The 113,757-nt window shown below is 52.2% G+C and overlaps 4 protein-coding genes and 2 non-coding genes across 9 annotated transcripts; 1 reads left to right on the top strand and 5 right to left on the bottom strand.

Moving 5' to 3' along the window:
- The first annotated feature begins 6,426 nt into the window (after nucleotides 1-6,426).
- Nucleotides 6,427-21,149, top strand: SLC7A10 (solute carrier family 7 member 10). Its single transcript, XM_069458269.1, has 11 exons — nucleotides 6,427-6,717; nucleotides 15,129-15,333; nucleotides 17,398-17,549; nucleotides 17,722-17,847; nucleotides 17,915-18,068; nucleotides 18,769-18,892; nucleotides 18,979-19,082; nucleotides 19,406-19,502; nucleotides 19,738-19,887; nucleotides 20,497-20,674; nucleotides 20,942-21,149. The coding sequence occupies exons 1-11, from the start codon at nucleotides 6,567-6,569 to the stop codon at nucleotides 21,070-21,072; spliced, it is 1,572 nt and encodes a 523-aa protein (XP_069314370.1). The 5' UTR covers nucleotides 6,427-6,566; the 3' UTR covers nucleotides 21,073-21,149.
- A 656-nt stretch (nucleotides 21,150-21,805) lies between these two features.
- Nucleotides 21,806-34,075, bottom strand: LRP3 (LDL receptor related protein 3). 3 transcript variants are annotated; one of them, XM_069458266.1, is made up of 7 exons: nucleotides 33,766-34,075; nucleotides 32,237-32,284; nucleotides 26,539-26,677; nucleotides 25,049-25,263; nucleotides 23,507-24,623; nucleotides 23,161-23,293; nucleotides 21,806-22,897 (listed from the first exon to the last, which is right to left on the bottom strand). In XM_069458266.1, the coding sequence occupies exons 1-7, from the start codon at nucleotides 33,836-33,838 to the stop codon at nucleotides 22,310-22,312; spliced, it is 2,313 nt and encodes a 770-aa protein (XP_069314367.1). In that variant the 5' UTR covers nucleotides 33,839-34,075; the 3' UTR covers nucleotides 21,806-22,309. The 3 variants fall into 3 exon arrangements, with proteins under 3 accessions (XP_069314367.1, XP_069314368.1, XP_069314369.1); XM_069458267.1 differs by having other exon boundaries at nucleotides 22,545-22,916; XM_069458268.1 differs by having other exon boundaries at nucleotides 22,545-22,832.
- Nucleotides 34,076-45,282: 11,207 nt separating this feature from the next.
- Nucleotides 45,283-45,464, bottom strand: LOC138375220 (U2 spliceosomal RNA). The gene has a single exon (XR_011231470.1). It is a non-coding gene; the product is annotated as a U2 spliceosomal RNA (small nuclear RNA).
- A 2,370-nt stretch (nucleotides 45,465-47,834) lies between these two features.
- Nucleotides 47,835-47,908, bottom strand: TRNAT-AGU (transfer RNA threonine (anticodon AGU)). The gene has a single exon. It is a non-coding gene; the product is annotated as a tRNA-Thr (tRNA).
- A 1,429-nt stretch (nucleotides 47,909-49,337) lies between these two features.
- WDR88 (WD repeat domain 88) lies at nucleotides 49,338-77,613 on the bottom strand. Its single transcript, XM_069457501.1, has 11 exons — nucleotides 77,311-77,613; nucleotides 72,518-72,628; nucleotides 70,588-70,676; nucleotides 69,067-69,130; nucleotides 66,538-66,676; nucleotides 65,293-65,422; nucleotides 60,546-60,733; nucleotides 58,148-58,230; nucleotides 56,472-56,540; nucleotides 50,790-50,882; nucleotides 49,338-49,708 (listed from the first exon to the last, which is right to left on the bottom strand). The coding sequence occupies exons 1-11, from the start codon at nucleotides 77,581-77,583 to the stop codon at nucleotides 49,541-49,543; spliced, it is 1,407 nt and encodes a 468-aa protein (XP_069313602.1). The 5' UTR covers nucleotides 77,584-77,613; the 3' UTR covers nucleotides 49,338-49,540.
- A 929-nt stretch (nucleotides 77,614-78,542) lies between these two features.
- On the bottom strand, nucleotides 78,543-113,502 carry GPATCH1 (G-patch domain containing 1). 2 transcript variants are annotated; one of them, XM_069457503.1, is made up of 20 exons: nucleotides 113,415-113,502; nucleotides 108,110-108,244; nucleotides 105,448-105,533; nucleotides 103,373-103,533; nucleotides 102,637-102,734; nucleotides 102,075-102,133; nucleotides 101,453-101,695; nucleotides 100,307-100,454; nucleotides 97,096-97,175; nucleotides 94,204-94,408; nucleotides 91,847-92,143; nucleotides 90,720-90,898; nucleotides 90,320-90,447; nucleotides 89,150-89,286; nucleotides 88,656-88,822; nucleotides 87,507-87,723; nucleotides 86,118-86,225; nucleotides 84,213-84,310; nucleotides 82,641-82,789; nucleotides 78,543-78,950 (listed from the first exon to the last, which is right to left on the bottom strand). In XM_069457503.1, the coding sequence occupies exons 1-20, from the start codon at nucleotides 113,485-113,487 to the stop codon at nucleotides 78,920-78,922; spliced, it is 2,799 nt and encodes a 932-aa protein (XP_069313604.1). In that variant the 5' UTR covers nucleotides 113,488-113,502; the 3' UTR covers nucleotides 78,543-78,919. The 2 variants fall into 2 exon arrangements, with proteins under 2 accessions (XP_069313604.1, XP_069313605.1); XM_069457504.1 differs by lacking the exon at nucleotides 113,415-113,502 and adding an exon at nucleotides 112,750-112,851 and having other exon boundaries at nucleotides 78,657-78,950; nucleotides 108,110-108,237.
- Nucleotides 113,503-113,757: the final 255 nt, after the last annotated feature.

Raw genomic sequence — 113,757 nt, 5'->3', positions numbered from 1 at the left:
GGCACCGTCCCCGAGGCACCGGCAGCACTGAGAACAGTCCACGCCCAGGGGACAACCTGGAGCCCTTGTCCGCCCAAGGCCTCCGCCCACAGCATCCCCCCAACACACGTGTTCTCGAATCCAAACGACATCCGGTGATGTGCGAGGTCTTGTTTTTACGCTAGAAGCATTCGTCTGTTGCAAGTAAACACCTAGATTGCCCCGATCTTTTTTTTTTTTATTTCATCTTATTATTATGGGGGTGCCCCGATCTTTTGTACCAGGTTTTGACGTGTCTTTAGGCCTCAGAGGGGCTGCCCGCGCCCAGCCTCCAGCTCCCCTCCAGCCGCCCGCGCCTTTCCCAGGCTCGCGGCCGCCCTGCCCCCTGGGCAGGTGGGGAAGCCGAGCCCATGGCCCGTGCAGCCCCTGCCCACCAGCGGGGTCGGCCTGTCGGGGCAGCTGTGAGAAAGGCCAGGCCCATCAGATAAGGTGCTGGGTCCTCCCGCAGCCACCGCCACTGCGTGGGGCTCTAGGCAGGTGTGCTGCACGGAATGAATTTCACTGCGACATCGCTCTGGTTTCACTATGAGTTTCCCGACCCAGGCCAGCACCCACGGGCCCTGGGGCCTCCCCTCCACCTCTCGGGCCAGGCGGCAAGCCTCCCCGCTCAGCCTGCGGCGGGAGAGAGCCTGAGCTGCCCCCAGGACGGACCTCCCTGGCTCCCAGCTGACTCTGGTGGTCCCAGGAATCCTATCCTGCTCTCCCCAATCCTCCAGGACAGGAACCAGCAGAGGTGGGGACTCTTGGGCGTCCCAGAGATGCTGGGCTCTGGGGTCCATCCAGCCCAGGCACCTGCGCTCAAAGGCTGACAGGGAGGCTGCCCTCTGGTGGCACCTTTTGGAATGGCAGGTGTCCTTGAGCAGAGGGATTTAACTAAAGGTCCCAGGGAGAGGGTGCCCTGGTCTAGAAGGTTGGCCCTGAAGGATTGAGGGCTGGTATCGCCTGGAGGGAGGGACAGGAGACCCTAGTTCCGTATCAGAGGCCCAAAGCCACAAGTTCTCGTGTTCCTAGTGGTCCCTGTTACCCACAACCCTAACCATCACTCACAGGGGTTGCACAGGGCCGTGCACGTAGCAGCTGCAGGGGAGGGCATGGGATGACACAGGCAGACACAGGAAGCCACCTCCCTGACAACTCACCCCTCCCCTCCATCACCCTCTTATAACCCAGCCCCAGGCCCTGGGGAGCAAGAAGGGTGAGTCCAGGCAAATGGCCCCCACAACAGCTGTGGGCACTGAGGGGTCCCGTCCTGCCCCTGCTCCCTCCATCCCACAGAGAAGAACTGAGACGCCAGATGTTAAGTGAATCACCCAGCGACAGAGCTGGGACCAGAACCTGCATCTCTCAGTTCCTGGGTCAGACCCCCGGAATCTTCACTGAGGACTGACCACGTTCTGGAGCAAGACCAGACCTCTGCCTTTGGGCAACGGGAGGTGGCAAGGTGCACACAGGATGGGCAGATCATCCGCTTGGGGACCAGGATGGCTTCCTGGAGAAGAGGAAGCGATTAGAAGTATTTTACCCCAAAATATGGCATTTTAATATGATGTACTGACTGAAGAAGCCTCAAGGTCTCTCTGATCGTCACACACACATCCCCACACACTCACACACACGCACAAATCGTAAGTGTTCACCTTGATGAATTTTCATAAACATACTCATAGAACCAGCACCCAGATCAAGAAATAGAACACAGCCAGCACCCCAGAGTCCCTCCACGTGACCCTCCCCAGTCCCTACCCCCAAGGGTAACCTCTATCTTGACTTCTAACACCACGTATTCATTTCACCTGCCCTACAACTTCATGTAAACGGAATCATCCCAGAATGTAATCTTGCATCCAGCTTCCGTTGCTCAACATTCTGTTTACGAGATTGGCCCGTGTTGTGTGGTATGGTAGTAATTTGTTCATTTCCTTTGCAGAATTTTCATGTAGTCCAGTGTATTAATCCATTCTACTATTAATGTTTATCTACCACTATTAATGTTTATCCGGGTTCCTACTAGTTTGGGGCTACTATGAGGAGTGCTGCCATGAACATTGTAGATGTCGTTTAGTGCATGTATATATTTACTTCTGTTGGGTCTATATCTTAGCCTGCGTGCTCCAGAAAGCAGAGCCTAAGGCACTTCTTAATTAGGGGGCGCAATTCCAGGGAATCAAGAATAAGGGGGAAGGGGAAGACAGAAGACCCAATATGAGTTTCTGAGCTGGCCACCACTTGGTGCCAAAGGCATGTGATTGCTGGATCTTGTAGTGACATCTCCCAAGGGGCTTTCTGATGAATGTGATTCCTAACGGTCCATCTGGGATGAAGACGGGATACGAATGCATCCACCAGCTCCCAGCTGCCACTGTCAAACAACAGGCCCACGTGTGTCAACTCCCTTCATTTTTGGTTGCAAGTTCATCGGTACCAGGTTGGTTCCTTATCATCTGCTGCCTTGGGGGGCAGCAGAAATGCCCCAAGGGATGATGGGGGGTGCTAGCAGGTTGCATCTGAAGTGGGAGAAAAAGTGGCCAAGGTCTTCACACCAACGTGAGGCTAGCGGCTTTGAGGTGGCACCCAAGAGGTATCTAATAGAGAGTGGCAATGCTAGCCTGCAGAGACCCTAGAGACATCGCCAAATGGTTTTCCAAACTCATGGTACCAACACCACATCCTCACCAACACTGGGTGTTTCATTGTTACCCTTTTGGTGGCGATGCCGTGGTATCTCACTCTGGTTTTAATTTGCATTTCCCTGATGACTAATGAGGTTGAGCACACCTGTTCGGAAGTTTGTCAGCCATCGAACACCCTCTTTGGGGAAGTGCCTGCTTATTTTAGTCTTTTTCCTATTGACTTGATACATACAAGTCACATATTTATATTTTTAGATACAAGTCCTTTATCAGATACATGTGGTGAAATAACTTCTGCCGTGTGTGGCTTACTCTTCCCTCTCTCAATCATGTTTTTTTTATTAACAGAAGTTTCTCATTTTAAAGTAGTCCAACCTGTCACTTTTTTACTATTGGTGTTTTTCGGTCCCGTTTAAGAAAATGAGTCTTTCTCTCCCCTAATTCTCCTTCTAGCAGCCTTTTTGATTCGCCTTTCGCACATACATTTCACATGCACATCACCTGGGGTTGGTTTTAGGGTATGGTGTAAGGTTGAGATTAAAAGGTGGGGTTTTTTTCAATATAGAAACTCAATTGATCCACCACCATTTATTGAAAAGTCTGGGCTGGGTGCAGTGGCTCACGCCTGTAATCCTAGCACTCTGGGAGGCCGAGGCGGGAGGATCACTTGAGCTCAGGAATTTGAGACCAGCCTGAGCAAGAGCAAGACCCTGTCTCTACTGAAGATAGAAAAATTAGCTGGGCATCATGGTACACACACCTATAGTCCCAGCTACTCAGGAGGCTGAGGCAGGAGGATTGTTTGAGCCCAGGAGTTTGAGGTTGCTGTGAGCTAGGCAGACGCCACAGCACTGTAGCCCAGGCAACACAGTGAGACTCTGTCAAAAAAAAAAAAAAAAAAAAAAAAAAGGTCTGTCCTTTCTCCACTGCTCTGCAAAATCAACTTTGTCATAATGAACCAAGAGGAATCTGTTTCTGCATTTTCTGTTTTGTTCCACTAGTAGATTTCTTTGTCCTTGCACCAGTACCACACTGTCTTCCTCACTGTAGTGTGAAGTGTACTTTGTTCTCCTTCATACAGAATCAGCTTGTCAAGTTTCACACTTCCCCAAAAAAGCCAAGTAATCAACAACAAAATCCTTTGTCACTTTAATTGAGACTGTATTGGATCTATTGACCAATTCTATAGACGAATTTGGAGAAAACTAACATCTTAAATTCCAATCTATGAACATGGTATATCCCTCCATTAACTTATATCTTTAACAATTTCTCTCAATAATGTTTTATAATTTCTCCTGTAGAAATTGTATACATCATTCACTAGATTTAGTCTTACGTATTTGATGTTTATGCTGTTATAAATTTCAATTTCTAATTGTTGCTGGTAATATAGAAATGCAATTAGTTTTTGTATATTGAACTTGTATCCAGTGACTTCGCTAAATGAACTTATCTTCCTTAAATTTACCTATAATTTAAGAAAATTTTTCTATAAACACCATCATGTCATATGCGAATGGCAGCCTTTGTCTCCCTTTCCTGTCTTCATGCCTTTTTACTTTTTTTTCTTGCCTTATTGCACTGGCTGGGGCCTCCAGCGCAGTCTTGCATAGAACTGATGCGTGCCAACGTCCTTTCTCACTCCCAATCTTAGTGGAAAAGCCTGCAAAATTTCACCATGAAGTATGATGTTAGATGTAGGGTTTTTGTTTATTTTTTGTTTCTTGGAGATTTGTCTTTAGGCAGATACTTTTTATCAGATGAAGGAAGTTCTCTTCTGTTTCTAATTTGCTAATAGTTTTTTGTTTGTTTAAATCATAGATGCATCCATGATAGATGTTTTTGTATCTATCGAGAAGGTTCTATGGTTTTCTTTACTTTTTTTTTTTTTTTCTTCCTCTCTCTCTGTTAATGTGGGGAATCACACTGATTGATTTTTGGATGGTAAACCAACCTTACTAACCTTTTGTTCCGACCAGAGTTTGCAGGTTCTAGTTCAGTTCCATTAAAATGACCTCTTGAGCTATGGGCCTGGACAACAACATAAAAACTCTATCCTGTGCAAAGGCCTCGACTCAGCCCTTCCCCCTCAAACACATATTCCACATTCGGGGTCCCAGAGAGGCTCACCCTTGAAAACCTCAGGGACTCGTGCCAGCCCCTGCTCCTTGGCGACCAGTAGCTGAGTGCACTACCCACAGCTAGACCTTCCCTGAGCAGGTCCGAGGGCAACTGAGCAGGGAGAGTCAAACCAGAAGGTCAAGGCTTCAGCTCCCTACCACCTGCGACAATCAGGAGTCTCCGCAGCCAGGGTGGCCCCTCCAACCCGACCCTGCGCGAGGCTCCTTTAAGAAAGTCCGTGGCCCAAGGCGTCTCTGGGGCCCGGAGGCTGCGCACGCCAAGAATGCGGGACTCGACGACTGGAGCGCCTACTGGAGCGCGAGGGACGAAGCTGCGCTGGGTGGCCTCCCCCTCCGCGCCCCCCCCCCCCCCAGCACGCCCACCCTGGGTCCTGTCTCTCCTACTTCTACCCAGAAGTCCCCGCCCCCAACTTCGAAGTTCCCTCCTGCCAGCAAAGCGCCGGCCCCGCCACGTTCCGCCCCTGCCCAGGACCCGCCCCCGGCCCCCGGGTCCAGCCCGGGTCCACCCTACGGCCGTCGGACCCTGGGCCCGGGCCCAGCAAACCCAGAGGCCGCGGCCGGGGGGAGGACTGGACGCCCGCCGCGGCCTCATCCACATGCAGGGGACGGCGCGTCTCGGCGGCCGCCAGCAAAACACAAAGGCTGTTCCGCCGTCTGCCGCACCGTGCCAGGCGCGCCCCGCCCGCCACCCCGCTGTATCTGCTCCGCCGGCCCGGGCTGCGCAATCCGGACGGCTTCCGGGAGGAGGCGGCCTCCCTCGCCCCTGCACGCCTGGCCCTCTGCGACCACAGCCCCCTTCTCAGTGTCTTGGGGCGTTGCAGGCGGCCTGGCCCCCTGAACCGGGCTGGAGCGCGCGCAGCTGCGCCACAGACCCGAGTTTTAGTAAGCTGAGCCCGGACTCTGACCTGTGACCAGGAGTCTGCGGTCGGGCCCGAGGCCAGACACAGCCCAGAGCCCGGTGGGGCGAGCGGGCCCCGTTCAGGACTCCCACGGGCCTGGAGTCCCCTGGGGATGAGGGTGGGGGACTCCGGGTCTTCGCCCCGAACCTGTTTCCTCGGGCCTGGGAACATGGGCGCGCGGGGTCTCCTGACCCCGCAGAGAAGCCACAGGACGAAGCCCCCACCCCTCCTAGGGTTGTGCCTCACGTCCCGTCCCAGGCGACAACCCCGCCTTACGCTCTGTGACCGTTGCTTACCTCTGGGCCTCAACTTCCCCCTGTAGAATGGCCCCAACCTGCGCGCCCTGCCCCACCCGACACGCTCGCACTCATGGGGCGTGACAGTAATTAAGGAGTACTGAAGGGGCACAAGTGGGTTCCCAAACACGGCTGTTACTACTGCGGGCTTCCTCGGCCTCCCTGAGGGCAGGGACAGTCTTGCCTTTGCGTCCTGCCCCGCCCCCACACACCCCAAAGACGGGTGTAACTCAGGCAGAGGGGGGACCCTTCCTTCGCTCAGCTGGGAAGTTCTTCCTGGGTCTGCCCCAAGTCCTCTCCCTCCTTCCCAGCCCGGGATTGGCGGGGGAGGGGGAGTTCTCTTTAAGGGAGTGGGGGAGGGGGCTGCTGGCCGGCGCTCTTTCCGCCCCTCCTCGGGCCCCGCAGCCCGGGGGCTCGGGTCCCGGGCCCGGCGCCAGCGCATGCGCCCGCCTGTGGGCGCTGTCCCGGCTGCTGGGGACAGACGAGCGGACGCGCGGACTGGCGGCCGGCCGGACAGACGGGGCAGCGCAGGCGGCCGGGACGCGGCGGGACAGCGACATGGCCGGCCACACGCAGCAGCAGAGTGGGCGCGGGAACCCCGGCCCTGGGCCCTCGCCCTCCCCCGGCCCGGGCCCGGGCCCCGGCGCCTCGGAGCGGGTGACGCTCAAGAAGGAGATCGGGCTGGTGAGCGCCTGCACCATCATCATCGGTGAGCGGGCCCCAGGCGGGCAGGCGGGTGCCTGGGCTGCGGGGCGACGGCTGCGGGGCGCACAGCCGCTCTGAGCTGGGCGCGCCCCTTCTCAGGCGCTCCTGCGACAGTGGCACCGCGGGCGAGCAGGCGCCCGGAGCACCTGCTGTGCCTACCCCAGGTGCGCACTGACCTGCTCGCAGGGCAGGGGCTGGCAGGACATAGGCGCAGAGCTGCTTGTCCCCTGCTCCCCAGACGCCTGGGAAGTTTGTGCGCCTGGGACACTTTCGAGTCCTATCCGCCACTAGGATCTTCTTCCTGACTTGGCTTTGCTGGGGGGCCTTGGCAAGGCAGTTACCCTCAGTTTCCTCAACTGTGAAATGGAGGTAATGACACCGTCCTGCCTGGAGGGCCCGAGAGTCAAAAGTTTGGGGACCAGTCAGGCTGAGCGGGCTGGAGCCCCAGGTTCTGGGCAGTGGGTTCCTCTGAGCCCTGTGTTGCCAGGTCCAGGTGCCATGCAGTGCCAGTGATTTATTCTTGGACAGCAGGAGGGGCTGTGGGTAGACTGGACAGGTAGAGCCCGTGCAGAGGCCAAATGTGTTCAGAGCATGTATTTACCAGAGTTTGGCAGCAGGACCCAGGGGGAGGGGGCGGAACAGTGACGGGAGGCAGTGGTGAGCACACCGAGCCGGCAGCAGGGCCAGCTGCTCCCTGGGCTGGCGCTCGCGTGGTTTGGCCTTCTGGCTCCGGCTTCCCCACCTGAGCATGGGCAGTGTATCCTGCCCCCACGGAGGGGCTTTTGGGTAGGCAGAGAATGGTGGTGGGATTGTTGCTCCCTCTGTCCCAAGTCATGAATGCTGACTGCTCAGGAACTGGGCTAATCCAGACCTGTGACTTTCTCCATACTGGGTGCCTCTGAGCCCCTCCTGGGAGGGACCTCTTCTATGGTCCCCTGTATCCCGGGAGACACGGGCTGGGGCATGAGTAACTGGGGCCTTGACTGTTCTTGCACTGTCACCTGCCAGCCTTCCCCTTCCCCAGCCAGGGGGAGCTGTTTGTGCGTCCACCGCCCTCCTACCCCGACACCTGGAGATGGAGAAAGTTTGGAGGCTCAGCAAGGCAGACCCAGGGTCCCCACCTCCTCGTCTTCCAGCCCCGTGTTAGGAGTCCTTACGTCAAGAGTTGCCCTGAACACAGCTAGTCCTGATCTGGCCCTGAGCTCCGGGGACTCGGCCAGGGTACTGGCTAGAGCTTTTCCTCGGGCCACACCCTCTGCCGGAGCCTACCCCCCAAGAAGGGGCTGCCCAGGCAGGTGCAGGAGGAGACACAGCTCCTCCTGGGCTGCCTCAACTGATCCCACATCCTGAGCTGTGTTCCTGCTCTGTCACCTCCCCACATCCCGTCCTCCTCAGGTCAGAAGAGGGCCTGGTGGTCATGGTGGGAGTGGAGGAGGCCAGCTCCACCAGCACGCTCCTTCTCCAGGAGAGACCCTGTGCGGACATCCCCGTGCAGCCCAGGTCTGCCCTGACAGCTCCCCACCCGTCAGCCCATTCTTGCTCTGCCCGGTCAACCTCCTCCCTCAGCTTCCAGAATTTGAAGACTGAGCTGGGGTAAAGGGCAACTTGGCCAACCCAAGATAGATTCAGCTACAGAACCCCAGGACCTGACCCCCAGCCCGGGGCACTCAGTAGTGGTCCTGGGAGCCTGGCCTGGGGAGCTTCGGAGGGCCACAGCAGCCAGGAGGCTGGACGGGGAAGGAAGGAGCAAGGGGGCTCAACCTCAGCTAAGAGGTGACAGGAGGTGGGGGCCGGGGCAGCTGTGGGCCAGGCCGGGCTCTGCACTGCCCTCCCCGCCTGATGCGCTGAGGGCCCTGCTCTCCCCAGCCACTGCCCTGGGGGTCCACATCCCCACCCCCCACCCCACCCTACCTTCCTGCAGGGATTTGGGGGACAGCTTTTCCTTCACACCGCCACCCTAGGGAGCCTCGTCGAAGTCAAAACTGCCTGCAAAATGTCATATTTTAGCTGTAAAATATCTTTTTTTTTTTTTTTTTTTTTTTGAGACAGAATCTCACTCTGTTGCCCAGGCTAGAGTGAGTGCCGTGGCGTCAGCCTAGCTCACAGCAACCTCAAACTCCTGAGCTCAAGGGATCCTCCTGTCTCAGCCTCCCGAGTAGCTGGGACTACAGGCATGCGCCACCATGCCCGGCTAATTTTTTCTATATATATTTTTAGCTGTCCATATAATTTCTTTCTATTTTTAGTAGAGATGGGGTCTCGCTCTTGCTCAGGCTGGTCTCGAACTCCTGAGCTCAAACGATCCGCCCACCTCGGCCTCCCAGAGTGCTAGGATTACAGGCGTGAGCCACCGCGCCCGGCCTGTAAAATATCTTGAGAACTTTACATCCTGCTCTATCACCTGTCCTTGTCACCAGTTACTGAACTTGTGAGCTCCCCAGCTTCTAGGTAGACCCTCCCAGAAGATCCGACCAGTCTCTCCCCCTTCACCCCTGCCCCAGCCCAGATGAGGAGCGAGGCTTTCGGGGATGGGGACATAAGGAAGGGGCTGGCTAGGGCAGGTGTGAGACAGTGTCCACCAGCTGGAGGGGGGTTGGCCAGGCTGGAGCAGGGGCTGTGCAGAACATCATCGTCACTTCGAATATCTGTTCGTAAAAACACTCCCTACATTATGAACACATATTCCTTTGTCTTATTTGATTCTCGTGCCTACCTTGCAAGACAGGAATTTTTATACTCATTTGGCAGATGTGGAAACTGAGGTTTGCACTGCTACAAGTGGCAGGCTCAGGATGTGGTACCCGATTTGGACTCACCTCCCGGTCCCGTGCCCTTCATACTGCTCTGATGCCAGGCCCTTCGGGCCAGACTCAGCGCCCTCGACGGGAGAGGGCTGGGGAGTGAGCTGGGAACTCACGCAACCAGGCTTTACTGAGCCCCCCTCCATCATGGATGGACAAACAAACAGATGGACAGGGACGTGCCTCCCAGTGGAGGCTGCCAGCCAGCTCCCCACCTGAAAAAGGGAGGGACGTGCCCGGTTCCACCAGAGCAGATGGATTGCTGGCCAGGCTCTTCCTTTGCTGTCCCCCTTGCTGCAAGTGCCCCAGCTCCCGCAGGTGTCCGTGGGTCAGGTGTGTGTTCAGGGGCTCGGGGCTCTACTTTACAGCCCTCCTCTCGGGAGCCAATCCCTGCTCATGCAGCCCCAGCCAGGACCCCCCCTGATCTCCAGGGCTGGAGGTGGGTGACTCCTCACCAGAACCCGAGGAGACAAAGCTATGCAGGACCTTGTCTGTGCCTCACCACGGCCCCATTTAGATGAGGAAACAGGACGCAAAGCTGCAACTTGCCGAGGGCCAGAGGTCCTTGGTGTGCTCCAGGACCCCACTGGGGGCCAGGCGGCCCCAGTGACAGGATGGGGTTGTGCCAGGCCTGGACGCACTCATTCATCTATTCAACGGTTATGTACCAAACGGTGCCAGGCATGTGCTGGGGACGGCAGTCCCCCAAAATCCCTCTCCTGGAGCTGACATCCCAGCATGGGCGTCAAACGGCAACCGGGATAATGAGCCAATGCACAGCCCACGGGGCCACGATGGGCACTGCGGAAGGAGGGGAGGGGGTTTTAGGTCAGAGAGGAGTCAGGGAGTGGGGTGGAGTTCAGCTTGTGCGGGGCTTTGCAAGCTACGGCGAGGACCCTGCCCTCTGTGTGAGGTGAGAGCCCAGTGAGGGTTTTGAGCAGAGGACAGAGGGGATGGGACTTGGCGAGCTTGCTATGGAGAAGAGGGCGCAGGAGCAGGAAGGCGGGTCAGGAGGCTGCACGGGTCCCCTGGGCAAGAGGCCGCAGGGGCTCGGGGCAGGGTGGCAGCCGCAGAGGTGCAGGGAGGAGGTGCCACTCTGGATGTGTCTGGAAGGTAGAGCCGGAGGATTTGTGAAGAGCTGGACGTGGGGCGTGTCAAGGAGACACAAGGTGATGGCCTGAGCCGTGGGGACGATGGTTTGCCATTTGTCCATCAGGGAAGACTGAGAGAGCAGGTTCAAGGGCAGGAGAGTGACAGTCAGGAATTCCGCTTTGCATGTTCACTGTGAGACGTCCGTTTGGTGAGTAGTTGGTTGGACATACAGGTTTCATTGAGCAGAGAGGAGCTAGGGATATAAATGTGGCAGTTGCCAGTAGAAACCAGGGTGCTGGGTGAGGTGTCCAGGGGACCGAGTGTAGAAAGACAAGAGAAGAGGCCTGAGGACGGAGCCCAGGGTGCCCGGCATCTAGAAGTCAGGCGAGATAAGGACCTGCGAGGGATTCCAAGCAGCAGCCAGTGAGGTCAGAGGGAGACCAGGCGGCTGAGTGAAGGGAGCGATGCGCCAGCCACTTGCTGCTGATGGGACGAGTAAGAGTGGCCCAGGGCGTGACTGTTGGATTCGGCAATGTGGAGCTGTTGGTGACCATGATGAGACTCAGCCTGGAGACGGGGCTGGGGGAGGCTCGCTAGGCTGGGCCAGGCTGGGCCGAGGGAGCCAGAGAGGGCTCTACACTCTCTCTCAAGGAAAGCGGGTTGGGCTGGAAGTGTGCACCCGCCAAGTCGCAATGCCAGGCACATCCTGGATGTCCCCACTCACCTCCTTGGGGCTCTGCCAGGACTTCAGTGGGCACAGCTGTCCTCCCAGAGAGGTACCTGACACATGCTTGCTGTGTGGGGGTGAGCACACTCAGGAGCTTGGGGGACAGCCTTCACTGGGGCCTCGGCAGGCTCTGGCCAACCACCCCCAGGGTGTCGGGGGTCCCATGTGGCTCAGGTCTCCAGAGGAGAGATTGGGTGGCCTACGGGGTGTCTAGCGTGGATGACAACAGTGAGGGCCATAAGCACTTCCTGTGGCGTCTGATGTGCAGACAGGGTCGAGCCCGCCTGCATCAGGTGAAAGAATCCCTTCCCGGCCATCCCCCAGGTGCCATGGGCGTGGTGCAGGGTCCAGATATAGGCCCAAGGAGGGTGGTCCGGGAGAGCTTCCTGGGGCTGGTGTTGCTTCAGGGAGGCAGTGAGCTGGGGAGGGGCCGCCACCGTGGGGGCGGGGGGCGCTGAGCAGACGGTTTCCTCTGGCCCAGTGCAGCTGTGCAGGGTGAATCCTCCCTGCCAAAGGCTTGTGGGACCAGCCCTCTGCTGCCCCCTAGCCCAGTGGCCGCACCTGGCAGATGGGGAAACTGAGGTTGAGCAGGGCAGCTCTGGCCTGCAGTCACACAGCCGGCTCCTGCATGTCCCTAGGGGTGAGGGGTGGTGCCGCGTCCTGGCCTGGCGGGCCCTCCCTGCCCCTCCCCAAATCAGACTGCACATCCCCCCACACACACCGAGGGCAGGTGGCTCATTCTGCCGACGCGACCTGCACAGGCCACCCCTGCCACCTCCGTGGTCCGCCACTGCCTCCCAGAAATAGGTCAGCACGCACCACGGCCGCCACAGGGAACAATGGCCCTTTCTTCGTCCCTCCGAAGAGCTGGGTAAGCCCCATCAGGCCAAACATCTTAATGTGATAAAACCACCCAGCGAAGGCTCAAGGAAGGGGGCGGGAGGAGCAGACTCCAGCAGTGCGGGCGGGTGGCTGGTGGGGGCACCCACATCCCTGCCTACCCGCCTGGAGCTCCGCCCCGCCGAGGACCTGCCAGGACCCAGAGCAGTTGTCCCATTGGGTGGATAGGACCCGAATGATGTGGAGGCCTTGGGACCCCCATCTCTCTGGTCAGCCATCGGTCAGACACCCGGCCGGGGACCCCGCAGTGTCTCCCGCCCCTCCCACATCCCCCGGTCCTGCCAGGCCCTGACTTCCTGCCCCTCCAGACAGGGGTCCCTGAAGGCTACACATGCCACTGCTGTCCCCCGCTCCAGGAAGATCTGCTGGGCTGAACGTGGGGTCTGAGAAGGGAGGCTGAGTCCACACCACTGGGGGGACTGGCAGGCACCCCCACAGCCCCCTTCCGGCTGTGGCGGACCCCCCTCCACACCTCCTATAATCATTGGAGCACTGGGGCCCCTGTCCCTGCCCATAGGATCCTCCTCCTCCTGCTCCTCCTCCGCCACTGGCCCAAGTCCACCACCCCAGTTGCTTCTCACAGAGTCCCACCCACCACAGGGTGCCGGGGGCAGCCAGTGGGCTATGGTGGGGTTTCTGCCACGTTCCACGCAATCCTGGGACAGATGCTGGAGGCCGTCCAGGCCCAGAGGGAGAGGCCCCTGAGGACCTCAGTGACACGGGCTAGCTCCTGTGGTCCTTTGGGCCATGTGGGGAGAAGTCCTGGACTGTAGCGTAAGACCACGTGTCCAGAACAGTAGTGGTCCCCACCCCATGGACCCAGCATCCGAGCCTCCGGACACTGGGTACGGGGCTGGCGGAAAGTCCCCCTCAGACCCCGGTCCTGGAAGACAGGTGCCAGGTGTGGGTGCCAGGTACCCCGCCAGGCTGCCTTGTACCGAGTGGTGGGTCCGTGCAGGTGGGTGGCTCGGGGCCTGGGATGCCCCGAACATGCTCAGCTCCTTCCAAGGCCACCCAGCCCCCGCTGGCTCCCAACCTCTCTGGCTTTTGGCAAATCCCCCTCCGCCAGGTCCTGAGAACAGAGGCGCTGCTGCGGCGGAGCGGACTCAAAGGCCCTTTAGAAACCCCGCAGCCCACCGAGGCCCCGGGCCCTGGCGGGAGATGAGGGAGGCCCTCCTCTGCCCCTGGAAGCAGCCCGCGGGCACAGCTTACCTCTGGGGGTTGGGGCACAGGAATTATTTCGTCCTTATCTAGATGTATTTAGGACTCCCGGGATGTGACCAGAACACCAAGTGGGGTGTCATAGCGTCCAGACTAGAAATCTGTGTCGGCCGGGGGTGGGGGTGGGGGCAGCGCCGTGGACAGGGAGTGAATGCAGATTGGCGGCCACACTGTGTCCTCGCCCAGCCCCTCCTGCAGGCGGCAGGTGGAGTAGGCGGGCTCTGCTGGGACCCGCGTGCGCCCGCCCTCCCGAGGCCCTGGCGGGTGGAGGCCATCCTGGTGGAGCAGCTGAGCCCCAGGTCCCACCAGGGTCAGCTCTTCTGTTCATGCGGTTCTGGGATTACGTCCTCTGGGGTAGGCCCTGGTGCACACCTCCCGTGAGGCCACTGCTCCATGCACACGGATGGGGAGACCCTGTAGCCAGAACCTTGCCCGCTTTGCACTAACTGCCGGGAGCGCAGGGCTAGGTGGGCGCTTGGAGTCTCGCTCTTCCTGGGAGCCTGCTCTGTAGACCACGGCTGGACCTCCGACCCTTTGGCATTGCATCAGAAGCAGACAGGGCCTCTCCCCACGGGGTGCAGGCCGTCCACGCAGAATCACGCCAAGGAAGATGCAAAGCGCTTCACAGACACAGCCGCGAATGAGCTGAGGGCTTCACACACCTCCCTGAGCCCTCCCCGGAACCCCACCATATGGAGAGGACAGCAGGAAGTGCCCCGCCGGCCTGGGCAAGAGGAGGGCCCCAGGCCTCTGAGCCCCAACAGTGTCCCACGGTGTCTTGGGGTTAGGGCATGAGCACTTCGTACAGTCAGGGGCTGCCCCAAGGAGAGCAGGGACCCCCGGCGGGGCCGAGAGTCTCTGCCACCTGCCGGTGCCTACCCCGCCCCTGGCCCCATGCTGCTAACCAGCTCAGCCCTGACACTGCACCAGCTCCTGTCCTGGCCCCGCTGGGCCGTGCCCAGGACCTGAAACATTTCAACAGCACCAGGACACAAGGTCTCGGCAGGGTCGGCATCCACGTCCTGGGTTCCAGGTCAGGGAGAAAGCGGGGAGGGGGGTGTTGCCTGACAGGGAAATAGACAGAAGATGAAACAGAGGACAGAGCAGGGCTACGAGGTGGGAGGAAGAGCCCAAACCCGGTGAGGTCTAGGAGGGCTTCGTGGAAGAAGTGCTACTCCTTGTGCATGAGTTTGGACTTTGGCCAATAGGAAAGTGGCAGGAGAGTGGTCAAGGTCTTGCTTTATACAGGGGACAGCTCTGGACAGCAGGTTGTGGGGGGGGACAGGTGGCTGCAGACGAGGACCTGAGCATGGGCCGTGCAGGCAGGCGCAGGAGTGGCCACCTCTGCCATCGTCACAGTGGCTGGGCCACCTCGCTCTGTGGCTCCTCCTTACAGGGGTCAGTGGGGAGCCCAGGAAGACAGACAAGACCTGTCTCTGGCAGAGGACCTGACTGGCTGGACGAGGTGCCCTTTCCATGCCAGGGACTAAGGAGGTGGCATATAATGAGCCCCGATGGCACCTGCCGGGTTTGGGGGCCCAGTGGCATCCACACGCTGCCTCCTCCAGGGAGCCCCCTGGGCTTCCTTCCTTATTGCAACATCTGGATCCCCACAGAGGCCGGGCTGCTAAAGGGGGCCCCGGGCCTGACACCTCCCCGTCTCTCCTCCCACAGGAAACATCATCGGCTCGGGCATCTTCATCTCACCCAAGGGCGTCCTGGAGCACTCGGGCTCCGTGGGTCTGGCCCTGTTCGTCTGGGTTCTGGGCGGGGGCGTGACCGCTCTGGGCTCTCTCTGCTACGCGGAGCTGGGAGTCGCCATCCCCAAGTCCGGCGGGGACTACGCCTACGTCACGGAGATCTTCGGGGGCCTGGCTGGGTGAGTGTGGCGCTCCGGCAGGGCGGGGCCAGCTTCTCCAGAGTGGGGTGGCCAGCTGGGTCCTGGGCCTCGGTTGGTTTCCTCTTCTGCTTCCCACATCACCAGGAGGTCATGGTGGATGGAGAGAAGGAGTGGGGGTGTCAGGCAGCCTTCCAAGGCCCACCGCAGCCCGCTGCTGTCTGCTGGGTGCTCCAGCTGGCCCCTGGCCTCTCCGAGTCTCCTATTAAACAGAGCTACCCCGCAGCTCCCTCCCTCCCCGCCAGTGCTTGTGGGCAGGAGGCTCTTACTCTCCGAAACCCGCAGTTGTGCTGGGACCCAGGCAGGGAGGGGCCTTGGTTTTACTAAGCCTTTGTGTGGTGTGAGGAACCGAGGGGGAGGCAGGGTATTCTTGTCACACGCCCTGCAGGAGGACCCCTTTAAACAGTTCCCTGACGTTCCTCTATTCACCGGTGAACATCCGCTGAGCACCTACTATGAGCTTAGGGCTGGGGAGCCAGCCATAAAAAGATCTGTCCCTGTCCTCGAGTTGGTCACAGAGCAGAGAGCAGACAGCCCCTCGGATGTGGTTAAGCCCTGCAAGAGCCTTGCTTTGAGGGTGTGTGCAGAGCGGCGAGAACAGTGCACGCCTCGGGCAGGCTCCCAGGGAAAGCCAGGTGTGCACCCAGGCCGGGAAGGAGGGTGGGGCTTTTCTCAGCCAGGCCAGCCTGCCAGTGGGGAGGGCACCCCAGGATGGGGGGCGTACCCCAGGATGGGGAGCGTGGGCAGAGGGCGCGGTGGCCTGGGTGGGCGCAGTATGTCTGCTGTGGCTAGAGGCAAGGTCGGGTACGTGGCAGGCGCCAGGGCTTGGAGGGGATGAGGGGCTTGAAGCCATTGCATTTGTCCAGCTGAGTCGAGCCAAAAACCTCAAAGGTACAGGCAGATTCTAAAATCCTTTTGGAGCCTAATTTGGGAGCACGTGGTAGCCAGGGTAGTACGAGCGAGAGGCGGATGCCGAGGGGGGCACCCACCGTCCCAGTGGGAGGCTCCGTGGATGGTCTGGAGTTCAGAGGAGACATCTAGGCTGAAGTGGGCGAAGTTTGGTTCTGAGGGACACAGGCCAGGGGCCCTGGCAGGGCATGCACGTCCTGCAGGCGTATCCATGGGTGCTGTCTTCTGCGGGGAGTGTCCCTGGACCCCAGGAAAGCAGAAGAATCATGCTCTGGGCCTGGAGAGGACACTTGGAAGGGAGAAGAGGGCCCGGGATGCTACTCACGGGCACCCGGCATGGAGGAGCGGCCAGAGGGGACCCCCAGCAGGGGAGGAAAGCCACCAAGCTAGAGAGCCCCTGAAGGGAGGACAGTGGGGAAGAGCGAGGGGAACGGTCATGGCTACAGAGCAAGGCGGGGACCCAGAGGAGCCCATCGAACCTGGTGACCCAGAGGTGGCTGGTGTCCTGACGTGGCAATCCCACCCTAGAGGGCTGGCCAGGGGCTCGGACCACTCCCAAGGGCAGAGTCTCCCCGGGGTGCAGGCAGAGCCCCTGGGAACGGGTCAGGCCTCACAGCTTTGAGTGCAGACCCCCCCCTCCGCCCCTGCCGCCGCCACCACCACGTGGGCACCTACAGGGGCGAGGTTCAGGCATAAGTCACTGCCCACCCCAGCCAAGGCGCAGGCCCTGCACGCAGCTCAGAGCCAGTCAGGCCTCAGGACTCCGCCGAGACGACCCACCCTGGCTCAGGAAGCAGCCTGTGGCCAAGGGAGGGCTGTGGTCATTAGAAAGATGTTTGGATGTCTGCGGCCATAGCACCCTGAACGCGCCCGATCGCGTCTGAGCTCGGAAGCTAAGCAGGGTCGGGCCTGGTTAGTCCTTGGATGGGAGGAAGATGTCTGGTTCCCATGTCCGTCCCAACAGCTGCCCGGGCGCACCCCTGTCGGTGTATATTTAACACCCTCTCGGTTAAAATAGTCCATAAATACAGCAGTGAGGCCTCGGCAAGGTCCACCCTGCCTCCCTGGGCCAGAGCGGCCTCTGGCAGCTGGGGGGTCCTGGGACGCCTGCGCCAGCCCGGCCCTCGCTCCTTCCAGCTTCCTGCTGCTCTGGAGCGCCGTGCTCATCATGTACCCCACCAGCCTGGCTGTCATCTCCATGACCTTCTCCAACTACGTGCTGCAGCCCGTGTTCCCCAACTGCATCCCCCCGGCCGCGGCCTCTCGAGTGCTGTCCATGGCCTGCCTGAGTGAGTGTCCCCGGGCTCTGGGCTGGGTCCGTCCCAGAGCCGCCAATGGCCCCCTGTCGGGGGACGGCAGCGTCAGGGGCTGGGGTCCCCGTGCTGCCGCCTGGGCTGGACGTGGCAGCGGCCCACCGTGAGGGGTCCTGGCCCAGGCGCCCACCCTGCCTTCGCTCCACAGTGCTCCTGACGTGGGTGAACAGCTCCAGCGTGCGCTGGGCCACACGCATCCAGGACGTCTTCACGGGCGGGAAGCTGCTGGCCCTGTCCCTCATCATCGGCGTGGGCTTCATCCAGATCTTCCAAGGTAGGGCCGGGTGGGCGTGTGGGCGGGGCCGGGAGACCACGCTGACCCCTGACCCCTGGGCCCCCAGGCCACGTCGAGGAGTTGCGGCCCAGCAGTGCCTTCACCTTCTGGACGACACCCTCTGTGGGTCACCTGGCCCTGGCCTTCCTCCAGGGCTCCTTCGCCTTCAGTGGCTGGAACTTCCTCAACTACGTCACCGAGGAGCTGGTTGACCCCCGAAAGTGAGTGGGGCACCTGGCCAGGCACTGGGAGGGGCAGACCCGCTGCACCCCTGGCTCGGACTGGGCACCCGGCTGAGCACACCTGCGCCCCCAGGGAGGGCTCTGGAAAGAAAGCGGGGATGCTCGAGTTCCAGCCTGGCCCTGTTCTGTGAGGCTGGGGACACATCACAGCCCTCGCTGGGCCCCAGAAAGACTGAGTGTCACCGTCCTGCTATAAATAGACCCAGAGATTTGCATTTGGCCACAAATCATACATAAGCACACAATGTGGTCCCCGCAAATGAAGCCAGTGACTGTCTCATGCTCAGCGAGAGCTCTTGACAGTGAACTGCTGCGGCCGGGTGGGCTGGGACTGGAGTCCCGGGGAGACCTCAGCTATGGACTGGCTCTGAGGGCACTTTGGGGACTTTCCAGGCTGATTTTGGCTGTGTGCAATTCAGTCGTTATGTGTAGACATTGGCCCTGCACTTGGGATATGATGTGGACCCTCCCCCATCCGCCCTTCCCCGTGCCCAGGCAGGGATGGGGGAGGGGGCAGACAGCAGTGTCCCTGCATCCTGGGCAGCAGGCTGCCCCCTTTCCTTCCCCAGTGCCCCCAGCAGCTGCAGGAGATGAGACTCAAAGCTGCTCCTGTGGCTAGGTCCCCTGAGTCCTGCACCTCCCAGGGGCTGACGCTGACACACTCCACTGCCGCCCCCAGGAACCTACCTCGAGCCATTTTCATTTCCATCCCACTGGTGACCTTCGTGTACACGTTCACCAACATCGCCTACTTCACGGCCATGTCCCCCCAGGAACTGCTGTCCTCCAACGCAGTGGCCGTGGTGAGTGGGGGCCCCTGCTTGGTCCCCCGTCCCTGCCCTGGCCCCCGCCCCAGCCACACGCATGGCCTCTCTTCTGTGCCCACCAGACCTTCGGGGAGAAGCTGCTGGGCTACTTTGCGTGGGTCATGCCCGCCTCCGTGGCCCTGTCCACGTTCGGAGGGATCAACGGCTACCTGTTCACCTCCTCCAGGTGACTGGACTGGGGAGAGGGTGGACGTGGGGAGGAAAGGCAGGTGCCCAGGTGTGCGCCAGCCATGCCAAGTGGGGCTGGGGGGGCCAAGGAAGGGAGACTCCGCCAGGTAGAGGAGTCACCTGAAGCTGAGGTGATGAACCCACCAGTGACAAGTGTCTGATCCAGCTCGGAGGTAAAGAAAGCAAGAGGGAGGTGGGCTAGCTCAGGGGAAGAACTGCCCAGTGGTGCTGCTGGGTCCTGGAGCAGGAGGTCAGAGGTGAAGCTCTAGAGGGACATCAGGTCCGGGATGTGGCTGGTACCCATCTCTGTCCCACCCCCAGGCTGTGCTTCTCTGGAGCCCGGGAAGGGCACCTGCCCAGCCTGCTGGCCATGATCCACGTCAGACGTTGCACCCCTATCCCCGCCCTCCTCGTCTGTGTAAGTTGGGGGACCCAGGCCAGGCAGGGCACGGAGCCGGGGCCACCCGGCAATGGGAGACTTTCTGGGTGACGGCAGGGATGAGCCTCTGGCTGTGGCAGGCAGCCCACAGGGGGTGTGGGGAGGGGCCGGGTCTCCCCCAACCTCCTGGCCAGAGTGGGCAGGCCCAGGGCAGCCCTCGGGGATGGCAGGAGGCAGGTGGGAGGCCGGCCATCAGCCCCAGGTCCTCTCCCAGTGTGGGGCCACGGCGGTCATCATGCTTGTGGGCGACACGTACACCCTCATCAACTACGTGTCCTTCATCAACTACCTCTGCTACGGCGTCACCGTCCTGGGCCTGCTGGTGCTGCGCTGGAGGCGGCCGGCGCTCCACAGGCCCATCAAGGTGAGGCCCGGGGGCAGCCAGGGCGGTGGATGCACCAGAAACCGGCAGAGCCGCCCGTCTCCTGCTGCGGGCACCAGGGGCAGGGGCAGGCGATGACAGCAACAGCAATGCCGGCTTTTGCCGAGCTCTGGGCCCTGCTCGGGGCTTTGTACGTGCTGACATACTCAGTCCCCACGGCAGCCCCAAGAGGAGGGTGCCTTTAATACTCCAGTGCACACGGGCTGCCAGTGACAGAGCCAGGATTCCACCACTGGCCCACACAAAAGCAGAAGACCAGGCCACAGCCTGAGCTCAAAGAAAAGCCCCTCTATTTGCATATAAATCCTTAAGTGGAGAAGTGCTTGGTGCCTGAAATGGGAAACACCAAAAACTAATGGACCTCCAGCCAAGTGCAAGCACCGAGTCTGCACACCAGCCACTGCAACTGACAAATCCTCAACAGTCTGGCCCCTGACCAACCCATGAACTGGCTTCCAGCACGCTGGGCTGTGCCAGAGGATCCCTGCGGCCCCCAGCTCCCAGGAGAGGGAGGAACACTGCTCAGACCCCCGGGGTGGGGCAGGGGAGCTGGGGTCCCGCACCACGGTGTCCCCGTTCACTCTTCCCCAGGTGAACCTCCTCATCCCCATCGCGTACTTGGTCTTCTGGGCGTTCTTGCTGGTCTTCAGCTTCATCTCGGAGCCCATGGTCTGTGGGGTCGGCATCATCATCATCCTCACAGGGGTGCCCATTTTCTTCCTGGGGGTGTTCTGGAGAAGCAAACCAAAGTGTGTGCACAGACTCACAGGTGAGCAGGGCAGCCTCTCCCAGGTGGCCAGAGCCTGGAGGTGGGACCTTCTCACAGGCTCCTCCCAGAGCTGGGTCTCCCAACAGCTGAGGTGGCAACACAAGCCAGCCACCACCAAGTGTCCCCCAGGCCGTGCCTGCAGTGTCTGGAACCCACCTTCACAGAGGGAGCAGGTCCCTGAAGACCCCTGCCCAGGGGAGGTGTGCGGAGGTGGGGTAGCCTCTGTCACCAGGGGCCAGGGCCCAAGACCCATCTATCTGTCCTCAGAGTCCATGACACGCTGGGGCCAGGAGCTGTGTTTCGTGGTCTACCCCCAAGACTCCCCTGAGGAGGAGGAAAGTGGGCCCTGCCAGCCCTCCCTGCTGCCCGCCACGGACAAGCCCTTGAAGGCACAATGAGGCGTTTCTGGAGACGGAAGCAGCTGTTTCTGTTTACATGTTGTTTATTGAGGAGGTTTTTTTGCAAAAAAAAGTTTTTTTTTCTGGGAAAAAAAAAAAAAAGATCTGACTCGTAGATGCCTGTTGTAAGGAAGCCTGAAGACGTGGGCTGGGCTTCCTGCCTTAGCGCTGCCCGGCTAGCTGACCTGAAAGGGCCACGAATAAATGGGGCTGGTTGTCACTTGTGCTCGGGGCAGTCCCTCGTGGGGGTTACACCTTGGGGGGGCGCCTGCTGCTGGCTGGGAAGGTGCAGGGCAGGCTCTGGAGGGGGCTCTCAGCGTTTGGGGGCCGTGCCACGTAACCCAGGCACTCTCTGCCGTGCACCCAGAGCAACCCTGCCCCCTGGGACATTGAGGATGGGGCAGCGACTCAGTGCCACTCGCCCGGCCCCGTGATGCACCCTGAGCTCAGCCACCCAGGACAGCTCGGGGTTCACGGTGGGGACTGTCTTCCCACGAGTCACCACAGGGTGAATGTCAGCGCTTCAGAGCCCACAGTCTCACTCTAGTTTACAGATGGGGAAACTGAGGCCCTGCCACAGGATAGAGTGGACCTGGCCGCTGTCAGTCGGTGCCTTGCCCTCTGTCCCCTGAGAAAGCATAGAGCAGCGTGTCCTGGGGGGCTCAGGCCCTCCAAGAGACTCTGTGGGCTCCCTCTACCCCCGTGCACCATTCCCAGCCCTGGCACAGCGCCCGGGAGAGCGACCTCTCAGCCAGAGGGCAGAGGGCGCCAGCCTGGCCGGCCCATGCCACCACCGAAAGCATGAGCCTGGGGACAGAGGCCTCCTAGCCCAGCTCCCCAGCGCCCTGCTCAGCCCTCCCCGGTCCTCACTGTGACTCCCGCATGGCTATGGGGGGCTGGTCCACCGCAGGGTGATCGAATCCGGAAGCCACAGAGGACACTGACAGCCCCGCCCAGACCCCTGCTCCTCTGGAAATGGGCTCCAGGATGGAGTGGGGAGGTGGTGCCGTGTGCACGGGGACCCTGCAGACGGGCTCCCCGCTCCACCGTCTTGCCCTGGCCGATCCCTGGAGTCCCTGCGCACCGTGCCCTCCCGGGGCCTGTGCTGACGCAGCCAGCTGGCGGGGGCTGTGGGGTGGGCCCCTCCGTAAGAAAGGACGCAGAGGCAGGGTAGAAACAACTGTGTATTCCCTGGTTACAAAGCGCAGCTGTGGTGGTCACCAGCGTGCCTGGCGGGTCAGCAGACCAGCAGGGCCTCGTCGTCACTGGCGTCCAACATCGGGGAGCAGGGTGGCGGGGGGCTCCTGCAGACCCCCAGTGGCTCTGGCGAGCGGGGGCCGAGGGTGCTGCTGGCAGTGGGGGCCTGGGGGTGGGGGGCCTGGGCCGAGCAGGGCTCCCGAGGCGTGTCCACAGGGGCCGGGCTGTCCACCAGGGGGTCCCTGCAGGCCTTTCTGTCCTTGTCCACAGGCCTGCACTCGGAGTCTCGCAGGCCGGAGGGCGGGGGTGGGACTGAAGGTCTCACCTCGGATGTGTGGCCGGGGGCACTAGAGGGTCCGTCCCCAGCCGCCCGGGGGCTGCCTGTGTCCGTACGGGGCGCTGGGGGGTCCGGAGCCGCCCCTGGTGCGGGCCGCAGGAGCCCGTCGCCCAGCACTGTCTGTGAGGCTCGCGCAGCGGTCAGCAGCGGGATCTGGCCTCGGGGTGCCCGCGGCCGGTGAAAGAGGCGGTTCCAGAGGCGACCCAGGCGGCGGCGGGAGGGCCCCCTGCGGGAAGCATGCCGGCGCATCTGTCGCCGCATGGCCGTGCGCAGGTTCTGTAGCACCGAGGCCTGCAGGGCGGGGCGGCGGCTGAGGGGGTGGCCAGGCCGCTCAGCGGCAGAGGTCAGCACAGCCCCGAAGAACCCAAGACCTCCTGGGATGCCCCCCCCCCCCGCCCCCGGCCAGGCCCCCTGGTCACGCTGCCCAGGCCTCTCCTCCCCTTCCTTTAGCCCCCGGACAACGCAGCCCACACGCTGTCCCACCCAGCCCCCTGGCCCCCATCTCGGGTCCTCTCTGAGGTCCAGCTGGGGGCCTGGGCCCTGTGGGGGCTCACCTGGGACGCGCTGTAGACGGGAAAGTCCTCCACGGGGGGAATGAGGCCCTGGGCGATGAGCTGACCATAGGATGGGGGCGCCTCCCGCCGCACAAACTCAGCCTCCAGCCGCGTCATCTGGGTCTCGAAGGCCCTGGAAGCAAGGGGCGGAGGGCAGCATGGCGGGGCTGGCCGGGACCCGCTGTGGCAGCAGGACTCGGGGACCCACCTCCATCCGGAATCCAAGACACACGGAGCCCAGACGTGGATGCCCAGGCCGTGGTCCACGAGCGGAGGGCTGTGGGACAGTGAGCCTGGGCCACGCCCCAGGGCAGTGCGCAGCCAGGGCGGCCGCCGCGGCACCCACCTGTACTCCTGCGTGCGCAGCGAGTAGAGCTTGAAGGCGCAGCCCAGGGCGATGACGAGCAGCAGGCCGCACACCAGGCTGCCGATGAGCGCCGCGGTGATGACCTTGCGGGGCACGGCGGCCAGGCAGCCGTGCTCGTCGCTGCCGTCCTGGCAGTCCTCCTGGCCGTCGCAGCGCCAGGTCTCAAAGATGCACAGGTTGGTGCCGCAGTGGAAGGTTCCGGGCTGGCAGGAGAAGCAGTTCTTCTCGTCGGCGCCATCGGGGCAGCTTTTCTGGTTGTTGCAGCGGTCGGCGGGTGTGTAGCACAGGCCACTGCCGCCCTCGCAGGGGTACTGGTCGGGCGGGCAGGCGGGGCAGCCCTGCTCGTCCCGGCCGCTGGGGCAGTGCCACCAGCCGTCGCAGCGCTGTGGCTCCGAGAAGCAGCCCTGGTCCCCGGAGCCATCCCTGTCCCCCTCGGCGCTGTTCCCACACGGCTGCTCCCAGGGCAGGCAGTAGCCCTTCACCTGGTAGGTGGCGTTGAAGCCGTGGCCGGCGCTGCGGGCGCGGGCGTGGTAGGCCACGGTGAGGCGGCCCTGGGCGGCCTCGAGGCTCACGGGCCGGTGGTTGCTGCGGTAGGACAGCGTCTGCAGCAGCCGGTCCCCGCGCTCGCCCAGGCCCTCGTACACCTGCACGTAGTCGTCGTAGCCCAGACGCAGCTCCAGCTGCAGCAGGACGCGCCGCGGGTCCTGCGTGTCCACCAGCCACGTGCAGTGAAGGTCCGAGGGCCCGCGGGCCGCGCCGAACAGGTCCGGGGAGGCGAAGGAGCCGTAGAAGCTGCCCAGCCGCCGCCCGCACGCCAGGTCGGGGCAGCCGGCCTCGTCGGAGCCGTCGCCGCAATCCTGCGTGCCGTCGCAGCGCCGCTCCACGGGCAGGCAGCGTGTGGAGCGCGCCCCGCTGCACGGGAAGGTGCCCCCGGGGCACAGACTGCCCGGCGGCTCGGAGGCTGGCGCCGAGCAGTTGCCCTCGTCAGAGCCGTCCCCGCACTCGTCCACGGTGTTGCACTGCCACGGGCCCGGCAGGCACTTACCGTTGTCACAGCGGAACTCGTCTGCCTGGCAGGACGCCTGGCCCAGCTTCCCTGGGGACAAAGGGCCGGCAGGAGACAGTGAGGGCAGAGCAGAACGTCCCTCCAGCGCAGGGACCTGGGGCCAGGAGCAGCAGCTGGTTCCCCTTCCCAGCTGTGCCTCTGCGGGGACAGGAAGTGGCAGGACCAAGAAGGGCCCCTGCCTCTCCATGGCCGCCCGAGGGGCAGAGACCCTTCAAACACCAGGGTGGGCTCAGTTTCCAAGCCCAGGGTCGGGGACAGTCCTTCCCAGTCAAGCCTGTGAAGTGGGGCCAGTGACCCTGAGAGGCTCAGAGCATCCAGGGACGGCGCAGGACCAGTGCCACCACCGTCCCAAGACCGACGGCTGGGCAGGGGAGACCCCACAGGGAGCCAGGGGCCCACGCACGAGCACTGAGGACTCCATGGCCGTCCCCACCCCACCCTGCGGCCAGCGTCACCTCGGATGTAGGAGAGACGGAAGCCCTGGGCCTGGCCGGAGCTGGAGGCGTCAGAGTGGAAGAAGATCCAGACGTGGTCGCGGGCGGAGATGAAGGCGGGCGGGATGGCGGAGCCGCACAGGCGGAAGGCCTCCTGCCGCGGGGGAGCTGCAGGGCCCAGCAGGAGCCAGTCCAGGGAGCACTGGTGGGACTCCTCCACGTCAAAGTTGCGGAAGCTGTCAGGGCAGAGCGGACCGCAGGCACAGCAGGGGGGTTGGGGGAAGTGGTCAGACTGGAGCTCTCCGGACGGCCAACCCCACCCCATCCGCTGCCCCGCCCCTGATCCACCCAGGGGTCCCTGCGCAGCTCCCTGAAGAACAATCACGACAGCCCTGAATGTCATTTCCAGCTCTGCTGTGCTCCTCCCACTCCATAGTGCCGCGCATGCGCATCTCTTATCTCTCATCAAGGGGAATCGGGAGTCCCGACACTCTCCCCCGAAGGCGGAGGCCCCAGATCCCTCCCTCTGGGTCTGCTGGGACAGGCCCAGCCAAACTCCCAGGCATGGCATTGAGGGTGAGCTGGGTGACAGCTTGTCACCTGAGGAGAAACACTGGCCCTGGACCCCTTGGTCCAGAGCCGTGGGGAGACTGAGGCACAGAGACTAAGACAGACCGTGCACACCCCTGTTTGGGAGCCATGGAGTAACTAGGGGTTGGGCCTTTCGGGCTTTGGCCCTTAGGAGAACTAGGCAGATAGAACCCACAAGTGACTTATTGGCCAAAGGGCCCCATGACCAGCCCAGGCCAGGGGGAGCCCTGCTGTGCCACTCCCAGTTGCCTCCCCCATTTCCCTCTGCAAGTCAAGCCCCCCCCCCACCTGCTGCCCAGCTCACTGCCCTGCCCCGAGGCCCCGTGGGGAAACCCGCCCTGGGCTCAGTGCCAGCCTGGCCTCAAGCCACCCCTGCAGGCCAGAGGGGACACCTCTGCCACCTCAGAGATAGCAGGACCATGCCCACCAGTTCCCAGTGTGTGTGCTTAGTGGTGTGTGTGCCACCCTCCCTTCCCGGCAGCGTGGAGGTGACAGACCCCACACCCCGTGAGAGAGGCCAGGGCAGGAAGAGGTCCGGCTCCGGGCGCCCAACCTCAGAGGCCCACAGAGACCAAGAGCTGGGCACACCGGCTTGCTCACATGTGCACACGCATGCTTATGGCTCACACATGGTCACGCGTGTTGTCTCACACACATGCCCTCTACACCTGTGCAGACGTGATCATGCACATATATATGCTCACATGTGCACTCACACGTCTTTCTTGCCTGTTCAGACATGGACTTGTGCATGTCACAAGCACGTATGTATGCTCACACGCGTGCACATGCTCCACTCACACACGTACACACTCTCACCTGTGCCCTCCACACCTGCTCACACGCTCCCACAATTGCTCACTCACCCAGCACGGGCAGGCCCACGCTGATCCCCTCTCACCCCCCCAGGACCCCCTTACCTGATGGTGATCATGTCCCCACGGTCGCCCTGGATGTACCAGCTGCAGTTGGTGCCCGGCGGGTAGTTGAGGGGCCAGGCCGGGCTGTAGATGACGCCGCGCCGCTCCGTGTGCTGCTCCAGCTTCCCGCTGCAGGCGGCTGTCGGGAGAGAAACGCCAGCCCCCGCTTTGGGTGGGAAGCTTGAGCACCTCATGGTTTGAGCACAGGCCTCCCCCAGGGTGGGATCAAGTCCAGCCAAGGGCAGCCATGGCCAAGGGCGAGGCCCCAACTCAAGACTTCACAGAAGTGGTGTGTTTGGGAGGGCAAGGAAGACCCACTTGGATTTGGGGCAGCCTCGGTCCTGTGCCCCAATCCCCAGTGGGGCTGGGAGCAAGCCCACCAACTCCCCTTGGCAGCCGGCACCTCCAAGGCGCAGGATCCTGGCCTCAGGCCCCAGCTCAGGGGAGAATTCTGCACCCCTAGTCCTGTGAGGCCTGCACAGGCCACTCTGCCCTGGTCCCCTGCATGCCCTCCCTGGGGCTTGCCCAGGCAGATCTCAGCTGAGGGAGGAGAGGAGCTTTGCTCCCCCAGCATTTACTGAGCAGCTACTACGCGCTGAGCACAGTGACAGACACGCTGAGTCAGATAGGAGCAGGCACCTCCACGGAACTCACAGGCTGGGGATGGGAGAAGACAGACTTTACGCAGAACCCCGGGTGAAGACCGTGAAACAGGCCTGGAGGGAGGTGGCAAGGTCCAGGCATGGCTAGAAATGCAACCTGGGGCTGACCACACCTTGTGCAGAATTTGAATTTTATCCCGAGTTTAAGCGGAAAGCCACGGGAGGTAGATGGCAGAACCAGATGGAGAAACCAAGGTTCAGGAAGGCAAGTCACCCGAGCCCGGTGACACCACCTCGTCACCCTCCTGCAGCTGGCACCTGCCACTATTGCCCTGGAAGCAGCCTTCTCTCCGGCTCTCAGCAAGACTGTCTGGGACCCCAGACGGAGGAGCTGCGGAAAGGAGGGAAGCCCTCTGGCCGCCTCCCATGCTCTCAGGACAACGGCACAATTCATTGCAGTGGCCCCGGCCCCTCCCTGCCCACCCCTCTGCCTCACACCTCCCACCATCCCTCAGTGGGGGGAGACTTTGCTTCTGCAGGTCCCTGGGTGCTCTCCCACCCTCCTGTCCCGTTCACTCACTCCGCTCAGCTTCCGCGCCCAGCTCCCTGGTCCCTTCCCAGGGAAGCCCTCCCCAGCTGTCCCCACTGCCCCCAGCACAGCTCCAGCCCCCAGCCCCTGCCCCAGCAGCAAGTTCACTCTTGTTCTTGGGGTTATGGGATGGAAGTCTCCCCACAGGAAGGCAGGGCCGCACTGGCTCTGGCCAGCACTGTGTCCCAGGGTCCTGCACGGGGCCTGACACATGGCCGGGGTTAATCAGTGGGGGTCACCGAGTGACCTGGTCAGTTCAGGCACCTGCTGGGTGTCCAGAGACATGAGCCCAAACCCCTCCCCACAGGCCCTGCTGTGACTGTGGAGGTCCAGGTGGTCTGACGCTGTGACTAATGGGGAGTGGGGAACCCAGCAACCAAGCTCCTGTCCGAAGGCTCACAAGAGCCTCAAAGGACAGGAACAGAAACACCCACCTTGGTCCTAAAGCAAGGCTGGCCACCATCAGGTCACCATCAGACCCTCAACAGTCCCAGGTCAGCAAGGTCCCTGGTCAGCAAGCCAGGGCCTGAGTGCCTGCTCCCCCGACACTCACACCTGGCCCCGGAACCAGCCTCTCTGAACCTCAGACTCCTCCCCCAGGAAGAGGGAGCCACGCACTCCGTTCCCTGCCCAGGAGGCCTGGACTAGAGTAACGGAGCGGGGTCTCAGGGCACAGCACACCCAGCACTCGAAACGCCTCCAGCCCCAGCCTGTTCCCTATGCCAGGTGAAGCCACCAGCCGTGCGGACCTCACAGGGACCCTGGTGCTGACCTGGAACGCCCTGGAGACGTGGGCTGTGAAGCCCAGAAGAGGTTTTTCCTCCCAGAGGGTGCTGGGCAGAGGGGTCCTGGAGGGGGGCCCAGCGAGCAAGGCTGGGCCACATCTTCCCACAATGAGTCCCCAAAGCGCATGTTAAACCAAAGCATTGAGCCTCCGAGGCAGGTGGCCTCAAGTCAGCGAGGGTGGGAACACCCCTTGGTTACCGGTGCCCTCAGCCCCAAGGACAGCCCAGCGCCACGCAGGGACCCGTCTGTCCTTACTCTGTCCCCGGAGCCACTCCCTAGGACACAGACGTAAACCTGCCTGTCTTCAAGGCATTCACTGAGGCCAGGTGTCTCACCCAGACTGGCTGGGGGAAAGCCAGGCCCTCATGTCACATGTCACATGTCACCCGCCACCTTCCTCTCTTCTGGCCACCTCAGCCAGAATACTGTCCCTGCTAGACCGATGTCTGGCCACCCGTTCAGGGACTGGGAGGCCTGTCTCCCCAGCCCGCCGGCTGTGCCGGGAACAGATGGCAGGGCAACTGCCAGCCCTCTCTGCCTCTCAGCAAAGCCCCAATGGCCCCCACACAGCCTCACCCCGGAGGGCACCCGTGGTTTGTGCAGCCACCAGCCCGACCCCACGCAGAGGGTTTGGGGGCAGGGGGGAGGCTGGGGCCCGTCCAGGGGGCTGGAGCTCTGGGCAAAGGCTCTTGACTAGACGCTTGGCCGTGGGCTGGGAGGGTGCTGCCAGCTCAGACGGCCACCCCAGCACTCTCTGTGAGGCAGGCCTCAACCCCCCCAGCACACCACCCCAGGGCCTGGGCACCAGCAGGGGAGGGGCTCATGAATCCAGCCCCAGGACCACACTGCTAGACACACTGTTCTGCCCTGGGCCTCAGCTTGTCCATCTGTAAAATGGAGCCAGTGGGTGTTGCTTGTCTCTGAGGGACGGCTGGAAAGTGGCAGTCTCCAGGCAGACGTTCATGTGGAGGGCGGGGCGCCAACGGGGCAGGGGAGTCTCTAAGGATGCCTGGTGGGGCCGGGGCTGGTGACAGGCCGTGTGATGGTGGGAAGGCAGTGAGGAGAGGTGGACTATGTGTCTGGGGGGACGCTGATGCATAGAGAGGGGTTTGGGGGCCTTGGGGGCGGTCCGAGAGGCCCATCTGAGCTCTACTTGGAGGCGCCTGCCTTTGCCTGGGCAGAAGATGGCCTCAGCCTAGGGGCCAAGGTGCCCGCTCAGGTGGGCAAGGAATGACGGGGCACTTTGAGGCCGGCGTCCTTCCCTCCTGGCCCAAACAGTCGTCAGATACTCCTGAGAGGACAGAGCCAGGCCTGATGAAGCACAGTTTGCAGATCCGATTTCCAGACTGATCGATCAATACTCCGGCCAACCCGCCTGGTGTCACCCGATGAGGGAGAGCTGGGAGGCCCACGGCAGACACGCCGGGAGTTGCCGGGTGACGGGAGAACCATGTGAAGACCCTGCCCAGGCTCCCCCCGCTGGGCCTGTGGCAGACCCCAGAGGCTGGGGCTGGGGGGCAGGAAGTGGGTCTTCTGCCCAGTCGGGGCCTGACAATGAGGGTGGACAGGGGCAGAGTGGCCAAACCCCGTGAGGTCCCTGGGCAGCCCGGCCGGGCTCTCAGGAGCACCTGGGCCCAGCGAGGGCTGAGAGGGGCTGCGGGGGAACAGTTCCTGATCCAGGCTTCCTCACGGCGGGAACCGCAGGAGAAGCCCTGAAAATGCAGAGTCACGGTGCCGCGGTGGGAGGGGGCACTTCGGCAGCTTGACGCTGGTCAGCGACCCCAGAGGCATCAGAGCCAGACGCCAAGAGAGCTTAGGCTGAGACCGCCACCTACGGCCACGCCGGCTGTGCATGCAGCCCCCGACACCAAGGGCGCCACGCTGTGGACAGCAGCCCCTGGAGTTAGGCAGTGTGGACCCTGCTGGGGCCCGAGGTCTCCACGCCTAAGAACCACCAAACACGAGGACCTGGGCGGGTGCCTTTCCCTCCCTAGTGCCACGAGTGGCCCTTGTCCCTGAAGCACCACTTTTCTAAACATGGGGTACATGCATGTGGCAGATACGTTTGGGGCGACAAGCCCACCAACCACACCAGCACGAGGGCTGGCCTGCGGCTCATGTTTGTATGTCACAACCCCCGGTCCCCTCTTTCCACCACTCTCTACCACGGCCACAGATATCTGACCCAGGCTGGGCCAATCAGTCTTTTCCTGGGCACTGGGATGGGAAACGGGGCCGTCAGCTCTGGGGGCTGGGTCGGCGCTGAGCAAGGCAGCGCCTGGGGCAGCCACTCAGCAGAGGAGGCCGGGCTGCAGGGCACGGCGCTCAGTGCAGGGAACATCGAGGGCGAGGCAGAAGCCGAGCCTGGGAGACGGGCCAGTGAGAAACGCTTCTGTGCACCCTGGGCCTGCGATCCCAGTGACCGCAGCCAGCAGGGGTCCCTCTCCCTGGGCCCTAACTCCTGAGCCAGCCTCCGTGGGCTTCTGCAGAAACCTGGGCCACGAGCAGAACTGAAAACCCCAAGCACTGCCCGCCCCACCACGCAGCACAGCAGGCCACAACAAGTCCGAGGGCTCCAGGCCAGCCACCGTCCCCCTGGCTACACCTTGACCTAACGTTTTCATGTAAATACTTGTGCTTGCTTTTGTACCTTTCTAGGGGTTTCTACAGATGGCGGTATACTGGCTGAATTAGCAACAAACAGGGAGGTTTATCGATTATAGAACAGGCTCCCTGGGGCCCTTCTCAGAACTCTCTTGGCGACACCGAGGGCCAGGGGGCCTGGGCTGACTGACTCGCTCAGAGACGGCAGCGGATGGACAGACGGCAGGAGGTGGGGCGGTGTTCTAACCACGCTCTTAGATTCTATGGGTCCTGTTGGCCACGGTGTTTACCTCTCCCCTGCAGGTCGGCTCACCTGTCACCTACAGACCAGCTGATCCAAGGCTGTGCCCGCACCCTCCTTCTTGTCTAAGGATCACACACCAAGACGGTACTTCCCCTGCCCTAGAGCACCCCAGACCATGTACCAGGCAACTAGGGGCCACCCCCATAGCCCAAACCTGCTGGAATTATTCAAACTAGCCGGTCCTAAGCTGTTTACTCTGCCTTCCCTCGAATTCCCTGTGCAAACCCCAATCAAATCTCTGGCCTGTGCCTTTCTCTCGCTCCTGCTTCTGCCTGACCACATCTAGTAATTCCCCTGTGGCCCTGTGGCAGGGCATGTCCCCTCCTCCCAAGAAAAGTGATAAATTCTTTCAACGGCATTGGCCTCTCTGTGTCATCAGTCATACCTCTACGAATCAAATCCTAGGGATTATTTTAAAACAAGTGGGCATCTCATGGCACCTCCTGGCTCTGGGGGAACTCCACGGCCTACGGGAGGCACAATATGTCAATCGCACGGACCCTCGGCAGTTTGCTAGTGCTATAGAGCCACCATGTGCCAGACGCCGTGCCGAGCACCTCGCTTCATTGGCTCAACCAATCCTAACAGCCAGGTTTTCAGGTGGATCTGGTTATTTCACCCATTTTATAGATGAGGAAACTGAGGCTTACAAAAGTTTAAGCTTGCCCAAGGCCACACTGCTCCTTTATGACACAGAAAAGATGCACAAGGCTGTCAGGGTGGAGCCAGGACCCTGAAGGCCTGTCCCCAGAATTCACTAACCCAGAGGAAGGCCGGGGAGGAGAAGAGGAAGGGGAGAAGGAGCTGACTTACCTAAGGCAGGAACCGCACTGCTGAGCCTCCCAGTGAGAAAGATGTTCACTGTGGGAGACACAAAGGGGTCAGTGGGGGCAGCGCTCTCAGGGTCCCAGGCGCAGCGTGGGCCACAGCAGTCCTTGCTCTGGCACAGGACACCACAGCTGAACTCAAGGCCGGTCCCCTGGATCGCACAGGGCAAGGCCAGAGGGCTGCACAGAGACGGTGCCTGCCAGGACAGCGCCTGGGCCCCTGAAAGGCTTTGACAGCCACCTGGTCCACCCGGGGGTGGGGGAGCAGGTCTGATTATCCCCATTTACAGGGACACACAGCTAGTGGGGTGACAGTGCCCCCTCCACTGTGCCACGCTGAGCTCGAGAAGGGAGGCAGAGAACTCCCTAGCACCCCTCAAGTGCCCACCTCCAGGGGTAGCCGTTGCTTTCACCTGTTGCTTAGACTGGGGTTGTGGCCCAGGAGGAGGACATGGGCAGAGTCAGAGGGCAGCTCCAACTTCCCCTCCCCACCCAGGGTGCCAACCAAACAGGGAGCATCTCTGGAGGGGTCTGCCCGCCCCCCCCCCCTCCAGCCCCACAAGGAAGCAGGGGCAACAGAACTGGGGGGTTCCCTGGGGCTATGCCCCTTCTTTAGACCAGTTCACGCAGTTGGGGTGTGGACCATTCCCCCCCACCCCGACTCAGCTCCCTCATGCAGGAGGAGGCACAGGAGGGCACAGCTTTTTCACTTGGGCATTTCAGTGGCTTCAGCAAACCTGCCAGGCTACAGAGCCCTCAACGGTGACATCACAGAGTGTCCCCTAATGACCCCCAGCTCTTGGAATGGCCTCCCTCCTCCATCATGGTAAATAAAGGAGCCATGTGGGTTGAGGATTTAACTCCTTCCCTCCCTTCTCCCCCACCAGGGCCCAGGAAAGGTGGACAGAGAAACTCTAGGCAGGGCAGAAGCGCCTCCCACCCGGATGCCAGGCCTGGGCCGGCCCCTGAGCCCTCCCTAAACGCACCACCCAGGGCTGCAGGCTGCCGGCTGGGGCTAAGGCACAAAGGGAGAACAGGATCCTTCTCAAAGCCGCCTCCTCCCAGGCATCCTCCTCCTGCCGGGCATCCCAGTCCCCATCTGCCGCCAACACCGCCCCACCCCAACTCCCGGCAGGAAACAGTTTCTTCTTGGGGGACAGCCGGCCTGGCCTTTGTCCACAGCTCCCGAAGCCACCTCGCCGCCAGGCCAGCGCGGGCAGGCCCGGTGAAAGCTGCTGCCTGCCGGCCCCGGCGCCCGCAGGAACCGGCCTCCCGAGCACCGCTCGCTCGGCCTCGGCGCCCAGGGCCGCCCTCCCGGGCCTGCGAGCGCAGCGAGGCAGCCAGTGCGGGGAGCGCGCTCTCCGCGGCCTCCGTGCGGGAGCAGTCTCGGCGCGGGGCTCCGGGAAGCCCTGGCCGCAGAGGGGACTGGCCGAGGGGCCGAGGGATCGGGCCAGGGCGCGGCGCGGAGCCACTAGTTGGGGGACCCGGACCGCGGGCCCCGCGCGGCCCACTCACCCAAGCAGACGACGGCGAGCTGCGCCCGGGCGCCCGGCGCCGCCTCCAGCCCCGAGGCCACCCGCTTCTCCATGCCGGGGCTGGCCGTCTGCGCGCACCGCCTCCTGCCCCCAGGCTCGGGCTCCGGCTGGGGCTCGCGCGGCGCCTGCGGCCCGGGTGCAAGCGGCGGCTCCGTCAGCGTCTTTGTGCGGAGGCGGTGCAGGCCCGCAGCGCGTGCGGGGCCACATCGGCCGCGGCGTCACGGGCCCCGCGGGGGCTCAGCGGCGGCCGCCAGGGAGGACCCCCGCCCGCCGCTGTCCCCGCGCCCCGGGCGCCGCGCCACGGCCGGCCTGCGCCCGGGGCCCCCCGGTGCGCCCATGCCCCGCGGCGCGCAGCCCGCCCGGCCTCGGTGCCCCTGGGCAGCCCCGCGCTGCGCCCAGCCGGTCCGGCCGGCTTCCGCCGGTAGTGCGTCCGTGGGTCTGTCGCCTCCCGCCCGGCCCCTCGCCGGCGCCCGGAGCCTGGAGGCAGAGCTGCGCCAGCCACGTGACGCGCCCGCCGAGCCGCAGTGGCGCTGGCAGGGCGGGCGGAGGAGGCTGGGGCGGGCCGGGGGCGCACGCCCCGCCTCGGGGTGCTGGACAGCTCCGCGCTCGCCGCCCCAGCCCAGCCCCGCGCCCCTGGCCCGGGGAGCCTGGCGCTCGAGGTGGACACTGCGCCCGGGACCGGATCAACGCTCGCCTGGCCTCCTCCCGGTCCCACATACTGGTCCCTCCTGCAGCCGGCTGTGCTTGGGAGCGGAGGAGGAGAGAAGATTGGCAGAAGGTGGCAGAGAAAGGGCTGCTTGGGGACCTGAGGTCACGACAGTGCATGATGGTGGAGGGCTAGCTAAGGCCTGTCTTCCTTCGAAGGTGTCCCTGCTCCCGCCCTGCTGGCCCTCGTTTGCCACAGTCCAGGTGCCCCCGTCACATCTCTAAGGGGAAGCCCCCTATGCAGAGCAAGGCCCGCGAGGGGATATTTGGGAACACCCTGAAAGGCCCCTGGAGACCCACCCCTCCCAGGGATCCCTGAGCCCACCAGTCACCTCGCAGGCACTGGGAATGGGGAGCAGGCCTGCCTTTCCGGCTTGGGGTCGCCATCTGGAGCGCTGTCAACCAAGGGATTGAGTCCAGAAGAGGCAGAAGCCAGAAGAGACGGGGCAGGTTTGAGGCCACTTAGGGTCAAGCAGGGTCAACCCTCCATCCTTACGACAGGTGTGAAATCAGAGGTCCCCAAAGATGCCATGGCATGGAGGGCTCGCCAGCCCGAGCCGAGGCTCAGGACCCCTGTCCATTATCCCAACCCATTTGTTACTCTCCTTTTATGAGGAGAAGGTGGGGAGAAACTGAGGCTCAATTAGTGGAAGTGTAGACTGAGTAACTCAGTGACTCACTTTTACTGTGCAGCAATCCTTTTAGTTTTTATGGGGTTTCTTATTCTCTCTCTCTTCTGTAATTCCTTTGGTGATTTTTCCAAAGCAGGCTTCTTATGAAATGTATTCAAAGATTTAAAAATCAAATGCGATGAATTGCTGATTTACGGTGCAGAGCACTAGCCTACGTGTGCCTTGGTTTCAGAATTTCCTCGGACTGTTGATTGCCCGTGAACAGGCATTTATTTACACGTGGCAGAAATGTTCCACGGAGGCAGGGGCAGGGGCCCAGAGGATCTGCAGCTCTGTTCCCACTTGGAGACGCTGCCTCCTGCCATGCGTGCTTTAGGAGTTATGTAAAGAATCAAGGGTGGAGACCAAAGCCTCAGGGGGCCACATGGGAGCCTGAGGCAAAAAAAAAATGTGAAACCCCATAAACGCTTACCGAAATATGCTCCTATATTTTGAACCAAATGGGGAAGTTTAATAAAAGCTTTGCAATCACAAAGCATGACTGTATATAAAGCTCCACGTCCTCCAATCTGTGCATGTCCCATTGTGGACTGTCACACACCCAAACATCAGGGGGTGCCGGGATACCCAGGAACCTCGGGCTGATGGGAAACAATGTTCCCATTGCAAAAAAAAAAAAAGTTGCATTAACCTCTGCTTCATCTTGATGACTGAGTTTTGGGCACTCCCTTTGTGCCCAAGGCAAGTGCCTCACTCTCCTCCCCTCACACCCCGTTTAGTTTAGTCTCCTGGTGGTCTAGTGCACTCTAGAGGCTACCGACCCAGGCGGGGGCCTTGTGTGGGTCCCCAGTGCAGCCCTGGCCCAGTCTTCTCCCCCACTGCCTGCTAGCCATTTCTGGAAAGGCTCCTGCTAGTCCTGTGTCTGCCGCAGCACTCTTCCAGCCCGGCTGCAGTCACCGGGCTCCCTCCACCTCTGCAACCTTTTAACAAACATCCCCCATCCGGGAGGCTAACCGTTGCAAACCAAAAATTTCCAACTAGTGGAGAACTTAGTATTGGGAAGGAGGTGATTCGAGCAGTGGACCTGGAACATGGAACTGGCTGGGACAGGCGAGGAAGCAGCGGTGGGACAGCGGGACACGAGCACCTCTGGCAACAAGGTCATGGGCAGGCAGTGAGCAGGATGATGGTTGCCGGGAGGAGGGGCGAGTGGGGAGTTGTTCGATGGGCAAGGAGTTTCGGTTTGCGGAGATTAAAAGTGCTCTGGAGATGGGTGGCGGTGACGGCTGCACAACAGTGTGAGTCTACTTGATGCCTCTAAACTGTGCACTTACAGATGATTGAAATGCTAAACTTCATGTCACATGTCTTTTACTATGATGAAAAAATAAAAATGTAAACTAAATTTAAAATACTAAAAATAAACTGGAAAAATGTATGGTTAGAAGATTTCCCCCCCCACACACACCCCCGAGCTCTATGGGGCGGGGCAGCCAGCCCGGTGCTGCTTTGGGTTTAGTGTGGCTTCCTAAGCGTTGGTCAGCTGGGTGAGACAGCCAGGCTCGGAGCTGAGTGCCTGCTCCCCTCTGAGAGTGCCCAGGCACACCCAGCCTCAGTGCAACACCCGCCCTGCTGGGTCTAGAGGCACATCTGTGACAATGGGCGCGGTGTGGCCAAGCGCATCTAGCCATAGACACTCTCCAAGCCTTAGCTGGTTCTTACAGCTTAATAAGCCAGTGGCAGTAAAATCATTTCACCTTTGGTACTGAACAGTAATTTTAAAATTATAGGCCTGGAACAGCGATAGTATGTCATAAAAGCACCATTCCCCCAAAAAGGGCTTTTATTGCAATAAAAATGTTAGCAGCAGGTCACCACTTGGTTTGCATAACCCTCTCTGCAGTAACTCGGAGTGGTGAGTGCAGCTCCTACTTTCAACCAAAAAGCTCCCCTCGGCCTTGCTGAAGCACTCAGAAGCGCCCTGAAACGATAATCATTTGTGTATTGATTTCAGGGAGAATCAATCCGATTCAGTCCACCTTACTAAATTATTAATGGAGCAGAGTGCATCAGAACTCTCGAGGTGGGTTAACAGATAAGGTTTGTTCTTTAACCCTGTTGGTCCTGAGTCAGAGGCACAGGTGCACCGCGGGAACTGGGCTGGAGGGGTGGGGGGGACCAGGGGCCGGCATAAGCCTCATGTCCCAAGGAGAGGCCCCTTCGCCATCATGGGGGGCCGGAGAGCGGCAGGCCACGCTTACTTTCAGCACGTGGAGAGATGACAGCAGCCTGCTGGGGGTCTGGCACTGAGACCGCCAGTCCCTGGGAGAGCCCTGGGATTCCCTGGGGATGCAGTGGGCAGAGGGCCTGCTCGCCCCCTGCCGGGCCACCACCGCAGACAGGGACTTAATCGTTGTATGTAAATGGACTCACTTTTATTTTATTTAAAGATAGTATTCTGTTGGCCCAAACCAAACATCATTAAAAAGGAGAAAAGGTTGAATATTATGCTATGTAAATTAAATTTTTAAAGAAGAAAATAAAGTGAAAGGTAAGCTGTAGCTGAAGCATGGGTACGATAAAGGACTTACATCCAGAACACAAGTGAGCTACTGTGAATCGATAAAAGATACACGATGCAATGTAAAAACGGGCAAGAAGTCTGAATAGATACAGCACAAAAGAGAATGTCCAAATGGCAAGTAAACACGGGAAAATGTAAATCCCAATTTGCCCTCCCTGCTCACGATGCTTCTGCCAAAACCCCCATCTGTGGACCCACCGCTCTCTGCTCCACCGTCAGGGTACTCCGTCGTGGTACCCCCTCGCGGTACTCCGCACGTGGTACTCCGTACATGGTACTCCCTCACAGTACTCCGCACGTGGTACTCCCACACATGGTACTCCCTCACGGTACTCCGCACGTGGTACTCCACACATGGTACTCCCTCACAGTACTCCGCACGTGGTACTCCCACACATGGTACTCCCTCACGGTACTCCGCACGTGGTACTCCACACATGGTACTCCCTCGCGGTACTCTGCACGTGGTACTCCACACATGGTACTCCCTTGCAGTACTCTGCACGTGGTACTCCCACACATGGTACTCCCTCGCAGTACTCTGCACGTGGTACTCCCACAGATGGTACTCCCTCGTGGTACTCCGCATGTGGTACTCCACACATGGTACTCCCTCGCAGTACTCTGCACGTGGTACTCCCACACATGGTACTCCCTCGCAGTACTCTGCACGTGGTACTCCCACACATGGTACTCCCTCGCGGTACTCTGTACGTGGTACTCCACACATGGTACTCCCTCGCGGTACTCCGCACGTGGTACTCCACACATGGTACTCCCTCGCGGTACTCTGCACGTGGTACTCCCACACATGGTACTCCCTCGCAGTACTCTGCACGTGGTACTCCCACAGATGGTACTCCCTCGTGGTACTCCGCACGTGGTACTCCACACATGGTACTCCCTCGCAGTACTCTGCACGTGGTACTCCCACACATGGTACTCCCTCGCAGTACTCTGCATGTGGTACTCTCACACATGGTACTCCCTCGCGGTACTCTGTACGTGGTACTCCACACATGGTACTCCCTCGCGGTACTCCGCATGTGGTACTCCATCCTGGTACTCCGCACGTGGTACTCTGCACATGGTACTCCCTCGCGGTACTCTGCACGTGGTACTCCGTACATGGTACTCCCTCGCGGTACTCCGCACGTGGTACTCCACACATGGTACTCCCTCGCGGTACTCTGCACGTGGTACTCCACACATGGTACTCCCTCGCGGTACTCTGCACGTGGTACTCCCACACATGGTACTCCCTCGCAGTACTCTGCACGTGGTACTCCGCACGTGGTACTCCGTCCTGGTACTCCGCACGTGGTACTCTGCACAAGGTACTCCGTGGCAGTACTCCACATGTGGTACTCCATCGTGGTACTCCACAGGTGGTACTCCGCCGCAGTACTCCATCACAGTACTCCACAGGTGGTACTCCACATGTGATACTCCATCGTGGTACTCCGCACATGGTACTCCACACGTGGTACTCCACATGTGGTACTCCATCGTGGTACTCCACAGGTGGTACTCCATCACGGTACTCTGCACAGCGATGCTTGCGACCTAGGAGCTCACTTCACAGCGCATGGAGCGCGGGGTGCCCACGCAGCGGCTAGCTGGACGGAACGGCAGCGGAACGGCCTTTGGAAGACTCAGTTACAGCAGCAGCTGGAGGCAGCACCCGGCAGGGCCGGGGCAAGGTGCCGGGGAAACCGTCCATGCTCTGAATCACTTCCCAGTGTGGTGCTTGCTCCTAGCCAGAGCTCAAGGCTCAGGGAACCGAGGGATGCAAATGGGAATGGCACCCTCCGTTATTACCCTTAGGGACCCACTAGGAAGTTTTTGCTTCCGGTTCCCCCATCTCATGCTCCGCTGGCCTAGGGGTCTTAGCTCCAGGAGGAGGGACGATTCCACGAGGAGACGTAACAATGAGTCCACTGAACTGACAGTGGAGACTGCCGCCCTCCACCTTGGGCTTCCCATGCTCTGAATCAGCAGGCAAGGAAGGCGCGGTGAGGGTGCTGGTTCAGGCCATTGATCCAGACTGCCAGGGAGGCTGGGACACTACTCCGCAAAAGCGTCAAGGGAAAGTGTGTCTGGAGGACAGAAAACCCCTCAGGCCACCTTGCTGTGTCGCCCAGGCTAGAGTGCAGTGGCATCAGCCTAGCTCCCAGCAACCTCAAACCCCTGGGCTCAAGCGATCCTTCTGCCTCAGCCTCCTGAGTAGCTGGGACTACAGGTGTGCATCACCACCCCAGCTAATTTTTCTATTTTTGGTAGAGACAGGGTCTCGCTCTTGCTCGGACTTCTGCTCTCGAACTTCTGCTCTCGAGCAGAAGTTGGTTGGTCTCGAACTTCTGCTCTCAAGCGATCCTCCCACCTGATTCAGAAATAAGAAGGGCATGTACACCGCCCTCAGGAATGAGACCGAATGAGATCGTGCCTCCTCAGCCATCTCAGAAGGGCATATTTTTCAATAGAACGCACACGTTTTAAAATCCTTCCTTTAGCAGAAGGTTTCCAGGATATTTTATGTTTTCAATTAGTGAATCATTAGCATCACAGCAGCTGAAACATCCAGTGCCAAGGAGCTTAAAAGTGTCCTTCCAGCTCTTAAATCTAAAATAACAAAGGGGAAAAGCAAGTTTTCTGGCACTGGAAGTACAGATTTACATTCCTGCAGGCAGCTGAAGCCAAGCTCAGCTTACCGTTGTCCCTGGCACAGAGTGAACTGTGTACAGACAGGAGGTCACCAAGATCCCTGGAGTGGCTTTCTTCTTCCACACTCGAATCTCCATACTGTCAACAAAGGACGTTGTGCAAAACACAAGAGAGTAATGGTTCCCCCCCAGACAATAAGCATCAGAAATGTCAATCCCAAAAGTTCGTTCAACTATTTATTTAAATAACATTCTGTGCTACTTAGAAAACCAAGAGATTAATGTTCTTTTTGTTTTTATCTGTTTTTTAATTTCTATAACTAAAGAGGAAAAAGCAACACTAGCTACTGTAATTTTGTCAGCAAGAGCCAAAGTCTATATTAATTCAGCCCAAAGTGTGGCCACAGGCAGCCATGAAGTAGTCAAGTTTGGGAGAAGGAGGGAACCTGGTTGCACCCAGAATCATTGTGAACTCAGGGTGCCCAGTGTAGTTGTGACAATAATGACAGCAGCAACAATAGTAGCAGTAGCAGCTCTAAGGGAATTGTAACAACTTCAAGGCAACAAGTTCATGTTCTGCTACTGGGAGGTTAAAAATTGCAAATCATCATTCCCATCGTCCTTGTCAATATTTCATCTATCTCAGCCCCCAATTCAGAGGATCTCAGGCAAATCTTGGTGTCATCCTGACAACATCCTTGTCACAACTGTCCTTTGAGCATCTTCTCCATGCAAGATTCTTACGTGTAGTAAGTCAAGGCCAATTTCCCTCATTTCATGAAAGACAAAAGCTAGGGGCAGTGTGGCATGACTCAGCCACAGTGGCCCACCACTTAGACTGAAGGGGAGGAAGCCAATGGAGGGAAAGAAAAAACTCTCCTCTCCAGAGAAAATGTAAATTGCCCAAGGAAGGAGAGATGCTTAAGCACTGGAATGCTTTCAGCTGCAAGTAACAGAAACCCAACTCAGCTTTTGCTGAGAGGACTCTGGCCTGGGTGTGTCATGCAGCTCAGAACAGGAATGCAGGGAGACACTTGGGGGCAAACCAGTGTGGTTTGGGTCTCTCATCCTTGACCCTGTTCCTGTGCCCAACCTGTCCTCCTCCCCAGAACCTTCTGTGTCCTCCAACCAGATGGCAGAAAACATGGCACCCACCACCACCACCATCACTCACAGCACCTACGTATACAGCACCTGGTCTCGCACATTACAAACCAACGACCAAAATTCCACTTTCTGTGGAAAGGCTCTGATTGGCCTCGCCTGGGCTGGTGCCCTTCTGTGTGGGCCCATCCTGGGTCAGGTGTCCAGCTGTGGTCAAGGACTGGGGTTGTCTGGTTTTGAAGCCCTGGGAATTGGCATCCAGCAGGAGCCATCCCAGGCATTCTTTCAGTGTGTCCTGTAACTTGCCGTGGAACTTCTGAATTGGAAGGTTTTGGTGCCAACGTAAATTTTCAATTCGTTTGGGTAAGCACCTAGGAGTGAGATTGCTGGGTTGTATATTAAGTGTATGCTTAACTTTGTAAGAATCTACCAAAGCTCACTCAAGAAGAAATAGATAATGTGAGTAGTGCTATATCTTTTAAGGAAATTGAACTTGTAATTAAAACCTTTTTCAACAAAGAAAGCTTCATGCCTAGATGGTTTCATTGGTGAATTCTACCAAACAACTAAGGAAGAAATCACACCAATTTGACACAATCTTTTCAGAAAAACAAAACAGGAGTGAACACTTTCCACCTCATTTTATGAGGCCAGAATTAGCCTGAGACCAAAACCAAAGACTTTGTAAGAAAAGAACATTACAGACCAATATGCCACGTGAACATAGATGCAAAATTCCTCAACAAAATATTAGAATATTTAGGGCTGAGTGTGGTGGCTCAGGCCTGTAATCCCAGCACTATGGGAGCTGAGGCAGGAGGATTGCTTGAGCTCAGGAGTTCGAGACCAGCCTGAGCAAGAGCGAGACTCCATCTCTACAAAAAATACAAAAATTAGCTGGGTGTCATGGTATGCGCCTGTAGTCCCAGCTACTCAGGAGGCTGAGGCAGGAGGCTCATTTGAGCCCAGGAGCTGAGGTTGCAGTGAACTATGATGGCATCACTGCACTCTAGCCCCAGCAACAAAGTGAGACCCTGTCTCAAAAAATAAAAAAAATAAAAATAATAAAAGCAAACAGGCTTCTGTTGGAGCATCAGTTGGCCTCCAGAACGCTCCTCTCTTGGTTCAAAGGGCAGTGGCAGGGCATCCAGGGGCACGGTCAGTAAGGAGCCCACACGTGAAGGCCGGAAGCCCATCCACGCTCATTCCCACCCCTGCCCCTCGCTCCCCGTCTTCATGCCCCGCTGGCCTCAGTTTGCCCATCCTACACCATCCAAATTCGTGTTTCCAGCCCCCAGAGCACATAGTAAATTGTCTCACACCAAATAGACATTTCATGTTTGCTGAATTTACATTTTGCTGAATTTTTTGGATTAGAGTGTAATCTAATTAAGTTGAAGAAAGAACATTTGGTGTGAAACGATGTTTTTGTTTTCACATTAGTTAACCTATTAAATTAAATAATAGAATCTTATGAATATCATTTGTACAAACACATTCACCATTACTTTTTTTTTTTTTTTGAGACAGAGTCTCACTCTGTTGCCCAGGCTAGAGTGAGTGCCGTGGCGTCAGCCTAGCTCACAGCAACCTCAAACTCCTGGGCTCAAGCGATCCTCCTGCCTCAGCCTCCCGAGTAGCTGGGACTACAGGCATGCACCACCATGCCCGGCTAATTTTTTTTTTATACATATATTTTTAGCTGTCCATATAATTTCTTTCTATTTTTAGTAGAGATGGGGTCTCGCTCTTGCTCAGGCTGGTCTCGAACTCCTGAGCTCAAACGATCCGCCCACCTCGGCCTCCCAGAGTGCTAGGATTACAGGCGTGAGCCACCGCACCCGGCCCACCATTACATTTTGATTTATATAAATCACGCCAGTTGGACAGCGGTGGGGCAAGGGAAATCGATAAATGATTTTCTCTCTGTCAACTGAGAACCCAGCTCCATGGAGACCACACTGTCAGCCTTCCCCGGCCACGAGGAGGCTCTTCCGGGAGGCTGTGGGGTGGGGGGGCAGGTTGTTCCCTGAGGCTGAGGCCACCTCCCCAGACAGTCATTAAATGTGAAACTCTCCCTAGAAGCAGCCAATGGGGTGTCCATATCTCCACCCTCCGGGCCCAGATAAACCCGCCTCTGTCTGGAACCCATCAGGCAGGAATTGCACGGGACATGAAACAGAGGAGATGGACAGCCACAGCCCTGCCATTGGAGGCCCACCCTGCTGTGAGGGCATGGACCATGGGCAAGAACGAGTTAAATCCACGTGCAGCTGGGGGACAGGCGGGGGTGAGGATCTGAATTGTCTGCATGACTTTTATTGTTAATATCTTTATTGAGATTAACTTTCATCCCATGAAATGCATAGATCTGTTTTTTTGTTGGTTTTTTGTTTGTTTTGTTTTGCTTTGTTTTTTGAGACAGAGTCTCACTCTGTCACCCAGGCTAGAGTGCCGTGGCGTCAGCCTAGTTCACAGCAACCTCAAACTCCTGGGCTCAAACGATCCTCCTGCCTCAGCCTCCCGAGTAGCTGGGACTATAGGCACATGCCACCACACCCGGCTAATTTTTCTATTTCTAGTAGAGACAGGGCCTTGCTCTTGCTCAGGCTGGTCTCGAACTCCTGACCTCAAGCCATCCTCCTGCCTCAGCCTCCCAGAGTGCTAGGATTACAGGCCTGAGCCACCACGCCCGGCCACGCATAGATCTCAAGCATACAATTTAATGAGTTTTGGTAAATACACACCCACACCCCTACCAAGATAGAGAGCATTTCCATCACCCCCAAAAGTTCTTTTGTGCCCCTTTTCAAGAAGCCAGACTGTCTGCCACACAGGGAACCATTGATCTGCTGTCACCATAAATTAAGTTTTATATAAATGGAATCATGAATCGTGTAGTGTGTCACTCCACACAATGTGAGATTCCATCCGTGTTGGTGTATCGGTATTTCAGTCCTTTTTGCTGCTGTATAGTGGTCCACTACCTGGACATACCACAATTTCTTCATCTCCGTGGATACCTGGGCTGTTCCTAGTCTTTGCTGTTGTATTTACAGCGTCTGTGAAGTCTTCCTATGGAAATTGTTTTCATTTCTTTGGGGAAATACTGAAGAATGTGATTGTCGATAACCTGGCTTTTCAAATTCTGATAAAGTATTTTCACTGCCCTGCTAAACCCGGGATCCTTCCTCAACTGAAAATTATTTTGTCGCTTATACATCTTCCAGATACCTTTTTCTGGTTTGTAACTTGTCTTTTTTTTTCCCTTTAAGATCAAAGTTATTATTCAATATCCCAATTTGCACAACTCAGAATCTGCCAAAAAATCAAACAAACTGTTGGCAGTGATGAGAGTCAGGTAAGAAGGACTCTTTAAAGAGCCACTTTTAGACATCAAAGGCATTCCTACACACGACAATGTGCAGTGACAGAAATAATAGGAAAAGGATTCCATTCGCCATAGCTACAAATAAATCCAGCAAGAAATATATAAGACCTAGATTAAGAACACTGTAAACTTGATCAGAGGACTTAAAAGATGACTTGAATCAATGAAAAGATAAAAGACACCGTAACAAAGTTAAAACGCAAATGACAGACTGAGAGATAACACTGATCACATCTATAAAAGGCAAAGGACTCTCATTTAATAAAATTCCACCTACAAATCAGTAGGGGAAACAACACAGGCTGGGTGTGGAGGTTCACACCTGTAATCCGAGCACTGTGGGAGGCTCAGGCAGGAGGATTCAACTTATGATTATTATGACGGTTCGACTTTGCAACGGTGCAGAAGCCATGCGCAGTCAGTAGAAATCGTACTTGGAGCGCTCACAGTGCAATACCAATTGATATGCGGAGTGGGTGGAGCAAGACTTTGTTCCGTCTCCCTGCTCCAAATATCCATTTAATATTGTCCTCGGATGGAGGACATAGCAGATATTAAACTGCTATGAACAGACACTCAGCCCAAAGGCTGAGAAGCAGTTCAGCCATTCTGTTTTTCACTTTTGCTATAGTATTCAATAAACTACATAAGATATTTAACATTTCATGATTCAACATGCTTTTCTTCAGCTGACCCTCCCTAAGATCCAGACACACACACCCAGCCAACATCCCTCCTTGGCCACCTAACACAAAAATGCTCAAAACTGACCCTAAATACCTCAGGCTAGGCGTAAATATGAACCAGAAATAAAACAGCCTCCACGATGACTTGAGCCCAGTTCCCCAGTAAATTCATCCCTGGATTCAGTTAAATGCTCCTATTAGAACTGCAAAGCCTCAAGTATCCCTACAAGTTTTCCTTGGCAATGTCAACAAAAAACAACCAAGCTGCAAAGGGCAAGAATGGACCAGAAAACATGAGAAAAAACAAACAATAAACTAGACCCAGAGGAAATGCAGAGAGAGGAACTGCTTCTGGGGCGGGTGAATCTGACGGTGTGGAGCACGGCCTCATGCCATGACTGCAGTTTCTGTCCTTCTGGGTTTGACATATGTGAACCTCTGGGGAATTATTTTTAAAACTCCAATGCTTCCCCCCACGCCACCCTGCAAAGACGCAGTTGCAATTTCTCTGAAGTAGGCCCCCACATGCAAATGTGTTCTCAAGCCCCGATTTGCAACCACAGCTCAGGCCTTTGTGTCCCACCCCTCTCCTGGCCCCTGAACTGGGCAGAGTTCCATTTGCTCTTCCCCTCACCTGGAGTTCTCATGCCGTCATCCGACTGACTGTCACAGTGGCTGGACTCAGTCCTGCACTCTTCCCCTTCGGGCCTCACCTGACCTCACTAAGCCCCAGTCTTCCATCTGTAAAACAGAGGGTGACAACCCAAAATAAGTGACTGAGGCAAAGACCTCAATCAATAGAGGCTTTTTAAGCCAAAGTGGAGGACACTCCAGGAAAAACACAAACCACAGACAAATATTAACATGCGGTTGTTTTTCTCAAGTGGGATTTGGGAATTCAGGTTCTAGAGGGGACAGGGCACACAGAAAGAAGCAAAGAGGAAGGTGGGGTGGGCAGGGAGACTAAATGGTTACATTCTTGTGAGACCCGGGAATCTATATGTCACATAAAATAAGGCGGATGTTAGAAGAGAACAGGGGAGTGAAGGAGGCACGCGTCATGCAGATGTCCCGGGTACGGGGAAGAACGTCTGATGCTGTCCTGTCTCTGGTCTGCACCTGGGAAGACAAACCTGTGACTGAGCAGGTATAAGGAGGTGGACTTTGGCTACCCGCCTGAGCCTTGAGCCAAGGCTTAAGTCTGCTTACAATGCTGAACAAAAGCTTCGAAAATGGTCAACACCTGGGTTCCACAGACGGTAATTCTTTAACTGGACATAGCAACCACTGCAGCAGGGGGTGCGACAGCCCCAAAGCCGGCGCAGAGAGGTTACTGCCCACAGGAAGCCCAAAGTTGACAGCTCAGAGACCTTTGGCCTCATTTTAGTGCCAACAATCGTGCCCCAGCGTGGGGATTTAACACGCTAACGAAACGTGCCATGTATGAAGAAGCATGACTGCCAGATGGGCAGCTGCCAGCAAAACCCGGCCTCTAGTGTGTGCTCTCAGTGCCAGCATCAGACTTTCTCTCGCTGTCCCTTAGAAGTCCCCCAGCCCTTTGTTGGGGAAAAAAGCCTGTCTGGTTGCCCCTGAGCCGGCACTCTCTTTTGTTCCAGCAAGCCCACTCCCCTCCCCCCCTGAAGCCTGGCCTGTAGGAGTTCCTCTCTGGGTCTCCTGCCAATGTCTATTGACTGGGGAGCGAGGACCCTGAGGTCAGTAGCATAATGATCCTTAGTGCGCAATGAGCAGGAGCCAGACAGCCTGCAGACCCGAAGCTACAAGCCGCAGGTCCTTGTTCAGGGGAGGCCAGCAAGGATTTCCTCCTGAATGATCTGTGAGGACAGTCCTTGCAGACGCCAGGACAGGCCTTTCCCCTTCCCCAGGGGTCTGGCCCATGCAGGATAGTAACCGACGTTCATTGGGAAGAGGGTGCTGCAAAAAAGCCTCCTCTTTTGCAAAAAGGGTTAGGAGGAAGGTCCTGAGATTTTTATTTTCCTTTACGACGGAGAAGGGGAAATCAGCTGAGCTGGGCCTGGCGACCACGGGGACTCCGCACCTTCGTGGGGCCACCCGGGTGGCCGCCTCGCCAGCAAAGCGGGGCCGTGTCGCCCAGGCCCCGGTCGGTGACGCCCACCAGCGCCCCGCCGAAGCCCCGCCCAGTAGGGGCCCGGCTAAAACGACCTCTCAGGGTCCCTCTCATACCCCTAAAATGAGGGGGAGCCGCGCAGGGACGCAGAGCGGAAGACGACAGGGGCAAAATGGAAAGAGCTTGAACGCTCGGTTGAGGCACCGCTGGGATTCGAACCCAGGATCTCCTGTTTACTAGACAGGCGCTTTAACCAACTAAGCCACGGCGCCTCCCGCACACGCACAGCGCGGATCTCCTCCCATCACCGTTGGCGCATCGGCCGCGCGCATGCGCACAGGCCCCGCTCGCCGCGGGCACACACGTGACGCTGGGCCGGGTTCACGGGCACCGCGGAGTTGGGGGTGCGGCGCGGGGACTGGAGCTCGGCAGGCGCGTGCCGCGCAGGGCCCGGGAAGGCCGGCCCGGGTCGGAGGGTGGTGTCTCCGAAGGGGATCCGGGACACCCGCACTCTAGGGGACGCGCGCGCAGCGTCCGGGCCTTCTGCCCGCCGGAAGTGGGAGGGTCCCCCGGCCCCCGCGTGTCGGTCGGGGCGTCCCTGGGTCCCACAAGACAGTTCGGAGACAGTGCCCCCGGAGCAGGGCCAGGCCCTCCCGGCCCGAGCTCTCACCTTCCTACCTGGGTCTCCTCCCTCAAGCACCCCAGCTCCCGTGTCCCAGCACGGCCAACCTGCCCACCCAGCGCGCTCCCAGTGGGAGTCCCTCCCGCAGAAACTTAAGTCTGCAAAAGTGCATGCACGAGGGTTCGCCCGGGCATTACCTGCAATGCCACCCCAAGTGCCCATCAGTGGGCAGTGGGCGTCTGCAGTCTAGGTGACTCCAGCCCTGGATACAGCTAGGCTTGCCCCTGTGCGGGAGGGAGGGAGGCCACGAGCAAGAGGGCGCCTCTGCAAGGGGACCCCAGTTGACGGGAGGGCGTCGGTGGAGCTTTGGCATGTTCATGCATCACTCACATAGATAAACGGATAAATACTGAACGGCCAGCTTGAGTGTGAGCAGTCAACGGGGCTGTGACCGAGGACGGCACCAAATGTGGGACCTGCCCCACCTCCTATGTGCGCAGTGACTGGATGCCAGACATCGGCACTGTGTAAATCAGTCCTGCAGTTAAGTTAGCAAAATGGACCAAGGGGAATATTAATGACATTTGACGAAAAGTATGTGAGCCACACATACCAAGTGGAAAAGGGGGCCCTTCGTGTTAACTGAAAACTTCCTGAGTTGATTTATGCTGCACCATGTGCCGTGGCAGCAGGAAGGGGGCTGCACGTAGGCGTGGGCAAGCTGGAAACGGAGAAGTCTAGGGCAGGGAGCATGAGACATCCCATCCCGGAAATGCCACCATCACCCCCTTGCCTAGCCAGACCTTCGAGAGCATTGGCCTGGGAGGCAATGCCTTGTTCACAACGGGGCCCCACACATCTTCGTACTCATCTGACAAACCCTTCCTCAAGAACTGCGGGTGCCAGCCCCCAAGCGTCACCGTACAGGGCAACTCCAGACTCCAGAACGTGTGTCCATAGCATGTTCCAAAAATGACACAGGACACACACCAGGACATAAACCTAGAAATGGCAATATTGCTTCTAGAATTCACACGGACACTTGTTTTCCAAAGGAATCTAGATTTATTTTTCAGGAAAGCTAAGAATAAATTGTTTGCTCCACGAGGGTGCTGCGGAGCTGCGGCGGTGGCCCTGCGGTGAGAGCCCAGCCCGGGCTTGGCCCTGCCGGTCTGACAGGCTCACTCAGCTGGGAGGGGCCCAAGAGAAAGGTCCCTGCGAAGCCCCGAAACCTACATGACAGGTAGCCTGTGTTCAAGTCACCCAAAGGGCCCTGTGGCCGTCAGTCATCATTGCTCCCTGTTGGTGACGAAGTCTCCTTTTCTGATGATGATGATGAACACCCTTCGGGCAAGTCCTTTGCGTCTCTCCGGCAGAACACACATTTGTTGAATATTTCAGAAGAGGTGTCACTCTCAGAGATGGAGAAAGGCCTGTCGCATCCTTCACACTGACACAAAATATTTCAAAAGAGCAGAAAGGAGGTGCTGGTCAGAGGGGATCGGGCAGGAAGTGAGAATCTCCCTTTGGCCCAGCTACCTGGGCTGGGCCACGGTAAGAGCCCCCCTCTCTGCAGCTACTAAGCCTGCAAAGGTGGAAATTGCAAAATTGCAGGCCACAGAGAGAGAATGAGCCAGCTGCAAGAGCCATGAGGGCCAGCTGGCCACAAAGACAAGGCCCATGTGGGGCCCACCCCTCACCTCCCTGTCCTGCAGTGCTGCTTTCAAACTAGCCATTCCCAGAAGCAGTGGCCCCCAGCCGGGCCTTCTGAGAGGAGACAAGTCTTGCGAGTCCAGGATTCCTAGGGAAGGGGGACTCAAGAGGGCCCAGCATACGCTCCTCAGCCTCTCTGAGCAGCAGCCAGGCGTGTGCTCAGAGAGGCCCCAGCAGGGACAGCCTCTGCGGCCTGCACCGGCTGGGCCTGGTGAGGCAGAAGATGAGCCACCAAGTTCCTGCACTAGAGAAACACGGGTGCCTGGGCCTCTTGCAAGGGACATGGGGCACCAGCCCGGCCGGGGCTCCACAGCTGGAGGGTAGGAGGCTCACCCAGTGTCCAGCTGTGCACCTGGCCCTTCCTCCACGGACAGTGCTCCCTCAGGCCCCACGTCCTCCACTCCCCTCACCCCTCAGACACTCAGGCTTGCTCCTGCCTCAGGGCCTCCGCACTGGCTGTTCCCTTTGCTGGCAAATTCTTCCCCTCAATGTCCACAGCTTACCCCCTCCAAGTCGGCACAAATGTCACCCTCTCCAGGAGACCTATCCTGATCATCCTTTAAAACACTACAACCCCCCCCCCACTGCCATTCCCCTTTCCTGGTACTTTTCTCCAAATTACTCATCACCACTTAACTCAACACACATTTTTCTGTGTCTTTGCTCTTTTAGAATTCTAGCTCCCCCGGGGCAAACACTTGGTCTGTTTGTTCACGGCTGTATCCCTAGCTGCCCATTAAGTGTTTGTCCAAAGAATATATTAATTTGTAGAGGGATCTAATAAGGCTTCACCGGGCTTAATTTTACCCAATACCAACCTGTTTCAGCTTTAAGCCCATGGCCTTTTTGCTCTCTATCACCGCAGGAATTTGGTCAATTTCTTCAATATTCCATAGTCTCATGGTCCTATCCTGGAACAAGGTAAACAGGAAACCAGCAGTCACAAAACAGGCTGTGGTACGTCCATTCACTGGCATACCATTCAACGATAAAAAGGAATGAGCTGTCAAGCCACGCAAAGGCATGGAGGAACCTTAAATGCATAGTGTTAAGCGAGAGAAGCCAATCTGCAAAGGCTGCAGACTGTAATCCCAACCACATGACATTCTGGAAAAGGCAAAACTTAAACACAGTAGAGAGATCAGTGGTTGCCAGGGGTTCTAGGGATGAGTGGGTGGAACACAGGGGATTTTTAAGGAGGTGGAACTGTTCTATATGCTACTGTGGTGGCTCATGCGTGACATGCATTTGGCAAAGCACATGGAACTGTGCAACAGGAAGAGTGAAACCATGTCACCTCTGGACTTTAGTTAGTAATAACAGTAATTCCATAAAGGAATGCAGTCTTGCTGGCACTTTGATTTTAGCCTACTAGGACCCTGTCGGACTTCTGTCCTACAGAACTGTAACATATTAAATTTGTGTTGTTTAAACATGAGCAGTCTGTGGCAATTTATTACAGAAGCACTAAAAACTAACACACTGAGCGATGCTACGTTTCCTGATTCAGCCGTGGCAACCAATGTCCTGTGAGGGGAAATGAAAGGGGAATTTGGGGTAACACGTATTGGCACCTTGCAGTGTAGAGCTGTCAGATTTTACCAACAATCAGGCTTTCTACAGTGTATCAAGTGATTCGTCAAACCATGGCAACAAAATAAATGTCCCCTCAGCTCTTAGATACTTTGATTCCAAAGCTCGAGTTTCAAATCATCTTCTGAGTTTCTATAAAGATATTAATAAAACTGCAGAAAACAAAAGCATGTTGGTATTTATTTAAATACAAACTAGACTTAGCTCATCTACCTACGTATTCAGTAGACAGTGCAAATGTAAATTTTGGCAAATTCCATTCATTCTATAAACTTCTGACTAAAGTAAATGCTAAATGGCCTTGTACATACCTTGTACACGTGTGATTTGCTTACCTGTGATGTCGAATCTATCACAATACAAGTTTTTGACCACTTTTCACCTTCCCCAAAACGTAGAGAAGCACTTGATGAGATTTTTGATTATAGAAACGGAAGGAGATATCTTCCTTAAACATGTGCCTACAAGGTGGCTATTATCGTCTCTGGCCACAGAAAAGATGTTAAAATGTTGGCCTGCCATAAAATTACATTTTTTTAAGTCTAGGACAAGAAGAATGTCCCCTAAATTTAAAATACACTACAGATGAGAATAGAGGAAAAGATGAGAATAACACAGAAATGTATATACTGTTTATTTAAAACTGTTTGATGATCTTTGAAGAGGCCAAAAAAGGATGAAGTGATTGCATCAGTAGGTTGTGACGAAAATCACATACTGAAAAAATTATTCATTCTTTGGAAATAAGACTTCTTCAGTACTCAAAAAACAAACAAAAAAAAATCACCAAAAAAAGGGCAGCCGATTTAAACAGTACATTCTCAGTTTCTTTACTAAAACTATAACTTATTTGGAATCCGACTTCAATATCACAAGTTACTTTTTTAGAGACTGGGTCTTACTCTTTCACCCAGGCTGGAGTGCAGTGGTGTGATTATAGCTCACTACAGCCTTGAACTCTTGGGCTCAAGCAATCCTCCTGCTTCATTCTCCCAAGTAGATAGAACTACAGGCACTCGCCAGCACATCAAGCTAATTTTTTTATTTTATTTTTTTATAGAGATGGGGTCTCACTATGTTGCCCAGACTAGTCTTGAACTCCTGGCCTCAAGCAATCCCCTTGCTCGGCCTCCCAAAGTGCTAGGGTTACAGGCATGGGCCACCATGCCCAACCTAATATCACATGTTTTTATTACCTCTGTGATTTAATGCCTTTTTCCCTGGGGAAAAAAAAAGAGATTTAACTTATAATGACATCCAATGTGCTCCAGAGTGTTTAAAAGAGTTGGATATTTTAGATACATATAGCCTCTATCATCAATTTATAGCGGCAAAGAACCTGACTGACAAATACCTGGTCTATTAAACAAGCTGTGGATTTGGTACATTTGGACATTTTTGGAGCACTGGAAACTAAGTTCTACAAGTCTAAGAACCTAGTGAGTCAAATCTTCAGTATCCCAGGCTTGGATGTGTTTGAGGAGCGGGTAATTAGTTTGATGTTATCACACTGGGCTGACGCCAGGAATCAGTATGATGTAGACTCGGTAAGAACTGAGATGCAAGTCACAGTGACCTTCACGTTTGCCAGTATTCAGTTTTACCACTTCATAAAAGAAGGACGTCCTAAAGGCTGCAGGCATTTCAGGCAAGTATTATTTGAAACAGAAAAGTAAAAATATATTATGGGACATAAAGAAACATGTCATTGTTTATTTTTTTATTGGGGTATAATATTTATCATTCGAACCATTTCTAAGTATACAATTCAGTGACATTAAATACATTCACAATCTTGTGTCACCATCATTACTGTCTATACCCAAAACTTTTCCCTTATCCCCAAGAAAAATTCCATCACCAACTAAACAATAACTTTCCCTCTCCCGTCCTCCCCAGCCCCGGCAACCACCATTCTACCTTCTGTGTCTATGAGTTTCACTACTCTAGATACCTCTTAGAAGGGGGGTCACACAATATCTGTCCTTTGTCCTTTTGCAACTGGTTTATGTCACTTAGCATAATGTCCTCAGGGTTCATCCATGGTGTAACATATGTCAGAATTTCCTCCTTTTATGGCTGAATAATATTCCATTGTATGTACATACCACATTTTATTTATCCATTGATGGACACCTGGGTTGCTTCCACCTTTTGGCTATCGTGAATAACGCTGCTGTGAACAGTGTGTGTAAGGATCTGCTCGAGTCCCTGCCTTCAGTTCTTTTGGGTCCAAACTCAGCAGTGGAATTGCTGGGTCAGATGGTGGTTCTGTTTACCCTTTTGAGAAACTGCCAAACCACTTCCCACAGCAGCTGCACTGGTTTACAGTTCCATCAGCAATGCACAAGGGTTCCCATTTCTTCACATCCTTGCCAACAGTTGTTACTTTCCATGTTTTTTTGGAACCTGCCCTCCTAGTAGGTATGAGGTGATATTTCACTGCTTTTGATTTGCATTTCTCTAATGACTTAGGATGTTGAGCATCTGTTTATATGCTTATTGGCCTTTTCTATATCTTTTTTGGAGAAAAGTCTATTCAAATCCTTTGCCCATTTTTGAACTAGGTTGTGGTTTTTGTTGTTGAGTTTTAGATGCTCTTTATATATTCTGGATATTAATGCCTTATATAACAAACAAATGATTTGCAAATATTTTCTCCCATGCTATAGGTTGTCTTTTTGTTTTCTTTATAGTATCCTTTGATATACAAAGTTCTTCATTTTTTTTTTTTTGGAGACAGAGTCTCACTCTGTTGCCCGGGCTAGAGTGCTGTGGCATCAGCCTAGCTCACAGCAACCTCAAACTCCTGGGCTCAAGCGATCCTTCGGCCTCAGCCTCCCAAATATCTGGGACTGCAGGCACGCGCCACCATGCCTAGCTATTTTTTTCTGTATATATATAAATATATATTTATTTAGTTGTCCATATAATTTCTTTCTATTTTTAGTAGAGACGGGGTCTCACTCTTGCTCAGGCTGGTCTCAAACTCCTGAGCTCAAACGATCCACCCGCCTTGGCCTCCCAGAGTGCTAGGATTACAGGCGTGAGCCACCGCACCAGGCCCAAAGTTCTTAATTTTGATAAAGTTCAATTTATCTATTTTTTCTTTAGTTGCCTGTGCTTTTGTTGTCATATCCATGAAATCATTGCCAAATCCAATATCATGAAGATTTTCTCCAATGTTTTCTTTTAAGAGTTTTATAGCTTTAGCTCTCATGTTTAGGTGTTTGATCCATTTGAATTTTTTTTTTTTTTTTTGTATGTTGTATAGGGTAAGGATGCAACTTCATTCTTTTGCACGTGGATAGCCAGTTTTCTCAATACCTTTTGTTGCAAAGACTGTCCTTTCCCTATTAAATGATCTTGGAATCCTTATTGAAAATCAATTGAGGGGGGCAAGGGCAATATACGTAACCTAAACTTTTGTACCCCCACAATATGCTGAAATAATAAAAAAAATTAATTAATTAAAAAAAAAAAGAAAAGAAAATCAATTGACCACATAAGTGAGGTCAATTTCTGGGCTTTCTAGTCTATTCCGTTGGTCTACATGTCTGTCCTTATTCTGGTACCACACTGTTCAATTATTGTAGACTTGTAGGAAGTTTCAAAGTCAGGAAGTGTGAGTCCTCTAACTTTATTTTTCTCTTTCTCCTTCTTCAAGATTGTTTTGGGTATTTGGTGCCCCTTGCGATTCCATATGAGGAATTGTTGTTGGAATTTTGATGGGGATTGTGTTGAATCTGTAGATTACTTTGGGTAGTATTGACATCTGAAAGATATTAAGTCTTCCTATCTATGAACATAGGGTGTCTTTCCATTTATTTAGATCTGCTTTAATTTCTTTCAACAATGTTTCATAGTTTTCAGTGTACAAGTCTTTCACCACCTTGCCTAGATTTATTCCTAAGTATTCTTTTAATTGTAAATGGAATTGCTTATTTTTTTCAGATGGTTCATTGCTGGTGTATAGAAACATGGTTGATTTTTGTGTGTTGATTTTGTACCCTGAAACTTTGTTGAATTCATTTATTAGCTTAGTAGCTTTCTCGTGGATTTTTTTTGGGTTGTCTATATATGTGGTCATGCCACCTGTGAATAGAAATAGTTTTATCTCTTCCTTTCCAATTTGGATGCCTGTTATTTCTTTTTCTTGTCTGATAGCTCTGGCCAGAACCTCCAGTACAATATTGAATAGCAGCAGCGAAAGGCATCCTTGTCTTGATCCTGATTTTCGGAAGAAAACTTTTAGTCTTTCACCATTGAGAATGATGTTAGCCGTGGGATTTTCATGAATACCCTTCATCAAGTGGAAGAATTTTCCCTTTATTCCCAGTTTTCTGGGAGTTTTTAAATTATTGTTATGAAAGGGTTTTGGAGTTTTCCAAATGCTTTTTCTGTGTCAATTGAGATGATCAAATGTAGGTTCCCTCCTCCCCTTGTTCTATTAATGTGATATATTACATTGATTGATTTTTACATTGTACCACCCTGTATCCCTAGGATAAATCCTAGTTGGTCATGGTAAGTAATCCTTTTAATAAGACTGAGCAAGAGTGAGACCCTGTCTCTACTGAAAAATAGAAAAATTAGCCAGGTGTGGGGGTGTGTGTCTGTAGTCCCAGCTACTTGGGAGGCTGAGGCAGGAGGATCGCTTGAGCCAAGGAGCCTGAGACCAGCCTGGGAAACATAGCAAAACCCCACCTCTACAAAAAACTTTTCACAGAATTAGCCGGGCATGGTGGCCCATGCCTGCAGTCCCAGCCAGTCAGGAGGCTGAGGTGGGAGGATCGCTTGAGCCAGGGAGTTAGAGGTTGCTGTGAGCTGTGACTGTACCACTGCACTCCAGCCTGGGTGACAGAACAATACCCTGTCTCTTAAAAAAAAAGCTTGGCCGCCTTTACCTTTGAAGCAGATAGGATCCATTTCTTGTCCTTACTAACGGCAACATCCATCACCCAGTCTGTGTGGCCCTAAAGAAAAATAAAATCTTAATGAGGACTTAGAGAAAATGTCTTTCTAAGAACAACAAAAATAAAACCAAAAACATCAAAGTCAGAGACCCAATGCTGCTTACACTGAAGAACAACTAACTGTGCTTTCCTGGTTTCATCAACAACGTTCAAGGTGGAACACACAGTGTAGAGACGTCACACGTGTGCATATCCTGGCACTGTGTGTCTTTAAAAATAGTATGTGGTGTTCATTTATTTTATTTTTTGCACTGTGGTGGGTGGGTGGGGGGTGGAATCTTCCAGTGAGGAGCAGAAAACCTGCCAGACAAATCCTACAAGAGTTGTAACGCTGCATTAGCACTGTGGTGTTTAGCAGGATGGAAAAAAAAAAGGTTATATTCCCAGCTGGTCAGGTTTTTGTTTGCATTCTTCGTTCTGGGAAATACCACCCAGAGGTCCTTTTGGCTTCAAGTAACTGCGAAACTGATCCACTGCGGCTTAAGGACATGGGGAGCCATTTTCCCCTGGTGAAAAGGAGCCCAGAGGAGGCAGATGCCGTTGCTGCTTGACATGCGATGATGCTGGGTTCTGCGTCGGCGCCTATACCTTTCTTTGGCCTTCCCCTTACGGAAAGAGGTGGAAGGCGAGTCAACGGGGTATGTTAGGAGAAAAATGAACAGGAAAGAAGACTGAGCTACTGTGTTTCACAAAAGGACAGGAATTTGAGGATGGAAGAATGGAGGGAGGAGAAGAGGAGGAGAGAGAATAGAACAACTTATCAGGGGGACAAAGGGACTTCTAAGCACAGGGAGGTTTAACATTCGGGTCTAAATGTTTATTGGCTGTGATATAAACTCCCTGTGCCTCCCCAAACCCTAGGAAAGGAGGGCTGAGACAGACCAGCCCCCTGGGCCTGAACACGTGCTGCTCAAGGGGACATGGTCTACTTTGGGTCCCTGGGGACAGACAGGCCAAGCATCCTGGATGTAAGCATTAGCAACCAGAGGTGACTGTGAGATCGTGACACCAGGGATTGTGCCACAATCCCAGGGAATGCGGCACCGGAACAGGGGGACGGAATGCACCAAGCCTGGGTCCCCTAATCGCAGTGCCACTTTGAGTTAGGGCTCCTCTAACCTGCAGCCGGAAGGGCTCAGTTTACACCCCTCTTTGGGAGCCCCACAGCACTCTCTGTGGCATTCATCCCTCTGCACAGCAGTTTCTGCTATTCTCGGACACTTTCCTGCCTCGGGGTTTCTGCATTTGCTGTTCCATCCGCCTGGAATGTCCTTCCCCAAATCCTCGCTTATGCAGTCCTTCCCTGCCATCCGGTTCTCAGCTCAAACACCTCCTTCTCCAGCCTGCTCTCCCTGCCCAGGCACTGTGGATTAGTCCCCCGGTCCGTTTCTAGGACATCGCCCTGTTGTGTTTCTCCACTTCCCTCCTCACCAAGGGCGATTTGCTTGCGAGTTTCTGGTCCATCCTTCCCCACAGAGGTGTCAGCTCCATTAGGGGACATGTAGGTCTGTCTCACCCACTGCTGTATCCCCAGCACCCAGCACCCAGCACCCAGCACGGAAGGATTAAGGAATGAAGCCCAGTTCCTCTGGCGCTGGGGCATGTACCTTCATGGAGAGCCTCCGGTAGCCGTCTCCTACATCCCAAACAGCCACGGTCTTGTCAAACCCTCCGGAAATGAGAAAAGAGCCTGCAATACACAACGGAAGAGTCAGGGCTGAGGGTCATCCTCCGCGGCCAAGTGCTTCCTCCTCTGGTGCATCTAGAGCAGGCTAAGGGTGACTTGGGGGGCAGCAACCACAGCTCACTCTGATGACACCGAAACCCCTTTCTGGTGTGGCTCGATGACTCCCAGCCACTGACAGCCAATTCTCATTATTCATGGTAGTTACAGTCTATAAAGTTATAGCAAACACCGAATTAGCAAACACTAAATTGGCAAATACTGAATCATTGCTCCTAGGGGAAACGCAGGCTTAGGTTCCCGCGAGCCTCTGGTCACAACAGTTTCGTCAATCAGTACATAACCTTGTTTTATGTGTGTTTCTGTTTAAAGACACTTTATTTACTATTTACTGTTGATTCATTTACATTGAACTCACAGCCAACAGCACTATAACTCATGCCTGAATGGAGCTTGTCGAACGTGTATTTTCCCTGTGAGTCGCAGCCCAGCCTTCTAGCGCTCAGGAACACAGACAGCACTTCAGCACTGAGGTTGGGGGGCCATTTTAAACAGCAAAAGCACCAACAAAAAGCACAAAAATATGCAAAAGATGGCACCAAACAGACCACAAGGAAGAAAGACACTTCACTGCGTGGGAGCTGACACAGGACGGCAGAGCACCACTTCACTCAGGAGCACCTGGGAATGCGTGCCTGGGGTGACTCAGATTCTCTGCTGCTCCGCACATACCCGTCACAGCCTGGCAATGCCACACGTACTGATTTTAGGGTTACAAGTGGATTTTAGCAAGTAGGTGAATTGGCAAATACAGACTCCATAATAATAACGATGGACTGTAAGTGATTCTGAACCCAGTAAAGCCAAGGGCAGAAGCGAGGGGGCGCCTCACGGAGGGAGCCTGACTTGGGGCAAGGGCTGCTGAAGGGGGAAAGTGGTTCAGAAACGCTAGGGCCCCTGACGGCATGTGCGCCTGCTGGGGCCCCCAACACACGGGACGAGCCCCACCTGTCACCAGCATGGCGAGTGCACACTTGGCTCCTAGATGTCTGGAGCAGCCTGTGGCAGCTCCCTGTCCTGGTCCCTGCTCAAATCCACGCCTCTTCATCGGGAAACAGCTCCCCCAACTTCCTGCGGGGAAGCAGCCCTTGCCTACTCTCAGTCCCTCTGGTTCAGGGGACACTGACCCCAAACTCCAGTCCTGGGGGTGGGCAAGTCACCCAAACCTAGCCAATCAGAGCCTTTCATCCTGCTAAGTGATTGGTTCAGAGGTGGGCATGTGTCCCAAGCTGAGCCAATGGGAGTCTTCCCTGGAACTTGTGGGGGCACCATTGGACAGAGGGTCTCTCCTTCCTGGGACTGCCAGCAGCCAGAACCAGGCTGGCCGGGACCATCAGAGGCCACCTCTGCCTCCTTGAGGGGAGAGGCCAATACAAGAAGGAGGCTGGGCATGGTGGCTCACGCCTGTAATCCTAGTACTCTGGGAGGTCAAGGTGGGAGGATCGTTTGAGCTCAGGAGTTCGAGACCAGCCTGAGCAAGAGTGAGACCCCGTCTCTACTAAAAAAAATAGAAAGAAATTATCTGGACAACTAAAAAAAAAAATATATATATATATATATAAAATTAGCGGGGCAAGGTGGCACATGCTTGTAGTCCCAGCTACTTGGGAGGCTGAGGCAGAAGGATTGCTTGATCCCAGGAGTTTGAGGTTGCTGGGAGGCCAAAGCAGGAGGATTGCTTGAGGTCAGGAGTTCGAGACCAGCCTGAGCAAGAAGGAGACCCTGTCTCTACTAAAAAATAGAAAAACTAGCCAGGTGTGATGGCGCATGCCTGTAGTCCCAGCTACTCGGGAGGCTGAGGCAGGAGGATCATTTGAGCCCAGGAGTTTGAGGTTGCTGTGAGCTGGGCTGACACCACTGAGAGTGAGATTCTGTCTAAAAAAAAAAAGACAGACAGACAGGAAAAAGAAGGAGGCCGAGTTGAGAGACTGAGGGGAAGAGCTAGGTTCCTGAGAGTGTTGTTTGGGTCTCTGGACCCAGCCATGCCCAGAGTCACACCTGCACCTGGACTTTTCCATGACAGAAGTTAATCAATTTCTTCTGTTGCTTAAGCCATGTTGAACTGAGTTTCTGCCAGTTGTGAACTTGTGCCTGTGAATTGCCCTCTTCGCTTTTTTGTTCTTGGGGGAGAAAATCCACCCTCACTGTTGGCACCACGGGAAACCGCGTCTCTGTACGGAGGGAAGTCCATAGGAATGGAGCGCGGAGAGCTCTGCCCAGCACCCGTGGGGACAGTGTCCTGCCTGGCGCTGATTACTCACTGTCTCTGGCAAAGCGGCAGGAGCCGACCGAACCTTCGTGGCCCTGCATCAGAGTCACGCAGGCTCCACGGTTTCGAAACTCCCCCGTGTGGACATTCCATATCTTTAAGGTTTTATCCCAGGAGCTGGTACATAGGAAGTGGCCACTGGAGGTAAAGCAGCAGTTGGAGATGGCGTTGGAATGCGCCCTGAAACACAGAGGCGAGAGGTGCACACGTCAGTGCTTCACTCCGGGAGGACCCGAAGACACCCCTCAAAGGGAGGGGACAGCGAGCCCTGTGAGCTGACGGACACCACGCCTGCGATCGCTGTCTACCACGGTCCAGATACGAACCGTTCAGCCTGTGTCGTGCTCTTCCAGGATTTGTCGACCACACCAACACAACGTCGTGTGCTGGAGCATCTTTGCGGTAGGATGACACATCCTACGTGTCGCGGGATACTTAGCAGCATCCCTGGCCTCTACTCACTAGATGCCAGGATCACCCCTACACCCGGCTGTGACAACCAAAAATCTTTCCAGACATTGCCAAATGTCCACTGGGAGACAAAATAGCCCCCGGTGAGGATATTCCGCAACATTCAGAGTTGCTTGTGGCTGTCAGCGGCAGCCAATGGACTCACAGCCTCTCAGGCCCGGTGCTGGGGCACAACACACAGAGGCTCTCTCCTGCTCCTCCCGTTCCCCCACCGGGCGGGCTCTCCCGTCCTGCCCCACCCCACCGCCCTACTTCCCTACCCCAGCCGCCCGCTCCCCATCTGTCTTCAGTGCCATTAAAACATGTTTTGATGTTATATATTTAATTAATAAAGTTTTGGGTTATTCATTCTCAATTTTTAAATGTCTTCCTTTTTTGAAAAAGAAATAAATCAGAATGTTGCCACTTTTTATTTGTGATCCTCAACGTATTTTTCCCGTGATTCTCACCTCCTCTTATAAGCAGAGTTTTCAAGCGAGCCTATAAACACACTGTGCCTCTCTGAGTACTCTGGATCATAAAATCAATCATTTTGTCCAAAAGGAGAAGGTTGCATGAAACTGTTTTCTAGAGCTCAGGTCAGAGTTTTGGACCCTGTTTTGGTTCTTTGAAAGGCACCAGCTGAGAAAGATCAAAAGAGAAGAAATATCCACTTCCCAAGGGTGTCCAGGACACACCTCCGAGGTCCCCAGTGCCCGGCGGGCTCAGCAGCGTCCTGGCACATGCTGGTATTTGACAACGAGCCCTCCGCAGAACTCAGGCACCGAGGTCTAAACCAGAGCTATTTCTGTTCTCCGTGATGGGCTCTCATTTCAGATAAATGCCACCTCTCACGAAAGACCATCTTACTTGTACAAAAGTTTGGGGGCAATGTCTATGCTGCACTTGCAGTTTGGGACAAGACAGAATCAACGTGCTTCTCCCTGTTCCCGCTGCTGAGCACAGCCGACAGCCCTGGATGTTATGTGTGAAGCAAATACAAGAAGACGATGAACGGCGGAGGGAAGAGGCAGTTAGAGATCTTGGAACCCGAGCACAACACGCGGCGGGTTCCCTGCTTTTCTTTCTGTCTCATATATCCTGGACTAGGTGCTGGAAAAGTCTGCAACCAAAAACTAATCTAAACTAAAAACCATAATGGGTATAGGGAAGAAAAAAAAGAGTCCCCAAGAAAAGCCCCCTCTCCCTAGGCAAAGGGCCAGGATAGGAGCAGTCTAGCAAGACAGAAAACTTTGGGAAAGCAACCGCCTCGCTCCAGGCAAACATTTCAGGAAAAACAGCAGCTCCAGCTCTAACTCCGTCTGCAAGTTGAGTGGGAGCCCAGGCTGCCAACCTCGCCAGGCTGTAGAAATCTTTGCTAAAATGAAAGATTTTAATAAGACCCCGAGTCTCATAATACCCAAAATGTCCAGGATGCAACTGAAAATCAGTCATCCCACCAAGAGCCAGGAAACCTCAACATGAACGAGCAAGTTAATCAATAGGAGTCAGCACGGAGATGACGCGGACGCTAGAATGACCTGACCAGGATTTTTAAGAGGCCATCATAAAAATGCTCACGTGGACAGTGATAATTATGCTTGAAGCAAATGAAAACACCGAAAACCTCAGCAAAGACATGGAAGATATAAGAACAAAACAGAAATTTTGGAACTGAAAAATTCAATGACTGAAATAAAAAATTCACTGGATGGCTCAACAGGAGAATGAAGCGGACAGAGGAAAGAATTTGTGAACATGAAGACAGGATACTATAAACTGACCAATCCGAACAGTAGAGGAAAATAGACTGGGGGAAGAAAACAGGATCTAACGTTTGTGTCATTAGACTACCAGAAAGAGAGGAGAGAGAAGGCTGGGCTGAAAAAGCAATTAAAGAAATTATATCTGTGGCCAGAGCCCTTGGCTCACGCCTGTAATCCCAGCACTTCGGGAGGACTGCTTGAGGCCAGGAGTTCAAGACTAGCCTGGGCAACACAGCAAGACCCTGTCTCTACAAAAATTTTAAAAATTAGCCAGGCATGGTGGCAAACACCTGTATCCCAGCTTCTCAGGAGGCTGAGACAGGAGGATCTCTTGAGCCTAGGAGTTCAAGGCTGTAGTGAGCTATGATCACACCACTGCACTCCAGCCTGGGCAACAGAGTGAAACCATGTCTCAAAAAGAATGGCTGAAATTTTACTGAATTTGGCAAAAGATATAAACCTTCAGATTCAAGAATCTGAGTAAATCCCAAATAGGATAAATCCAGAGAAATATATGCACAGATGCATCATAATAAACTTCTTGAAACTAAAGACAAAGAAAAACTCTCAAGGGCAATGAAAGAGAAATGACACCTGACCCACAGGGCGAAAGTGATGGGAATGACAGCGGATTTCTCATCGGAACCGTGGAGGCCGGAAGAAAGGGACAAGACGATTTCAAGTACTGATGGGAAGGAACTGTCAACCTGTATTTCTGTATCCAGCAAAACTATCACCCAGGAATGAAAGGGAGATCCAGCCATTCTCAGATGAAGAAAAACTAAGAGACTGGTGCCCACAGACCCACCCTAAAAGAATGGCTAAAAGAATTTTTTCCTGAACAGACAGGAAACAGTAAAAGAAGGAAACATGGAACATCAAAAGGAAGACAGAACCTGATAAGCAGAAATACCTGTTAATACGACAGACTTTCCTTCTACTCCTGAGTTTTCTAAATTTTGATTGACAGTTGAAGCACAAAATTATAAAAGTACTTATGTTTACTGCTTACAAGTTTCACAATCGGTTGAGATTATGAATTTTCAAAATCCTCTGGCAAGACCAGCTATATAATTTTCAGGGCCTAATGCAAAATTAAAAGGGGAGGTCCCAGTTGCTCAAAAAGCTGAATATCATATTACCTTATGGTCCAACAATTCCGCTCCTAAGCACATAGCTAAACGAATTGAAAGCAGGGCCTCAAACAGACACTGGTACCTCAGTATTCATTGCTGTATTATTTACAACAGCTAAAAGGTAGAAACAACCAAGTGTTCGTCAAGAGATGAATAAATAAAATATGGTATATATACAATGAGATACTGCTCAGTCATAAAAAGGAATGAAGTTCTCGTGCACATCATAACATGCATGAACCTTGAGGACATTATTTTAAGTAACATAAGCCAGTCACAAAAGGACAAGTGTATGATTCTACTTATATGAAATATCTAGAATAAGCAAATTCATAGGGACAGAAAGTAGAATAAAGGTTCCCAGGGGCTGGGGGAGGGGAGTAGGGAGTCATTGCTTAATGGGTACAGAGTTTCTGCGTGGGCGATGAAATTGTTTTGGAAATAGATCGTGGTAATGGTTGCACAACATTGTGAATGTAATTAATACCGTGAATTGTGCACTTAAAAATGGTTAAAATGTCAAGTTTTATGTTGTTATATATTTTACCACAACTAAAAATAATGATATAATATCCCCCAAACTACTGAATTTATTTTAAATGGGTGGGTTGTATGGCATGTGAATTACATCGCAATAAAGCTGAGGAAGGAAGGAAGGGAGGGAGGAAGGAAAGTAGTAGCTTCTGGGGAGGGAAACTGGTTACCAGACCTAAGAGAGATATTTTTTACTATATATCCTTTTGTGCCTTTTAAATTTTGTACTGTGTTGCATGTTTTGCATTTTCAAAAAGTAAATTACATACTTTTGAAATTTAAAAATGCAAGCCTCCTTATTCAGATATTGTTAAGAATTTCAAGACTTCGCCAGCAGAGCCTGAAATCAAGTGTGGGGCCCTTCTGAGGCTGGGCCCCTGTGTGTGTGACCTCAGAAGTCCCACGCCAAAAGGCCAGCCCTGAAGCTCCGAGTCTCCTACACCCCCTTAATGCCCAGCCAGACCAGCACGAGCGCACCGGCCGGGGCGGCAGGCACACACACATTCCGGGATCCCGGCCCCAGGGCCTGCTGGAGAGGACTCTAGTGACCCTCACAGGCCCTGGGTTATCCGATCTTCCCATTTTATAGGAGATGAGGCAGTGTCACCTTTTTGGGGAGTCCCTAGAGGCACAGTGTTTTCCTGGGGTGGCTCCCATCAAAACAAACAGCCGCATCTGAGGCCCAGCCCGCAGCTTTCCCCAGCCTGTCTGCCTCCAGCCTCCTCAGACCACCTGTGCCCAGGCTGCAGGAGTGCCCACACGGAGACGTGGAATCCAGGAGGGAGGGCATAAACGGGGACATCCCTCCCACCTCCCTGATTCGGGACGCTGCCAGCCTCGGGGGCCTCCTCACTTGGTGATGGTGAACAGTGTGGCCTGGGACGTAACATCCCAGATCTTGATGCACTTGTCCAGCGAGACGGAAGCCACCCTCTGGCTGTCGGGGTCAAAGCAGCATGCGGTGATGGACTTTCTGTGATGATCTGTGGCACAGGGAAAGTGACTCCTCACCACGCCTTCCACAGGCTGGGCCAGAGGGCTCACACGACGCCCCCAGCCATCCACGGTGTTACGAAATGCAATTCCAGTTTTCACGAGGGACCACGCACCTGCACGGACATTTCCCGAGTGCCTGCTGTGTGCCAGGCCGTGAGCAGGGAGCACGGCCCACCTGCTCTCTGCCCTCACAGAGTCCGCAGTCTGATGGGGGAGGCAGTGACCTTCCTCATGCCACAGGCCATGAGAGGAACGCACGAGGCCCGTGGCCAGCAGAAGCCTGGCCCGCCCTGAGGGGTCCAGGAAGGGCCCTAACAGTCAGCGAGGGAAGCAGGAGAGGAAGACACTCCAGGCAGAAGGAACAGCATGTGCAAAGGTCCGGTGGTGGCCGGGGCATGGAGAAGAGGCAGAGTAAGAGGTGATCCACTAAGGGACAAATGCCAGCCGTGGGACAGTGCACCGTCATGGTGCCACGTGGATGAAAGGAAACCAAACACCTACGGGAAGTGCTGGTGTGTGCAGGAAGGCCACCCAGCAACGCCACAGTCACCGCCGGGGAGGAGGCAGGGTGTGTAAACAGGCTTTTGCTTTTTACTTTACATAAGGGATTGCCTCACAATGGTTACACGTGTTTTTTATTTCGAGATGACCATGAACTCACATGCAGGTGTAAGGAATAACACGGAGAGATCCGTGTGCCCTTCGCCCAGCTCCCGGCCACGCAACATCTTGCGTAACCACCGCAGCACCGTGTCACAACCAGGAAATTGACATACGGTGGTTACTATTTTTATGTTTTAAAAATACAGGTAAACATGTTCAGAAGCCTGAGCCTCCCTCAGTGAAGGACTAGGCTTTGGATGTCCACGTGCTGCGGGAGCAGAACATCATTTCATCCGTCACAGGCAGGAGACTGAGCGGAAAAGCGTTAGCTGAAGAGGACGGGTCCTGGGATTAACTGTGCCTGTATCACCCAGTGTCCCAGCACTAATGCCGGGGTGCATGCCATTACAGTCGCACCAAATAAAGCAATCAAGAGTCACAAGTGACAAGCGGCTGTTGCCATGGCATCAGAGCAGACAGGGAGCCAGGGCAGCCTCACCTTTGACGAGCGAGACAGTGGCGGTGTTCTCCGCGTCCATTACTCGGATCTCGTGATCCACATCCAAGCCGGAGACCACGTATTTGCCGTCAGGAGAAAACTTACAGGAGACGATGAAGGAATCGTACTCAACCTGCCACTGAAATGGGGCAACAGTGGAAAAGGTTGTTTTCTCTCTCGCCCAGAGCCTGGGGGCACCGTCTGTGAGGATGGAAACGTCCTAGCTACGCACTGTGGCTGCTGGGCGCTTGCAGTGGGCTAGGCAAGTAAGGAACTGGATTTGTAAGTTTTCTTAAGTGGAACTAATTAATTTAATTAATGAAGGTTCTGCATGCATCTGTATCTAGGACAGATGAATGGGGTAGGGACAGCACCTGGCGGAACTGGCAGCAGGTCCCAGTAAGGCGACTACTCCTGCTCAGGTCCATAAACAGGTGTTTACTGAACGTCTGCCCTGCACCTGGGAGTGTGGACAAGACACCACAGCCCCAGCCCCTCCCTGTCCCCTGGGGGAGGCTGGCAGCAAACCACAAGAAGGGGACAATGAGCTACTCAGCAATCGAGGAAAGGGGAATCTCTCCATCTGCTATAAATTGTGGTATCACTATTGTAACAGTTTCTAAGTATGCCCACAAATTCTTCAGTAGTCCTCCCTCCAAACGGTGGAGCCTGAGCCCACGCCCCTTGAGTGTGGGCTGGACCGAGTGACTGGAAAGTGAGTGACTAGGTTATAAAAGAAATCACAACTTGCTCTTTGCTCCTTCTTGGGCCACTTGTTCTGTGGAGTCAACTGTCATGTCCTGGGGACACTCAAGTAGCTCTATGTCTCCATGGAGACCCACAGGGAGATGAACCGAGGCGTCAGGCCAACAGCGATGTGGGTGAGCCATCTCAGAAGGGAACCTTCAGCCTCGTGGTGTCTTGAGATGACATATGTAGCCCCAGATGACATCTGAACTGTGACCTCACCAGAGACCTGAGCCAGAATCACCCGGTTAAGCTGCCCTTAGATTTCTAATTGTCAGAAGCTGAGTGAGGTAATAAACGTTCGTCATGTGAAACTGCTAAGTTGTAGAGCAATTCGTCAAGCAGCTGTAGATAACCGATTCAGCTGTGGCATGAATATAGCTGGCAAGTGGCGTGAATTATTCGTGCAACAAAAATAAACAAAAGCACTTTTAAAAAGTTTAAAAAGAAAAGCACCTCAAAGAGAAAAACTGGCTGTAGCCAGAACAGGAAATGTATAAGAAGAAATAAACATTTGGGAAAATGCCCAAAGTCAGGAGCAATCAGTGCAAGTCTCACTTTGCACCTACTGAATCGGCTAAAATTTTTTTTAAATCATGACACCCAGCATGGGGCGCGGGAGGTGAGCTCTGGTGCCCAGGGCACGAGCGGGCACGGCTTGCTGAAGGCTATTTTAAAACTCCATGTTTCTACACTGTTTAAATTAGCAACCAAATCTAGCTACATATCCTAAAGAAATATTGGAGCATATGTACAAAAAATAAATGCAAACTGTCCTCATTGTAGCTTTGTTTATGATAGACAGAAATAAAAACAGCGTTAATGTCCTATATCCAGGAATGGTGAGATGGGGCCTGCCCCAGCTGTTCTGCGGAATCTCACGTATCCCATTCAAAAGGATGATGTAGACACACAGTTATTCACGATTCATTGTTAAGTGGGCAAAGCCAGGGTCCAGAAAGAAGTACGTATAATGACACTGTGTTAACCAAATGCACTCGCCTGTGTTCATATGTAGGAACAAAGACATCTAGATGTTAACTGTAAGCGGAGTGGTAGTTTTAAGGTTTTTCTGGTTTTTTTTTTTTTTTTTTAATGTGGTTTATCTTGCCTTCCTAAAACTTTCTACGATGAATATAAATTGACCTTTGCACTAACAAGAAAAGTTGTTTTTTAAGGAGAGAAAACAAGAGGAAGGGAGAAGGCAGGCTGCGAGAAGCTGCCAGCAGGGGAGGGACAGGAGACCCCGAGGAGGCCCCCGAGCAGGACGGAGGCCACCTGGGTGTGGGAGCGGGACAGGGAGGGGTCTCAGGCCTGGTGGATGGGTGGATAGTGGCCCCCTGCAAGACGGAGAGAGAACAGATCGGGAAGGCCCAGAACCCTGGTTTTTTGGCCACTTTCTGCCTCATGAAATCTAAGCATCCCACAGGGAACCCTGGAATGCCACCCCCGGCCACCGCTACTCCTGGCTTCTTTCTGTCTATCCAAATCCTTCCCGTCTTTCTAGCCGAACCCTTCGCTCTGCCTGCGGTGGGACGCTTTCCTTCTCCCACGCCCACCCTGCCTCTCCTGCGCCCTCCAAGCTCTGCCAGGGGCGGTTCTGCAAGCAGCGGCCGCCATGGGGCACAGTCCGCATCCACATCTCGGGCCCCTGGGCAAGCTCTCCTTTCCGGGGAGACCGGGACTTTTGTCACCTCCCCCCACCCCGGGTCCAGCCCAGAGCTACCTAAGGCCCCCTCAAACCTTGTGCCGTGCCGCCCCCGCCGGGCAGGGCACACGTACCAGCAGCTTGCCAGTCTCGAGGTCCCAGGCCTGCAACACTTTGTCATAGGATGCTGCAATGATTCTGGAGATAAAATGACAAACATAGGGTGTTAACGACAGGGACAATCATGCCTACGGTTTCTACAAGGACTTTCTCTTCTTTTTATAATTTAGGATCTAGGTTGCAAGTGATAAAACAGCCTTCAAGAGATGCTCCGTGAGCCGCTGGGAGCATCCTTTGAAAACAGAGAGAACCTAACACACGAGATGCCACCGCACAGTTATCTCCGTGATCCTGCAGCCGCCCAGATACGCTGTTACACCGAGGACTTTAACAGTATCATTTTTGTTGTTGTTGTTGTTCTACAATTTACTTTCTTCTGCTAAGGGGATCTCTGCAACTCACAAGGATCAATCGCTTCCCTCTCTGCTCACAGGTCTCTGTTTACAGGAAGAGACTTTAACAGACTGCTCATTTTGTTCTGAAGGATTTTCTCATACATTTAGCAAAAACATACAAATGTACTTTTGTCTTCTTACATTGTATGTTTCTGTGGAAAGTTTGTCCTCTATATAAGTGGTCTCAATGGCTCCATGAAAGTTAAATTCCCATGCTAGTTGTTTGGGGTTTTTTTGTTTGTTTGTTTGATTTTTGGTTTTTTTTTTATGGACAGGGTCTCACTCTGTTGCCCTGGCTGGAGTACAGTGGTGCGATCATAGCTCACTGCAGCCTCAAACTCTTGGGCTCAAGCGATCCTCCTGCCTCAGCCTCCCCAGTAGCTAGGACTATAGATATGTGCCACTGAGCCCAGCTAATTTTTCTATTTTATGTAAAGATGGGGTCTTCCTATGATGCCCAGGCTGCTCTCGAACTCCTGATCTCAAGGCATCCTCCCACCTCAGCCTCCCAAAGTGCTGGGATTACAGGTGGCAGCCACTGTGCCCGGTCCCCATGCTAGTTTTCTGCTAACTAGTTTTACAGCTGCTGTTGACGGTAAAAGTAAATCCATTTTAAAGCAAATTCCCTTGTCTGTTAAAGGCCAATCTCACGTCTGTGTGAGTGGATTGGAGCAAACGCACCCCAGAGGCCCTTCTCTGTGGCCTGCTGCCCCTGAGCCTTAACCCCTCCTAGCCGGCAGCCGGGGCCTGCCGCTGCCTCCCCAGGCCTCACCTTCCCCCGAGAAATGAAGGCTGCAATTGCTAAGGACTAAATTGCTAAATCCTTTGCAGGTGCACCTGTCTACATGTGACTATGGAAAAGAAACTTCGTAAAGAAAATTCAGACCGGCTTTGTATGAGCCGCAACAAATTTTCTCTTTTGAGCACTTTATGTTTGCAAAGTGTTGCCACATCTGCTTGATCCTCACAGCGAAAAATGGAAACCAATTTTAGACCAGTATATGGGACTATAATTGTATATTTGCTTTACAAACAAAAAGAACCTCCCCCCCAAAACAGAAACCATCCCTGACCTGCCTGTAACCAGCCTGCCTGCTCACTCTCACGTTCCCCACTCGGGTTCCTCGGGGGCAAGATCACCTTCTGCTGTCGGCCGTGACGCTGCACTCTAACACCGGAGCTTTGGGCTTGGGCTCAAAGTTGTGCACCAGGGATCCATGAACAGCATCCTCAAATCAATGGGAGAGAGAGGGAGAGACAGTGGTCACTGCCGCGGTTGCAGAAGTCGTGAGCCAAGGTCCACATCAGCCCTTAGCTGGCCTCCAGCAGCGAAGTACAAGAATCCCAAGGTCTTAGGACTCTCACTCTCACTCCAGAGGGTGAAAGGGCTTTCCAGCGTCCCTCCCCCCACAGGAAGGACGCGCCCTCACACGCACAGCCTCCGCAGAAAACTCTCCCTCAGTTCCACGGTACCAGAGGGCACTGGCCACTCTGGGAGCACAGCTGCAAACAGATACTTTTATGGGGGGGGGTTTGTTTGCTTTTTTTTTTTTTTTTAAGAGACAGGGTTTTGCTATGTTTCCAAGGCTGGATTCAAACTCCTGGGTTCAAGGGATCCTCCCACCACAGCCTCCCAAGTAGCTGGGACTATAGGCATGAGTCACTGTGTCCCAAACACATCATTTTTTCAACCTCTGCTGGCCAAAGAAGGTTTTCAGAATCTAGCACTATCTTTCAAGAACTTTTTAAAAGTTCACACCCTTTGCCCCAACAATTCTACTCTGATGAGTCTCTCCTAAAGAAATAACCGGAACTGCGGTCAAAGACTTCGGCACGAAAAGGTTCCTTATGCATCATGGGTGATGGCAAGGCCATTGGCAACAGTCCAGGTGGTGCCAGTGTTCTGAAGGGGAATGGTTAACAGCAACTGTAGCACACCCAACAGCGGGCACCGGCCCCTGCCCACACTCACGCTGAAGGTCTACAGCGAGGGAATGAGATGAGAGCAAAGCCGGCTGCCAAGGCACAAGGGTGTCTGTGGTAGCAAAGAGAATATATTTTTAGTAAGAAATGTGCCAACAGCTTTTCAGGATAGGCAGAGGTGGAAAGTCCTCTTAAAGCAAATGTTATTGGCAAGACAGTGAATTACTAGACCGTTTTGCGTTGCTCTGTAATACTCCGGTGCAAGGGAGCGTTTTGGCCTGACAAGGGTAGGCCTGTGACATCGGCCCCTGATATGCAGAAACTACTCTGCATTAGGACCTCAGGACTTTCTGGGAGGCAAAGGACCCTGTGTCTGGGTCCCTACGATCCCCCCAGGTTTGGTGATTCTCCAGGATGCGCTGGACACCCCATACAGTGGGCCGTCACGGCTAAGCATTAGTGCAGCGAGAGGACGCAAAGTAAAACCGGCAACGGGAAAGGCGCCTGGGGTCAAGTCCCGAGGAAACCAGGCACAGGTTTCCAAGAGTCTTCTCCCATGGAGTCACTCTGCACCAAAGTTCCAAACTCCCAGAAGGAAAGCAGTTTGCATAAATAGTCGAGGCAGAGTGAGCCTCCCTTATCACCTAGGGAAAACCTCACAGGATTGTTAGGAACTGTTCACCAGTCACTTCCCAGATGCAAGCCAAGGGCAGCCCAGCCAGCAGGCCTTTCTAAAGATAGCAGTCCCAGGCCTGCTATGTGAACTCTCTTGTGCAGACCCAGAGCCCTAACCCCTGCTCCTGGCACTTGAAACAATGGGGTCATGTTTGGGTGAACTCAGCAGGCCCTGCTCAAAGCCTAGTGGCTGGAAAGTTCAGCAGGGATCCCAAAGAGGAACTCACCAGGGGAAGACATGTCTAGGCTGCTGGCCTGGGCTCAAGAGTCCACCTGTTTCAAGAAGCTACACTAACTTCACCTAGGGTGGGCCCTTAATTTCTCCTCTTTTTTGCACTTTGCTCAAAAGGCCTTTACAAACCGTTGGGATCTGTGAGTGTCTGGGAACTCAGTCCTGGGGAACTCTCCACAAGAGGTGTCTAGGCTTTCGAGATGTTTTAGTTCCGGGAGAACCTAACACCCGGCCACCTACCCACAGTTTCACGGTGCTGTCATAGGAGCCACTGAGGAGCTTTGTGTCATCCACACAGAAATGGCAGGAACTCACAAAGTGCTCATGCCCACGCAGAATTTTAAATGGGATCTGAAAAAAGGATAGACCAGATGAGTTCAACAAGGTTACAGGATACAAGGTCAATACACAAAAATCAATTTGATTTCTAAACACTTGCAATGAACAACCGGAAAAAAAAAAAAAGAATTTAAAAATTCCATTTATAAAAGCATCCTAAAGACTAGGTAGGAATAAATTGAACAAGGAAAGTGTCAAGCTTATACTCTAAAAATTACAAAATGTTGCTGCAGGAAATTAAAGAAGACCCACATAACTGGAAAGGCATCCCATGTTCATAGATGGGCAGACTTAGTTAAAATGACAATACTCTCCCAAATGGTCTACCAGATCAACACCATCCTGCCAAAATCCAAGCTGACTTCTTTGTAGAAATTGACACGCTAATCCTAAAACACATGTGGAAATCCAAGATGACTCAAACAGCCAAAACAATGTGAAAAAGAGAAACAAAGACGGAGGACTCACACGTCCCGATTTTGAAACTTCCTACAAAGCAACTAATCAAGACAGCGTAGTAACGGCATAAAGGCAGACCTACAGGGTTGCACGCCCCTGTGAATACGCTAAAAACCACGGCGTCGTACACCTACGTGGTTCAATTACGTGGTACGTGAATTACATCTCAGTAAACTGGGCGGGGGTGGGGAGGATAGAGGGAGCAAGTGTGAAAATGTCCCGCTCCCCTTCCTCCCACGGCGACGTTGCGGGACGGGGGGATGCTGACCTGCGGGGCCGGGAGAGCAGCGAGGGACCTGGGACGAGGGGACCGCAACCGGCTTGGGCATCGCTTCCGGGCAGCGCGGGTGCGGGACGCACGAAGACTGCGGGAGGCGCGGGTACGAGGGGATGCGGGCGTGCGGGGCGGGGGGCCTGCGGGGTGCGGGTCAGGCCGGGTGTCTGGAGGCACGCAGAGAGGACACCTCGCCTCTAGGGGGAGCGGGGCCACGGGACGTGGGGACATGGGGACGCGGGGCCACGGGGAAGCAGGCCGGCCACCAGGAGACACGGGGACGAGGGGACGCGCGCTTGGCCGCCAGGGGCAGTAGGCAAACAGGGGTGGGCGGAGGGCGCGGGGAGCACGGGCTGGGGGTCCGGCGTCCGGGGAGCAGCTGCCAAGGGATCGCCCCGGGCCCGGGACGGGACTCCCCAGTCCGTGGCTCCCGGGCCCAGACCCCCGCCCCGGCCGCCCCGGCCCGCCGCCTGTTGCGCGGGCTCTGGCCGGACGCAGCACCGTCGGGTTTGGTTCTTTTCTCTCCTTACAAAGACAGGATTCCGTCCTGGAAAAGCACAGCAGCAAGAGGGGGACAATCCCGCTGTCCCCGCGGCGGGCCTTTTGGGGACCACCTTTCAGATTTGTTTCTGTGTATGATCTTCGGGGTCCGTTCTGCAGGGGGGTCCCAAGCGGCTGCGGAGAGAGGTTCCAAACACGCGCATACGTTTCAGAGGCGCTCAAGAAACCTGCGCAGAGGAGGGTCCAATTTGCGTAAAACAAAAACGTTGGTTCTTTTCTCATTACGCGCAGCGTGCGTTCCTTTAGTCAACAAGTAGATCTTGAGCGCCCCCGCGTGTCGGGCCTGGGTCCCAGCGGGCACCAAGAAAGCACCACCGAGCGCGAGGAGGTGGCCGGGGTTGGAGGGCGGGGGGCGCCTGGCAGGGGCTTCTGGCCAGGGCGAGAGCTGAGGAAGAGACCAGTGACCCGGGCTTTCTAGATGGGGGTCAGGGAAGGCTTGCCCAGAGGTGATGTCCCCTGGAGGGAGGGTGTGAAGAGAGCGTGACAACGAGGACCCCTGAGGCCGGGTTTGATCCACCCATCAGCAAGACAGAGGGAAGAAGGAACAGGGAGATGCACGTGCCAGACTCGGAACAGTCGGTAAGGCCATCCTAAATGGGGGGAGGTTTTGCACCAATTATTATTAAAAACACATGTGACTCATCTGTGTGTGAGTGTGCATTAAACCAAGACCAAGAATGAAACACTATATATCTGTATGTGATTTTTTTTAAACTCAACACTAACGAGAAAGGAATGAAACACTATTGAGAATGTTCTTTAACAAATCATCTCAGAGATGTCGATGAAGTCATCTGGAATATCAGTCTTGGAACATTATTCTTTTTGCATGGTGCACCTTTGTTTTAAAGGATCATTTGTTAGCTGGGTGCAATGGCTCACGCCTGTGATCCCAGCACTCGGGAGGTGGAGGTGGGAGGATCCCTTCAGCCCAGGAGACAAGCCCAAGCAACATAGAAAAGCAGCCTCTACAAAAATAAAAATAAAAAAACTAGCAGGGGGTGATGGCACCGCCTGTAGTCCCAGCTACTTGGGAGGCTGAGGTGGGAGGATCACTTGAGCCCAGGAGTTTGAGGCTGCAGTGAGCTACGATGACGTCACTGCACTCCAGCCTGGGCAACAGAGTGAGACCCTGTTTCTAAAAGAAAAGTAAAAATATAAAATAGAAAGGATCACTTATTTACATTTCCATTGAGCTATGCAACCACATTAACCGCAGTACATAAACATCTGTTTTCAATCATTGCTTCCCTCTCTTTATTCTAAAGCACTTTCTTTTACTTGTGTTTTTAATTCTGATTTTTCAGTCTTTGCTGGAGTGCTCCCTTGAGTAATTCTTTCCTCAAAGAGAGGCATTTTTTCTGAGTCTTTGCAGCTCTGAAGAAAATGTCTTTCTGTTGCCTTTATCAGGAATCAGCAGTCTGGCCAGGTAGAAGATTCTAGTTCACAAACCTTCCTCTTAGAACTCTATAGAATTTCTCCACCTCTGTCAGCCTAGCCAACCATAAAAATCCCACACCCAAAACCACCAGAAACCACTTGAATGTGCATTCATAGGAGACTGATTAAATAAATTAAGGGATGGCTATCCCATGTAATACTATATATTTATTAAAAAAAAAAAAAGAACAAGGAATCTGTTATGTACTGGTAGGGAAAGATCTCTAAAATACACTACGTAAAAAAAATAAAAAGGTGCAGAAAGGGTGTAAGATACGCTTCCACTTATGTTTAAAAAAAAAAAGTGGTGGGAAATATTTCCCTAAGTGTTCAAGTACACCTGCTGTTTTTTTTTTTTTTTTTTTTTTTTTTTTTTTTTGAGACAGAGTCTCACTCTGTTGCCCAGGCTAGAGTGAGTGCCGTGGCGTCAGTCTAGCTCACAGCAACCTCAAACTCCTGGGCTCAAGCGATCCTCCTGTCTCAGCCTCCCGAGTAGTTGGGACTACAGGCATGAGCCACCATGCCCGGCTAATTTTTTCTATATATATTTTTAGCTGTCCATATAATTTCTTTCTATTTTTAGTAGAGATGGGGTCTCGCTCTTGCTCAGGCTGGTCTCGAACTCCTGAGCTCAAACGATCCACCCACCTCGGCCTCCCAGAGTGCTAGGATTACAGGCGTGAGCCACCACGCCCGGCCTACACCTGCTGTTTGTGCAAAAAATATCTCTGTAAGGATACAGAGGAAACTAGAAACATTTGTTGCCTCTATAGAAAAATGAGAGAGTTGGGGGACAAGAGTGCTGGGGATACTTTTCATTGTAAAAAACTTTTACACCTATTGAATTTGAGCCTTGGGGATGTATTAAAAATATAAACAAGCAAAATACAATTTCTACGCTCCTCTTTCATTTTACTTGAAAACCAGAATATCACAACTAGAAGCCTAGCAAAGCACTGAAACACAGCCTTCCCCGTGGACACCCCAGTACTCCACTCTAGAGGGGGAAGCTGTCAGCCCACTGACAACTGCTGACTCCGACCTACCAGGGTCTTCCGACGGCTGGAGAAGCTGGAGAAGCTGGAGAAGCCCGGCATCTCAGTGCAACCCCAGCTTTTCCGTTTGCTCCCCATCCTTGCAGTTCAGGCACCTGCCAGGTGTGGGTTCTATTTCCTGCCAGCCCTGCATTGCTCTCTCCCGGAGAGCACCCTAGTCTTTCCTCAGCTCACTGTTTCCTTCCTCTTCCTCCTCCCACTCGCTGGCTCTCCAACACCTCTGATGTGCATACTGGCTCTTCTGGAACATTCCTCCACGCCTGTCCGCTTTTCTCTCTTAGCCCCTGTTTCTTTACATGTTTTCTCTGCCTCTGAGAGAATCCCAGGAGCTTCTTTTCTAATGTTCTGTTTCAGTTTTCTGCTCTGATTTGAAAGCCTTCGTGCAGGATTTGGGTTTGGAAATCCTCCTGCGTTCCCGAGCATTCTCTCTGTTCAGACTATTTTCCTCTCCCAGCCACCAGCCTTGGTTTTACCGACTAATGTCTCGAACATCGCCGGGAATACAAGGTCGTGCGGTTAGGTTTGTGTTTATTTATCTACTTTTGACTATTCTAAGTTTTGTTTCTTCTTCAGCTGACTCTATCCACGGACGGGGGGCGGAGCCCCGTCGCAGCCCCCTGGGCCTGCCTTTAGGAGCGTCGCGGAGGCAGCTGGGCCAGACCGCAGGGTCCGGGTTCAGTTCGGGTTGGGTCTCGATGCGCTGCCCCGCGGAAGGTCCTCATCCCCCAGGGCAGCAGCGCGGGCAGCCGGCCCTGCCCACTGTATGTGCTACGCAGGGGGGCCAGGGGTTCGCGGGGGTCCTGGCGAAGCCAGGTGGGCCCGCAGTGGGTCCCCTGCCAGCCGGAGCACCCTCCCCACGTGTGGGGAACGGGCCACTTGGCCCCCACCCCACGGGCGGCTCTGACCTTGGAGAGGGGCTCCTGATCGCCCCAGGACGTCTCCACCGGTATCTGGTGTTTCTTGGGCAGCAGCAGCGACTGCTTGTCCAAGGCCAGGGGGTCGACGGTGGGCAGCAGATGCCGGTTCCTGTCGGGGACCGTCTGCTTGAAGCAGCCCATGTCTCTCACCAGGACGCTCCAGGACAGCCTGCGGGAAGCCTGCGCTCTGGCCCGGGCCGAAAGCGGCAGCCTGCGCTCCTGCTCCGGGGCTGTCCCCGGGCACAGCGGCCGGGAGGCCATCTCGGAGCCCGGTCCGGTGTCTGCCCGCAGGCCTGGCCGGAACGGTGGCTCCGCGCGCCAGCACCGCGCACCCGGCCCTCGGCCCGCGCAAATGGGCTTCCCGTTCTGGACACGAGCAGTGAGGCCGGGCGGGCAAAACCAGGACCCTACTTCGTGCTCTCCCTGTGGGTTTTCCTAGCTCCCTGGCACAGGGCGATTTCTGTGGCCTTTGCCCGTGTTGGGGCTCCTGGCCAACCCCCTTCGTGTCAACGACAGACAGGCGGCCAGCAAGTTGTGGAATGGCCCCTGCACAGAACAGGATGCAGCTATAGGGGGTGGGTTCACCCCTCATCAGAGCATGAGGTAAACTATCTGTCACGATGCCCACGGAAGTAACAGAGACAAAATGTCACCACTAGTCAGATAATAGTCCCATGGCTAGAAAAAGACCAGACTGGACCCGTGGCGATAGCTCAGGCCTGTGATCCCAGCACTCTGGGAGGCCGAGGCAGGAGGATCCCTTGAGCTCAGGAGTTTGAGACCACCCTGAGCAAGAGCAAGACCCCATCTCTACTAAAGTTAAAAAATTAGCCAATTAGCCGATTAGCCGGACATAGTGAGAGTGAGACTCTGTCTCAAAAAGAAAAAAAGAAAAAAGAAAGAAAAAGACTAAATGGAATTATTCAAAAATATTGAGGGCTTGTCACCTCTGGGCTGGGAAAACTAGAGGTGATTTTCTTCCTTCTTTCTCCTTTTAAAATTGTTCTCACCTGTGAAGCGACCTTCCCAATGTAAAGACCCTCTACACTTTACTTTTTGAAAAGGTCTCCTTGGTGCACATGGGGGGGTCCCAGAGCTGGGCCCCAGAGCCATGTGACCCAGCTGTGTGTCACTCCCGCACTTGGTCTCCAGGCCTATCCCAGACACTTCAGGGACATCTACCCTGAGAGCCTGGGGCAGCAGGAGGAAAGCGCCCACCTCCCTCTCCCACGTGTCCTCCAGAGCGTCCAGGCTTATCTGGACTCAGCTCCCTTCATCACAAAACCAGAGAAAAGCCTTCACTTTTCATTTATTTTTTAAAGTTTCCAGAAATTAAAAAATCAAGAAGAAAATAGAAAAATTCCACTTTAATTAAACTGTTCAGTCTGGATTTTTCCCCTGACACTAAGTGAACTTAAAAATAGAAATCAATTTCTGCAACCTTTCAAGGCAGTCTTTGAAATGTCAAGGTTTTAAAAATTATTTTACAGCAGGAATTTACATATAAATACAATCTGTACAATGTATTAACTGAACAATCAACGAGCTTCCATCATGGAAGAGATGTGATTCTGGGACAAGGCCAGGCAGAATTCAATTACTGCCTCCTTAGTGGGAGACATTTCAGCCTGGAAAAGAAAACAGAAAAGAGAAAGTTAGACATGAACTGAAAAACCAAACAGCTTCCCGAGGGCTGAGAGTGCGAGAGCTCCCCGAGCCAGAGTGGCACTTCTGCAGCGATAAATACAGAGGATGACCACCCACGCTGAAGCATCGTTTAATCTGTATTCTGAAAATGCGGCTTCCGTTACCCCAAAACACACACGGACTCACTCACCCACATCTCCCATTAGGACGGTGTATAAAAGCAATTTCTAATCCTGGTTTCACTAACCTACCTCATCTTCTGTAAGACCCTGGGAGGAACTAAAACACGTCCACTCCAGCACCCAGCGCCCCCAAGCTGTCAGTCTTAGATCCCAACTTCATAAACGCAAGAATGTCTGTGGCAGCTGTACTCGAAGTCGAGCTGGGTCACATTGGTTGTAGGTCCCTGCTCCACAGCCCCAAAGTAGAAAGCTCAATGCCCGCACGCTAGATAAGTACACTGTGGTGTATTCACAGAAAGGAACATTCCACAGCTCTGACAACGAGCCAGGAGCTGTCGCTTAAGATGATACAGAGGCGTCTCTTAAACTGGACACACGAGAGTTCATACAACACGATTCCTCTAAGTAAAGACTGGCCACAGTAACCAATGGTGACAGAAGCCAGAAGAACAGCTACCTTTGGGGAGGAGAATGGGAAAAGTAAGTAGGAGACAGGAGGGGCTTCTAGGGAGCTCATTTACACCCTGCTCTGGGGTTGCGTTCTCCATGAGTGTAGCCAGGGAGTGGAGATGTGTGGAGCCGTGAGTTTCTGCTCTCTGCAATAAAAAGTTTACGTAACTGTCGGATTCCATTTTTGTGACATTCCACACACAATAGGCAAAACTAACCTACAGCGAGCGACAGGACCAGGGTCTCCTGGGCAGGGGGTGGAGGGGGAAGACTGCAGTTCCAGCCAGACCGGGTTGCGCTGCCACTGAGGTCCAGTATCAGGGGCCCTCGCCAGGTGAGAGACCCCGTGCCAGGGGCGGGCAGTGCAGATAAGACCCACGTGGTTGAGGCCACCAAACACCCGTTCCAGGAGGCAGACGCAGACAGCGGTGCACGGAGTGGAGCAAGGCGCTTCTTTGGTTATGGCACCTCCCCCAGCTTTCTTGGGGACAACTGGGAGGCTGGGGGATGAGGGGCTGTGGGAACTACACCTTTAGCAACCACAAGAGTAATATTCAAATACACTTCACACCTCGGACCCTCCTTCCACCCATCCCAGGCCCTTCCTCCGAAATAAGTGCTCTCGTGTGCAGTGAGAATCCCGCCAGCCGTCTTCCTATGCAAGAGTGTACATACACACACGTGTGCGTGCAGGCAAATCCAAAGGCCTCGGGGCGACTTCTTAATGTCAGCAGTACTGACTGTATACGCTGTTCTTCAACTTTTGGTCTCTTAATAGTAAGTTTTAGACGCCAATCAGCACACGGCTATCTGCCCATGTTTCCTGACGATGCTCCAACCCGACCCCCCACACCCTCCTGGGGGACACTGAGAGGCTTCCGCCTGTGTGTCCCAGGTGTGCAGGTGCAAGCTGTCCTGCAGGAATGACTCCTCCGATGGCCAAAACTGGTCACAAGTGATAAAATCAGGTGTTGGTGAGGTTACACGGGCTTGAGCAAGTGACTTCACCTCCTGTGCCTTGCGTTCCCTGTCTGTGAGATGAGGTGACCCAAGTGTGCACCTTACAGGGTGGCGTGCAGATTAAATGGGCAAATGCCGGCAGTGCCCTCCACAGCCCTCCATCCCTGTCACCACTCGCACACCAGGACAGGGACATGTGAACCAGCACAACTACTTCAGGGGACTCTGGATGAAATCTACATGCTCACATCCTTTCCATTTTTGAATCATGAGAATATACTGTCCATCGTAAAGAAATAAGTGAAAAAGAACAAGGGATGACACTTGTCTTTCCAGACAGCAAAATGTACTATGAAGCCACAGTAATTAAAACAAACTGGGCAGAAAGATACAACATGGCTGAGAAATGAGAACAGAGACTCCGGGAACAGACCCAAATGGGCCCCGGGATTTATAACACGATCAAGTCACACTTCCCTGAAGGAGCCACGACACTGGGGAGGGCCAGGGAACTGGGTTTACCCCTGATGTTTCCCCCTTCATCCTGGGCCACAGCAGGGCTCGCCCCTTCCCAGTCCCACGGTGGCTGGGCGGGACCGCGCAGCTGGCTCCGGCCCACGGGCTGTGGGTGGAAACAAAGACTGCGGTTTCCAGGCAGGACCGTGACAAATGCCATCCTCCAACCGGGCCCCTCCTGTGAAGACCACATACTCAAGTGGAAGCAAACTGGGATCCACACTGACTTCCTCAATTATGTTGATACTCCATGTGCTAAGCCACTGGGATTTGGGGTTCTTTTCAATTGCAGCTGGCTACTTACCCTAATCAACTGGCTACCCACTTGGAGAAAAACAAGTTAGAACCTCACTCTGTTCACAAAAAGCAAAACCAAACAATCCAAATAGATTAAACAAAAACAGAACTATGAAAAGCATTAGGGAAGCATGTGTATGTGTGTGTGTGGGGGGGGGGTGTGTACATGTATATACATGTGTATGTGTGTGTGTGTGTGTGTGTATACATACATATACACACAAATAAAACCTTGGGGGCCGGGCACAGTAGCTCACGCCTGTAATCCTAGCACTCTGGGAGGCCGGGTGGGAAGATCAATTGAGCCTGAGTAAGAGTGAGACCCGGTCTCTACTGAAAATAGAAAAGTTAGCCAGGCGCAGTGGTACGAGCCTGTAGTCCCAGCTACTTAGGAGGATCGCCTGGGCCCAGGAGTTTGAGGTTGCAGTGAGCTGTCCTGATGCCACTGCACTCCAGCTGGGGCAACAGAGCAAGAATGTCTCAAAAAAAAAAAAAAAAAAAAAAAGCCATGTGATAGGTAAGACACTAAAACACAAAGAATCAATATCCAGAAATACCTTTTAATTTCTAAAATCAGTCAAGCAGTACTTAAATATCAGTGAAACAAACACCCCCACAGAAAACAGAACGGCGAGAAGACACGCAGGCTGTCCACAGAAGAGCCCGCAGCAAAGGCTGGGCAACGTGAAACGATGCTCAACCTCATTAACAACCGAGCAAATGTAAATTAACGCGTGATACCATTTTTCACCCATCATAATGGCAAATAATTCTGTAACTTTTATAACTGATACAATAACCAGGAACTTTCATAATTTAAATGGATATAGCTACTTTGGAAAGCAATTTGGCACTATTTATTCATTATTAATGTTCCTACCCTATAAATTTATGCTATAAAAATTATTTATATGAAAAGTGTGCACAAAATTGTGTGTATAATGTGTGTCCACACATCGTGTGTGTGTGTGTATGGCTACACAAAACAGTCCTGAAGATGACACGTGAAACTGAGGGCAGAGGTTACCATGGAGAAAGAGGAGGTTTGGAGAATTGACCAAGAACCACGTTAAGCTTTATCAGTAAGGTCTGAATTTTAGTAACGATAATGTACCCACGTATTACTTATGTAATTAAATATTAAAACTTTTTAAAAAGACTAGTTAACATACCAATTTCTCATTGCTGACATTTGCCCCTAAGCAAGTACGTTAAGTATTCAGAAGGCCTTTAGGGGCTCCTGAAAGCCCTGCTCCCGCTGCCTACCGTCTCAGCAGCTCCCGTGGCGACACGTCTTTGGCTCCTTCATCATCGCTCTGGCTGTCACTGCTCTCGGTACTTTCAGAACTACTACTTTTCTCGGATTTTTTATTCTTTTGCTTGCTTTTGTGTTTGTGCTTCCTGTGTTTCTTTTTCTGTAAGACAAAAAAGTGGGGGCGGGGGGGGGGGGCGACAAATGGGTGTTTTCCTCCGTAATCCTGCACAATGAAAGGCTAATGAGGCATTTGGTTGATGGAGTCATTCAAAAACAAAATTACTGTTATTATTATTTTTAGAGACAGGGTCTTGTTCTGTCTCCCAGGCTGCAGTGCAGTGGTGCAATCATAGCTCACTGTAACCTCAACCTTCTGGGCTCAAGCAATCCTCCTTCCTCAGCCTCCCCAGTAGCTGAAGCTACAGGTGCATGCCCCTTCGCCGGGCTAATTGTTTTTTTTGCAGGTCTCATTATGTTGCCCGGGCTGGTCTTGAACTCCCAGCCTCAAGCAATCCTCCCACCTTGGCCTCGCAAAATGCTGAGATTACAGGCATGAGCCACTGTGCCCAGCCAAATCCAAAATTTTTTAACCTCATTTAGAGCAAGTGTTAGCCTAACAAGGGCAGACCGGGGGCAGACAGCTGTGTACACTCTCAACTCTGTACACACTGACCCGACCCATCCTCTAGCAACAGACACAGCAGAACCAAGCAGGCACAGGCGGGATCCCATCTTGACCTTGAGCTACCTGTGCTACCTCCCATGAACACGACTGGTTTATTTTGGTAGGCATCTGAGGAACTACACATCAGGATGGCACGCAGCCTGGAAAAGCACACACTAGACACTGGCAGATGGTCAGGGAGCAGAAGTTACATGGGCAAGAACAAAAGGATTCGGTGTTCAAGCCTTTTAACTTCAGTCACCCTCCGTGCTCGGGAATCCTTTTTCCTGGCAGCCAATAGTGGCGTTGTTTCCATCTCTTTCCCCACTAGCGCAGACCACTGTGGGTCCCCAGCAATGACAACCTACTGAAAAGCCCGTGCCAAACCCCGGAAGAAGACCTGGATGATGAGGTAAGAGAGGCAGACAGTGAAAGCACAGGTTACTCCTTCTACCCAAGTTTCCTTTTACTTCAAATGGCAAGTGACAGGCTAAAGTCTCAAATTGTAATAATGACAAAGTAGTTGAGAAATGTTCGAAATAATACTTGCATTTAACATGGAATGAATAATCAATAAATACTGCTTTATTGTTTAGTACCCAACCGTTGCTCTGAGATCCTTAAATGCCCTTTCTCCTACTTTTTAAGGTTCACAAAAAAATTTTTTTTAAAGTACAACTGCACAAATTAAAATATTCTGCTCTGAAAGAAAAACAAGGTTTCTGAAAAATCAAACATTTGTATTGAATGTCAACATTTTTGTTAAGGCCCAGAGAGACCTGTGTAGCATCATCCTGGTCACAAGATACTGTCTTCGGCTGGAGACTGGCATTCTGTGCCACCCCTGGGGGCTCAACTGCCAGCAGAAGCAGGAGCATCAGACCCTAAACTGACCCTGGGACACCCGGAAGTCTCTCACCTTCTCTTTCTTTCGTTTGTGCTCTTTCTTGGTCTTGTGTTTTTCTTTGGTTTTTTTGTGTTTCTCTTTTTGAGGTTCCTCAAGTTTCTGACGAGCATCTGAAATACAAATGTAATAAACACAGGACCTACAGGAGAAAAATACAGACTATAAAAAACAGTAAGTTCCTAAATTACTGAATGAGAGCCTGATGTACGAGAGATGCGTATCACTGAGGAAGAACTCTTGCCCTTTGATTTGCATCTGCCTGATACGCAAACAGATGACCACACGCTTTGCAGCCGTATTTAGAAAGCAGCCAGACACTGCAACAAAGCTGATGCAATCAGCATCCAGCCACAGCCAGGTGAAGGTAAGTCAGACCAGAACGCCCACAAGCCTTCTGTAACTGAACATCCTCAGGTAAGCTCAGACACAGGCCGGCACTGGAAACTTAGCGCTGTCTCCAGCTCTGTGATCTTTTGTGCATTGCCTGACATCCCCAAGCCTCGGTTTCCCCGTGTATAAAATGGGCATAATAAGAATCCCTGTCCTTTTAGGGACACAGAATAGATTAGACAGGACCATGCACACGAATCCCACAGCCCGGAATCTGGCACATAAATGTCAGCTCTTCTTACATTATATCCTCTCTTTACAAAAATACGTTTTATAAGAATTTGCCTTGTAAGTGGAAACACCGGAAGAGTAGCATCAAAACAACATAATGTACGTAATCATTAAAAATAACTAAAGCAGAAGCATGTGCTGAGATTCTCTGTCTCCAAATTCAGACGAAAATGTCTTCATGGGTCATTAATTGCCAATCAAAACAAAAATTCACAACAGTAGAAGCAGGGTGAATCATTGGATCATTTTTTCAAGACGCTTCAGTAGTCTGTGTATTTTCCAAACCCAGTTAAGAGGTGCCTGTGACTTTCTAGTCCTACAATTTGTCAGATTTTTCAGAATTTGATCTCCCCAAACTTTTCTTTTAATGCTAGTTTTTGGAAAACCATTCCCCTAAATAACCCATAGACCAAATTAAGTTATTAACTATTATAAGGGTATCAAGGGCATTATGGGAAAAGAACACAAATAACTTAGCTTTCAAGTGCTGACACCAATTTTAAACTAAGGATCTGAATTACTAAAGCAAATGAGAAATATTTTCACTGAAATTTTTCAAAACTTCGTGCTTTTTTGTCTCTGCTTTTTATCATGTCTTTGAAAGCTGGGTTAGTTAACCAAATCAGTATTTGTACGTGGGTACTATGGGAAACTATACAGTGAATAATAAAGTCATATGTTATTTATACATCTGGGCCATCTTACAGAAGTTCATTAACCCAGCCCTTAAGAAGAAGATAACCCAGTCTACACATTTTAACACGAAATGCCAATTTAAGATGACATTGCACAGAAGTTGTTAATAGATACTGCGGGAGAGGGTGGGCTGTATTAACTTCTGAAAGGACAGATTTTATTTTATTTGCTATGTTAGCCAAAGGAAAAAAGAGTCTTAAAATACCCTTCTCCCTGCAGTTCCCCTCCCATCTTTGCATGCTAGATTTTTACTTTTTTCTTCCTTTCTTTTTTCCTTAAGCTCTGTCAGACATGAAAAGTTTTATCTCTGTTATAAGTGACAAAATTTAAGATACTTAGGACCCTACTGTAAACATCTAAAATTAAGAGAAAAAAGTTTAAAGGTCTCTGAAGCTACACGGCAACAACCACCATTCAGGGACTAGGTGGAGACACCGGGTTTCAAAGCCTGCCTGGGAACAGCTTGGTCCCTTCATGGCCTCCTGTCCCACGGCCTCATGTGGATTAGAGGGGCGGGTGTAACAGCACTGTTAGAGCTGTCACATCGCAGGGGAGACAGGTGTCCATGCAAAGAGGCGAACCAAAGAGACGGGCACTCACTGGGGCAGAAGACGGGAGGCAGGCGTGGGCCGAACTCTTCCCTTTCATCGATCTGCATCTTTCGTATCGGGAAGGAAGGTGCCGGCTCCTGGGGTGCTGGCTCAAGAGCTGAAAAACACCAGGGTATTAATGTCGTTCATTTGCCCAATATTACTGTGTCTGAGCCTTTCGTTAATGTCTGTTGCCACCAGATCACGTGTGCTTTTCTTCACCACTTTGCTTAGCTAGACCACGTGCATCAGGGACCAGTGGGCACGCACTCCGGGTCCCCTGAGACCTAAGGGGTCAAAACATGTCCCCGAGGAAGGGCCATCTGAGAATTAATAAGAACGTATAAACAGGGATATAAGACTATGTCCCAGCCCAGAAAACTGCGGGAGACTAAGTTCACTCAATATCACTTATCAAAGAAGAGATATAAAAATGGAAAAAGTCTGGAAAACACACGAAAGCATTAACAGTGATTATTTCTGGGAAGTAGAATTACAAAGGATTCAAGCTTTCTATATTCCCGTACTTTTAAAATTTTAAAATTCAAGTACGTATGACTTTGTAATTAGAAAAATATATTTTTTTCCATCGAAAAAAGAAATAGGCTGCTATTTGCAATCAGCCAAGGAGAAAAAATATTTTATATTTCTTTTTTTTTATGATGAGAACTGTCAAACTAAAAAATACTTTATATTTCTATATAACTTTTTGGAGAAAGCCCCTCAAAAATTACACCCAAGTGCACCATCAGCTGACAGGCGCAGGCAGAACACGCCAAGGCTTACCTGGCAAACTGTGCCCACCCAACCATGCGTCTGAAAACTCTCCCTCCCCTGCAAGTGCCAGAAGCCCCCTTTTCTGGGCCTGAAACTCCCGGCAGAGGTGGACAGAACAAGTAGGACAGGCTGCTAACCCAGCGTCAGACCCACAGCAACGGGAACAGATACCGTTTACCGAGACCTACTATGCACCAGGCAGGGCCCGCCAGATTGCTGATCCGGAGCGTACGATTTGCCGTACGGCGAGGAAAGCAGGCAGAAGCGCCGCACACTTCATGACCAAATGTTCCCTCGCAATCCTCGCACCTCCTCATCAGCTAGGTTTTTTTTTTAAAATAGCTATCTTTTTAAATGAATTTTTTTTCCGTTTTTTAATTCTTTTCTCCTATGATAAGTTGGAAAATTACCAAACACAACTAGCTAAAAAATAGAGACTTATACCAGATAGAAAAAAAAAAAAAAAAACAACTCTGCTCCATCCAATTAGAAACATAAAAGATTAGAGAGCCTTGATTGCTAGTTATCCTGGTTTAAAATTATAGACTAAACCAACCAGCAGCTTCCCTGGAGACACCACCCTTTCCTCCCTCAGATCCCCAAGTCTGAAACACTGACGTACCCTGGGCCACAGACGATGTCTCCCCCAAGTCGGTCTCCTGGGAACTTGGGAAGTTGGCTTCCGCAGTAACGGCCTGATCGTCATCACTGCCACCCTGCTCATCCTCAGAGGATGAGGACTTCTCATCCGAGGAGCTGGCAAAGATAGCCTTGAACAAGTCCATGGACGGGCGGTGACCCTCCCCCTCCGTCTGCGGATCCACACCTTTGTTCACCACCTGTATTAGCAGTGAAGTGAGAGTTAGGAAGAAAGAAACAAGGGTAAAAGGGAGCCAACATTCTAGAACACACTCACAGATGCACATGAACACATATCTATGTTTATGCTCGTGTACACGGGTATCTAGAACCACACACCACCTAACTAAGCAATGATTACTCACACAGCATTGGTTTTTGTGGGGTTTCTGGGTCAATAATTGTAGAATGTGTTGATTAGCTCAAAGCGACCAGAGCCTCTCACGGAGACTGGTCATTAATTGGAACTGCAAAAGATGCACATGGTAGAGCCCAGTGCCTCTCCGTCCTGTTTTCAAACTTAGAGACTCAAGCAACTCAGCAAACCCCACACAAAGTAAACTCAGATTTTTTAAATATAACAACCATTTTTAAATGAAGCTATTGTTAGAAATAAAAACCAACTTTTTATTAAGTTTAACTTTTAATCGTTATAGCAGTAATTTTAACAACTCCAATGGATATTTTCTCTCTTTTCTCTGGAAGAGAATACTTACTATTTGGAAAACTATATTGTTCCACACAAATACATTGAATTTCGCTTCTACGGTTAAGCTAAGTGATAGCCATGCTAGGGAGAGAGTTATACACCTCTCCTGAGATGATTAAAGCTGTGATTGAATTGTTAGACTGTAAAGCAGGTGTTAGCAAACTATAGCCCACGGGTCAAATCTGACCTGCTGCTTGTCACCGTGAATAGAGTTTCATACCCAGTGGTTCAAAAATTTGACTGTTTCTGTCAGACTCCACAGCAGAAATGAATAGTTGCCACAGGGACTGCGTGGCCCACAAAGCCCAGGGTGTTCCTGGCCCTTCCCAGGGGCTGCCCCTGCTACCGAGTGATGAGAAAGCATCGCCTTAGAGAAAGGCAAAGGCCACAACCTGGCAAAGAGAACCTGGAAGCCCCAAATACCTTATCCGAGAGTGACTCCGGCACACACTCTTTCTCTTTGTTTACCAAGGGACTGGACTCTTGTTTAGGTGGACCAACTTTTGATCGAGCCAAACTTAAAAATTCACTAATGGAATCTTCTTTCTTTTCTTGTTGAGATGTATCCCACCTGGATGGTTTCCTTGATTCTAAAAGGTAGGACACAGGGACAACGTCAGAATTTTAGCAAGCCGAGGGCCAGTTCTTCACCACTGCTCTTCCATGCTCTCAGGACATCAGTGTGTCTGCCGCGGGCTGCGTGCTGTGCGAGCCAGGGGCTGTGGCAGACGCAGTGTCAACCCCAGAGTGTAAACATCTGGACCAACATGAGCTCATTTATTGATGCGAGCGAGTCCCTTACAGAGGGAGAGTGCACCAGGTGCACCTTTAGGACCAGATGGCCCTTTACCTTGTCCTCCCAGCGGGCCAAGGGTGACACCCTGGTCAGCCAGAGACCCGGGGGAGCCCCTACTCACTGTCGGGACCTTGGTGCTGTGGCGCTTTTTCACTCAGTGTTTGAGTTGTGGGCAAGGAGGCCGTCTCTGGCAGGGTCAGAAAGTTGAAGACTGAGTATTTGTCACGCTTCACTCTTGGTAAGCCAACTATAGTTGAACTGAGAGTTGAAAAGAAGGATATCATTTTAATAACAACTGCCAGGATAAAATCCACTTTCCAGCTCATATTTCCCACCAGCTACTCTGTGTGGCCAAAAGCTCCGCTCAGATGCTTTTGCTTCTCAAGGCAGTTTGAGAATTCAGAATTGCCTATAGGTGTATTGAGTTTTTCCTTATTATGGTTAAGGGCAAGAATTTTTATAATCATTTCTTCTTTTTTTTTTTTTTGAGAGAGTCTCACTCTGTTGCCCGGGCTAGAATGCAGTGGTGTCAGCCTAGCTCACGGCAACCTCAAACTCCTGGGCTCAAGTGATCCTCCTGCCTCAGCCTCCCGAGTAGCTAGGACTACAGGCATGCGCCACCGTGCCTGGCTAATTTTTTATATTTTTAGTTGTTTGGCTAATTTCTTTCTATTTATAGTAGAGATGGGGTCTTGCTCTTGCTCACTCTGATCTCGAACTCCTGAGCTCAGGCAATCCGCCCGCCTCAGCCTCCCAGAGTGCTAGGATTACAGCCATAAGCTGCCTCGTCCAGCCAGAGGCAAGACTTTAACTGTGAAAATGGATCGCCATTAAGGAAAAGTTCTACCGATAAAAGTATACCTAAATTTTATGACAGAGTCTCTGGTTCAACTGTATATGCTTTCGTGAAGTGTTTAAAATCAGATATGAAGGTGTTGAACTTTCATAAACAGCATCAGAGAATTAGAAGACATCAGTAGCATTTTAAATAGAAACCACATGAGCAGCATTAAAAAGGTGGCAAGCAGGAGGGGCGCTACACTTTTGTGATGTGACGTATCTGAGTTTCGTATCTTCGAGACAGAGTGAAGTTTGCCATCTGGGTGTTTGCCTTTTTAGTAACAAATTATAGCAGTAATTTACTAAAGCAAATCTGCAAATTTGCACCTCCAGTGATATACAAGGAAGTTCATTTAGGAAAAGGGAGTTTATGTGAGGATGTAAGAGGAAAAGTTGGCTTTGACGGGGAACGTTTCCTACTGCTGTACACCGGCCGGTTTATCCAACTTACTCTGGATAAGGGTCAGGGACATTAAACCTCTTACACAGAAGCTTGTCAGGGTGCCACTCAAACATGTCTCGGGTGAGCTTCCCGAACATCTTCATCTTCACGGCTGACTGTTTGTCACCGACATCGTTCTGGGAAAAGACATCATTCTGTTTCATCAAGTGGTCCCTCATTTGACCTGACCGCTCTTCCATATAAAAATTATCAAGCGATCTTCCAGAACTAAGAAAGAGCTCGTGCTGTAACATTTTTGCTCAGCTACGTTGGAAACTAAGGCATAAAACAGTTTCCTATTCTACTATGCAACATATATTTTGATCTTTTCACTGACGGATTTGAAGTATTTAGATATACAGTGTTTTCATTTTAAAGGTCACCAGGTAGGGACAGGATGGCAACAGACCTCCTGGTCTCGAGGGACTTCAACCTGGTCTGAATCATCGTCCTCCTTGGCGTGAGTGAACCGGGAGGACAAGGTCGAATGGGAAGACACGTACAGCAGGGCTGCCCGAGCAAACTCGTCCCGCTCGCGGCCGCGCTCCCACTCGGTCATGCTGGGATCCAGACAGTGCTCCAGGGCGTCTGTGGTGCAGAGAACCAGAAAAGGTTTCACTTCTAGGAAAAACGGGGCTTAAAGGAGAACACCTGCTGGGCACCACCACCTCCCTGTGCATTCACGGGGGAGGTACTTGGCAGGTAATATTCCTCTGTCCTTCAGCGTGATGCTCTTACTCGATTCTGTCCACCAAATATACAAGACAGAACAATTTGGGAGGCTAAGGCTTGGCTAAATCTTCAGAAGCAAGGAACTTGTCACCACCCCCAGACAGTGATGGGTTCATCCAACTACATCTCTATGTTTTGGCAGAAAAACACTCTTGTCCCCAACCTTTTTTGTTTAATTTAACAAATAAACATTAGTGATATGGGTTGTTAGTGGAGAGCAAAGGCACAATAAATGGAATTTATATTCCCCAAAGATCTGTTTTTGAAAAACACCACAATTTGCTGACAGCCTCTCACAAGGGCTACTGCATGTAACAGCAATCTCTCCCCTTATCCTTGCCATCTCTACTTCGTGGACCACAGAGTGATTTCCCCCCATGTAATGGTTCAACAGCCAACTACCTTTCTAGGTCCAATTTATGATTAGGACTGGAGGGTTAGGATCTTAAGATAAAGCAGGAGATGGCACCGGCGTGAAATGTGAAATGCAACACTTAAAGAAGCCAAGCGTTTGCAAACAGTAAATTTTGTTTGTAGTTCAGCATTAGCCATGCCAAGGCATAGGCACATTCTCTACTCAAGTAGCTATCTTTGGCCCTGAGACATAGAGAAACAAAAGCTAGTTGGTTTTGCTTTCTGAGGTCAAGAGCCAGGGCCTGAAACCTGTGCACTGTTTGCAGCAGGATGAGGCAAAAACACTGACAGAACAGGAAGTCTTAACTTTAAACCTGGGACTAGGATGAGAACAGTGAGAATGCTGCCCCTCCCTGGCTGAGAAGCGGGAGACCCAGGCCTAGCACCCACCTTTCTGACCCTGTTTCATGTGCAGTAAGAACTCTTCGTATCGTTTTTGCTTTTCAGGATCTTTTGCGAAAGGTTTGAAGTTGCTAGCTCTTGCGGTGGCTGTCCCGCCACCCAGTGGCATGTGCCAAGAGCAGTGTCCAGCATCTGGCGTGGAGGGCTGGGGTCTGCTGCTTCGGGCATTCTGGGCCAGACTCCTGGCCTTGAGCTGAGCCGCCTTAAGGTCGGTTGCCTGCTTCACTTCTTTGATTCTCTCTTTGTCTTTTTGAGACAGAAATTCTAACACTGAAGTAGTTGAGCCTAAATAAAGACAATAATAAGAAGAGATGAAAAGCGTCACAAAACAACTATACATACATTTCTCCATCATACATTTTCAATATTAGAAACTGACATAATTGGAGATGAATTTTTTTAAGTTTAATATTTCATTTATATTCATATATCTCTATGCAATACACAGTAATAAAATAATCAGACTCCTACTTTACAGTTGGCAAGGACAGAGGCTAACATCTGGACATTTACAGGGCACGTGAGAGGTCCCAGCATGAGGAACCTGACATCGTGGGCACCGGACCTCCAGCCAGCGGTGGCCGCCACTTTCACGGTCCTGCCAGCACGAGCCCGGCTTCAGAGCACAGCTGTCCACCACGCACACGCTCACCGCGTGCCGACCCCTCACCACGCCCTGGCCCAGGGGCTAGGAGGACAATGTTAATGAGGTCACCCTCTCACTAGTGAGGGAGATGGACAGGAAAGAAGCCAAAGATCAACACCATACGGGGTGCTACGAGAAAAACAGGGTGATGTGACTGAGCATGACCAAGATGAGGGGGCAGGCAGTGGGGGGAGGCATAACTAGCTTGTATGGTAGTCAGGAAAGGTCTAGAAGGCCTCTCAAAAGAGATTATATTTGAGATAAGTCCGAAGTGTAAAACAAAAAAAAGAGCCGGGCCAGGCGCTGTGCTCACACCTGTAATTCTAGCACTCTGGGAGGCCAACACACAAGGATCGCTTGAGGCCAGGAGTTCAAGACCAGCTTGGGCAACACAGCAAGACCCCATTTCTATAAAAAATAAGAAAAACTAGCCAGGGGTGGTGGCACCAGCCTGTAGTCTCAGCTACTCGGGAGGCTCAGATAGGAGGATCTGTTGAGCCCCGAAATCCGAAGTTACAGTAAGCTATGATTGGGCCACTGAACTCCAAACTGGGTGACTCTGTCTCTTAAAAAAAAAAAAAAAAGAAGAGCCAGACTCACAAAAATATAAAGGAAGAACAGAGGCAGAGGCAGAGGTGGTATCATGGGTGGCAGGTCCAAGGGGCAAAAAGGAGGAGGACGAGGCTGGACTGCAGGAGGGTTACGGGACAGTGGCATAGCTGTGGCTTGAGAGGCAGGCGCCAGCTGGATGGCGCAGGACAGTTAAGTGTCAGAGGTACTGGGAAGTGTTGAGGGCGGCACTGACATAATCTGCCCATCTAGCTGCCGCTGAGGGGCATGGATCGCAGAGGGGAAGGAGGGGAAGGAGGAGACCAGAGGGTGGCTGCTGCAGCTGTCCAGGTGAGAAAAGGTGGGCCCGGACCAGAGTGGGACCAACAGGACCAGAGTAGGAGCAACAGGAACGCAGACAAGGGGAGGGAGCCCCCACGAGTGCTGGGGGTTAGAGCAGAGAGCGCTACTGAGGGACCAGGCAGGGCTGGGGAGGGAGGGAAGAGAGGAGCTGAGAATCAGGATTCCCACGTTCTGGTCTGAGTGGTGGATCACTGGTGGGGCCGTTTACTGAGATGGGCAGACGGAAGAAGAGTGAGTGTGGGAAGAAGTGGAGAAGCAAGAGTTCTATTTCAGTCTATCTGAGATACCTCTTGGGCTCCCCAGTGGCAATGACGCTACACAGCATGAGCCCTACAGTCAAGTCCCCTCTCACAGTAGGGCTCTCTGCTGCACCCCACAGGGGACTCTCCACGCCCTTCTGTGCTTTCAGGCACACTCGCTCCTTTCAGGCTTTTGGGAGAAGAAAGAGTCTTTCCCAGGCTGTGCAGAGAAGGTGAAGGTACACATGTCCCTGGTCGGAACCACATTCCCAGATAATTATCAAAAGTCTGAAAACAGCTGAGCTTACAATAAGGGCTGTGCTTTTAGCGACACAACCCAGACTGAAGGTGGAAACACAAGTCTGAAGACGTAAAGGACACGTACACCATTACGAACGCCATTTACAATAAACAATGTTATCCCCACAGTTTGGGAATCCAAAATCATGTAAAAAAGCTTCAGTGGGAAAATAACAACTTTCCATTTTGATTTTGATAACTCAGATTATTTTAAATGTAATGATTTCCATCTTCTCCGTGGCACGTACCTTTCACAGGTGCCTCTCCTAGCAATTCTGCCCGCTTGGAGGCATTCAGCTGGTGCCTGCTCTGTGTCCCCGGGTCCTGTGTTGCCTTTCCAGCTGACTCGGACAATACCTGGAGCAAGTGGGAGTTCCCGGAGCTTGCAGCTACCACCGGTCTGAAATAATGCACCGGTCGATAGTCTCTTGGTAACTGAGGGGGCGGGTAGATCTTAAAACAAAGCAAAGCCCAGAAAACACAGGTTTCAAGACCACGTTTGATTTAGCCAGGAAAACCCACTAGCCCTGAGCACTGTTGACCCCGCCCCTTCCCGGCCAACACTCGGCAGGGAGGCAGCACTGGACCAGCCCGGCTGGGCACCCAGCCAGCACCTGTTCTGGATGGCAGCCACGTCACCCAGTGCTCAGACGCTGCACCCCCTGCCCGTGTCTACGGAGGGATGCCAACATGTCAGTTCCACCTTATGGGAGCAATAAAGATGGTAACAGACCACACAAGGTAATGGCCTACGTGCAGAACTGGCCTGCTGTAACTGAGCAAATTTAGAAAACTGTGATTCAAAGCATAGAAAAAAAATAACTGGTTACTTTTAAATTCAGGATTTTTTTTTTTTCTGGTTACATTTCAATTCCGTATTGAAGCTGCAGGTCTTATTTTTTGATCCAAGGTATTTTTAATTTAAAAGCTAATGGACAGGCCGGGCGTGGTGGCTCACGCCTGTAATCCTAGCACTCTGGGAGGCTGAGGCGGGTGGATCATTTGAGCTCAGGAGTTCGAGACCAGCATGAGCAAGAGTGAGACCCCGTCTCTACTAAAAATAGAAAGAAATTATATGGACATCTAAAAATATATATAGAAAAATTAGCTGGGCATGGTGGCACGTGCCTGTAGTCCCAGCTACTCGGGAGGCTGAGGCAGGAGGATCGCTTGAGCCCAGGAGTTTGAGGTTGCTGTGAGCTAGGCTGACGCCACGGCACTCTAGCCTGGGCAACAGAGTGAGATTCTGTCTCAAAAAAAAAAAAAAAAAAAAAAGCTAATGGCACTAAAATTGAAATATATTTGGGAAATCTGGGCATTTCTATTACTGATGGGCATTACTGATAGCTGAACAGATAAGTTTAAAGAAAGTATTAGATAATTTTAAGTAGCTGTACTAAATGGCCTCCCTTGCTCTTGGTCTAACAAACACATATTTTAGACACTGCTAAGTAAGCTGTTTTCTAGATGTTTAAGCTACCTGAAAGCTGGAGCAGAGTCAACTCTGAACTTGGTAGCAGGAAAGCACTGACCCCTCCCTGCCTGTGGTTCTTAGGCCCAGGTGCACACTGGACTCACCTGAGGAGTTTTAACCATACTGATGCCTGCATCCCACCCCCAGAAAGTCTGATATGATTGGAGTATTCCACCCTCCCCAGGTGGTTTGTAAGGTGTAGACTGGGTTAAGCAACTAGCATGAAGAAAGTCCATAAAAGAGTGGTGTTATTGGCCAGGTTCGGTGGCTCACGCTTGTAATCCTAGCACTCTGGGAGGCCGAGGCAGGAGCATTGCCTGAGGTCAGGAGTTGGAGACCAGCCTGAGCAAGAGTAAGACCCCATCTCTACTAAAAATAGAAAAAATAGCCAGGCGTGGTGGCTATAGTCCCATCTACTTGGGAGGCTGAGGCAGGAGGATCAGGAGTTTGAGGTTGCAGTGAGCTATGATCAGGCCAATGCACTCTAACTGGGGTGACAGAGTGAGATCTTATCTCAAAAAAAAAAAAAAAAAGAGTGGTATTAACATTGTCAAAAACCCTATGTCTTATCCGCTTAGCCCAATCACCTTCTCGAAACAGACTTCCGAATCAGCCGGAAGATACTCTCGTGTCACGTCCTCACAAAACCCAGAGGAGCAAGGCAGAAAGGAGGGGGCTGTCACAACTACTCTTATCTCCTCCATTAGACCAGAAGCATTTCTCTCCCTCTGCCAAACTGTTGCTCTGTGTGGCCTCCAGACCCAGATCTGGAGCACCTGCCCGTCCACGAGAGGCTGGGTGACAGCCCTCGCCTGAATCGTTCCGCCCAAAGCCCCACCCGGCCAGGAGCTCCCCAGGAACCCCTGGCCTCCTCTGCTCTGGAGAACCACAGGCCACGCTTTAGAGGTACTTAGCAAACGTTGGTTGAATGAAAAACAAAAAGCTGATTAAAGGTCGGGACAACGGGAAACAGGATTGCTGACGAGGCAAATGGCCAGGTGCCCCTGCCGAGCCGGCCAGCACCCCACTCCCTCCTGAGCACGTGCTCGTGAGCAGGTGGCTCTGATGGGGGTTAAAAGACGAGCACTACTAGGCCTAAGAGCAGAAACTTGCAAAACTCCCCAAAACACGACTGTCTGGGAAGGTGCGTGGAGCTTTCCTCGGGACTTCACCCACCAGCATGCAGCTTCCATGCCCGCTGCAGGGGCCGCTGCCGGGAAGGGCAGGCACTGTGCCACGCAGCCGCAGAACACCAGCAGCCAGGGCTGAGGGCCACTATGCCTTTTGAGCGTTTTCTACTCTTCCTCGGCTTACCTTGCCCCTAGAGTTATATCAATTTTATCCTTCGACCAATTTCTTATGTATGTCTCATTTAATGCAAATAACCACTCACTTGAAGTTTGGATTTAAAACATCAGCAATTAGCTATTTGAACACGGTGTGGCCACTGACTGACAGTTCTAGCGCAGAATACACTTTCTTAGATGACTACCAGTCACCAGGCTGTGGCTTTTGTTTCCTTACCTATGCGTCAAGAAGCAAAGCTGTTGGCTTCTTGAAAACAGAATTTACTTATTTTTTCAATTGCTAATATAATAACTCAGATTACATAGCAGCAAATATTTCAAGAACTAATCCAGTAAAAAAAAAAAAAAAAAGTTCTTACTTTCTTAGAAGATAAAGGTTTAGACGCCAAGGAAAATCCATCCAAAATTTTGCCAATGTATCGAAGATCTTTCTCTGATTCTACAAAAATGATGTAACAGATTAATTCCAGAAGTAGAAGCAATTAGAATAAGACAGAAGACATCAGCTTTTTATCTCTGAGAACATAAATAGTGCATGTCATACGTGACATCATCCAAAGAGGAGGAAAGAACGACATGCAAAGCCCTCACACCTCTGTTGACGCAGTGACTGGCGCCCGGCCACCCCACCCTCAGCGACCCAGCTCCCCTCGGCCGAGGCTCTCAAGACAAGCATCTCCACGATACTCCCAGAAGGAGTACTAAGGTCCTAGGCCGAGGGGCACCCAGGGACATTCTCTATGGAGTAAAAGATCTCAGGAAAAACCACCCAGAGGACAAGCTGGGTAAGAACAAAACCACAACTTGAGAGGAACTGGGTGCGGAGCCACGGGGATTACCGCACGTGTTCCTTAGCAACAGTCCCAGCAGGGCACAGAGGGCAACACAACCGGGCGGCCCCTAATCTAATCTGAGCACAAACTGAAAGGTGCTTTGTCTTTCTCTCAAATGAAATTCTGACAAGAGATAAAGATCAGAAACTTTGGAAGCTGGATGACCAACGCCCTCTGACTTGGAGCCCCTCTGACTTGGAGCCGGGGCTTGTCCACCGGCCGAGAGACGCGAGGTCGACAGAGCCCCTTTGGTTTGGTCCTCAAGGCCTCCCTGCGCGGCGGTGCCGCCGGACGCCCGTACACAGAACTGCCTTTCCGTACCTAGAAGCCCCTTCTACATGACAGCCGTGAGCTCACGCAAGCCAGGCGTCCGTCCTGACGCAGGGACAGCCACGGTGCAGACCAGCTAAGGCTCTTCATGGCAGAGACGCCGCCCCTGCGCCACCACCCTCCCCACAGTCATTCCTCCTCCTGCAACTCACTGAACCTTTCTACCAGCTTCTACTACTCCCTAAAATTCTGCAGGGTAATTTGGGATTAAATTTCGCATTCTTGGAATTCTGTATTCTTTTAAAACCCAGAAATTTCATTTTTATGGATTTACTCTGAAGAAATAAACAAATGTACACAGATCAGAAGCACAAGAATATTCATTATAGCCTGTTGATCATGGAACAAAGTGGGGGAAACAATTCCAAAATCAACCGTGGGGACCAGGTAAAATACAGATTCACAGAATGAAAAGGCACAGTCATGGCTCTGGGGGGGCACACAGAAGAGGCAGTTGGGGGACGAGGGCCACAGCAGAGATGGATAAGGGGGGCAGCGGGGCTCAGGGGGAGGCACTTGCCCAGGCTTGATGGGGGCGGGGTGGGAATCGATGAGCCGGGCAGGGGTGCTGTATAAGGGAAAGTGAAAGATGTGGCTCAGAGGCAGATTTAAATATATATGTTATTATACGTTATGAATTATTATAGAATTGCATGTTAATGTTATTGATATTATTAATATATTATTGATAACATAATAACTGGTATTAATGTATTAATAGATATATTATCAATTTCATTCTCCTACCAGTTTCTAATATATGTTTAATGTATATCAATTTATGTTGTATAGTAAAAATATTAATGAAGTATTAATAGTTCTACAAATAATATATTATCTATAATTATAGATTAATTATAATATAGCATAATGATTAATATATTAATATTATATGTCTTCTTTTAAGTTGTAAAAATAACTCACAGTCTTGCTAGAAAAATCGGAAACTATAGGTAGAAGACTGCACCAGCAGCCTAACTGCCACCCAGAGGCAACACCTGCTAACACTGGGCGCCCCTTCCAGCATCTCGTACAAAACCCTGGGTTCATTTTGTGGCAGTGACGACACAGGGCTCCAAGACCTAGACACGCTTGCTGGGTGCCAGGCCTTCGCTAAGCCCCTTATATACAGTACAGTCTCCATGAGCTGGCATGTCACTGTCATCCTCTTTTCCAGGCAGGGACTCCCGGGCCCAGAGCGGCTAAGCAGCTCGCCCAAGGTGACAGCGGATAAATGGGGAGGCCAGGACTGGCCCCCAGGCGGGTGGTCTTCAGAGTTCGTGTTCACAACCGTTACACAGGCTACGTCTAAACACTGCTTGAGCTGCTTTTCTTCTTCTAGAAACGTAAAGCAGACATTACTGCGGGGTGATGCTCACACTCATGTATTCTTCTGTGATACTTACATTATTGCCGTAGGTATATTTTTTCAGATGCATTTGACAATCTAAAAAATTAGATCGACTTTATCTCAATACAGCTACAAATGCCTGCATAGATTGTTTTAGCTCAGCTCTCTATTTAGGTTGTTGTTTTTACAGTCACGTGCCGCATAACGACATTTCAGTCTACACACATACAACGGTGGTCCCACAAGGTCATAATGGAGCTGAAAAATTCCTGTCACCTGGTGATATCGTAGCTGTCATAACGTCATAGCTCAGCGCATGACTCACACGTTTGCAATGCTGCTGGGGTAACCAAACCTACTGCTCTGCCAGTCATACAAAGGTCTGGCACTACAATTATGTGCAGTACATAATACTTGATGATGACAATAAATGACTATGTTACTGGTTTATGTACGTGCTACACTATACTTTTTACCATTACGTTAGAGTGTACGCCTATTTATAAAAACAGTTAACTGTAAAGCAGCCTCAGACAGGTCCTTCGGAAGGTATCCCAGAAGGCACTGCTATCACAGACAATATATATGACATCGCCATGCGTGTTTCTGCCCCTGAAGACCTTCCAGTGGGACAAGATGGGGAGGTGGAAGGCAGTGATACTGATGATCCCGACCCTGGGTAGGCCTAGGCTAACACGTATGTTTGTGTCTTAGTTTTTAACAAAAAAGCTTAAAAGGTAAAAAATAAATTTAAAAATATTAATAGAAAGAAGCTTATAGAATAAGGATATAAAAAGAAGAAAATATTTTTGTACAGCTGCCTCTCTGCCTCGGCCCTGCCTTGACAGCTGGCTTTGGCCCTGACCTGGTCTACACCCTGCTTCTATCTTACCACCCACACTGGGCCTCTCTTCTCTCTATGTGTTTCTCACCCTGCATCTTTGACCAGCAACTCCCTAAAGCACAGAGGCTGACACTCCAGTACCAACATGACAATCCCTCCTCCCTGATATCCTGACGCTGGCCCTACCGTCGAGTGTGGGTCTATGGAATTACCTTTCTGACTTTTATATTGCCTGGGTGCTGTCCAACCATAGAGTCCATCTCCAGGCTCCTCGTCCTTCAAAACAGTGTCGTACTTGGATAGAGTTTCTGTGGCATAGATATCATCATCTTCCTCTTCCAGGGCACCTACACCAAAAGCCTTCAAAAAACAGGGTTTCAATTTGAGCTATTAAAACTTTCAGTTATGTTTGCACTGAAGGAGAAAGCTACATTAAGGGTGTGATCGAAGAGACCACACGGGCACTTCAAGATCACCAAGAGAGAAACAAATGGGAGCCTCAGATTAACAGAGACTCAAGTCTTTTAGAAAACAACAACCAGAAGTGGGCCGGGCACGGTGGCTCGCGCCTGTAATTCTAGCATTTTGGGAGGCCAAGGTGGGAGGATTGTTTGAGCTCTGAAGTTCGAGATCAGCCTGAGTGAGAGCGAGACCCTGTCTCTACTAAAAATAGAAAGAAATTAGCTGGACAACTAAAAATATATAGAAAAAATTAGCCAACTACAGACATGGTGGCACATGCCTGTAGTCCCAGCTACTTGGGAGGCTGAGGCAGAAGGATGGCTTGAGCCCAGGAGTTTGAGGTTGCTGAGAGCTAGGCTGACACCATGGCACTCTAGCCCGGGCAACAGAATGACACTCTGTCTCAAAAAAAAAAAAAAAAAGAAAGAAAGAACCTCTGAATCAATTTGAGAGAATGGGCAATCCGTAAAAGCTCTCTACCCTCCTAAAAGTGAAAAACAAAGTCTCCTGAGTAAAACTTACCCCAGTGTTCCTGAAGTGAGGCTTGCAGCACTAGGAAATAGCCCAAGAGGTCCTATAAGTCGGACCTAAACTCGAAGAGGCAGATTGCAGTTTGACTATTACTAAATCACAGGGGTGGGAGCTGTTTCCTACTCAGCGCCACTGGAGCGAGAAGGCGACCCTCTTCCCTGAGAACACACAACCTCGACCAAGAACATCAGGCACGGGCTCTCAGGAGCTCATTATTAAAATCAGGAAGGTATGTTTTACATGTCTCCAGTATCAATCCTATGGAAAACATAACCTTCCTGAGCGCCTGCCATGGGGCAAATCTGATCAGGAAAGCGTACGCATTTGTCAGTGGCTCCACCTTTATGACACAGAAACCCGTTTACCTGGCCTGAAATTCCCAATTTTCTTCCTTTACTCAGTCCAACATCTCCAAGGAGATTGCCGGCCCCCTCAGATCCCCCACTGAAAAGATTGAAGTGTTCTCCCGAAGTTCCAAACAGTGCTTGGTGGGGGTCCAGGCCCTTGTAAGCCAGTCCGTGCACATTATCTTTAGGTGTAAAATCCACAGGTGTGACATCTTTGGGTGCAAAGGTCACATTATCAGGCAAGTAGTCATCATCTTCATCCTATTTCCAATGGGTAAAGTGGAATTAGGGTGAGTCACTGCATGGCGCAAAGTAAACCCATAAAATACTATGTTAAATACAGTGATTAATTCCAAACAGAACAATTATCAAGCTTTCGTTTATGCTGCTACAAATGACTAAATCATGTCCCTGTGTCACAAACGACACTAATACAAAGAACTCCAGTTTATGACTAATCAATCAGACTCAGGACGTCTCTGGTGCTGGCATAATACATTATCTGATGTAACGAGGATAGTTTAGGGTACGAATGAATATTCCCCTGTACACTAATGGAATCTGACTTCTAAAATTATTTCTCTGACCTTAAAATTTCACAATCATAAAGTAATTGAAGGTCGGACATCCCAAACAATACCTCAGATCCCTCAGAGCCTCCAGGGGGTAACGCGCAGCCGTAGATTTTGACTCCAGGATCTGTTAAAAAAGATTTCAAAAGCGTTTGTCATGAGCGACTAAAAATAAAAAATCTGACTCACTGACCCTCTGCAGAGGCACGGGGCTGTGCTTACAGTAAGTTCTACAACTTTCGAGTGAGAGGCGGATCACTAGGGAATCGCTTTCCGCCAGCCCCTGCGCTCCACAAGTAGCCACTACTGCCCCAGCACCAAGGAGAGGCAGAAAGAAATGATCGCTGCCCTCAAAGAGTCCACTCACAGTCTGGCTGGGGGACTAAGGGCCAGGAATAAGTAGACAATAAACACGTTAAACTGTGACGCGGTTTTGACAAGGGCAGGAAACAAACTTTTCGCAGGCTGCTGGTGGGAACATAAACGAGTATTCCCCTTCTGGAAGCTATTGTGCATTACACATAAAAAGCCGTGAGATACGTGCATACCACTGGGCCCAGCAATTCCGTTTCCTGAACTCGTAGCCACTGAAAAGTATGCTGCAGAATTAACGACAACCAACATACACACCAGGTTTCTGTCGGCGCGGCCTTCTCTTCACTCTAGGACCAACTCCTTGTCCTTCTTTCCAGCCCATTTTTCTTAGCAATTCGAAACCAACAGATAATCTAGGATAAGGGGGAATGGAAAAGGGACTTTTTAAAAAAATAACATTAGCGAACAGTCTGACATAAGCAGCTTCTGAGTTCCTGCCCGGCTCCTACGTGTCTTGCCTCGGCCCTTTCCCGCACCGACGTCGGAACTGCATGACCTGCCACTCCAGCCACAGCTGGCTGCACTTGGGGTGCCTGACCTGGGGAAGCCAATCAGATGTCCTCTCTCCTGGGCCTTTGAAACGGGCACACAGGGAGTCTAGATAGTCCTTGTGAAGGACCATGAAGGTCTGAGGCTGGCACATCAGGTCACATGCCCAGGAGCAGAAAAGGAGGTACACAGAGAGGGTAGAATGAGGCAACAGGAGAGGACCCACAAGGCCCGGGAGGAGAGTGGGGAAGGGAAGCCACTGAGGTTCCTAACAGCTCTCCAGCCCCTGTGAGCCCCAGCAGTGGGGCTGGCGGCTAGAGGTCTTGAGTACTCTACGCAGTGATGGTGCAAGACCCTTTTGGCAAAACCCCCCTTTTCACTTAGACTTTTCGCCTAAGAAGCCTTCTCTTACTTGCAGTCGAGCTATCCCTAAGTAAGATGCCCATACATGTGCAAAGCACGGACGCTAAGATCGCAACGGTCAGAATGAAATTCTTCTCACTTTGCTGGCGTTACGAAGTCATCAAGCAGGGTGGCTCCAGGAATGGGGGCAGCAGCAGCTGCCAACTGCCTGGCCTTTTCTCGTATTCTATCTTTGGTTTTTGAAGCAAAATCATCTGTGGTAACAATCGCTTTAGGTGCTATCCCAAATTCACTGAGATCCTTCAAAAAAAAAAATTCAAACAGAATTGCATTATTTGGGAAATAATCAAACATGATATATCACATAAGCTTTATTTCTTAAAAAAAAAAAAAGTTAAAATGACAAAATTTAGCTTCGGATCAGCAGAGCAGCAGACTCCACACGTTGACTTTGGAACCTTATCCCCACATAAGGTAAGACCAGTGGCCAAGGGCAGAGAATGACAGTTGCTGTTCAGCGGGGCCACAACAGGCACTGCCAAACTGGAAAGATGAGAAGAAAAGGCCCTGTTCTTCCTGACAATATTCCAAAAGTCAGTGTGAAGGGGACAGAGCTGAGATTCACAGTCACTGAACGTTTGTGAGAGCCACGGGCCGGGCCTTGGGTCAGGTGCTTTTGCATGGGCTGGAGCAGCTGTTATTGTGGCTCGTCCGGCTGCTTTCCCCTCCTCTCTTCCTGCACAGCTCTGACGCTGTCCACCACGCACTTCGGGAGTGGTGCCCAGTGTCGGGGGCAGGAGGGCAGGCTTAGGGGATGGGGCTTTGTGTCTTATCTAAGCCAGTCATTGTGATCCCATTTTCCTTGCCAGGGACTGCTTTAGGAATGGGCATGTCAAACCATTTGCCCAGGCAGATGTAGAGAAAATTCACTGTAGGACTTATGTGAAAGGTTTCTTTGCTCCCTAGGAAAGAAACCAAGAGTAGCCAGACATGGCGGCGAGTGCCTGTAGTCCCAGCTACTCGGGAGGCTGAGGCAGGAGGATAGCTTGAACCTAGGAGACTGAGGTTGCTGTGAGCTAGGCTGATGCCACGGCACTCTAGCCCGGGCAACAGAGTGAGACTCTGCCTCAAAAAAAATAAAAAATAAAGAAAGAAACCAAGAGGAAAGTCCTCCTATTGGGTAATGTCACTCTGGATGTGCCACCTGGAACTACTGCTGCCGTCTTGCAGCCACAAGGACAGGTAGCGTAAGGACAAGCTGACATGCAGAAAATGACTGAGAAGGCCGGGCGCAGTGGCTCATGCCTGTAATCCTAGCACTCTGGGAGACCGAGGTGGGCGGATCGTTTGAGCTCAGGAGTTCGAGACCAGCCTGAGCAAGAGCGAGACCCCATCTCTACTAAAAATAGAAAGAAATTATATGGACAGCTAAAAATATATATAGAAAAAATTAGCCGGGCATGGTGGTGCATGCCTGTAGTCCCAGCTACTCGGGAGGCTGAGACAGGAGGATCGCTTGAGCTCAGGAGTTTGAGGTTGCTGTGAGCTAGGCTGACGCCACGGCACTCACTCTAGCCTGGGCAACAGAGTGAGACTCTGTCTCAAAAAAAGAAAAGAAAAAAAAAAGAAAAAGAAAATGACTGAGAAGAGTGCCTGGGGCCTCACTGACATCTAACTTCTTGCTACCTGAGATACGTTTTCTTACGGATTATGCTACTCAAAAAATGAAGGCGACCTCTTTTTCCTCTTACCCACAGCCTAAAGCATGCTGATATAAGTATTTTATCATGGATACGTAAGTATTTTATCGTGAATAAATCCATCATTGGGCCCTAAGGTAACAGAAGTTTAATTTGGTCCGGTCACTCCCTGTTCCTTCAACTGCAGTGCGCGTAAGTTACTGGGGAAGCTGCCGATTCAGCACCACGGATTCTGCACTTTGGGGGCAACTGGGGCTTTATTGAGCAAATCTGCCGGTACGTGACTTTCCCTTTATACTCCTGACTTTAGAAACTGGCCCCTTCATAAAATGCTGCTCCAGTGAACAAGAACCCACTGGCGAACAGGGCACTGTAGTCCAAATACCTAAGAGACTAAGCCTTCCAAACAAAGAGGAAATCGTACATCGGACTTTCTGGGGAGGGAGAAGGCACTTTAACAACCCACCGCGAGCAGTCCACCGTTTAACTGGCAATTCAAGCTTTGCACACCCACCTCTTCATCCATAAAATCTTCAGGACCAAGAACAGATTTGTCGGCTCTGTTCTGTCGTGAAGACACAAAGGTGGAAGGTGTCCATCCTAGAAAGAAAAGAGTTTAGAACTTTACAATACTAGACAGTATTCTGGTCTATAACTAAATAATTAAATAACACATGTGGACTTAAACTCCACATAACTACAAACTCTTAGCTACTTCCCATCTCACTGCTTATATATGCATAATTACTCCACATAAACTTGTCTTTAATTCCTATATCCCCTGTTGTCAGAACTTAACAGATACAGTGAGCTTTCCCTGTAAGAACTTAAAACCAAGAGAAAACAAATTATATGTTGAAAGTTAAACTGTGAAATGAACACAGAAAGATACAAGGTCACCTTAAAGTGCAAGACCACTCTGAGGCCAGCAGGATAGCAGTCTGCATTAACACATTAACATATTTAAAGAAACAATCTGTCAAGCTGTAATAGCCACAAAAGGACGGATGGGCAGAGTCACAGAAGCAATCTAGGTGGCATTCAGGGTACCCTGGCCCAAAGACTCCACCTGGCTGGTCCAAAGGCAATGGCTGTGCCAGGCCCCAAATGCCATCAAACACCTGATGTCCTATAACTAACACCCTTGTTCCCTGACCATGGTCACCAAGCAGGTGCCATATCTATAGAGAGAGAATGCTCCGGAAGTCAAACATATCTGTAACCTCTGCAGATAAACTTTTTTAGTTTTCTCTACGAGTGATGCACCTCCTTTCTGATTCCGTCCAAGGGTCTTGTGGAGCTAAGGAATTGGGGAAGGTCTACTCTTGGCGGGTGGGTGGAGCAGGCTTCTGAGTCATCCTGGGAGATACCCCAGATGGTGAGACCCAGCTCTCCTGGGTAACACCCTGGGCCCAGCAACTTCCTCACTTTGGATTTCTAGAGTCTTTGTCCTACTTCTGTACAGACCTTGAGTCTGTCGCTCCTGATGATAAAGAGATAACCCAGTGTACTAACTTATCACAGTCTCCCTGATTAATTTCCCATAAGGAAACATTTGAGTCGGTTCTACTTTTGAATTATGATATACAGCGCAGTTATAATTACAACACACAGATGGGGTTGTTTCCTTTTTTGAAAAAAAATTTCTTCAGAATAAAGTGCCCAAAGTAGCATTATCAGATCAAACTACTTTCCAGAAATACTGTCTACAATTACTCAAGAGCCAGCCACATATTAGTGTGCTTCTTTCTTTGCAAATCCTTCTGTCATTTTTACCATTTTAATAGGTGTTTTAGTTTAACAGTGTCCTGGTTATTTCAATTTGCTTAATAAGAAGGCTGAATATTCTACATAGCATTTCTATCTCCTCTCAAGTAAACTGTTCGAACACTGTGACCGTTTGCTCATTAGGGACTGATGTTTATACATTCTGGATATTGAACTTTAACCATCTTATTTACCCCAAGTATTTTTCTTGTGTTACCTTTTTTTCTTTCTTACACTGCCTTTCTTCTTTATTTTACTAGTACAGCTGCATAAAAGTTCTTTTTAAATACACACAAACACATATATGTGTGTGTGTATATATAAAAATATATAAATACTTATATATATATAAAAGAGACCTGGCCCATCTTTTTCTTTCTTTCTTTTTTTTTTTTTTTGAGACGGAGTCTCACTCTGTTGCCCGGGCTAGAATGAGTGCTGTGGCATCAGCCTAGCTCACAGCAACCTCAAACTCCTGAGCTCAAGTGATCCTTCTGCCTCAGCCTCCCGAGTAGCTGGGACTACAGGCATGCGCCACCATGCCCGGCTAATTTTTTCTATATATATTTTTAGTTGGCCAGATAATTTCTTTCTATTTTTAGTAGAGATGCGGGTCTCGCTCTTGCTCAGGCTGGTCTCGAACTCCTGACCTCGAGCGATCCACCCGCCTCGGACTCCCAGAGTGCTAGGATTACAGGCGTGAGCCACCACGCCTGGCTATTTCTTGATAATTGTTATGTGAATTAATCAGTTCATCTTCTATTCATAACTGAAACATACAAAGCCATCTTCTTCCAGTTCAAAAAAATGCTTCTAGGTTAAAACATTAAAAAAAATATTTTAAACAATATGGAATTTATTATACTACATAATGTGAAAAATATAATTGATTTTTCTCCAGGTCAAGAGCACATAGGAACCAGTCATGCTGTGGTTCCCAGTGACTGGGGAGACCAGCTGGTGACACTATGCTGGCTCCTTAACTTCTCTGAAGCTCGGTAGGTAGCCTCATCTGCAAGACAACTATGACACCTGTCCTCCTTACTCACTCACTGAGTCATGAGAGACAGTCAATAATTAACAGAGAGAATCTACATAAGAGTACTTTGTGCATGGCAAGAAAATACAAAACCGAAGTCACTATTATCATTTAGTCATCTGGTTAGAATGTATCTATTTTTTACAAAGTGAAAGAAAACTCCTTCAGCTTCAGCTTGCAATCACTAAACAACACACAAACTGACTCTGTAAACACTTCAAACATTCTAACAACACAAAAGACTACACAATATATGTACTAAAATGTTTAAAGAAGAAGTTTTTAAAAAGTGGGGGGTGGGGTAAGATCTTACAATAATATTTCAATCATTTGCTTTGCAATATAATATCTATAAGAAGGAAAATCATACCTTCCTTTGAGCCAACAGTGTTGAAGTACCCAGCAGAGAAACCTCCGCTAAAGGCTCCATGAAATCGTTTGTATCTTCCTTTTTCATCTCTGACAGTCTGATCCTGAAGAGGAATTGGTTTCTTTGGTCTTTCACCTGAAAAAAAGTTTTTTGTTGAACGACAAAGAGAGGAGGGGATGGCGAGTTAGAATTTAGGGAAAATGATGTTTCTTAAACATAGTAAGTTGTTCACTTCTTATAACTTCAAATATAACCATTTTTTATAAATCGTTGTTCTTACACTTTACTAGTTTATATGGTCTAGAAAACACTATATTTTATCAAGCTTATGTTAGAACTATGTTTTAGTAGAAATGGGCTGCTTTTCCCACTAAATGGCATTACAAAAACCAGATTATACTGCGGGGAATGCTCAAATAGACGGGCTCAAATAGAGGGCTCAAATACTTCCATACCTCTTCTAGAACTTCACAGCATCCCTGACTCCAGAATTTTTCCTTAGGTATTGCCCATTTTCCACAACTGTTAAGAATTTCCTTAATTTCTGTGAATCTCCTAATTCCATAATTACTGTTCTTTAAATTTTTCCTTTTCCTACTTTGTTGAAAGGGCTGGGTTGTTACGTCACACAAGCAAAGGGCGTTTAATACATTTCAGGCCTAGTCTAAAAATTCCTTAGGTTTAAAGTTCCAGGTACTATGGCACAAATTACTGCCTAAGTTTATCTACTGCAATCCAAAATCCTGAATTTATTAAAAAAAAAAATCAAGTTAACTTCAAACATTCAGAACAGAAAGTAGGTTATATAATGGTTAAGGGTATGGGGTTGAGAGTCATAGTGCTCTGGATTTTAAAGCCACTCCACCTTTACTGGCATGGACTTTGGACAACTTCACCTCTTTGTGACTCAATTTTCCGCTGTAAAATGGGAATGAGATTCATAGTAATAGCTATTTCATAGAGTTGTTAGCAAATTAAATAAGCTCATAAAGCAAGAAGACAAGAAGACATACAATAAGTACAAAATAAGCTCATATAGCAAGAAGACATACAATAAGTACTTTAAAAGTGCTGGCTTCTATTGCTAGTGTTATTATATACAGTAGGTAAGAGATGCCCTAAAGTCCATGTATGCCTGTTACTTCAATAATTAAGCCAGTTCCTACTTTTGAAAAGGAGAACAAAATGTAAAGGAACTTCTAACCTCACAGTCCTAAATTCTTACTTACAGCTTGTAAGGTCTTTGGGTCACACCTGGAGTAAAACCCACAGCAAGGTAGTCAAGAGCTCAGGATCAAAGGCCAGGAGATCTGAGTTCAAATCTCCTTGCTCTACTGCTCGTTAGCCTTGTGGTCTTGGGCAAGTTACTTAGTTTCTCTAAGCCTCGGCCTCCACAACTGCAAAATTAGGTTAATAACAAAGCCCATCTTTGTAAGGTGGTAACAAGGATTAAATATCACGTGTAGACAGTTGAGCTCAGTGCCTGGTTGTAGTGAAGCTCAATCAATATCAGCTACAATGTCTTTTCATTCTAAAGAACCAAATTACAACTTGGGTCCCCTAATCCAAGATTTTTACTATTTCTTAGAACTGCAGCTCACATACTCCCTTACTGCATGAGCACCTGGCATGAGTCTTGGCTAAGGCGGAGTTTCTCAATCGCAGCACTATTGGCGGTTTGTGCCTGATAATTCTTTGCTGTGGGAGGATGTTCTGTGCGCTGTAGGATGTTTAGCAGCATCCCTGGCTGTAACACTAGGTTCCAGTAGCAGCTTCCCCCGCCTGCACAGGCAAGACAACCAAAATGTCCCCGACACTGCCAACTGTTCCCAGCTGAGACCCCCTGGGCTAAGGTGAGAGAGAGCAGGTCCTGCCAGTGCTAGGTGCTGTGCTTGCTCTGTTCTCCAAGTGCTCCTGATCTGGAAGGGGAGATAAGATCTGCAGACAGCTAAGTGGAGCCTGTGGTAGCAGAGGATGAGGGCCAACAAGCATGGCCAACTATGTCCCACAGGGCTCCTGAGGAGAAGGCGCCGCCTCTAACTACAGTGGACACGAACACTCCAGGGGGAGGTGGTATTTTAACCAGGCCAGGTTGTAATTACTGCTACTAATAACAAGGAATCCCTTCCCTTCAAACATATTATCTCAGTTATCACACCCCGATAATGACACTGATTGGGTAACTGCCCTGAGGTCCACAGTTAATAAGCACAAAGCTGAAACCAGATCTCAACTCTGTCTCCAAGCCAGGGATGCCACCCATACTGTCCCTCACTCATTCCCCAACCAAAAGTTTACTGGGGGCTTGCTATGGAAGTGACCCGGTTCTAAACTCCAGTGGTAGAAAACTAAACACAACTCTGTCCCTGTTCTCAGTGTGCTCAGAGCCCAGCAGAAGAGACCTGCATGTACTGGAGCAAAACCGACAACGTGAAGGACCACAACATCAGCCACCCTTAGGCACGAGCAGCACGTTCATAGCTGCAGACAGGGACGTGATTTCCAAGGAGGCATTGACTCCCATCAGTAAATAGAAGGAGATACAAAAGGGCAACATCAGGTGTGTTGTTAAAGTAGTCCAGTCTGACTAGAGGACAGGGAAGGAGTAGAAGATGGAACCAGAAGGGGACATAGTCCAGAGAGCCTTGAACATGGAGCTATAGGGTCTATGGCATGTTTTGTGGGAGAGGGAAGCTGTGGGTAGTTTCAAGTGAGAGTCACAGTATCAAGGAGGAGGAAAATGGCCCTAAAATTAATCTGGATACAAGATGAGCTGGAGACAAGAACTCTACCACCAACTGAAAGTGTCTAAGGAAAGAGTAGGTTAGTACTTGTGCCCCTTCCTTTCAGGTCAGAAGGCCTTTGTCTGTAAAGTTTAGCCACTGTCCCTAGGCCCCGCCCCCTGGCTAATTCTTAACTAATAAATCTTTCTGTTAGGGCCAGAAACTTTAATTAAGGTGTAGAGTCCCTCCTCTACCAATGTTTGCCTAACCTGTCACTAAAACTTCAAAGCAAAGAGTACAAGTGATTATTGGTCTAGTATGTTTTTTTTTCTTTCTTTCTAAATCAAGTCCTCTTTGAAGAGGTCCAGTATGTTATATTGTAAAATGAAGCCAAGAGTGCACTTAAACTGCAAAGTACTTAGAAAACAATGAACTAATTGTCAAAAATGTCTATTGCTGAGAAGTTAAAGGATACTTTTAGGCCAGAAAAAAAAAGTCTACAAATCGAAATTCCCTTCCTTCCACCTCAAAAGCATGGTTGGATCATTGGGCTTCATTTCAGAATTTTTGTGCACCACCAAAAGAGGAAGAATTAGAAAAATATAAGGTCAAATAGTAGAGGACTTACCAACCTATCACTTCATAAGGAAACAGCTATGAGACCAGAAATATAGAAATGATATGAATAGCTGCTCAGCACGACTATAATCACCCCACCCATGCATGCTTCTCTCTCGGCCTCTTCTTGCATAGCTAAATTCTAACCAGTCTGCAAGGAGCTCACCATGGCTCCTCAGGCTCCCTGTCAGCTTGTGTAGGTTATCTCCTGTCCATGCCACACATTTTAGCACCTGCAAACCTTATAATTTTGTTTTCAATTAAGTCTGGAACTCCTCCTCTAATAAAGGATCTTTAACACATTCTTTCAGATCATGGAGTGATATGCTTTGCCAATAAAGCTAATGTGGTTTTAGGCTATACTAAAGAAATACAATCTGGAATGAGGGACACACTGGTGACGATGGCCCTGCTTTACCCACAGTCTGGTATACTTGAAGATAGATCTTTCATAAATGAGGGCTGAGGGGACTTTAAACTGAATGTGTTACAGCACTGAGGATATTGAGTGTGGGCCAAGGGCTGTCTCAGAGGAAATGCAAGGGCTATCTTCAAACATATAAAAAGCATTCGGGGCAGAGCATGGTGGGTCAGGCCCATAATTCCAGCACTCTGGGAGGCTGAGGCAGGAGGATTGCCTGAGGCCAGGAGTTTGAGACCAGCCTGGGCAACATAGAGAAACTTCCTCTCTACAAAAAACTTTAAAAATTAGCTGGGCATGGTGGTGTGTGCCTGAAGTCCTAGCTACTCGGGAGGCTGAGGCAGGAAGATCTCTTGAACTCAGGAGTTTGAGGCTGCAGGTGCCACTGCATTCCAGCCTAGGTGACAGAGTGACAACCTGTCTCAAAAAAAAAAAAAAAAAAAAGATTCAGTAGTACTGGCCCTACTTCTGTCCTTTCTCAGCCTTTTGTAAGCCGAGGGCAGAATTTTCTAATAATTAAAACTGTCTGTATGAGATAAAAGGGGCATCAGTGGAGATATCCCAGAAGAAGTACCAGCCTGGCAGGATGCAGTCAGAGTGGGAAGAGGGAGGGGACTCCCACCAACAGGAGATCTGCAAGTAAATTCTGGACCAACAATTCCACCATGCTTCCTCTGTCTTCCCCAAAGGGCTAGCAGAGCCATTGGCCCTCACTGGACACTCAGTATATAATTTGCTGAACAAATCAAGTCATTAAGTGGAACAGACCAGAAACACTGCAGAGAACCTTGATTCATCTTGATCTCACCCCCACATTCCACGAACAAGTCCACTCAGCTGTGCTTTCAAAGTACATCTGCACCCAGACCCCTACTTACCGCCACATCGTCTAACTCTCCAGTCCATGCAACTATCTTCTCCAGACCTCTTTTTACTAATCTTGCTTTACTCTTACCCACCCCCAACCAACCTGTTCTCAAAATCAAAAATAGGATAATAGTAAAAATACACGTCTCCCTGTGTAAACCGGCCCCCATGACTTTCCTACACTTAATATAAGATCCAGCCCGGCCTGACCCTCTGGCATCATCTTCTACCTGTCTCCCCCTCTGCTCCACCCACACCAGTCCTACCCATCCTTCAATTTGCTAAACTGGCTCCCACTTCAGGGTCTTTGCGCTTGCTGTTTCCTCCCAGAAATGCTTCCCCCCTCACTCCACTCCACCCCCGATCTTCCCATGGTTGGCTTCTTCCTCGTTTTCAAGTCTGAGGTCAAACACCTTGTCCTGGAAAAGACATTGCCTGACTGCCCCCCGTCTCACACGAGCTGTTTTGTCATTTTCCTATCTCCCGTCTCACTAGGTCTCTTTCTGTCCCCCTAGAATGGGAGCACCCGAGAGCGCGGCGCACGCCCTCCTAGTCGCCGCGTCCCCAGCGCTGGCAGCGATCAAGCCACGGCCCAGCTCCAAATTGCGCGTCTGTGCACCGATCCTGCACCCCTGGCCTGTCGTTGACAGACTCTGTCGCCCACTCCGGCCCGCACCTTCTTCCAGAGGCTCCAGGCCGGTCCCATAGCTGACCAAGTCCTCGTCGCTGTCACTATGCAGCGCCGCCATCCTGCTCGTTTCCGGGCCCCGCCCCCTCGCTACGGCGGCCTCGGAGGCCCAGAAACCTTTCGCTCTTTCTCCTCCGCGGTCGGAGCGATGCTCCAAGGCTAAGGTGGGCAGTCCCCGAGGGTGACCACTCGCCTGACACTGCCTCTCGCCCCAGCCTGCGCCCGGGATTCTTAGGCCTGTCCTGTGGGAGGCGGTGGAGCCCGCTTTCAGAGCTCTGAAGGAGTCACAGACATGGGGAACCTCCGTGCCCACAGTGTCAGCAACTAGGGA

Source organism: Eulemur rufifrons, chromosome 24 (assembly GCF_041146395.1).
Source record: "Eulemur rufifrons isolate Redbay chromosome 24, OSU_ERuf_1, whole genome shotgun sequence".
Classification (NCBI taxonomy): domain Eukaryota; kingdom Metazoa; phylum Chordata; class Mammalia; order Primates; family Lemuridae; genus Eulemur; species Eulemur rufifrons.
The sequence above is the reverse complement of the archived record's forward strand: the minus strand, read 5'-3'. Positions and strand labels throughout refer to the sequence as shown.

Excerpts from the sequence above, each read along its gene's own strand:
- GPATCH1 (XM_069457503.1), bottom strand. The coding sequence starts at position 113,487 with ATGGCGGCGCTGCATAGTGACAGCGACGAGGACTTGGTCAGCTATGGG. Across the intron at positions 84,311-86,117 it reads GCCTCCCGTCTTCTGCCCCA|ATGCTCGTCAGAAACTTGAG; the intron begins GTGAGTGCCCGT and ends TTTGTATTTCAG. Across the intron at positions 82,790-84,212 it reads ACAAACGAAAGAAAGAGAAG|AAAAAGAAACACAGGAAGCA; the intron begins GTGAGAGACTTC and ends TTTGTCTTACAG.
- WDR88 (XM_069457501.1), bottom strand. The coding sequence starts at position 77,583 with ATGGCCTCCCGGCCGCTGTGCCCGGGGACAGCCCCGGAGCAGGAGCGC. Across the intron at positions 65,423-66,537 it reads CACTGTCTCGCTCGTCAAAG|ATCATCACAGAAAGTCCATC; the intron begins GTGAGGCTGCCC and ends CCTGTGCCACAG. Across the intron at positions 49,709-50,789 it reads TGGGCTTAAAGCTGAAACAG|TGTGAAGGATGCGACAGGCC; the intron begins GTTGGTATTGGG and ends ATTTTGTGTCAG.
- LRP3 (XM_069458266.1), bottom strand. The coding sequence starts at position 33,838 with ATGGAGAAGCGGGTGGCCTCGGGGCTGGAGGCGGCGCCGGGCGCCCGG. Across the intron at positions 23,294-23,506 it reads CTGCGCACGCAGGAGTACAG|GGCCTTCGAGACCCAGATGA; the intron begins GTGGGTGCCGCG and ends CCTTGCTTCCAG. Across the intron at positions 22,898-23,160 it reads CCGTCTACAGCGCGTCCCAG|GCCTCGGTGCTACAGAACCT; the intron begins GTGAGCCCCCAC and ends CCCGCCCTGCAG.
- SLC7A10 (XM_069458269.1), top strand. The coding sequence starts at position 6,567 with ATGGCCGGCCACACGCAGCAGCAGAGTGGGCGCGGGAACCCCGGCCCT. Across the intron at positions 6,718-15,128 it reads CGCCTGCACCATCATCATCG|GAAACATCATCGGCTCGGGC; the intron begins GTGAGCGGGCCC and ends CTCCTCCCACAG. Across the intron at positions 17,848-17,914 it reads CTTCATCCAGATCTTCCAAG|GCCACGTCGAGGAGTTGCGG; the intron begins GTAGGGCCGGGT and ends CTGGGCCCCCAG.